We start from the raw sequence: 144,179 nt of genomic DNA, 5'->3' as shown, positions 1-144,179 counted from the left end.
GCTGTTCTATGTATGCAGTCAAAGAGAGCTAGGAGCAGTACAGCGTTTAACATAGCATATACCGCACAGATTAGACTTCCATGGCTGCAGAGTACAGTTTAACATGTAACACAGAGCATAAAGAGAGTACGGAACAGGATAGCACTGCAGCCAATAAGCAGTTTTGTCCAAGTCTCCAAAGTTCAGTCTTAACAGTTAAAAGAGTATTTTCTGCTTCCCACATCCAAGTCATCCCAAACACATTCAATAATGCCGAGGTCTGGATTCTGTGATGGTCAGTTTTGGATTCTGTGAACAGCAGCAGTTTCAGCAGTTTAATTAGATCACATGTTCTTGCTGTTCTCACTTCTTTGATGTGGACTTTTTCAGAGCTGAGGTTAGAGCTGGGCTTGATTTTTTTCTCTCAAAAATGAAAGCTTTCAGCACTGATTGTCCCACAATGGCAGTTTTGGTGGTACAGGAAGTCTTGCAAGGTTGTCTCTTTTAAACTTCCCCTTTTTTTTTTAACTCCAGTTTTGGAAACACTTAACTCTTTATTTTCTGCTATCTGCCAAATGGCTATGTTACAGCTGACAGGGACTCTTTAGCTATATGCCGCTATTATTATTATTATTAGCAGTAGTAGTAGTAATAGTAGTAGTAGTATTACCATCATTAACCATCTATACTTTCATTATTCTTACCTCTCAACTTATTATCTCTGCTATGATTGTGTTAGTTATATTATATTATGATTATACCAGCACACCTGAGCAGTAGAACAGTCTTGGTGGTACTGTGACTTTAATCAATAATTTATCAATAGTTCTGACCAGAGTGAGTCTTGGTTCCTCCGAAGGTTCCTCTTGCAGGTTCCTCTTCCAGCTCTGAGGGAGTTGGCTTTCGCTTGGTTTTTGGTTTTTATGTCTTGTTGACCTCTTGTCCGCTTACTGATTCCTGTAAACCTGCTTTGTGACAATGACTGTTGTTTTTCTTTCCCTTCTCTGTGCAAGTGGATTATCTTTTATTGAATTTCATATCTCATGAAAAATGAATAACCTATGCTATGAATGTAAGTTTTGACTGTCAATGACTTATGTATTGTATATAGAGGTCTTCATTGTTTTTGTTTTTTTCCAGAGGAGCAACACATGCAGGAGAAGATAAACAGGATAGACACATTTACAGCATTTCAGTACAGCCATCTATTTAACAAATCTGTTATTGTATTTTCCCACAACATACAGTGCACCCCTAATCTGCACCCTATACAAAGCTACCGCTCATCATTTTAAAATTAAACACAGACATTTTATACACCAGTCGCAAGCTAAAAGAGTTGCTGGAAAAAGGTGGAAGTCTGTGTGTGTGTGTGTGTGTGATATAAATAAATGAAGGCAAACTCTGGATCACAGGGTTTTCCTGATCAGTACATTTATTGGATTAGTATACTTATGACTGGGGTTATTTGATTAGAGAAAGTCTAAGAACGTCTTCTTTTACTTAATGTGTAAAGTATCTAAATCTAACTACAAATTTATATGGTTTATTAAAATATTAACTCAAATATTTAGAATGATTTGTTTAAAGTTTAAAATTTGTTTATTTGTTACAGATTTCATTTTGGGTTAAATGAAATCTGTCACATTTCTTGTTGCCACAAATAGTGTTTTAAACTGACAAAGCATTTTTTACAGTGTATAAAATAGAGAACTAAATTGAAGGGTGGGACATGCTGTGTGCATTGGCTGCATTGTGTTATAGGCTACACTTTAAGTCTCGTATTTATTAACAGCCAAAGGAGCTGCCGACTCAGGCTTAGTGATCTACATGCAGATTCGCAAGCTGCACAAAGAGTAATGAGTGGCATAGGGTACGCCACATAAGCAGAGTACAGCCTAGCATAATGCATTACATAAAGTATATCATAGATGCAGAGTGCAGCTTTAAATACATTGCATGGACAAATGTTTTGGGACATCTGCTTATTTCTTGTTTCTTTCAAAATCAAGGCTATTAAAAAGAGCTTATCCTGCTTTTGTTGGACTAACTGTCTCTTCTGTTTTCCACTAGATTCTGAAGCACTGCTGTGAGGATTTGATTGCATTTAGTGACAAGAGCATTAGTGACTGGATATTGGAATATAGGATATAGGCATGGTATCCATTGGTTCATGATTATCAAATCAAATTTATTTGTATTGCGCTTTTTACAACCGTTGTTGTCACAAAACAGCTTTACACAATCAGTAATTAGTAAAAAGACAAGAAATCATAAAGAAGACATGAAAGACCCCCGGTGATCAGACAAAGGCGACAGCAGCAAAAAAAAAAAACTCCCTCAGAGCTGGAGGAAGAAACCTTGGGAGGAACCAAGACTCACAAGGGGGACCCATCCTCCTCTGATCTGACCTATTCATTGATAAAGTTTACCAAACTATCTAGACTGTTGTACTGCTCAAGTGTGCAACATATTCTTAATCATAATATAATAATCATGGTGTAGTATAACCTAATATAGTCATAGCAGTAATTATCTGCTCCAGAGGGTCCTATTCTATTTGCAATACTTCTCTACAGGTTCTAGACAAGTTGCGTGTGTGCATTTGCACATTCGAATCAGCAATGGGTGCAATGTAGAGGACCTGAATGCATTTATTAGGAGAGGCGTCCACAAAATATTTACATAAAGTGTACAATGTAACATAAAATGTATTGCAGAAATATGTACGGCCTAAAACAATATGTAAGCAATCATACAACAGATGCAGAGCATAATGAACATACAGTGTAGTATGAGAGCATAAAAAAGCAGCATGTAACCTAATAGTCATGAACTGACTAGGAACTGTGGGCCAATGCTGATTTTTAATAATTTCAAATTTATAAACGTTGAACTATAAAAACCTGTAACTAAATCCAGCTGGGAATCATCCATAATTTGTAACAACAATGATTTGGTTACAGTGAGTTACAAATACCATAATAATAACAACTTGTTTAAATACACTAAAGCATATGAAAATATTTGAAAAATGTTTGAAACTGTTTCAGGTTATGTCTGACGCAAGACAAGTATATAAAAATAAAATGAATCATTTTAACCAAAACATTTTTGGATGGTGTATGATTGCGGAGGTCTTGTTGCTTGCACAGCCAGTTGGCAGTACATGTCCTTGCACAAAGACAAACTGCCATAGTTGTCAGCTGTTTTATTTGACATATTTCGCATATGAATTTAAAAATAGATGCATGTCAATAAATGCACAGGAACTCATCTGTGTACTCTGTATAAGGCTGGCCTTTAGATTTGTGACCTGGAAGTACTTGGAAGGTATAAATTACAATTTACTGAATAAAAAGTAGGTTTTCTCTTTTGGAAATGTAACTGAGTACAAGTTTCAATAAAGTACAAATCTTTATAAATAATATAAATAAGTACAGTACAGTACAGTAACAAAGAAGAGTTACTCCTTGTTTGAAAATTCATATCTGGTAATCTAGAATTACCCCTACTGAAAAAGTGTTTGTACTGGTATTTTATAATCAGTAATATAATATTACTGGCGGGTTAGTATCACAGTTTGAAAGATTCTAATGGTTTAACTGGTGACTTATGACTGATCCTTGATGCGTTTCATGGTTTTCTAATGGGATGTTCTCTGATGACAAGCATTTACACCATTTGTCATTAGCAAGCAAAATCTGCTTTTTTCATCCTCATTTTTTTTTTTTTTTTTTTAAGCAAGGACTTATTTCATACTTCATACCAGGTTAAGGAAGGAAATTTGGCAAATGTAGCAAATCAATCACAAACAAAATATGGTTGAAATTCACTTGAACTGAAAAGTATTTCTTTACCATTTACCAAAAGAAACTTGGTCTAAATGAAAATATTTGAAATGAAGATATTTTCCTTCACAACATAATGTTCATACAATACTCCTTAGAGAGTAAAGATGTGCTTAGATAGACATATCATTTTTCTCAAGGTTTTAAATTTGATCTGATATGAATCATATTCATAAACTGCCGCAGCTATTTCAGAAAATGATCACAGGGCTGATATCTGAACTCATGTGGTAAGATCACATAAAGACCCGCAAATACAATTTGGGCAAAAGAGTTTAAACTTTATGTCTACAAAAGTCACATTCAGACTATTTCCAGTGTTTGACTGTTGTATGTCGAGACTACATAAAATGCACCCAAAACTATTATTATTGTTATTGTTCCCTTCTTTTGTGCATGAGTTGGACAATAAGATGTATTCCTTTCAACTGCAATAAAATAGCCACCAAACCAAATATCACTACAGATCCTCACTGAGGCAACTTGTGCCATAAAATGCTTGTTATTATTGTGTGGCCAGCATTCCCCATTTAAGCCTATTTAATTCCCTAGTTTTGCTATAACTCTACATTCATCAGTTAATGACCCAACTGGTTGTTCAAGGTTGTCTCAAGCTATAATTCATTGTAACTTCATTAATTTGATGCAGTGCTACCCACAAAAAAAATGAGAGGGAAAAATGGTTCAATGAGCTCAATGTAGGAAGTGAGGTAAGAAGGTTGCCACCCAGGGTTCAGAGATAATGGTAGCATATTGTAACTGCGGTGTTTTTCAAAAGCTTCTTTTATTGAAGCACTGAAAAATGAAATACTTCAAGGCTTTTTTACATGTAAAACTGGTCTTATTTCTATACACTATATGGACATATAAAGTATGGGGACACATGCTCATTCCTTTTTGGCCAAATGTCCACATACATTTAGACATATAGTGTATTTGAAGATGTTTGCACCTGACTGCAAAAAGTCATGACAAATATACTACAAAAATGATACAGTTTAAATACATTATAAATGCAAAAGTATGTAGACACATAATAATGAACTCTATAAGGAGTCTGCCTAGCTTTGATGTCTTTGGTGAGGCTTTAAATTAGATGTTGGAAAAGTTCTGTGAAAATAGTTCTGGATTGCATATCCTATTACAACTTATCCCAAAACTATTTTATAGGGGTCCATGACTCCAGAAAATGCTGTAGCTGATGCTTGAAATTGAGCAAAAATAATATATATAAATACAATATATATATATATATATATATATATATATATATATATATATATACTCAGTAATTACACTACTATGTGTATATATATATATATATATATATATATATATATATATATATATATATATATATATAGTAGTGTAATTACTGAGTATATCAGTGCAAACACAAAATAGAAAAATATGAAGTCCATTAGATCACTGGTGTTCTCTACTATAAAAGAGGATGTTAAGAGCAGCGCAGTGGCTACCCAAAGTGCAGACCCCTAATGCAATCATTTTGACATTGTTAGACCCCCTGCAATTTCTGTGGAAATACAGTACCAAACATTTAAAATGAGAATTCCACAGATTTTTTTCTGTATAATTCAATGAAAATGAAACTGGGGAACTGGGGCTATGGGAAGGGTAGCAATGTATACAACATAAAAATAATATACAAATATTTAACTTTACTATTCAAAACCACCAGTGAACCAGAATGAATAATGTGTCTTATGTACTGCTGATTCCGGAAAAATTGCAGGAAGCCTGAAAAAAAAAAAAAATTATACCCACACCTGTACCTCTGTACCATTTCATTAAAATTATTATTATTAAAAAAAAAGAAAGAAAATAAAAAGATTTTCCTAACCATTTCACTTCATGAGTTCCTTAAGAGGCATTAAACTCTTCAGACGTCTGATTCCCATAACCACCACTGGGGAGTTTCTTTAGCATTTCAAATCAAGTCAAATCAAGTCAATTACATTATACATAAAGTTTCCCCCCTTTAGTAGTGGTTTCCTTCGTGGCTCCATTTATAAGAATTGGTCCAGAATTTGACCATTTTCAGCAACGGCTTGTTGATGTAAAATGAAATTATTGGTTGTACATAGAAGTTTGCTTAAAAGGCCTCCAGTTTAGAAGTTTGCAAGCACTGCCACCTAGTGGTGACCGTTCCTCTGCTGCAACATAGGGTGACGTTCAGTTTAATGCTTTATTCAATGCTTTTCTAACTGCATTTTAACTTGTCAGGTGAATGTTTAGCACCTTCAACCAGGACCATTTCAAAGCAGAATTTAAGTTTAAACTATTAACAATTCAGAGGTCACTGGTGTCAAACGGTTTCATCCACTGAAGTCTCATAAGGTCTTAAGCTTAAGAATGATTCTAATCTTACAAAAACTGACCTTTCAGGGCTATATGGCAAAGCTCCCAGATGGTAAAAGTTGCAACTGTGCATTAACATCCTGTCACCCTTGGAAAACCTAAAAGAACAGCAACAGAGCAAAAACACCTGCTCTGCACTTGTGCGTAGCTGGACATGGCAACAGTTCAGTCCACTCTGTGTATGTGCTACATACCAGCAAGTATTCAGTGACTTCTCCATTTCAGCTTTAAAAGTCTTTCTGCAACAATCCTTGCTGAACGACAGTAAAGAGGCTTTTATGAATAGATGAAGAAAAACAACTGCCAAAGCATTCTGTGATTTTATTACCAAACCCTTAAAGCAGCCAACAAACAAGCCTTTTGTATTTGAAACAGCTGCCTTTTTGCCCAGTCACTTGGAGCTGGTGTACTTGGTGACGGCCTTGGTCCCTTCAGACACGGCGTGCTTGGCCAGCTCCCCAGGCAGCAGCAGCCGGACAGCCGTCTGCACCTCGCGGCTAGTGATGGTCGAGCGCTTGTTGTACTGGGTCAGTCTTGAGGCCTCTGTGGCAATGCGGTCAAACACGTCATTGACAAAGGAGTTCATGATGCTCATGGCCCTGCTGGAGATGCCAGTGTCAGGGTGGACCTGAAGGGGGGAGGTAAAGGTCACAGGTCAGTGATCCTGGAGGAGATACTCATGTAAAAAAAAAAAAAGAAAAAAAAAATCCATGCACCCAAATCATTTTGAGAGAGTTTAGCTACTCTTTGTCAAAACACCAAACACTGCATGCCTGACAGCAGAAACCAATGGTTGTGAGAGGCAAAGAAACCCCCAGGATAAACTACATGGCTTCTGAAGTGCAAGTATGGCCACTGTTGGTTGATATACAGATGGATATAGAGATAAAAGTGACAGATATCAACTCATATAACTCATAGCCTATGGTCTAGAGTACAGAAACAACAGGCTCAGCTGGGAGGAAGCCCATCTGTGTAGCTAGTTATGTGACCCACAGGTTTTCAGAACCCAGCCAAGTTCTACAGTAACCCACCTGTTTCAAAACTTTATAAATATACACAGCGTATGTTTCCCTCCTCTTGCCTTTTCTCTTAGACGATTTTTTGTCTCTTGGAGCTTTTCCTTTCTTTTTCGTTCCATCATTTGTCATTTTGCCGGGGGGGGTCACTGTAAGCCACCAAATTCCTGTCAGATTACAGGACGCTGTGTCAAACAGTACCGTAGAGTTGAACTCTGGATTCTTCAGCCAAACGTGCGACTGCTGTTTAGCAGGCCTCAGCTGCCGCCCGTCGCCAATTTATCACGTCAAGCAATTGAATGACGCAGTAATTGGAACTGAAGGGCAATTAAAGCTCATACTGCTGATCAGCCTCGCCTTTTCCGATACTCACAAACCACGAATGTAGGCCTTGTTTTAATAAGCGATGTTTAGCCTAATATCACAAAAAAGTGTTTTTTATTTTTTTATTTTGGCCACTAGGTGGAGATCCTGCGTCATTATGTGAGCAGAAGAGAGAGAGAGAGAGAGAGAGAGAGAGAGAGAGAGAGAGAGAGACTGACAGACTGACTGAGTGAGTGAAAAACAGATGAATGACATAGCATAAGGTCAAGGCTGCCAGAATAAGTGAAACTTTTGACTCTTGACTATAAATAATGTGAATTCATTAATGTGAATGTGAATGTGTGCTTCAAGCCAGCTCCTAGGGCTACCGGCGCACTATAATGCTTTGTGTAATGCATAAAAATCCCTTCCGACAAGCCCTGAACCAGAGTGTGCAGGAGGTAAATGTGTTTGGACATGAAATGACAGTTTAAAAAAAGCAATTGCATTTTAAGACAGCAGATTTGAACTGTACCAAGAGTAGAATTTGGTCATTTGTGGTAGAATCTGTTGTGAAATTAGTGGTGACCAAAGTAGAAGAAATTAGCTAATTAAAAGATCCTAATAAGACCCATTTCCAAATCTGAATGTTCAGATGTTCGTGCACGTGTGTGTGTGTATATATATATATATATATATATATATATATATATATATATATATATATATATGTGTGTGTGTGTGTGTGTGTGTGTGTGTGTGTGTTATATCATATATATATATTGATGGGGTTTCCTTAAAATAAGATTTAGATGACGATAAATTACCAACACTTTACTCCAGGGGTTCATAAGGAGTAAATAAACAGAATAAACAGTAGTGATGCATCATTTGTGAGTGAGTCAACTCTTCATTATTTGCAGGTCTATTCTAGTATGTGTAGTGCAACTCTGATATGAAATTCTTTGATATACACTCTTTAAAAAAAAGTGAACTCAAAAAATTTTTTTTGAGCAATGCAATTGAAAAAACACTAAAGGACCATGTCTGACCTGTAAGTCCTTTTAAAGACTTACATAATTAAAGGTTGCAATAGCAATTTACCAGTTCGTCTTTAAACACTAAATTCTTCCTTGAACTTTCTTAAACTTCCCCAAACCTTTTCTCATTCACAGAAATTGTTCTCTAAAGAACAACCCACTAATTGGTTCTTTTGGAAAACCAAAAGCAGTTCTTCTTTGGCATCGCACAAAATATAGGATAACAAATTAGAGCCAAATACATTATTTCATATTCTGATTTGTTGTCTTTACATTTTTAGAGGTTGTGAGCCTACATTTACTGTCTTACTCTCATAACTCCAGAATTTCTATCAAAAATGTATCACATTAACCTTAAGGTAGAGATGGAAATTTATAGGAAGTTAGATAGGAAGGAGTAGTAGGTTGGGAGAGAATTCTAAGAATGTGGGCTGGACAGTTTCTGCTTAAAGCTAGAAGGCTGGACATGAAGGCCAAAGAATCACGATTGTGGATGCATGAGTGCTAAGAGCAGCACATGGTGAGTTAGATAATGATGCAAGAATACCCTTGGCTGCATGATGTTGATGGTATAACATCAAGATACCGGGTGGGATTTGCAGATCCAGATTTGGGATTTTGCAGATCCAAGGGTTTAATGCACATAAGGAATTGTGATAAACTAAGATGCTGGTTCTGTCGTCCCCCTGCTAGCATGTGATCACTTAGGTTTGTGGGTCATAGTGGATGGTTGCCAATGTTTCAGTGTGCTCCCATGGCTGTGTGTTACCCTCTGGCTCTCTCCTTTTAATTAGGCTGTTATAGTCAGACCTGCCAGTATCAGCCACTCTCTGATACTGTTCAACATTCTCTCTTCTTCATAAATCCAATCAGAACTAATTCTATCCCTTTACCTTCTCAGAGTTAATGACTGCCCACTTATCCGACCTGACTTAAGGAAAGACTGACTACCAGGCTCCCCTGCTACCCGCATCAGACCAACTGCCCACCCTCCTGCTACTGCTATCTGCCTCAAACTATTATTATTCTTACCACCATTAACTATCATTACTTCCTTTATTCTAACATCATTACTATGATTATATCAATTATACTATGACTATGAGCACACCTGAGCAGAAGAACAGCCTTATGTGGTGGTACAGTGATTTTTTATAACAATCAAAAGTGGTTTTGACCAGAGGAGGATGAGTCTCGGTTCCTGGCATGGGAGTTTTTCCCTGCCACTGTCGCCTTTGATTTGCTCACCGGGGGTTTTAGGTTTTTATGTTTTATGTGTTGTAGATTTTTTGTTTCATTACTGGATTACTGTAAAGCACTGTATCAAAATCAGTTGTAGAAAGCACTATAAATAAATGTGATTAAATGATTTGAATTGTCACAGCTTAGAAAACAGCATGTTTCAACCCTACGTTCAACCCTAGTTCATAGCAAAGAAGATGGAGGGTGTAGTAGATTAAGTAGCTCTTTACAACATAACATTTGTGAGAAACCCAGATCTAAACTCCTAATCAACAAAAAGCAACCGTGGCAGGGGACAGAGAAGACATAAACTGATACTGAAATAGGAGAGCCCATAAACATAGACAGGGCATTCGATAGGCTATTAAATGAGTCAGACAAATGATCATTTTCTGAAATGGAATAGGACATTTGCTTTTTAGGTGGGAGGTAAAACCAGGGTAAAAATATATATACACATGCATAGATTATTCATTTGGTGATGGAAGTACCAGAATGTAAACTTGCCAAGGCCAAGGCCTCTTAACTTCCTGTGATCGATCATAATTGACCACAACTGTTAGATTTTTTGTTAGATAGGTTTGTTTGACAGAACTCATTGGATTGACCAACACACATCTGAGAAGGATGATCCTAGATCATCAAGCCATGAATGTCTTAGTGTCGTTTCTAAACAGCCGCTGATTCCAAGATTAGTTTTGTGAGGTGTAGCCACAAGGTCTTGGACTTGCCAAGAAGCTGAGGGAACATGAGTGTCACTGTGTTTTAAACTGTTACAGACAGGCTAAGGTTAAATATTTGGAATGGCCTTCTCAAAGTCCCAACCTCAACTTTATTACAAAATATGTGGACTGTGCTTAAAAGTCAGGTATATGCCAGGAAGCCAAATTTTCATTAAGCCAATTCTGCCAAGAAACGTTATTAAATATTCAACCCACATTTTGCCAAAAGATTGTTATTGGCTACCAAAAGCATCTGGTCAAGATACAGAGGGACATTTAAACAAATATTGTGCCAAATGTGATATGTTTGTATATTGAATGACCCCGTATGTATAGTTATGACCCTGTGTTAATAATAATAATAAAAAAAATTATTATTTTTTTATCTATGTTTTGCCCCCCCCAAAAATTTATAAAATCATAATGAGTGTTTATAAACACCCAACCACAACGGTATCACATTTCATACATATAACAGAAATGTCCATATGGAAAATAAATAGACTGGCAGATATTATAGATGGGCAGAATAGTAGCTGAAGGTTGTTAGGAAGGTCTAACTGACTAGTCCCTTATGTTTAGATGAATACACTGATCTTGCACCTTGCAGTGATTTATAGATCGCTATGACTTTTCTGCAGCACACTGGTAGCCCTGGTAAAGATTTAAGAATAGAGGGGATATGTTTTCTTCTTTGCTCCAACTGACTGAACTGAAACTGTTCAACTGTCTTGTTTGTGGAGTTCAGTAAGAAGACCATCACAGTAATCAATCCAGCTTAAAATAAAGATATGAATGAATTTCTAATAAGGTCAAAAAATGCTGATCCAGCAACTGCATTCAGGTGAGGCCTTTCCTTTTTAATGTGATGTTCTTTTCCCAAATAAAAAATAAAATCTGTCCAATCCTTTTTCAACTTGAGAAAGGTTTGTCCCATCCAGTTAGTGATGTGCTCAAGGTCCTTAAAGTGAGTTAAGAGGACCATAGTCGTTTGGGGAGAAGGCCAAATTGCCTGCATTGGCGTGATAAGAAATACTCTTGAAATTCCTCTGGCCAAGATGAAGCATGTATAAATTAAATAAGAGCGGCCCTAGAATCAAACTCAGGGATACACCACAGCACAGGTCACTGGCCCGCTGGAAGGAACATTACTTTCTATTTGACAAAGTATTCCTGCCTCGCAAGTCTAAAAGGAGAATACTGAGTCATTGGTGAACGTAGACATTTTAATGGCTTGTCTGACATCGATGATTTTAGTTTTCAAAAAGGGTGCAAGTGTATTACACCTCTTAGGCCATAAGTGTAGATGAGTTTGTAAGTAGAATTGCCTTATGGTGCTTTCTGTTTGCATGACATGATTTTAACTTCAACTGGCTTTCTCATTCATAAACACTAATGAGTTGATGCTGTCCAGCAGAGCATCAGCAGACTCTAATGGTTTACATAGTGCAGTGCACATTTTGCTTATGAAATGAGTAGCTCTGCTGCCATTAATAAACCTTTTTTCATAAAAACACACAGTAACGATCTGACAAAGTGACTAACATGTGGTTAACATGGTTCAGGTCCTTTAAGTAAACCACTTAATCCAGAGTGTAACCATGACCATGACCATGTACTCCCATGCTAAGAGAGACCAAAGGAGTCCAAATGGCCTCAGAGGTCCTTGGCATATTTTTGCTTGGGATTATGTTCACTGGCTTCTGGTAGCTGCTGCCAACATCAGATTCAAAACCCTGGCACTGGCCTACAAAGCCAAGATTGGACCAGCCCCTTCGTACTTGATGGCAATGGTCAAAAGCCGATCTGTACCAAGAGCCCTTCGAGCTTCAAGTATGGCTCGGCTTGAACCGCCATTCTTTAAGATCCACGAAAGACAAGCATAAAGTGAAGTGGTGGAACAGCAAAGTGGTGGAAAAAACTTTTGTAAGTCGCTCATAAGAGTGTCTGCTAAAAGCCGTAAATGTAAATGTAAGTTAGCCATATGTGTGATAAAATTGCCAGCAATCACAAAATGGTCAAAATCAGTAGAAATAAATGATAACATTTTAAAAAAAGTTGCCCTCTTTCCTTTTTGCAGAAGAATCTACTGAGGTTTGGACCTTAGTATTAAAAAAACCCTTTCTTTTGTTCACATTCAACCCTTTTCCTCCTTAAATTTGTACCTTTCCAGCACAGTAAACAGCTGCACCAGTGGTTACTTTCCTTTAACACAGCTTTCACAACAATGGATTGTTCACAAAACACACACATGACAGTTGTTTGTAAATGCTGATATCCAAAGGGATTTATGCTGGCAAATAAATAGCATTGGGAGTAATGTAAACATTTTTATTGGGAATACATGCAAGTATGTTTATTGCATGACTCGCACGGGACTTACCAAAATGAATGGAATTTTTCAGCTGCAGTGATATAGCTGCAGTGGCATCTCTAAATACTAGCCACATTTCACAGCATCCACGTTACACCCATACAGTAACTCCAAAAGCTTTGTCGGCAAAGGCTGGATGGTAAAGCTGCAAATAGATAGAAGATTAAGGAGTGACATATCACTTTTAAGGAGGCCTATTCTACCTCAGGAAGCAGTTCAAACTGAAATGCCTCTCTGTTTGACTTCTCATTTAAAGACGGTTTATTAGATATAGCAATTCCTGAACAGAGTTAGCTTTATTTAAGAGAATTAGCTTTATTAATTATTATTTATTAAGTACTGCAACATTTCATTGGTTAAATCATCTCTAACAGTACAGATTCTCCACAAGGGTTGCTATTAACACTCAAAATCACTGAAAAAGAAAAAAACTGGTATGAAGCCAAAGCAGCAGGATGTAAGACAAGCCTATGTTTTAGCCTATATTACTTTCCTTCACATTTCATCAGGCCAGAAGAGGAGTTCAGGAATGAATGTTGAATTGACCTTATTCTTCGCTCCCTTCAATGGCCCCACTCTGTCACCATGGTTTATGGTAGCATCCAGATCCTGTGTTCAGTGTGTCACAGTAGGTGACCAGGCTTACGCAGTGTTCATACACACATCTGGACTAATTCCACACACAGAATGCCTTAATCTCTCTTGGCAATTGAATGAGACTTTACTACTCTGTGAGCATTCCCTGTAGGAAGTTGCCACAGCAGTAAGGAGTAAGGAGTCTGGAGACGAGAGTGATGGGGATGGCTGCTCAATCGGCTTCTCATTTTTCTCATTGTGCACAGTATCAAGAAACCTCTCTCTGCACTGTATTGCATGCTCTGCTGATTTGAGGCCTCTCCACAGATTTCCAATGACCCAAGGTACAACCTTTAGGATCCTACGTTAGAAGCCATCTTCTTTTCATCCTCATTTTTTTATAGACAATGTGATGTTTGCTTGTAGAATTTGCTGGTATTTAACTGAATCAATTCACTCCCTCTATAAGTGAAATGTTCCCCATACCACTGGCTGTAACACAAGCCCAAAGTATGATTGATCCACCCCCATACTTAATAGTTGGGGATGTGGTCTTTTCATAAAATTCTCCACCTTTGTTTCTTCAAACATACATTTTTTCAATGTGTTATGTTGTATTTTCAGTTTTATATGTTCCAGATTTATTCAAAAGCTAAATTCCTTTGGGGTGCCCAGACATTTGCATGGTGCCCAAAACATATAAATACACTCCTTTAAAATAAATTGTCATTTTTAATGTTATGTCTTTTGGAGATTTTGGAGTTACTCATACCCACTTAACATCCAGTTAACAGGAATTTTGACCAGGGTGCCAACCATTTTTGGATGCCATTGTAGAATTGAACACCATCATTTCAGCTCTCCCAACTCCCTTTGCCACTGAGGCACTTCAAGTTCAAACCACCTGGGCCTCCTCATTTTGGTGGAACTTGGGTGGGAGTACAGCTAGTGACCGAGGACGTCCTGTATACAGCCATTGTTGAGGTAGAGAGGACACTTAACTCAAAGCCCCTTGTACTTCATGTACCAAGAACACAGGTATCATAATCTCTAAGGTCTCCGTTCATCCAAAACCACCTACACACCTTCTCTCCAAGTTTTACAGAAGTGGCAGCGACACACCAAAAATCCAACCCAAGATGCTGTTGTGATGACCGTAAAGACCGCAGCTGCCACTCATGCATAGGCTGCTTGGAAGCGTGGTCAAGTTGGCGTTGATGGGTACATCAGGGCAGGATGAAGGGTAAGATCTACTTAGAACCAACCAGCTGCTTGTTCGGGGGGGCAACATACTAACCATGAATTTCTTGTGGTAGCTGAGGAGATTTTCCCATTCACTTGTGCATTTCATTCTGACACCATTAGGGGGCACACTCCGGCAGGTATTAGACAGCTCTTTGACAGAAGCAGATGTAGCATGTAGCCAGACGTTGCTTTGTTCATGCTCATAGCCTATGATGTTTAGTTAAGTCCATCTCTGTTTTACATTTATTGTATCTTCTTCTGAGAACATTCTAACATATAAGCATTATGTTGACAGATGTTGACACTACAACACTAGAGTGTTGTTCCATTGAAGTTTTTGGGCACAGTAATAGTTTATAAATTATTATAAATATAATTATAAAAATAAATAAAACACAGAACAGCATCAAATGCTTTCAATACTGCTGTCAGAGTTTTAAATACCTGTCCACTTCTCTTATAGGACTTATAATGCTTTTTGTAAATGAATGATGTCATTTTGTGCAAACTGCTTTTCTTAGCCAAGCAGCTGACCAGCTGAGCAATTATGCACTCAATAGCAGCAATGTGTTTAGACGATGAAGCATTTTCTGCAATAAATCTGAGTCTGAAATACGAGCAATCTACTTGTGACAAGTTTTAAAAAGCCGAGAGGGGTGAAAGATTCAATACCACCTCACACACGTACTAAATCAATAGACAAAAGAGACTAATCCTTATATGGAGAAAAGGGCCCACATGGTAGTGATGTGAACATATTTTATAATATAATTGCAAGAAAAAACTGTTGCACCTAACACCCCTGCATCCTCTCCTGATTATATTTGAAGTACAATTTTACAGTTCACACACTACGAATTTCACACACACCTTTAAACAGGCACACATGCACACATTTGTGAATAAGAAAGGTGTTATATATGTAACAATGTGTGTAAAATGGTGAGTGTTAGCCAGATAATAGGTATGTGCAGTAATTGTTCATGAGTGTGATGCCATGAGGAAAGAAGCTTTTATGCAGCTCGGTAGTTTTAACCATCATTTAACAGAAGCACCTGCCTGGGGGGACATCCTGGAGCAGGTGGTGGCCAAAGTGTGATGGGTCCTTTTTGACCTGATGATCAGCTGCAGTTTGTGAATGTTCTGTTTGGAATCAGAGCTGCACCAGACAGTAATGGAGGTGGCAATGACAGACTGTGCAGGTGATGGTGGCTGAGCAGAACCGAACCAGCAGTTCCTGAGGCATGCTGAGTTTATTCATATGGCACAGGAAGTACAGTCAATCTTCAGTTAGGCATTTGTGTGATGGAATAGAATGTCTGAACACAGATACCTGCCAATCCGTAGCCTCATCAATGGTGGTGAGGGCTGGCACCTCCATTCAATTCCATCTCAATTGTAAGTCTTATTCGGGTGGTGGAGGTGATTGTTGCTAAAGGTACTGTTTGTGTTTGTCTATAATCGTGACATAGCTAATGATCAGATTAAAACTAGTGTGCAGAAATCCAGGAGATCAGTTCATCTTTCACTTTACTAATTTACAGTCCCAGAAATGTATATGCGAAATGTTAAGTATCTGCCCATACCAATCTGTTCCCCCTCTCTTAAACTAAGCTGTTAACATTGCATTTGTCTGGATGCATTTTGCTTAACATTGTTATCTAAATGTAAAAACTGTAACTGTAAAAAACATGTTTGTATTTATTAGGATTATTTGCTGTATGAGAATGAAACATAGCTCAAAGTTATGTGTGACTCAGAAGGCCTCTCACGCCCCTCCCTCTTCTGCTTCTCTGTGACTGAACACCAGTGCTTGAAGTGGGCACTTCTACATTTTGCTCTTTGACGTACTGTGGAATTTTCTTGAATACTGGCATTGCTAACAGGCTGCAGTGCTGAATTCTGACTCCTGTGCAGAACATGACTCCCTTTCATTTAGCAGTTGGAATAAATACATGCTATTCTACACTGATTTCCCTTACCAGAAATTCAAGGGTTAAATCTGAAGCCTATGACATTTAATCAATAAAAGCTTAAACATCCCTAACAAATCTTTACTCATTTTAGCCTGCCTCTTGCTTTTGCAGTGTGGTTGTTTCTACTGATCAGTTTACTGTTCAGTCATGATTCATTCTGGTATCAGTAGCATTACAGTCACTGAGTGCTGATTGGTTGGCGAGCTGATGCTGGATTTACTGCCAGTTATGAAACAACAGCTTTGTTTGATGGAAACTTTGGCCGGCAGTTAAAGTCCTGGTCAGCTGATGCTATGTTAATGCTTAACGCAACTACCTTTGCAAAGGTACATAACATTACATTAGACCAGAGGTGGCCGATTTTGATCCAGGTCCCCCAGTCCTTTTGGTCCTGATTCAACTTACCTGTTAATTTGCAGGATTAGTAGGTCTGTTGGAGCAGGGAAATCAGCAAATTGTGCTGGACTCCTGCCCCCCTTGCCGCGTCTGCATTAGATGCTGTTCTGTGTTGAGGAAACGACAGAACTAGAATACTCTATATTTCACCCATTCATTTAGGACTCACTCTGCAGTGCCCTCTAGTGTCTGAAACACCCGGAAGACTTTCTCGAATGGGAATTCTCCTCTGAGAATTCAGAGGAAAACCCATAATGCTTAAGGTGATGCTTTGTTTGCTGTGAAGGAAAATTGTAGATAAACAGAAACAACAGGAATTGAAAGCATAATCTGTTGTGCCCATGCAGCTGCCTGACGCAAAGCTAGTCAGGTCAACCCTGCTGAAAAAAATTTCAATAGTCACTTTGAGAAGACTCAGGACCCACTTAGAACTGGGTTGAAATCAATCTTAGATGCCCTGGCATTCATACAAAATGTTATAGGTCCTACTCATAGATGCAACCCTACACTAGACTTAGTTCTGACCCTGGGTATTGAAACTGAGAGTCTGCATTTCTCAGCCTGACTCCATCTCTGACCATTACCTCATCATGTTTGATGCCTTGCTTTATGAGCAAACGTACCATAACAACCTCAACAGCTAATGTATCCATTAATAACATTCCAGATTTAACCATCTCCCACCCATCTCATTCTATAGATCTTAAACATGTAACAGATGATCTGCTGTCTGTGCTCTGCTCTAATCCTGACAATGCTGCACCAATTAAGTTTAAACAAATTAGAGAGAAAAGGCTAGCACCTTAAATAATGGTATAATGGGGCAGTGGTGGCTCAGCGGTTAGAGCGCCGGGATATCGATAACAGGGTTGTGGGTTCGATTCCCGGGCTCGGCAAGCTGCCACTGTTGGGGCCCTTGAGCAAGGCCCTTTACCCTCTCTGCTTCCCGGGTGCTGGAGTTGGCTGCCCACCGCTCTGGGTGTGTGTGTGTACTCACTGCCCCTAACACATGTGTGTGTGTGAGTGTGTGTGTGTTCACTTCCAGGTGGGTTAAATGCGGAGGACACATTTCGCTGTACAGTGTACAGTGACAAATACGTGCACCTTTAATGACCATATGCACACTCAAAAACAGATAACTCGTGGCTATGAACATCAATGGCGTCTACAAAATTAGAATCTCTACGGCTTATATGGCATCATAGTCATGCAGAATACAAAAAAACATTGAACAAACTAACTCTGACATTAGCAGTAATGATTTCCTGACCGTTTTTAACAATAAAATTGAAAACATTCGACTAAAAATTCCTAGCCGGTCCCTAACCACTGCAGTAGACTAACTTTAATGCACACCTGGTGTATTTCCATCCGGTTCCTGAAAAGGTCCTGCCTAGGGTCAAAGAACCAGCACTGGCCATAGTTAACTCTTCCCTCAGCAATGACTACATACCTAAATCCCTTAAATAATCAATTATCAAGCCTGTTCTCAAAAAACCTAACCTTGACCTCAATTAGCTTGGTAATTATAGACCAATATGTAATGTCTCTTTCATAGCTAAGGTCCTAGAAATAGTGTACCTCCACAACAGTAGCATTTACAAGGTCTTTCAGTCTGGGTTTAGACCCAACCATAGTACTGAAACAGCGTTACTAAGAGTCACAAATGACCTCATTTCATTTGATAGGGGCTGACCTATTATTCTTGTGCTGCTTGACCTTAGTGCTGCCTTTAGATGGACCATAGACCATACAATCCTGCTTGACAGGCTTAAAAATACTGTAGGAATTAATTAAAGGATCGGCCCTCACTTGGTTTAGATCATATCTGACAGATTGCCACCAATGTTTTTACTTAAATAATGAATATTCTTACTACTCAAAAGTGAGCAATGGTGTTCCTCAGGGATCAGTCTTGGGTCCACTACTTTTTACTCTTTATATGCTGCTGCTGCTGGGCAAAATAATCCGTGAGCATGGCATTGATTTTCACTGCTCTGCTGATGACACCAAGCTCTACTTATCTGCCAAACCAAATGAGGACATTTGTCTTAATAAAATAACAGACTGTCTTAAAGACATAAAGAACTGGATGACTCACAACTTGCTTTTGCTTAATCCAGAAAAAAAGTTATTGATCTAAATATGAATAAATCCAAAAATGCAAATTGCTGTAAATTTAGATGGATTCTCGGTTGTTTTTGACTCTGTCCTCTCCTTTGATGCACACATCTGTTACATAGTTAAAACGGCCTTCTTTTACCTACATAATATTGCCACACTGCGTAATGTCCTCTCCTTACATGACGCAGAGAAGCTGGTGCATGCATTCATAACTTAAAGATTGGATTACTGTAATGCTCTTCTGGTTGGAAGTTCATGTAAATCATGAAAAGAGCTCCAACTAGTTCAGAATGCAGCTGCTACCATATTAGTCCCATTCTCCCGATTATAAAATACTCTTTCTGACTTATAAGTCCCCAAATGGAGAACTGCTTAACCTTAGAACCCATCACATATACTTCCTTTGCAGGACGCTGGCCTTCTGTCAGTTCCTCGCTTTAGAAGAATGGTGGTGTTCAGGACTCAGACACACTCTCTGAGTTTAAATCTAGATTTAAAACATAAATTTTTGCTCAAGCTTTCAGGTTATCCATCAATGCAGCTTGTATGATACTAACAGGTTTGGAGTGTACTGCTCTCTGTTCACAGGTTCCTGATCAGTACAGCAGTCTATCTAATCTACTTCCTTTACAGGCCGTACATTAGTGTATTCAAACTCCTAAATGCATCATGATTTTCTCCTTTCTTTTCTCTCCTCATTGTGCTGAGCTGCCCCCTGCTGTCTGCTTGCTGCTACCCATTGGATCCTGTCCCGTTATATGATCCCCCCACCCCCCGCCATAAAATTCTCCTGTGCTCCTCCTAACCCCTTAAGTTTTTCCCTCCTTTCTGTCTCTTTCACATATATTGAGTGGCCCGGTTCCAACTGTTCTAACCTGGTACCATCTGAGCTGGCTCTCCACTACCCTGCTGCCCGCTGTCCTGCTTTGGGGCCTTGCATGGATTCATTCGCACCTCACTGCATGACTATGCTTCTGACTGTTTATCTGCATCTCACGTTTTTATCTTGTATGGCTTGACGGCACATTTACCATTTTTTCTTAATTCAGTTTTGTTTTATTGCTGTTTTTTGTTCTTGTTCTTGTTCTTGTTTTTATCCAGAGTCTTGGTTACTCTCAAGGTTTCTTCCTTTCTAGGTGGCCATTTACCTTCTCCGAGTAAATGGTCACCCAGCCCGACCTGCTGAAAGATTGCCCGCTGAGGTCCCGTCTACCTGCGTCAGACCAGCTGCCACCTAAAAGTACAACCAGCAGGCCCCGCCCCCACCACCACCCATGCCAGACCAGCGGCACACCCTCCTACCACTGCTACCTGTTTAATGACCATATTAAAACCTAAATGGACTCTTAACTATCTGCCACTTTTAATATTGCCACTAATAACTATCATTACTCTGACCGTCACTGCCATGACTACATTAAGTTCTAATACACCATGATTATTATATTATGATTATGATCAGAACAGCTCAACAGTCTAGATGGTTTGGTAACTTTTATCAATAATGTATAAACAGTTCTGATCAGAGGAGGATGGGTCTCCCTTGTGAGTCTTGGTTCCTCCCAAGGTTTCTTCCTCCAGCTCTGAGGGAGTTTTTCCTTGCCACTGTCGCCGTTGGCTGCTCACTGGGGGTCTTGGATCCTTCATGTCTTCTTATGTTATTTCTTTTTTTTCTGTCTTTTATTAATTACTAATTATGTAAAGCTGCTTTGTGACAACAACAGTTGTAAAAAGCGCTTTACAAATAAATTTGACTTGACTTGACTTGACTTTTGACCCGAGGGAGTTTTTCCTTGTCACTGTTGCTTCTGTAGCTTGCTCAAAAGAGGCTCGGACCCGGATCTCGGTAAAGCCGCTTTGTGACAACATTATTGAATTGAATTGAAAAAAAAAAAAATCAAAAAACAGCCTGGCCAGCTCAAGCTGGCTCAAGCAAGGTTATTCCACCTTGTACAACCAATCTTGACCAAGCTGGTCAGGAACTGGTTAACCAGCTAGCTTACCAGCATAGGGTATGTTTTCTCCTGGATGACCAGCATTTCAACCACCTCATTCATCAGAAACTAGCCTAGACCATCTGAAACCAGCTACTGGCAAAAGCTTCCCTTGAGCTGGATTTTTCAGTAGACAAGTAACGTTAGTGAGGCACCGCCTGTAGCAACCCTCCATCACTTGCTGCTCAGGAAAAGCAGAGACTTTTTATGCACAGACACAACAGTACGAACATACATGATATCACATATAATAGATAATATATATAATATATCAGAGATAGTCTTCACCCTGTGAAAAAGTAAAAAAAATGTAGTTGTGAATGATAAGCATTTCTGTGAGGAAAATCTGTGAGTAAATTTTGGTTTGGATTGTCAGTAGGCTACAACAGAACAGAATACCCAGACAGCTGCCTGCGGAGGGCTAACCTGAATAACTTTGTTATTCAAAATACTTTTAACGCAGTACCTGTCCTTTTGACCCAGTAGCTGCACAATACTTTCTCATGTCTCTGAGCGATGCTGGTATTCCTGCTGTGCAGACATCGCTCTAACGTGAGGAATACTAATCCGATTAGTGTCTCCACGTTTTGTGAATATGTCCTCTCGTTCAGAACTGGAAAAACCAAATCTGCGACAAGCAGAGCAAAAGCAAGCATCACGCTAGACAGAATACTCCAGCCATGATTAAGACAGGTACTCAGTTTGTCCATGTGAGTGCTGGGGATAACTACTTTAAATCGAATGGCTATCCATGTTTAAGTCAGGAGAGGATACGACAGTGTTGGGGGATGGTGTGGAGGATGTTGTGGATGAAGGATGCTTGCTACCCCTGACACAGTGGAAGTTACGCTCTGCTCTGTGTTGTTAGGTGTTCTTAGCTCAACAGTGGAGGCATCATGCACTGGGGTTTAAGGGGGCCTGTTTTTTAATGAGCCACCTATCAATGCTGAAAAATGTACCTAGCTGACTAAAATAAAATAAAACTAAATATAATATAAACAATAAAACCGTGTTTGTCATCTATAAAATGATTTTATACCCAACAAAAGAGTGACCGAATGGCTGGGGGGCTAGTAGGACCATGGCAGTGTGTGTATGTGTGGGTAGAAGGAAGTTAAATAGGAAGGTGAGCAGAATCTCTGACAGAGCTCCAGCGTATAGCGTACAGCGTTTAGCGTGTAGATGACCGAACCATTCAGTCCAGCACTCCATGAACGCCTTTATGGTAGAGCGGGCAGGCGGAAGCCACTCCTTACTAAAAGCCACATGACGGCACCTAGAGTTAGACTATCAAACCAGGAGAAACAAGATTCTCTGGTCTGATGAAACCAACATTTGAACTTTTTGGCCTGAATAACTAAGTGTCACGTCTGGAGTAAACCAGGAACTGCTCACGGCTAATGGCTAATGCCATCCCTACAGTGAAGCGGTTGCAGCATCATGATGTGGATGTGTTTTTCAGCAGTGGGACCGGGGCGACTAGTCATGATAGAGGGAAAGATTAATGCAGCTAAGTGCACCAAGATCCTTAAAGAAAACCTGCTTCAGGGCGCTCTGGACCTGACAATGGCCAACGGCACACAGCCAAGAGAACAAAGAAGTGGCTTCAGAGAAAGTCTGTGAAGGTCCTTGAGTGGCCCAGTCAGAGCCCAGACCTGAATTCAATTGAACATCTGTGGATGGAACTGAAAATGACTGTGTACCGATGCGCCACATCCAACCTGATGAAGCTAGCAACAAGTGTGCCAAGCTCACTGCTTCTTTCCCAAAGTAACGAAGTAACCTAACCAAGTAGGGATGCACTGATCCAACCTTTTTCATTTCCAATACCTACACATAAACCTCGCAAATACCCAATCCGATACCATTGTTGAATTAATATACCATCTACCTCACCATGTGGGAAAGACTTAGAACATCAGGATTGACAAACATCACTTTAATAACTCTGTAAAAACAAACTATGACAAATGAACACAGATGTAAATGTACTGAATTGTTAATTATTTGTCACTGAAATAAATAACCGTGCTGGACCTTGGCATAGGTGTTGGTGTTGGCTAGGCTCAGGACTTTTATTCTAATTTTTTTTGAGGTCTTTAGCAGCTCCTTCCTTATTGGTTTTCCATGTATTCGTGGCAGTGATGTCATTGTCCCGCCCCTCACTCTTGGCTGTCCTCCATTACAGGCTCTTCTCTGTCTCCATCTCTAAAAATGGCAGAAACAGCAAAGCTGTGGCTTTTTAAAATGGCGGTGGAGGGAATACACTGATGTTAAAACCTGTAATCTGTTGATTTTGGACACTTCTGCAACTCAACACAGTGAGAGGCCACCCCTCCTCCCTGCGCTGCTCTTCAGTAAACAAAGCAGGCTGCTGAAGGTAATATGTGTTTGTGTTTGTCTGTCTGGATTACTTGCTGATTGCAAATGCCAGGTTGAGGTTAAACAGGGCAAGTCTTGCTGTGTGTGATGCTGTGTGCTTCATGTCTGTGTGTTTCTCTGATCCTGGGTTCTAAAGCCTAGAATAGCGGCAGTGTGGGAATCGGGTTCAGTGAATGGGCCTAATTATCCCATACCAGATCCATCTTTTTTCTTAGTATTGGGACTGATATCCGATCATAGTATTGAATCTGAGCTTGGCAAGCTGACACTGTTGGGGCCCTTAAGCAAGGCCTCTCTGCTCCAAAGACCTCCTCCCTCTCCCCGGCCTTCTTTCTCTGAGCTTCTGCTCTTTTTATCTGGCCAAACCTTTATAATTTCAAACAAGATGTGATTACGCTATAAATCTAGTGTCTGTCTGCGGGTTTCTAGCAGGGCAGTTTTACATATTGTATTATATTACAAGTCTATTTAGAGGTGTCCTACACAAATGAAATGATGGGTTTAAAACAACCCAGTTTAGGTAATTTCCTCAATGATTCTAAATTCTAAGAACTTTCCTTACAAATAAGCTAGCTTCCTTCAAAAACTCACAAAAACTCTAACAAAAACTCTACAACAGCTGAAACAAATGTATTTTTAAACCACAGAATTGTTTGCAGCTCTGCTCTTATAGCTGTCCTCATAAATTGAACAAATCCCAAATAAGAAACCAATAGTGAATGTCTAATCCTTTAGGAGGTTTTGGAAGAAGCTTGTTCTTAAGAATGGTTGGTAAATGAGGCCTGATGTCACTAGACCCAACTACAGGAAATGTTAATAATGGTAAAAGGATATTGACACATCTGGGTGATTTGTAAAGAAAAGGGTATAAAAACAACCTCTGCAGCAAACGAATTCAAATATATGTATTTTATTTTTCAGGAAATGATTTCTGTATATTTGTACACCCCTTTCACTGTAAAGTCTCAGCGCTTAATAATCTTCTTAGGCCTTGGTTGCCTCATTAGCTCTGACTAGGCAAGTCAAGAATTGTCATGTGAAATTGTTGGACAATTCCAAAGCATAAATTCTTGAAATCCTCAAACCTTGTGCCAATACGCAGCGTCCATGGGCTCCTCCAAAGATCTGTGAAGCTAATTGATCCCTACAAAGCTATGAACAGGCTTTAAAAAGATATTAAAGTGCTTCTAGTATGCAATTCTGACTGTCTAAATGTCATTAAGAAATGCCAGCTATGGGGAACTGCGCTAAAGGCAAGGCAGGCCAAGAACTCTCAAAGACAAGCTCTGATATCCTACTAAAACTGTCAGAGACAAGATCTAAAGTATTAGGAAAAGCAATACCCCCATATGACAGGATGGTTTAGCTGACACAGGAGTGATGGTGACCATTATCTGTTCAGCATTGTTTGCAAAAACATGATCTGCATGGAAGAGTCCTCAAAAGGAAGTCTTACCTGCAACCTCATCACAAAGGGTGAAGCCTGACATGTGCAAAACATCTAGATCTAGATAAAGCCGTCTTTCTGGAAGTAATCGCTGTTGACCGGGGACCACGATCACCAAAGCAATGTTTAGAGAAATGAGGAGCATGGTTTTGATGAAAAGACAACCTTGCCAACTGTTAAGCAGCGGATGGATCTTTCTGGCATTGGTGTTGTGTGGTGTACACTGAATATCAGCATATTCTGAAAGCAAATGACACAATTGAGTTGAAATTGAAGCTGAAAGTTAAAAGTATACCAACTTTACTTTTTTCATTGTCCCAGTAACGCAGTAAATCCCTAAAATGACCAGAATTCATAACTGATTCTTTTTAAAAAAAACAAAACAAAACAAAAAAAAATCATGAGCTTTGGAGACCCCCTGAAGAGAACAGTGGGTGTATCAGTTTTACTGTTTAAGATTTTGATTTTTTATTTATTTATTTTTTTGATACAAGTCATAAAATTGTTCTACCCTAGCTGTTTGATATGATTTTAGGCATAATTTGTAGATTGCTTCCTGACTTGTTTGTAGTACGCTGGCTGGCTGGCTGGCTGGTGTTTTGGCATTTAGCACACCATGATGCAATCTGGCTAATTTTCTTTTTACTGTATATTTTCTTTGTATTGTTTGTTTTGTGCTTTACCACGATTGTCCATGAAGTTTATTACTCTTGTCACTAAATGTAATTCTAAGCTTTAAATGATGGCTAAAAATTAAGCTAAGGCCCGACCAAGATTTAACAAGCTTGTAGCTAACCATGCATGTTACTAGGGTTGGGCAGTAACAGAATACGAGTATTGGGAATAAGTATTTTTTTGAGTAGATTGAACCCCCCCCCCCCTCTTTTTTTCTTTTTTTTTTAATAGATAAACTGAAGTTTGAAAGTTTTTTGTATACCAAAATGTTTTGACTAACTTAAATTCAATCAAAGCTATGAACAGATTCAGCTATTCCAGCCAAGTAGAACTGTGCTAGAGGCAAGGCAAGCCAAGTCAAGACCTAAGAACTACTGTGAAACTCAGACAAGATCTAAAATCCTGCTAAAACTCTCGGAGACGAGGTCTAAAACATTAGGAAAAGCAATAACCCCATATGGCCAAAGACCTGCGGGAAAGTTTAACGACGGTGCCCATTATCTGTACAGCATTGCTTGCAAAAACATGATCTGCATGGAAGAGTCCTCAGAAGTAAAGTATGATAATTTACCAAAATGTTTTGACCGACTTTTGAATTCATTAAACAGTCATCAGTCTTATTTCTACATTCTGCCCAGTGCTGGTAGTTGCCACAGTGTATCTTCATTCTTGAACAGTAATTAGGATCAAACATGCTAACCATGGAAAAAACACACCAAACCATTCTTCTGGAAAATCCAGTTGTATCCCAGAACCAACCCAAGCATTTCAGTATGATTAGCATGATGTATTACTTACCCCAGTCGTGTGCTTCTTTACACTGCTTGTCACCAGAAAATCAATTCAAATTCTAATTGATGTTGCTATAATAGTCACATAGTTTCTGCAGATTTTTTAGGAGCTCCTTCATGCTGTAAATCTCCCTTTCTACATCTCAGAGTTGCTTTAATAGATGTAGATTTGTTGACTGGCAGGCCTTTGAATAATGCTGATTTCGCTGTCCTATTCATGAAACCAGTTGGAGGTACGTTTTGCTGTGTGACACATGATCAGCAACAATGCTCAAAAAGGCCATGACTTTCAAACAGTGATAAATTTGTGATAGTTTGACTACAGTGTGTCAAGAAAACACTCTGAGGAGAAGATCTGCAGTTGTAGAAATACTCATAGTACCAGCCTGCCTGGTACTAATGATCGTGCCGGGCTCAAAATGACTATGATTGCATTTTTTTTTTTTTTTTTTTCCCACGCTGATGGTTAATGTGAACATTGCCTAAAGGTGCTGGCCTGTATTTGCATGATGCTATGCACTGCACTGCTGCAAGAGTGGCTGATTAGATGATTGCATAAATAAAGGGCTTATTGTATTGCAAGTGGTTACTGTATGTAGTTATTGCAAAACATATTGGAAGAGTCATTTTTTAAATTCATATGAAAGCATAACACAATGTGTTGCATTGCTGCACTGCCTTCTTTTATGATTTATTAATGCTGGGTATCAGCTCAGCACTGGCCTCTATGTGCTTGTTCCACCCTGGTACAGTTTGTGTTTGAGTTTATGAACCTGGGCCAGGTTCAGTGCTTTTGATGACATGGATACAGGTTTTTTTTTTGTGGTTATTCTTTATTAGTAGTATTAGTACTTATTGTAAATTAATGACCTGTTTCTGGTTATTTTACTTGGGATTTTTGGATTCTAATGTTGGTCATCACTGATCAAAAATGGTCCTAGTTCTTTTACCATCACAAACTTTTATCTCTTAGAAATAAACAGGCTGTTTCTGTTACGCCACCTTTTAAGACAGCTGTAAGACTACTTTGAGCTTTAAGGCTGGTCTAAGAAGCTCTGAGATTTTCTAGCAAGAAGCAAACAGCATGTCTTGAAACTTAATAACATAACCATGATAACATGCTACTTCAAATTTCAAAATTTCAAGCAAAGATGAATTCAGTTTTCCATGAGCGGGATGCTCAGCTACTCTGCATCTCCTGGCAGGTACAGTATGTGGGGTATCTGCAGTATTGTATAGGAAGGGAAATGTACAGTAGACAATAGTAGCTTTAGTAGTAAATTGAACTGTATGTTAATAAATAAAGAAATAAATGTAGGTAGAGTACAAAAGAGAGTACTCTCCTGTCCTGAACAGTGATTTTACTCAACATCTGCTGCTCTTCATCTAATTTTATATATATATATATAATCGTATATATATATATATATATATATATATATATATATATATATATATATATATATATATATATATATATATATATATATATAATCGTGTATATATATATATATATATATATATATGAGAGGAACAGCCATTTTGCCCAATTCTACAAAAATCATCCTAATCACCATTTGTTTTTTGTTTGAATATTAATAATTGTATAGATGTAGCACATTAATTGTAGGCAGACTTGTAGCAGCTGTAACGTTTGCTCTTTTTAAGCTTCATAGTTTCATAGCAGGTCAGCCTACTCTAAATAGGCTGCACTCTGAATACTACTGTATTACCTCAGGGGTATATTTACACCTGAAGATCTTTGTCTAGGTCTGTCTTTTTCTACCTCTTGAAGTGCTACCACAGCATCAGCCGTACTAACCTGTGGTTTAAGCACTTCATTTGTTTTACATGTCAGACATAGCACCGCATAGAGTACATAGAATGCCTCATAGTGAAAGCCCTAGTTAAGGCTAGTTTGGGCAGTTTCTGTTTGGTACCTTTCCAGGCTCACTGTGTTCCAGCTAAAAGGGTCAGGACAAAAAAAAAGTAACTTTAGCTGAGGTAACAGACTCAATTAACATTGGTCTGTTTGTCCTGAAGATATTAGATGGGCTGCTTCTCTGGGTGTTATTTCAAGCCATGTGTCTTCTACTGTTTCTGTGGTCACTTTCTGGGTTCAGTATAAGACAGTAATGGTATACTGAGCTGCTCTGAGAGAAACTGAAGTGAATTAACTGCCAGCAGTGATATGTAACACATATGACACAGGGAGGTGAATTATATTTCCAAATTATGTTGTGAAGCCACGTGTTGCCTACAAGACAGGTTAGTTAGTTTGATTAGGATATACATATATGTTAACTCTTAATAGTGTTCTTTTGGTATCCGTGTTTGAAGTTGTTTAAACATTACGTGTAGATTTTTAGGTCTGTAGAGTTTATGGATTACATCAATTTTTTTACGCAAATAACCTTTGCCAGTCACAGTGACAGTCAGTGGGCCGGGCTTCCTATGTACACACAGGGTTGCTAAGGGATGAAAAATTCTGATAAATTTTCTGTATATTACTGGTAACTTTCCATTGTAACTTTAGCTCAGGAACTTTGGAAACATTACTTCCATGGAAACTTTGGGAATTTATTGGAATTAATGGGAAGCATTGGATAATTTAAAGGAACTATAACATAGACTATCATCTATGTGCTGTTTTTTGAAAATCGCAAACATGAAGGTAACATATAATAGGTAACAATAATAATATAATAATAATATAATTGACAATTAGTTGCAAGGAGAACTTTACAAATGCTTGATTCTTTCATTGAACAATCAAAAGAGCATTCTAATGGTCTTCAGAACATTAAATAAATAATAAAGTATTAATTCTTGGTTACAGAAACTCATTGAGGCAAAAAATATAGGTAGATAGCCTTACTAAGGTAGCCTTGCTAGCCTTGGTAAACTAGTCTGAAATAAAATTGCTCATTAAATAAATAGCGAGCAACTGTGAGATTACACCTTGATTTAATATTTGCTTAAATGTTTCAGTGCTATTACTGCCAATAAAAAATATGAACCTCATCAAAATATTACCTTAGGTAGACTTTAGGTAGACCCTTGGTCCAAATGTGTTCTTTCAGCAGTGGTGAGTATCTGCATTCTAGAAATCATATGGCAATATGTTGTACATGTGATGGAGGAATGAGCAGTGCAGCAGGGGGTGTGGTCTTAATAGCCCTTCAGTGTGAAACTGAGGAGCAGCTTTGCTATTTAACTGTTTTGGTATCATATCTAATTATTTTAGCCACGATTATGCTTCAGTATGTTTTTAGCCAACCATATGCTAAATAAGTTTCTCACCTTCAGCTTCGAATATTCCCATTTTTTCCCCATTAATTTCCATACTGTTTATTCCTATGGTAAATTTCCCAACTTTGGAAATTTACCATGGGAATAAACAGTATGGAAATTAATGGGAAATTAATGGGAATTAGAATTTTGCAACCCTATATACCCATAGGTAAAAAAAACCCTACAACTTAACATAAATGGACAACAAGGTTGGCTCGAATTACTTGAGGTTGCCATCTCCACAGAGAGGTTAAAATTGGAGCTCCATATGGCTATGTTCTCTATCGTTTGAACCCATCATTTCACTTGTATTACAACATCATTTGTAGGTGCTCTTTACATTGTGTAAATAATTCTGGATGAACGGACCAATGGAATGCTCAAAATCACTTGAGTTAAAAACAGTTTTACCTTTTAAGTCACAATTTGAGATGTGTATATATATATTTTATCCTTTCAATTTTGCAAACCAAGATTCAACATCTAGTGTTGATGTACCTGCCATCAGTCCCATTTGTGTAATGTTTATTTCCAATAGGAAAATATAAATGATGAGTTAACATAGATCTAACTTGTTTTTGCCCAGCAGAGCTTTTTTTCCCCCTAGGATTTTGACAAAAAGAAAAAAAGAGCTATTCAGTCATTGTTATGGTAATTTGCCATCTTGTGATATTTAGGACTGAAATGGAAGCTTTATATAAAGACGTGTACTGACAAACATTTCCTGTTATACCATTGAGCCCGCTATATATTTCAGTTGACCAATCTCTATGATCATGACTTCCTTAGTCTGTACACATGAAGCCATGGAAACCATAGCCACTTCACGAGTGTTTAGTAAAAATAAAATGATATTGTTTTCAAGCCACTTTTGTGGGTTGAATGTCACTAATTGATTATTGGAGCCCTAACAAATAATCAGTGCTATTGGGGGAGAAAGACTGATCATTAATCCAGTGTGCTTTCAGGAGATGGGGGGGGTGGGGGGTGGTAGGCAGTAGATAGGCAGTGGATCTGTGGGAAGAAGCAAATCCAGCTAAATGCGCCTCCTGAGATGTGACGAGGATGAAATCACAACACTGTGCATGAATGCTGACATCCAAGTACCTGTGGCTGTACAGCCAGATTGTAGATTGGGGCTGTGAATTTCTGTTGTGAAATCTGAAGACAGTATATTGAGTGAGAGCCCCCTCTGCCCTCCCCCCACACTCTCCCTCTCTGTCACACTGCCTCTCTCGCTCTCTTTCTGTCGCTCGCTCTCTCTCTCTCTCTCTCTCTCTCTCTCTCTCTCTCTCTCTCTCTCTCTCTCTCTGGTGAAGCAGGCGCTCAGCAGTGGGATGGATTCTGACTACTAAAGAGCCGGAGTGAGGGAGGGGGAACAGGCAGCAAGCTCACAGCTTGCGAAAGAGAGGGAAAGGATTCAGGCGGCAGCAGCAGCGTATAAATCTACAGACACCGATCTGGAAGAAAAACACTTGCTGGTTGGGCGAGACTAACGTGGCTTTTCACAGCATCAGGAGGAAGCCCTCGTTGTTCATTGTGGATCCCGGAGATACGAGAAGGTATTCAAGCCCCCAGTTGTCAAACAAGAGGTGGGCTACAGGGAGGTCTATGACCCTTCGTTTTCGTTTGACGAGAGGCTTTGGGGGGGAGAGCCAAGGAAGAGGGAGGAAGGTGGCAGCTGAGAGCAACATACAGCCACAATTTTTTAATCTTCCCATTCATAAATCCACTGCATACCATTGTCGGAGCGATGTAAGAGCCAGTCCTTCTGGATGGATGAGACAGGGGCTTGTTGGCTGCTGAAGCTCCTCTCCTCTTTTGCAGTTCCATCTTGTTTCCTCGTTTTTCCTTTGGTTTTTGTTCTCTGACTGTACTTTTCATTGTGCCTGAGAGCACTGCGTTGAAACTGTGGATGGTGCGCCTTTTCTCGTTTGATTGAAGGTTTCAGGGGCTTTCATGGTGTTTGGTTCTGCCTGAACGCACAGATGATATCTGCAGAAAACAGAAGAGGAGCCTGTGATAAAAGGGGTACTCTGGATTATGTGAAGCACCTACAAACATCAATTTCTAATATAGACTTCAAGAGATTGGTGCTAGCAACCACTATTATCACAACCGTTTTTGCCATAGCTTGCACTGTTCAGGAGGGCATCTGATTGCATTTTCCTTTGCTGTTGAGAGTACACAGCAAGTTCTTATTGGGAACAGAACCGCAATGACAGCCATGAAGGGAGATTCAGAGGACAGCATTGAGAGCATCAGGCCTTCGAACTTGCAAGCCTTCGCCAACTCCTCCACGTTGCATGGCATGAGCCACATTTTCGCCTACGGACACATGACGTTCCGCCGCTTTTTGTGGACTCTCTCGTTTCTGGGCTCTTTGGGTCTGCTACTCCTGGTGTGCATGGACCGAGTGTCATACTACCTTGAGTTTCCTCACGTCACCAAACTGGATGAGGTGGCAGCACCTAACCTCACTTTTCCTGCTGTTACGTTCTGCAATCTCAACGAGTTCCGCTTCTCCAAGATCACAAAGAACGATCTTTACCATGTTGGGGAACTGCTAGCCCTGCTCAATGAGAATTACCAGATTGCGAACCCACATCTAGCAGAGCCAGAGGTCCTTGCTGCTTTGAAGGAAAAGGCCAACTTCGTCAACTTCAAGCCCAAGCAGTTTAACATGACTGATTTCTACAACCGCACAGGCCATGACATCAATGAAATGCTTCTCCAGTGCACCTTCCGAGGGGAAGACTGCCTCCCTCTCAACTTCACCACTGTGAGTTACCTCGAAGTGCCTGCTCATGTTGTTTGTATCTTTCTGTGATTTTCCTCCTCGTTATTAGATGCTGCTATCAGGTACTGCTTCTTCTGCCATCACCCAAACCTTACTGTAGTAAGTCTGTTGCCGTGTGTCACTACTACTGCCAGTATTTCTTAAGTCAACCAACACTACTTACCCACCTCATAAAGTGCTTGATAATCGGTTCTTCAGCTGGATCAGGTGTGTGGAGACACTGAGTCTCCTGCAATGTTAATTTTGTCAGTAAAATTAATGATTTTTATTTCCGTCAATGATGAAATGATGAAAACAAGGCAAATAATCTGCTGTTATTTCCTGCATTAGCTGGTTTGCTTATGTTAGTTGCCTGCACAAAGTGTCTTAGTAAGGTGTTTGATGGCCACAAGCATCCAGAACGGCTACAGTGGGCACTCATTCTATCAGATTGTGTTTTGAGAATGGTGATGGTGGGCACCGCCTAACACGCCCATCCAAAATAACCTGTAGGTGGTCAATGTGTTTGAGAATTTCACAGAAGGCCATAGCATAATGGCCATTACATTATTGCCATTCAGTGAGCCCTTTAGTTCCTGTGGATGGGGGCATTGTAATCCTAGGAGAGACCACTCCCATCAGGATTCTTTATTCTCAGGGGTGATCAGTCAGATTAGCTTAAATGGACCCCCATAGGATAGGATAACTGAACTCAAGCATTCAGACCGGTACTGTTTCCTTTTCGATTTCACATCTTATGCCAGACGTCAGCTAGAGAGGTATAAAGCCCCAGCATTGAGCCGTGGAGCAGTGAAGCTGTGTTCTCTTGAAAGGTGCCCAATCTAGTACTTTTGGGGGGAGTTGGGGATGAGGTGGGGTGGTGATTATCTAACATACTGACCTCACTAATGCTGTTGTCTCTGAATACAATCAGATATTCACAGCAATGCTTCAGAATCAAGTGAAAAACCTTCCCTGGTCAGTGAAGGCAATTGCTCCAACAAAAGCCAGATCAAATATTTGTAATACCCTTTATATCAGAAGAAACAATGAATGAGCAGGATATGAATGAGGCAGGATACAAACAATGAATGAGGCAATACTTTTGTCCATATAGTGTATTTTTACACCAGTGGACCCATAAATGTCTGTTTGCAGTGAGGGATTTATTCACTTTTTTGGATTATTTTCTTTCTGCATAACAGTTATATATCTGCTTCAACTCATGGACAAATGGAGCAACTTTAGAGTTCTCTGATACACAACAGAATTACACCACCATATCATCCCACTATAATCACTATCATTTTAGCTGTGTTGTTCCTACTGTGAAATTCAGTATTTGCTATATTTCATATCAGGTTGCACTTCAGGCTAATCTGCCCATAAAACATTATCCCCAAAAGCTTTTCTTTGGCTTTTTGGTTAGCAGTGTTCTCTGCCCCTCTGCTCTCTCATAAATCACACTTTTACATGGCCCCTTTCTTACTGTGGGGTTATGAACGCTGACCTTAAATGAGACTAAAGAGACCTGAATGTGCACCACTCCTGGGAAGATTCACCAGTGTTCCTATGGTTTTCATTTTGTGGTAAATGGTTCTCTTTTATTGGTAAATGTGAATAAATTTACCATGTTTTTGCTAAATGCACCACAATGGTTTTGTATTCAAACACTTGGTTTACTGTGAGATAAAAAATACCAAAACAGTTGTGCAAAGTAATACAGATTCAGAACAATGCCTTTCTTTTTTTCTTATTTCAGATTAGCCTTCATGTAAAGTATTCTTCTGACTGTTACCATTAATTTTCATTCTTTAACAAGAAATAATCACTAATGATCAAAGTAGCCGCTGCAAACTGTCATTAGCTATCTTGGCTTGCTGGCTTAAATAGATTTGTTAATAAATGTGTGTACATGCATAAAGTGTTGATGACCTGCCTGTGACCGAACATGTTTACCACATTTAAAGAACTGATAATTTAGTTCACATAAGCTTGTAACTGAGAAAAGCACAGGATTCAGTTTGTGGTTGTAGAGGAATGGTTTTATGCTCTGAACAGCTGACAGCACATGCAAATGAGCGAAAAGCATCCTTTCTTGTTTATGAAAAAATAAATGCGTTAAAATCGGAAATATCTGGCAGCAATATCTGCAGATTTAGTGAATCTCATCCACTGCGTTATGTAATTGAATGAGTAAACAGAACCTCATTGTTTATTTATTCAAATCTAATGAACCACTTTGTTTACTAGAAACCAGTGAGCAGAATAGGGCTACTGCCAATGTAACCAGAACAGTGAGTATTGTTGGAAAAATGGGAAAACGTGATGGTACTGTAATATATTATTTCAATTCTAAAAACTAAAGTAAATGTAAAAATATTTTGCTATTATGTATGCCATGTCATGTTAAATGAAGTGATTATTTACTTGTGTAAGCCCTGGTTATCCACTAATAGTTAAATAAGAATGTTAATAATGTGAATTTTCACTGACAGTAAGCATGTGAATGCTATTTACTGTTTATTTAAATACATAATGGCCTTTCTGTTGGGTTGAGGGGCAGTGAAAGTACTGAAAGCCATGAAAAGTTTTATTTTAGTTAAACTTGTCTCTAGCAAACCTTCAGCATCCTGGGAAATTAGAAGATGGCATAGACGTAAAGGTCAGATGCTTTCATTTTAAGACTTGTGGATGAAACAGAAATCACATTGAGGAAAGAGGAAGCAAATTTTCAGTAGAAAATTCTTTGCATTCAATGACTGCCTTGTTGTCTATAATGTAGACCTCTCTAGATGCTGGATTTCTTTGCCAGTGGCGCTCTGCTGCAGTGTAGAGCAATATGAAGTCAGTGTTGCAGTATTGGTGCTTTGTTAGCTCATGTATAAAAATAAGCAGTTAGCTGTTATTTAACTTTCCAAAAATGTTACAATATAGACAATGTTACTTTGTGTGAGTGGTCACCCTCCCTGTGTGTGTGTGACTTAATTTGGGTAAATTGAATTAGGGGGAAAAAGATCTTTTCAATTATGATCAGCAAATGATGAGCTACACATTCTGTTTAAGATGCCTCTCCTGGAGCAGCTGTCAAAGTTTGGAGACTGAGAGCTGGGTTACGCTCGTACAACCATATTTATATGTTCGGCCCTTCATTTCTTAATCGAATGTTTGCACTGGTGCGTAAGATGACTCGAAAAATGAAGCATTTTCTAAATGCAAACAAAGCTGCACTACTTAAAAATAAGATTCATTATTACCATCAATGCTCTTGCTCAAGTTTGTGCAATGTTTATTTCTGACGGGCAGCTTAGATCTGCAGGATATTCTGTCAGGATACTGAAGACATAACCTTGTCTATTCACTCACTGTTCTGGTGTTTTGCAGGGGAATGCAATCTCTTGCCATTCAGGATTGAAGTGGATTAGAAGATATGGGTTGAACGTTCAGTGCTTGAAGAACAGTTGCTGTCAATATATTAGTCAAGCTTAGACTAATAGACCTTCATGGACTTTCATGTCTGCTTATGATGTTGATTTCTTGTCTTTTTACTAATTACTGATTGTATAAAATCATTTGATCATAGCTTGCATCATGTTTCAGATCGGCGTAATCAGGGGTGCTGTGACTGACCGAGGCCCTAACAAATGTATTACTTGAGTATTTTGGCAGAATTGTTAGAGTTGTGGGGATCAGTGGTCATCAGTGGTCACCAAAAAAATGAAGTAATGTTGTTGTTTTTAGACACTCTACTAGCATGAATATCATTCATTGATTTTTGGAGCCTGTCCCGCACAATTAATCAATACTGTTGGGGAGGGGGAAAAAATACTGACCGTTAATCCAGTGTGCTGCTATGAGATTGAAATATAGGCTATAGATCTAAGTGAAGGAGCAGACCAGTTAACTGGGAGTCCTGAGACATGACAGAATGATGGAATCGCAGTTCTGTGCATGAATTCTGACAGCCAACTACTTGTGGCTGTACAGCCAGATTGGGGTCTGCGGTTCTCTGTTGGAGACAGTGTGTTGAAAAAGAGCTAGCTCGCTCTCTCTCTCTCGCTCTCTCTCTCTCTCAGCTCTCTCTCTCTCTCTCTCTCAGCTCTCTCTCTCTCTCTCTCTCAGCTCTCTCTCTCTCTCTCAGCTCTCTCAGCTCTCTCTCTCGGCTTTGGGGTGGGTTCTGACTAAAGGCTCAGAGTGAGGGAGGAGGAAGAACTCTGTGCTATCGACCATTATCATCACAACCCTTAGTGTGGTATTTCCATAGCTTACCCAGTTCCAGAAGACAGTTGATTTGCGTTTTCTTTTGCGGAGTTCATTTTTATGCATTAGGAACAGAAGAGCGATGACCGCCATGAAGGGAGATTCAGAGGACAACACTAAGAGCATCAGGCCTTCGAACTTGCAAGCCTTTGCCAACAGCTCCACGTTGCATGGCATGAGGCACATTTTCAGTTACACGCACCTTACGTTCCGTCGCTTCCTGTGGACTGTCTCGTTTCTGGCATCGCTGGGTCTGTTGCTGTTGGCATGCAAAGACCGACTGTCGTACTACTTCCAGTATCCTCATGTCACCAAAGTGGAGGATGTGGCGGCACCTAACCTCACCTTTCCTGCCGTCACTTTCTGCAATCTCAACGAGTTCCGCATCTCCAAGATTACAAAGAATGATCTCTACCATGCAGGAAGATTGCTAGCCCTGCTCAATAAGAATAAGCAGATTGCAAAACCACATCTAGCCGAGACAGAGTTTCTTGCCAGTTTGAAAGAAAAGACGGACTTCGCCAACTTCCAGCCCATGCCGTTTAACATGGCCGAATTCTATGAGCGGGTAGGCCATGACCTTAATGATATGCTTCTCCAGTGCACCTTCCACGGAGTGGAATGCTTCTCTTTGAACTTCACCACTGTGAGTTACTGCAGAGTTCCTGCTCGTGATCTCATGTTGCATCTTTTCATAGGGTTCTTTCTAGGTTAGCAGATGCTGAAATCAGGTATAGCTCAGTTTGCTGTCATCTGAACTATTGTAAACAGCCCTGTTGGCCAGTATTTCTTAATCCTGCACCTAAAGAATTAACACTGCACAATTTCCCCTAAGCCAAGCAGTTTCATTTGAGCACTTAAGATTCTGTTCTATACTTCAGATTTCACCCTAGCTCTGGTATTGGCCGGCATATCATCACCTAAAAATAATGATACATTATTTACATCTTATTACAGTGTTCTTGAAGGAAAAGATGGTATGCTTTTGAATCCTAAGCAGCCTCGTCCCTTTCTCTATACTCCATCCTTCTACAGTACAGTATGACTTCCCTCTGCTTCCCAGCTTTCCTCTCCTTTATCTGTAAGACACAAAGCTATACTGGGGTTTTAATGGTTGTATGTTTGGAAGATATTCTGACCTTTGTCTTCGTAGCATTACCGTCAAATGAGATCTGTTCCTTCATCTTTAATAGTGTTCTTGATCTGCTTTTGTTTGAAAGTATATCTTACTTTTAAGCAGTGTACCAAATAGTGTGTTTGTGATTTGCTCAGTTTGTCATACTTCTCATACTACTCTTTTTTTTTTTTTTTTTTTTTTTTTTTTTTTTTTTTTTTCTTTTTTTTTGCACACAATTCATACTGATGATGAGGTTTTCATTGTTGTGCCATTTGGTATTAAAATGAAAACATTTAACTACATAAAAAGAAGACAAACCTACAACAGGAAGTTGTTCAGGCAAGGCTAAATAAAACAAAACCCTTGTGCAATTCTTCTGTTAGAGCAGTTTATTTGAGAAACATGAAAATGTTGCTATATGTACCCCAGTGTGCACCAGTCAGGCAGACAGAGTTCCCCCTGGGCAGTTCCAAACAAACTCTGGAATAGTTTGATGAAGTTTCCATGCAACATGGACCAAACAAAGGACAAAGCATTGTTTCTTCTCAGCAGACCTTCTTTGGTATGTGCAAATTATGACTTTCTGAGATTGTTTAGGCAAAGTTCCAACAAGAATTCCAACCCCACTTTCTCGACATGGTTTTCAAACTTCGTTGAATATTTTTGAGGTTCTCTAATAGTGCGTTGTAAAATCTGCTGTAGTTCTAGTTATTTTACATTCACATCATATATTCAAATAAATATCTTATGGATACAAAGTATCACCGTTTGATTTGGACCAAGAGGATCAAACACATTCTTAAGTGTACTACTTCTTATGATTTATACTTTTTTTTTTTAAGTATGCAAGTATATACTGTATCCAGGGCTGTGTTTTAAAGATGTGTTCTTGCTATAATAAGCAAAGAATATTGTGTTTTTGTTGAGAGTTCAGGGTGCTGACATTATTTTGAGATGGTCGTGTTTCAAGCTAAGAGCAGGTATGTAGTAAGAAATAAGGGCTATTACTCTACAATTACGATATGGGAAGGCATATCAGACCATGTGCATGACCAGACAATGATTGGTATAAAAGCAGAATTGCAAGGCTGTGGATTTTAATGTATATGTATGCTTTTCAGACAAAAAAAAAAGTTTATAGTACTGTGTGGTGTATACTTAGGTAGTTGTCACATTGCAAAGCATTGTGTGTTTTAAGCGCTTGATGACTGGTCCTCATTTAGAACCATGACAACAATGACCATGCACAGCACAATATGGCTATAACTGGTACATATGTTTTGCTGTATTAGTATGAATAAGATATCATGAGATCATGAGGCCATTGTTAGAATAAGCCTTTTGTAAATGTTGATGTGTGTTTACTGGCAACTGACATTAAAAAGACAGTCTTATTGTTGACATTTACATTTAGATTTAAGGCATTTAGCAGACGCTTATATCAAGAGCGGCTTACAAAAGTGCTTTGCTATTTACCCAAGAAAAACCAACTAGTTTGAATAGGCTAAAAATTCAAAGATACCTCTAAGTTTAGACTCTGACTAAACACAAGTCAATAAGAAGACCACTCTACTATTTATCCAAGTATTCTCAGAAGAGGTGGGTCTTCAGTCTGCGTTTGAAGACAGCGAGCGACTCTACTGTTCAGACACCCAGGGGAAGTTCGTTCCACCACTTTGGTGCCAGGACAGAAAAAAGCCAAAATCCTCTTTCGTGGATTTTGAGGGATGGCGGGTCGAGCCGAGCCGTACTTGAAGCTCGGCTTTTGACCATTGCCATCAAGTACGGAGGGGCTGGTCCTTTCTTGGCTTTGTAGGCCAGTGTCAGGGTTTTGAATCTGATGCGGGCAGCAGCTACAGGAAGCCAGTGATAAGAATGCAGCAGTGGAGTGACATGGCTGAATTTAGGAACATTGAAGATGACCCGTGCTGCTGCATTCTGGATGAGTTGCAGGGGCCTGATGGTGCACAGAGGGAGACCAGCCAGAAGAGAGTTGCAGTAGTCAAGTCTTGAAGTGATGAGAGACTGAACCCCAGGCACCTGGGCGGCCTCTCTAGAGAGGAAGGGTCGAATTCTCCGGATGTTGTACAGGAGAAATCTGCAGGACAGAGTTACGTTGGCTTGAGAACGATAACTGATCATCCATGACTACACCAAGGCTTCGAGCTTCTGTAGAAGGAGTGACCAGTGAGTTCTCAGAGGAGATGACAAGATCGTTTTTAGGTTTAGCAGATCCTGGGATGTTTTTAAAGCCTTTTTTAGCCAGTTTTGTATTCAAAAAATGAAACGTTCCTTATATGACTTGTATCATATAGTAACATATAGAACACAATTGTTAAACTGCCTTTTCTCTGAACTGCCTTGAAAATGGTACCCTGTTCTGGTGCATGCAGGGTGCAGATCAGCCACCAATAATATTTGTATATTATTGAATTATTTCAGATTTAATAAATTACACCAATGTTGCGGAGATCTCAACAACTGGAATATGATGCAGTTGGCTTTAAAGGGTTAAAAATGATATTACTGCTTGTCCTGATGGAGTACATGAAAGAAATGATTTGAAATCCTGTATATGACCTGAAGTAGGGTTTGAACTAGCCGGGGGGCAACAGACGCGTTCTTATTTGTATACTTTGGTTGCAGGAAAGCTGTGGCTTCTATATTACAGGCTATGACAGCGTCTCGTGAAACGCTTCAATAAAGAAGCTGTTTACTTAGAGAGCTCGCTGATTTGCGGCCCTTCTGTTTGCGCTGAGAGAAATTGATGTTTCTTGGCCTCGGCTCAGGTGCACTCATTTCATATCCCTCCACGTTGAAAGAGCTTCTTGCAGAGGTGGGTTTTTGCAGATTTGGTCGGTTTTGCAGGCCTTTATTGATTTGTATCCTGCTTCAAATCTTATCCGTTCTGGCTTTCAAAAGTAAACGTCTCAGCGACTTGTTTTGCTTGTCAACTCAGGAATTGCCGTCGAGTCATCACGATGTCTTATTTCAAAGCTTTCTCCTCTGTCACTTCAGTAACTGTCCCTATACTTTTTTTTTTTTTTTTAGTTTGAGATGAAGCTTTCTTCATTTATACGAGTGTTGCCTGGCAACAAGGCTTTGCCTCGCCAAAGCAAATCATTCATGGGTAATTGCTTTTGTTGTGCATAATGACAAACTCTTGCTAGGTCACTGAGATGACACAAAAGCAGTCACTTTTATAGTGCGTCTTCATGTGTGCATGCGCTTGTGCGCACATTTGCACTGTGATATAATTGATGGGTGCTCTTTTGTGTCTAATTGGTGAAAGATCACCTTTGACAACGCGCTGCTACGCTACGGTTCACGTCATGCATCCGAGTCTGGGAACATGCGCCGTTTTCACAGAACCGAGAATGGTTACAGTGCATTGAGCATTCTCGTGCACGCCCTGGGTATTACGCATTCTCATGGAGCCCTCGACTTGTCAGGGTTTGGCTCTGTGTCTAGGATCCATATGGATCCAGCAGAGTGCTTAGTGCTACAAGTGTTGAAAACCAGACATTTATAATGCACTTCTCTTGCTCCTTACTACCAACACTACGGCATCTGACTGCAGAACTACAGTCCTTGCATAACTGGATCTGGATCAGTATCAGTATTAGGAATTTCAAGATTTCCTGCAGGTATTTGAACAGATTTAAACAATTCATGCCGTGTGTATGCACTGTGGACTGCAACAGAGTGCCCTTCCAAAAGTATTTGGATTCATTTTTATGTAGACCAAAATTACTATGTCGTTGTGTCATGAAAAACCAATTAGCCAGCAAGTCCACCAATTAGCCATCCTCTCTTTCTCAAGTGATGCAAAGATAAGCATCTCATCATCCACTTCTATTAATGCAGGGATGAGCACTTCAGTGAATTTTTGGTAATCCAGCTCTTAACTGCACTGTAGTGCCTCTTTTATTACTTGCATTTCTTCAGGATATTCCACAAAGAGCATAGGGTGTTCTAAATTGACCCTGTATGCATTGCTTTACCTGGTGGCAACGTTTTCCAAAGCATTGATTTCTTTTACGAAGCGTCCCATTACTTTTGGTGCGGTAGTGTATATCAGTGACCCGGAGATCTTGGGTTGCTGATGGTATGTAGTTGGTGTATTGGAAACAGGAACGGAGTTGGCGGTTACTCAGAACATGCATTGTATTTGTTCTCTCTCGCGCGCTCTCTCTCTCTCTCTCTCTCTCATTATAGATTATCCCAGTCTTGATCAATTCTGACAGTAATTAGGGCGATTTACAGCAAATGCCTGGAAATGGAATTTTCCCCTCGTTTGCCTGGGGGATTGCGCTTTGCATCTGATGGGTTATTGTTTCGTCAAATTGACTGAAAGTTGCAGTGAATTAGCAAGCTCTGACACATTAGCAAACTTTCCTCAACAATCCTCTCAAAAGAACGTAATGCAGTGAGTGAACCTGTGCATTAGGAAGCATGAAGCTATCTTTTTTTTTTTCCTTTTCATGGGAGTTGAGGTGGAAAGAGAAAGTCTACATTAGCACGTAAATGGGCTAAATGGATGCGATTGACTATCTGTAAACATCAGTGATTCAAAACAGCTGACCCAGGCCTCTGAACACTTCTGCTGTTCTGTCAAACACCAAAGCCTCATGACAAGTGGATCAGCAGGCCTACTGTACTGTAATATTTTTTATTTATTAATTTTCTTTTTATTTTTATTTTTTTTTACAAAACTGGCCTTCATTGATCGACATACTTAGTATGCCTTAGACATAAGAGAACACCGGCACTCCTGTACTGCAATCTTTCTCGGTTTAAGGAATACAGTATTTTTTTAGTTATACTCCTTATCCCTCTAGTAAACCTATCAATCTTTGTTCATGAGAGTTGCAACGATGCAACGTCTTTATTGTTTATTATAGATACATTTACTTACTCTTTGCGGTGATGGTACTAAGACACACAGGTCATATAAAGAGTTAGCATGTGTCATATAGAGTAAGAGTGTGTGTGTGTGTGTGTGTGTGTGTGTGTCTCCAACGTTGATGATTTGGGACTGCTTTCCCTTTCTCAGAATTCAAGATGTTTGGCTCTTTGTTCGGTGTGGTCATTAGCAGCTGTACATATCATAATCAATTAACGAAATTGATGTTTTTCAGGGTAACTTACTGTAAGTGGCCTAAATGGACTAACTGTAAACATCTGTAATGGAACATAAGAGAATTCACATTTTCAAAACAGCTGACTCAGATCTCTAAAGTCCTCCATAGTTCTGTGAAGCACCACAGCCTTCTGACAGTCATTCAAGACTTTCATGTTTATGAATGGCTCATAAAATGTTTTAATAAATAAAAACTGTCTTATAGACATATGGACCAGAGCCTCGGTGTTGCATGTTTCTGTTGGTTTACATTTTTTGTCCATTTTGATTGAGATGCTTGAAAATTTGTAAGAGTCAGTTGTTCCAGTCCATTCAGAATGCAGACAGTTACAATTTTATTTTAGTATTCTGTGTTTATATCTGTGTTTATATTTTTTTATAAACTCAAGACTCCATCCGTCCACAGGTCACACATGTTGACAATTTCAGTTTAGAAATAATGGAATAATAATTCTTTGCACCTGGGCGTTTTTGCACTTGGGGATTTAAAAACTTTAGTGTGAGGCAAGCTGTTCATAGCTTGTAATGTTTTATAGCCAGAGGCAGTTGAGGGCAATTGCTAGTAGGCCCGTACTGTACCTGATTTCCACTAGGCATCATCTCACAAAACTAACACGTCCACGAAATTGCCTGGAAGAAATGGTCACTCCAGACACATGAATAAATGCAAACAGTAGAGCAGATCAAAATCTTCCTCCAGGACAAGTCAGTGCTTTGTGACAAATAGACAAGCATTAAGCACCAGATAGAGAATAGAGAGAGAACAGCAGATGGTTGTGTTGAGAGAATGCTGTGATATTTGTATAAATACACACTAATAGTAGAGAGTTATAGGAGAGCAAAGTTATATTAGTGTGAGTCGTTGAATAGACACAGGCTCAGTACAAAAATCTTCGAGTAAATCTAACTCAGAGCTGTGGAATAATCTGTAATAATCTGATTTCTGAAATGTAAGTTTTGTGATTCATTATGTCTCTAATTGTGTGTTTGCGTGTATGTATAAAGCTAATTTAGTGTACTAGCTTGCATGTAAAGTGACAAGGTACAGAAGCTGCAGTAGATAAATGTAAGGAACAGGGGTGTGGTAGATAATACTGCATGCACAGTGGGGCAAAAAAGTATTTAGTCAGCCACTGATTGTGCAAGTTCTCCTACTTAGAAAGATAAGAGAGGTCTGTAATTCCCATCATAGGTTCACTTCAACTATGAGAGACAAAATGAGGAAAAAATCCAGGAAATCACATTGTAGAGATTTTAGAGTTCAAAAGCGCTTCTTAAAGAAGTTGTTACAGGTCTGTGAGAGCCAGAAATCTTGCTTTTTGTGGGGGACCAAATACTTATTTTCCACCATAATTTACAAATAAATTCATTAAAAAATCACAATACAATGTGATTTCCTAGATTTTCTTTCTCATTTTTTTCTCAGACCTCTCTCATCTTTCTAAGTAGGAGAACTTGCACAATCAGTGGATGACTAAATACTTTTTTTGCCCCTCTGTATAAAGAACCAGTAAAGGACATAAAGCTAGGAACTCCTGAACCTCTGCAACTAGGGGATGTGACTCAGAAATGCTGGTATCACACTAAATGCATCCAATGCAGATCCAAATGCACCCTTTTCTGAATATCACAATATTTGTGAAAGTTGGAATGGAAACTATAATGGTGTCCCACAATAATGTGGTACTTAAGTGCTTGCAAAAAATCAGAAATGGGCTACTTTGGTGTCTTGGCACACCACCCAACCAAGCAAATTGTGAGGCTTTACTTACTATATTCCAATCAGTGATCCTCCTGATCTTTCAAACAATTGCTCAGTAATCTTTTAGTAATCTATAAAATGTGGGGGTTGTTTCCTGAATTAAAAAAATGTCTTTATTCTTCTGTCCGATTTGGAAATCACATCGCATTTGTAAGCTGTTCACGCAGAAATCCAGATTTTTCTAAAAGCTTCACAAGCTTTTGATCATGATTGATGACTGGGCAAGAAAATCTTTCACTTTCAGATGAGATAAAATTATGCCTTCTTTAACAGTCTGTTAGCGATCTTCCTTCCCTCCTGAAGTCTGTTCAGACTCCCCTGGTGCACTGACCCTACTTTTTCCCACACCCTCTCCTATGATCAGTATTCAGAAAGTCATACTACTTAAAAGCAGTGTTCTTTCCGATGACGTTCGCCTTTCATCTCGTTTTCCACAAAGTGGCAGGTTTTAGGACACAGAGCCTTTGCTTGAAAGTAGAAGGCGATTGGTTGCATGAGGATGAAGTACATCTAAGAAGGCCAAACTTATCTAAGAGTTGTTTCGTTCCATCATGTCAAGCTTTTTCTGAATCAGTAGCACTTCCACAATACTGCCCAACTGCAGGTTTCATTGGGAAAAGATTTCGAGGATGCTTCACCCTGTTTTCAGGGGATAATGAGGTTGAATTTTAACTTTATTATTAAGAATGGCATTTTAATCATATAGTGCTTTTTTATTTTTTTTATTTATTTATTTATTTATTTTTTTGCCCATTCCCTTTGTGTAGTTGAGTGACCTAGTTTAACAGGAATATTATGGTGCTTTCTTCTTGTGCTTTTTTCTTAGATAAACCTTTTTGTGTTGAGACCCTGGCTAGTGACTTCAGCCACATTTTGAGTGTCTCAGGTGTGTGTATGTATGTGTGTGGGGACAAGCAGTAGGAGTCAAAGGGCTCTGATTCTGGCAGCATAAAACACGAGCCCGTGCCATTAAAGCAGCTCTTAGGTCAGTTTGCCTTAAATTATTCTCACCTGCCTGTTCAGTGCCCTGTAGAGCTCAGCAAAGGAGGCCAGAGCGATCCATACACTTAAAATGAAATGCTGAAAGTATCTTGGGACAGAACTCTCCCTAAATGGCCATATTAATGCTGTAGAAGTGCTGCCAGATGGAATGAAAACAGATCGGCCCTTTGCAACTGTACAGAACTGACAGCAGTCTTTCATTAACTAGCAGACTAATGTACTGTACATCCACTTTTTTTTTTTTTTTTTTTTTTTTTTTTTTTGTTATGCATAATTGCTTGTGGTCATGTACACTCAGCGGTGCATTTACTGTATGTTTAGAGGCCATTTCTGTAGGCTTGTGATGTAGTTGGATTGAACCTTGGCCTATTATGCAAATAATCCCATTAAGTTTGAATGGATTTCTTTATTTATTTAAACTAGTGTGCCCTCAGCTTTTTAATGAAGTAGCAAGAGAAGCTGTGCGAGATGGTGTCTTGTTTGTGTCTTAGGTGAGGCATTCATCACAGTTCTGTGTCTGAGAACTAAGTACTCTATTTTGCATTATAGTACCATGAATTCCAATGAACTGTAAAACAGCATATATTTTAGAACAGAAAATTATTTTCAGTGGAGTAGCTTTTAGCCAGTACAAGGCAGGCATTCTTAATGACTCTCTCTGTACATGCTCCAACTCCACAAAGAGTTTGCACCAGAGTTTGCACCAGAGTTTGCACCAGAGTTTGCACCAGAGTTTGCACCAGAGTTTGCACCAGAGTTTGCACCAGAGTTTGCACCAGAGTTTGCACCAGAGTTTGCACCAGAAAATCTCCCTATATTTACCTCTATGTATTGTCATCAACATGCATGATACTACAACTCAAAAAGACACATGTAGACAGCTGCCCTGTGCTCTCCACCACCATGTGTCTTGTTGCAGTTCTGTCCTGCTTTGGATCCTCTCATTGATTAATTCACACTGCTCTAGATACTGCATAGCTGTGCATATGACTGGTTTCACCAGCCTGGACTTTCACATTAACACTGAGCATGTGCCCTACACTCACTCACATTTTCTTGACTCATGCTGTTACATTAGCCATAGCTCTTCATTATCTCACTCTTTCTGTCCATGGATTTTGGTTCTGTTATTTGTCTATCTGGAGGGTGGGTTCTCCTTTTGAGTCTTGGTTCCTCTAGTAGGGAGTCTTTCCTTGCCACGGTCACTTTTGGCTTGCTCAAAAGAGGCTTGGACTTGAGCTGGGCAATATGACAATATTTTATCATATCGTGATAAATTGTTATCGTGTTACCCAATATGCATTTGAGTGTATCGTGAATACTATTAGTACTTAAAGAACACTGATTAACTGCATGTTTCATTTCAAAAAGTGTAATCAGTCCTTTTATGGGAGATTGTTTGGACTCTGTTGGTGCATTTTGTCTACATGACAAAATATTTTGATTATTAAGTAAAATAAAATAAAAAGTAGCTATATTTACATTGTAGACATACAGCGCTTCCCACCACTGTAGACTTTTCTCTACAATGCATCATGTCTCATCAAACGACCAGCAACACCAGACCTCAGGATAAGAGCAAGCATTTATATCTGACAACAGATTTTCTTGTACAGCAGGGTGTCTGGTCTGTGCACCAACAGGAACATTGGGTTTCTCTCAAGACAGGAGTTCAATTGTTTTAAGTTATTTATAATGATTTTTTTTTCTGGGTGGAGACTGTGAAAAACAAAAGCTTGCCAAATGCAGTGTGTTACTTGTGTCATAGCCAATATTGATTCTCAAAATCGCTGCCGTTCATTTGCGGTGCCAGCAAATGACATCTGGTAAAGAACACTGGTGTTTTTTTTTGTTTTTTTTTTTTGGTTTTGTTGTGTTTTTTTTTTTTTTTTTTTTTTTTTTTTTTTTTTTTCTTTAAACACGTAAGTGATGTGCATGGTGATAACTGACATGATAAGCAGCCTGGTGTGCGTACAGTTAAAAATCCATGTCCTTATATCCTGACATAATAAAGCTTTACGAGCTTTGCTTGCCTGGAGCACCCTGCCAGCTAGCAGTAATCCTCCTCCTCCAATTAATCTGCAGCACTCAGCGGGGCCGTGCTGTGCAGTGCAATTTTTTCCCACGTCAATGGTCTTTCCCTCTCCATTCAAACGGTGCCTTTCTTTCACACATCATCCACATTAATTAATGACTTTATGAAATGTCAAATACTTCTGTAACTGTAACATTGGTGAGAACTCGAGCAGTGCTTTGTAAACCAGCCACTAGCAAACGCTGCTGTATGGGTTGGTATTTGTTGAATATTTACATCATTGGTGTCCTCTTCTGTTTGCTTGTTTATGTTTAATGTTTGTTTCTCTGCGAGCGAGATGTCCTGGTGAATATTTGATTTACATATTACAGTAGTGGCCTTTTTCATTTATATCTCTCTGTGCTTAGTTTGCTTAGGCTAAAGGCCTAAGCATAGTGTTTGCGCTTGATTTCGGCCGGTTGTTACCTTTGCATACAAATGAGTGAATTTGGCATTAGCGTGGGGACATCTTTTAGAGCTAGCTCAGCATTCTGACACCTAATCACTTTTTCACTCACTCCGAGTATATGAAATTCGACAGTGACGTTCGATCGCTGCACGTGTGTCAGAATAATGAAGAAAAGATGACTGGAAACAGCTCATCAAGGTAGGGGTTTATCCATCTGACAACAGTGGGAAAGGCTTATTGTAGCCAGTAATCACACAGCAAAACTCGTCAATGAATGAGATGGACATAAAGAGTTATGACTGACCTGACGTGTTGGATGTTTTAAGTGCCTACAGTGACTACAGGGTGCTGCATAAAACTGTGCACATAGAACAAGCATGAATGAAAGGTTTCTGCCCGCATCTTAGCATGTCTTGCTGACGTCTCTTCTTGGATGGCGGCTCACCACCTCAGACTCGACCCCAGCAAGACTGAGCTGCTGTACATCCCGGGAACTGCTGGACCTAAAAATGATCTTGCCATCACCTTTTGAGAACTCATTGGTCACTCCTTCTACAGGAGCTGGAAGCCTTGGTGTAGTCATGGATAATCAGTTATCATTCTCAAGCCATGTTGCAAACGTAACTCGGTCCTGCAGATTTCTCCTGTACAACATCCAGAGAATTTGACCCTTCCTCTCTAGACCTGCTTGATGGCAATGGTTAAAAGCCGATCCGCACCTAGAGCCTTTTGAGCTTAAAGTGCGGCTCGACTCGACCTGCCATCCCTCAAAATCCATGAAAGACAAGCGTCCAGGTTTTTTTCTGTCCTGGCACCAAAGTGGTGGAACGAACTTCCCCTGGGTGTCCAAACGGCATAGTCGCTCGCTGTCTTTAAATGCAGACTGAAGACCCTCCTCTTCAGAGAATACTTGGGCGAATAGCAGAGTGGTCTCCTTACTGACTTGTGTTTAGTAGAGTCTAAACTTAGAGGTATCTTGGGTACCTTTTTCTTGGGTAAATAGTAAAGCATTTTTGTAAGTCACTCTGGATAAGAGCATCTGCTAAATGCCTTAAATGTAAATGAAAGAACTATGGAAGTTCTTTCTATGGGAGACTATGGATCCATGCGTTATGCCCAATGCCCAAGCGCTTCATTAGTGTCCTAAAAATACTTGTAATGCTTGAAATCTGACTAATCATCTCGAGTCATTTCAAAAGTCTATCAGAGTTTGTTTAAAAAAAAAAAGAAGAAGCTATAATTAATAATCTGCATGTTTCTGCTTGTTTTGAAATCTTTCTGCACTCAGTCAGCCCTGCAGAGATGTAGTGGTGTTGATGTTTGATGATCACAGACATGACGGATGTACCGGTGTGGTGACGGATGCTGTACTGGAGATGCTGGTGTTATCCTGCTCGTTGTCTTTGCTGAGAGCCATCTCTTTCCCACGAGGCTCATTATGGCTCTGAAACCGCAGGTTACAAAATAATGTCCTCACAAGGGATCACTTTTTAGTGAAATTCTCTGTTAATATTGAGACAAATCTTTATATAAAGACCAGGGCTGTCAAAGTACCTCATCTGTTTCCTATTTGAAGATGACTGATGAATCAGCTGTCTAAAATTTTGCCGAAACTAACTGAACTCACTTTCCACCCTTCCACTTTTTTGATGAACAAATATTGAAATGTATGATCATAAAAATGTGACCATCCTGTGTCACCTTCACCTCAGCAGAGTTTATAGACGGGCCGCTAAGGGTTTTAAAACGATCGCTGTCCAGCTTGAATACACAAAGGAGAGGGATATTGGAGCCCAGAAGGGAGAAAAGGCCATTACTCTGATTTTATTGCTGGGGCAAGTGTTTTGGATTGTACTGAATGGTGCTTTAATTGTATAACGTGTTGGAGACTCACAGATGAATTCGCAAGTATTGTAAAATGGTCTAATAACACTGAGCATAGCGTCGAAACTCCAACACTGCTGTTTTTGCTCCCATCAGTGGCAATTGAAACCAGACATTTCTGTCATTTCCTGGCTACGTTACTCCAGTTTCATCTGAATGGTTCATCTTTTTGCAAGCGTATAGCATTGTGGTTGTTACGATATCACCGTTTTAAGATTGGCAACTGTTAAAAAGTTAAATCAGTGTAATTAGAGCTTGGAGCCATTCCTATCGGAAAAGCTGTACACAGCTGTATGCATTTCTGGACAAGCTGAGAGATACAGAACAGTCACTGAAAGTGGAAGTAGCCTGTGGACTGGTTTGATAATGTAACAGGATATTGCACAAATTACTCATGTGTTCTCATGAGGATTGTCCTGTCTGCTTCTGCAAAGTTAAATAATGCAGTTTCTGGCATGCTGAGCCCAGAGTAGCAAAAAAAATAAATAAATAAAAAAGTAAGTGGAGCATCAGCATGATTTTAAAGCTGTAATTTCTGGGTAAAAATGCTACACAAGCTGATTCTGTGTCTGCCAGCTTGTAAAATGCACAATTGAATGCATTTCGTCTGTTTTATCTGGAAGTGTCTCAAACCTGTGGTTCTCTGCCCGTTTTAGCTACAGAAACCCACTGCTTCCTTATTTTTCTTGGTGCGCTGGAGACACGAGCCTCAGATCGCTGGTAAATTGATACTGCACACAGCAGCTAGCGAACACATGAAAAACATGGCGTTTGTCGACCATAAATGAACAATTTTGAGAATCTGACAGCTTTTTTGATATTTTTTTTTTTTTAGCTCAGTCCTTTTAAACAAAGTAATGTGCATGGCTATTGTGTGCTTTTTGGCTTAGTTAACTAATAAGTAGCGACTTGCCTCAGGGCTGCGCGGTGCCCACCAGCTGCGCCGATGAGACTTTGTTTTTGTCTTTTTGCTCAGTGCTCGCCTTCGCTCAGACAGTCTCAACTTCATCTTAGAATAATAACTGTGCATGATTCCCTGCAGTAAAGGCCATTAGAACCATAAGCACAAACTTGTTTTGTCTTCCATTAACGCAGTGGCCTACTACAATCTTAAAACAACATATTTTGCAGACTTTGCAGGTGTAGACAAAACAAACATGAGACATTATTTTATATTATATAAGAAACATGGCAAAATCAGTTTTCAGTGATTTAAAGTCCTGCTGAAATATCCCACTCAGGACCAGCTTCTCCTGGTAGCTCGTTTCAGATGGTCTACGCTGGTCTTTTAAAAAGTTGGTCATCCAGGCAAATATAAACATATTATGCTGGTAAGCAAGATGATTCAGCTGATTGACCACTTCAGCTCTTGAACAGGACAGGTTTGCTGAGTTTGATGGACAAGCTGGTTTACCTGTATGATCAAGCTGGTCGACCAGCAACCTTTTACTGTTGTCTAACATGGAAAACACTTCCAATGCTCTGGCTCATTTCACAAGGAGGCAAGGCAGTGATGTGAAACAGCCTTATCCCCTCATAGTTTTATATTTCCTGTATTATTATTTATCACACTTAATATTTCAATTAATAAAACTAATAATAGTTTTAAAAATAAATATTTTAACTCTTCTAACAAAATGTATTATCAGACAAGGCAAACACCAGAAAATGCAATACACAGTTTTTAAAATGATCATTTAATTTATTTATGGGGAAAAACACTTTCTATAACTAGGGAGCCCTGTTTCACATTGCTGTGGCCCCTCACAGCACTGCACTGGAGGGCCTATTGAGCAAAGACTGCCTATTCAAGGTTCTTCCACAGCTAGACAAGACTGGACCACTCAAACACCTTCATTTTGTTTCTTTGAAGTCATTCAGAGATGGACCTGCTCTTGAGCCTTGGATTGTTGACTTCTATAATTCTATAGACATGGAAAAAGTAGGTCATGATAGGTAGTGATATGTCTTATTTTTTTATTTTTATTTTTTTCTGGACATGTGATCTTCATTTTAACATCATGGGCAGTTGGCGGTAATATCACTAAACACCTACAGCTGAGCAAATGTCTTTTGGCGGGCAGTGGACCAGCTTATTTCCAATTGTTCTGAGATATTTTTAAATCCCTTCCCTGACTCATCTGCATCTACAGCTTTCTTTCTCCTTGGCCAAGGTGAGACCACTCACTTCAACAATCAAGAGCAAACCAAACTAAATGTTACATTGTTGAAAGGGATTTTGTCTGGCTTCTTTAAACCCCAGACAATGTTTTCCATGTTAGATAATAGTTACATAGTTTTTTTTTGTTTGAGTTTGATGGTTTTAGCTGGTTGCAGCTAATGTGATACATCTGATTTTGTATTTTAGACATTAAGTAGCAATAATTGTGGGGAAATTCTACCGTTTTCCTCACAAGAAAACTATTTCTTTAACTTTTCATTCCTAATTTGGTCACATGACACTATAACCAGTCACTCAAGCTTCATCTCACAGACTGATTTACTGGACATTCTTCTGCAGGAGAAGGCGTAATTCCTGGTTCCATTGAGTATGGCAGGTTGCCCATACCCTGATGCAGCAAAGCACCCATCATGCTACCACCACCATGTTTGACTGTTTGTATGTTTTTTTTGTTTTTTTTTTTATTAATTTTGTGGAAGCTTTAAGTTCACACAGATGAAGGATATTGCCCAAGTGAGGACAAAGAAGGCATAATTCCGGTACCACTGATCAGATCTGAAGGAAAGCTATAAATAAAGGCCAAAGAGAATTTAAATAAAATTAGAAATAGCTTAAATTGCATGTACTGGATAGATAGAAAGGCCACAAGTGAGCATTATTTGATCTGTTGTGAGAAAAAAAAAAAGCTGTCTGATAAAATTGCCTTTCAAAACTCATCATAAAAAGATGGGATCTTGCGAGGAAAACAACAGAGAGGCCAGCGCTTTACAGGAGCTGCAGAGTTCAGTGGCTGAGACAGGAGTAAATGCACAGTCAACACTTTCAAAATCTCCGTACACAACTGACCTGTATGAGAGGGTGGCTAGAAAGAAGGCGTTGCTGAAGAAAAGCTTCGTCTGTATGGAATAGGGTTTTTTGGTCAGATGAAACAAAGCTTTTTGGCCAAACTTCAAAACCTCAAGCCTAACACTGCCTATTCCAAGTAGCACTGTGGGGGTGGTAGCATCATGTTGTTTGGATGCTTTTCCTCACCAGAAATCTGGGCATCTTGTAAAAACTGAAATCTGAATGGATGGTGCGAACCTACAGGGAGGCGATGCATGACGACTTGCTTTAGTCTGGGAAGAAATTTCACCTTTCAATAGACAGTGATTCCAAACACCATATGTAATGTAATGTAATGTAATACGATATTAACAGTGATGTAATCATATAATAAACTGTGTACGTAAACTCGAAACGTAAAGACATTTTTATGCCTGGATGACTGTCTGAGGACTGTGCTAGAATTGATCATGATTGATTAGAAGTTGAGATCTGATTTAGCAGAGAAATATTATAAATACACTTCATTTGTGTCCAGTGGTTATATTTAAGGCATTACCCCTGTCTGAATTGTATGTCCATTCAGTGTCAACCATAGCACTTTTAAGAAGTCACACATGGGGCATAAATGATGAGCAGTTTATCATGGATACCAAACTAGCGGTCCCGGTTTTATGTCATAGCCATAAAACCGGGACCGCTAGTTTGGTATCCATGATAAACTGGTCGATCTTTGAGTATGCAGGAGCTTGTGTGTGGTTTTTTTTTTTTTTTTTTTTTTTTTTCCCCCCAGGAGTTTTCTCTGTGTGTACATTACAACATGCAATTCGTTCATTTCCTAATGACAGTTGCTGGGAATGGTGTTAGTTAAAATGCATTTGCACAGTTCTGACACAGATTGACACCACCTTAACATTATTTTATTGTTTTCCTAAGACAACAGTTGAACTTTCTCAAAGGTATCAGACAATTAGTATTGTACCATTTATTCATATTTTAATGGTAAACAATATTACAATGGTATTAAAATCGCAGCTGAAGGATTATAATGTAGTATGTGATATAATTTGTGCTTTTTAGGCCAGGTCACGCAAATGTACTTATTGTTGGACATTTGGCCTTTGTTCATCAAAAAGAAAATTGAAAGAATCCTAAACTAATCATCCAACTATAGTAAAAAAAAAAACATCCTTCCAGTCTTTGTTTCTGCACTTTATCATTTCTAAAAACGAACCTAGCTAAGTTTAAGTGCCAAGCAAAAGCAGCCAGCCACAACAGAAGATCTTTGCAGAATCAGATAAAATGACCAACAGTGGGCTCATCAAACCACTATGTTCAATGATTGTCTGAAAATAGTTAAAGTAATGGTAAAAGTAAGGTAAATAAAAATAAATAATAAATAAATAAAAAGGTTGAACAGTCTTTTTGCTTGGTTCGGTGTAGAGCGAAAAGCATGCAAGCTAGCTCTACCATGTTCTTTTCTAGTTTGGTCACCTGATCATGAGTCCAGGGAAGGACACTGCAATATAGTTTCCCTGGCAACCCTGCGTGCCACGCTATAGCTATGAATAAGCGGCTCCATGACAAAAGACAGCTGTGTACACTTGGTTAACCGAAGAAAACGTCCTTAATCTTTTGTGGTGGTGTTCATCTTTTCCTGATCCAGCTATAGGAAGCAGGGATTTTAGCTTGCAGTGAGCCAAGCCAGCATGGATCCTGAGGAACCGTTCCAAAAATGCTAAAGGCACTGGGCATGGTGCAGTCCTAGCCCTGGCTGCCTAATTACACCAAACAGTAAGAGGTAGTATATTGTGTTGTATGGTTTTGGTTTTTTTTTTTTTTTTTTTTCTTTCAGGTGGGAGAATGAAAGTTGTTAGTGAGCGTGTTTTTAAAAACCCTTTACATTTAACACCTCCATTACAAAAAAATAAAAAAATGTTATCTGTCTTGCGGAATCGTGACATTTACAGCTGTTTATTGCCTGCTACGCTGAGGTTAAGGCCGCACATTAAAAAGCTTAGGATGTTGCCATGAGAACAGCAAAACAGAGGTAGCAGTGGCGAGCCTCGCAGCAATCCTCAGCTCAAGCCCACGTTTGTTCCAGGTACCGATATCTGCAATTATAATTACTCAAATGAGAATATGTTACTGAGGCATATATAGAGACCAGATACAGATTAGTCATCCTCTTTGTCCCATCAGCGTAAGCTGATTTATCTCAGCGTATTCATTTTACATTCCTGTGTTTTCACCTTTTCCGCCCTCCGTCTTCCCGTTGTGGGGAAGAAAAATGCAGCCGCGATGTAATGGATTTTTTTTCTTCCTTTTTTTTTTTCCCTTTTCTACACTCTTTGTTGAGGTGCTGGAGAAAGGGTTCTTTGATTAATGTGCTTGAGGCATTCACTATGAGCAGTCATGTGACTGTGGTTTGACTGAAAGCTTTTAACAGTGTTAATTTCATTACCAAGTGAAATTTATTTGGCTCAAGGGGGATAAAATACACAGCAGCTGCACTGTCCAAAACAAACAGCAGGAGGATTAGAGAATGGACTGCTGAATTTGTGCCTTAAACACACAAGATTTCTACTACTCTGACACTGTCCAAAACAAACAGCAGGAGGATTAGAGAATGGACTGCTGAATTTGTGCCTTAAACACACAAGATTTCTACTACTCTGACTACTACTACTCTGATTTCTCCTGGCACATAAGGAAATGTCCTTTTGGGGATTAAAATTAATTATTTGATTAATATCAGATTATTTGAAATATCAGATTGAAGGGAAACCATTTCTGTTGCAGATTTTCTCCACACTTTCTGGCTCAGTACTCCAGAATCCTAAGCAGTGACTACTCAAAATATACATGTATATTCAATTAGCAATAAATAAATGGTAAAAGAAAGTACAGTGCATTACAGTAACTGTACCTTACACTCATATTTCCTCCGAAATGTGATTGTCCTGCCTGTGCAAGTCAAAACTAGATGTTACCAAATAACCATGCAAGTTTTAACATAGCTAGTCTTAGCTGGTCTAGTTAACCACATAAGTTTAAAAAAAAAACAAAAACAAAGTAAAAGCAACATGCCATCATGCCAGCCACAATAGTGAGGTTTTAGCAGAAGTTGATTATTTATTATTATTATTATTTTATTTGTTTTTGTGGACATTAGTAATCTAGGCACATTTAATGACTGTCAGGGTTCCCATTCTTTTTAGGGAACCATTTCCATAATTTTTCCAGGACAGTTTTCATGTCAACATACTTAATGAGCCACCTACATTCAAATGGTTTTACACACAGGGTAACTGGATGTACTATTTGATGCCTATTACTATATACAAATCTCTTCCATTAGATGCAGATTGCTCTGTAAATGCATTGGTTTCAGAGCTGCCTTTGAATATAGGACAGTCCAGAGTAGTTTTGATAAAGAGGTAAATAATGATGAAGTTGTAAGTTAAGCTTGCACATATGCATAATGTTTTTGTACTTCTCATTAATTAGCGATAAACGCGCATAAATACCAGCCAACATCCTTCTTAGCATTTGTGCAGTGTTCATCAAATTGGAGGCTAATGACATGCAGCTAGACTCAATGTAGCTGACTGATGCTAGCTAGCGAAAAACATTCCTCTGAAGTTGCAGAGGCATGCGTGTTAATGTCCTATTCATCAGTGACACAAATTAGTATGAGAAGTGACATGCATATTCATTTATAACATGAGTTACTGTAAGACACAATGCCTTTGTCGGTCTACATGACTGTGTAGCATTGTAAATTGCTATATTTACTAAATAGGATTTTCTAAGAATCCGGACCATATTCAGTCAGTGTATGGAAATATGTTACGGACAAAATGTGAGGTTAGATACAACAAAATCTAAAATTGCTTCATTCATTTACTTGTCTACGCCATTTAAATTGTATTTCTGAGTTTAGCAAAGAACATTAATTCTTTTTACAGCAAAAAAAAGCATTAGGTCAAAGCACGGTCCGGTCTTTTTTTTTCTTTTTTTTTTTTCTTTTTTTTTTTTTTTTTGATTGTATGACTTCAATGTAAAATAAATTTTTATTGATGTTAGTCACGCCATGGCTTATCGTGCATTAAAATGTTATGGTGTTTTTGAAGTGGATGATTATTTCATTAAGAAGTGCTTTAACTGAGTGTTTGAATGCACGTATCGTGTTGAGAAATTTAGCTAATTAGCTTTTCTCATTAAACATGCTGATTCTTAGGGCTCACAGCATGGCCTAGGAACCTTATATATGCCTTATATATCCCTTAAAATGTACATTTTGTTGACTATAAATGGCATCCGTATTTGATGCTCGTTGGATATGATGAAATGAAAATAAGCTGGAACAGAAATTGTTCCCGGGGTAAGAAATAGAAAATCTTTTGGGCCACCTCATCAGAAAGAACTTTTAGTCCCAGAACAAACCACGCTGCAGGGAGAGAAACATGAAACGGAGTAAAGATAATTTGTCCCACATATAATATCGCTGCATGGCATGAGCGAAGTGGAATATCTTGCTTCTTGTTTCAACTGGCATGTTATCAGTTGGTTTAAATAGCCTTCATGAGCAATGCAGTACTATAGTTAACGAGCGCAAGAACATTCCCATAGAGTGAACTTTGGCAGCAATAAATAAATAAATAAATAACTATATCCATGACAATCATGTCAAAAAATACTAATGAACATTCTATGCTGCGTACATGATTTCTGGTAGGTCAACAGGCTACCAGAAATGTTTGTCCAGTTAAAAACCCAGTTCACTTCAGCATCTTTTCATCTTTGCAATGTAACTTTGCAGTCATGTAGCAAATGGTATGTCCCTGCTATTAAATTAGTGCTGTGAATAATCACCATTAATGAATCACTCCTTTATGTCTTGAGCATTATTATACAATGTAAACCAATATCACCAATGCGCACCAGTAGAAGAATTTGAAGAGTATCATATTTTAGTAGTTGTGATCAAAATATTTCATGAAATCCCAAAACTAGTTATGTATACCACCTACTCTGATTTTTCTCATCTGCCAGATTTGCAGAAACAGAACCAGACATAGAGTGGTTTCCCTGGAAACACTACACTACTACAACCATGTAATGGTGACAAATGACTGCATTTGTCACCACACTGAAGCGATATAAAAATATTTAGCAGTAAGGGACACTATGTACATAAGCAAACTGCTAAAGGATTTTTTTAGCAGTGAGTTTATTGGCAGGTGCTAAGCAGGTGCACATTGTACATTTAGACAGAAATCTGATTGTTGAGTAACTCATTTAGACTCTGAGTTTCTCTCAGCTTGAAGTGCTTTCAAACATGCTGATCTTATTTCCAAAATATGAAATAATATATATTTTTTCTTTTTTTTAGAGATGAACATACTCCCTCCTTGTCATATCAGATTCAGATCTTCAGAACTAAAGATGACTAGAATAGAGACTTGGATGTTGGATAATAGGGCAGTGGTGGCTCATCGGTTAGAGCACTGGGCTATTGATGCCAGGGTTGTGGGTTCGATACCTGGGCTCAGCAAGCTGTCGCTGCACTCTGTGCATGTGTGCTCACTGTGTGTGTGTTTAATCAGTAGTGTGTATGTGTTCACTGCACGGGTTAAAGGCGGAGGCCAAATTCCATCTGTGTCCAACACTAAAAGGTTGTTCTGTCTTGTCTCGTCTTATATAAAAGTTATGAACTCCAACGCTCGTGTGTAAATTAGGGTTGTTAAGCTAATTATCATTTAACAGAGCACAGATCTATGAACAGACAAAGCAAAACTGGTATGCATTATGAGCCAGCTGTTCATGTGAGATGGCTGTACCTGAACTGAGTGGATCACTGCGAACTGTGCAGCAGTCCAGATCGATACACACAATGATCTCACACTCCGCATGGTAGTGGAGCTGTGCTTCCACCGGTGGCTGGTGAGGAGATACTCTCCAAAAGTCGATGCTGTTCATATTGCTGACTAAGAGTTTTTTGGCCCAAAGGGAAATGGTTTACGGCCAGAATGCAAATTAAGTACAGACTTCATGCTTAATTTTCTGTGGCACTGAGACACATTAACCAGAGTCACAGGCAGTATACCTGCAGCTTTAGTTTAGATGCCTCATGATCATTACCTAACTAACTCATAGTTATAATTAACACCACAGATTCTATAACAGTATGCACTTGGAATTAAAAAAAAAAACCCTCAGTTTTAATTTTGGCTCCAATTTTATCGCAACAACTGCATTTGTAGTCATTCTTAAGATTTAAGGTTTTGTTGGTATGAATCATCTGCCAAACAAAATTTGACCGTTTTTGATCAGTGGTTAACACTGCAGTACTCACCCAGCATAGTCTCACTCAATAGTACAGAAATTGATATCTTTCTCTTACAGCCTCCAACACTGAGGCCAAGCAGCCAACTGCTTCATAAAATATGACCACATACCTAAAAGAAGGTAGCCAGGGGGACTGATTACACCTACGCTGTAGGTAGGTGAAGGGGTGTGGAGACAAGCTCAATATGCAAGTAGATGATGCCAGGAGCCAATGGGAAAGTTACAGGAAATGCATGCCAGAACACTGTTCGAAGCCCCTGTAGTGTCCATCCATGTGCCTTAGTCCGCTTGTACACAAAACTGCTTGTTCTGGCAGCACAGAATATCAGGATGAGATCTGACGTGTTTTTGATTGTTCATGCAACGTATTATGACTACATGGTTTACTATGAGAATAATATAACCATAACTCATTCAACACTTGCCTGATGCTTTCAAAAAGGGGGGTAATCGGAAGAGTCGAGAATTTCCTGTGAGCCGGTACAGTCACCTAGCGATTTCTTAAACAGACACTGGGCTAATAGTAGGAAGGACCTCCTTTTGCTTTGTGGCATCGATTCCACAAGATGTTGCAATCATATCAACATGGACCAAGATTTCAAAGAAATGTTTCCATCACACAGTCCCTACCACATTCTAGAGGTGTGCTGTAGGAATTAGATATAGGAAGTAAGTGGGAAGGCCACTGCTGGCATGCTCATGAAACCAGTTTTAAATGGCTTTAGCTTTGTGATATGGTCGAGCATAATCCTGCTGGAAGTACCAGTTAGAATTGTGATCATGAAGGGATGCATATGGTCAGCAACAGCACTTCAATATGCTGTGGGGTTCAACTGATGAAAGATTTGCATTAACGAACACAAGACAGATGGGGTCCGTGGATTCATGGTGGTAAATTCTGAATTTGAGTGATTTTTGCAGCCTTGTTTGAATTATAATTAATAGATGGATGGATAGATAGATAGATGGATAGATAGATTAGTGAAAGGTTGTAATGCACCAACACATCTCTAACAAGGAGTCTGAGTGCGTTATAAAGGCATGACTAGCAGTCAGCGGTCTCTCGCCACAAGGAACACTATCCAACAGTAGCCTCTGAGAGCCTTTTTATTGGGCAGTGGAGGAAACACTTTTACACCCTCTTGTGGCAAGACCCAGTGTGTAATCAGACCACGGTATTCATTTACATATCTGCCTGTAGACATTATGCAGCAGTGCATAATGCAGTTCTATGTGGGTGCAGGTTTTATTTGTTTGTTTATTTTTGGTCAATGAGCCTTTTAGTATTAAATGTGTGTGTGATGAAATCTTGAATTGGTGAAAACCCTTTACATCAAGGTATAGGTTCTTCAGATGTTTTAAATGGTTCTTCACGCTTACACATTTCCTATTACAAACACCAGTGTCCCAAAGATGCCTGATTAAGGCTTAAGGTCAAAATGTCAGAACAATTTTCCACACTAAACATGCTGGGGCACAGTTGCACATGCATACTCATAATGTTGGCAGAAAATTGGCAGCATGTTCTGAAGGTAGTGGTTTAGCATAAACCTTACCTTCCACTGGAACTCACGGGCTGAGCCCAAATTTCTGCAATGGCTCTCTGTAATCACAAAAAATGCACCATACTCGCACCAGTCTGGGTGGTAAGTAAATTGTGTAATAAACTAACCTAAAAGGTGTGGATTGGTTGATGCAAAAAGTAACAGATGGCTCGTTCTCATCTGAGAATTGGCAAGTGCGAATGTCACTGACCAAGAGCAGTTATTTAATTAGTTGATGCAAATAATAATAATAATAATAATAATAAATGACTCAGACTCCTGCCTCAAGTAGTTTCCACCCTGCAGTATTCTAGCTGCTATATTCCCTTCCACCTTCAGTTTAGCATGTAATGGACAATTTTTTTTTTTTGCAAGACACAGTAAGCGACAGAAGGATTTTATGCATAATCTGAGCATCCAAATTGAGACACATGAGACACTGAAGATTCCTACGTGAGGCAAAATGTGAGGAGCAGGATGGTGGCCACCAGCTGCTCGACTTCCCCCTCTGGTAAAAGTTCCTCTTCTTTCTTTTAATTGTGGATTATCTAGAATGATTATCTGGGAGGTCATAAAAAATCCCAGTCAGTTTACTTTTACAATCACGGTCATCATGAAGAAGCCAAATGAGAAAACGGAAGTAAAGTCCAACCAACCTCCAAACACCCACGTCGGCCCAGACACGGTAGACCAACCAACATCAACATTCTGCACTGAGGCGAGGAAGTGACATTCTGAACTCAACTGCCAATAAATAAGCTGCGCTAGAAGCAAGAGTATCTCTTGTTGAGGTGCTGCATAAAAAGATTCCAAGCAGTACATGAAAGTCTGGAGTTCAACCAAGAACAAACTGTACCAATAACTAAAACTCAAACACTACAGCACTACCAGCAAACTCTCTTTAGTGGTAAAATGTAAATGATATAATAATAAACCATCAATAAAGCACCCAGCATGAGAGAATTATTTTATATGCACCTCAAATGTCTACGCAGTTTGGTTTCATGTTCCACACCATCAAACATGTACAGGCACTGGTCATAAAATTAGAATATCATGAAAAGGTTGATTTATTTCTGTAATTCCATTCAAAAAGTGAAACTTTATTATATTCATTCATTACACACATACTGATATATTTCAAGTGTTTATTTCTTTTAATTTTGATGGTTATAACTGACAACTAATGAAACCCCAAATTCAGTAACTCAGAAAATTAGAATATTACCAATACAATTATATTTATTATATTTACCAATACAAAAAAGGATTTTTAGAAATGTTGTCCAAATGAAAAGTATGAACATGTACAGTACTCAATACTTAGTTGGGGCTCCTTTAGCCTGGATTACTGCAGCAATGCGGCGTGGCATGGAGTCGATCAGTCTGTGGCGCTGCTCAGGTGACATGAGAGCCCAGGTTGCTCTGATAGTGGCCCTCAGCTCTTCTGCATTGTTGGGGCTGGCGTATCACATCTTCCTCTTCACAATATCCCATAGATAGGTTAAGGTCAGGCGAGTTTGCTGGCCAATTAAGAACAGGGATATCATGGTCCTTAAACCAGGTACTGGTAGCTTTGGCACTGTGTGCAGGTGCTAGGTCCTGTTGGAAAATGAAATCTGCATCTCCATAAAGTTGGTCAGCAGCAGGAAGCATGAAGTGCTTTAAAACTTCCTGGTAGATGACTGCGTTGACCTTGGACCTCAGAAAATACAGTGGACCAACACCAGCAGATGACCTGGCACCCCAAACCATCACTGACTGTGGAAACTTTACACTGGACCTCAGGCAACGTGGATTCTGTGCATCTCCTCTCTTCCTCCAGACTCTGGGACCTTGATTTCCAAAGAAAATGCAAAATCTACTTTCATCAGAGAACATAACTTTGGATCACTCAGCAGCAGGCGAGATGCTTTTGACGCTGTCTCTTGTTCAAGAGTGGCTTGACACAAGGAATGCAACAGTTGAAACCCATGTCTTGCATACGTCTGTGTGTGGTGGTTCTTGGAGCACTGACTCCAGCTGCAGGCCACTCTTTGTGGTTTTGTTTCACAGTCCTCTCCAGGGTGTGGTTATCCCTGTTGCTTGTACACTTTTTTTCTACCACATCTTTTTCTTCCCTTCGCCTCTCTATTAATATGCTTGGACACAGAGCTCTGTGAACAGCCAGCCTCTTTAGCAATGATCTTTTGTGTCTTGCCCTCCTTGTGCAAGGTGTCAATGGTTGTCTTTTGGACAACTGTCTAGTCAGCAGTCTTCCTCATGATTGTGTAGCCAGAACTAGACTGAGAGACCATTTAAAGGCCTTTGCAGGTGTTTTGAGTTAATTAGCTGATTGGAGTGTGGCACCAGGTGTCTTCAATATTGAACCTTTTCACAATATTCTAATTTTCTGAGATACTGAATTTAAGTTTTCATTAGTTTTCAGTTATAACCATCAAAATTAAAATAAATAAACACTTGAAATATATCAGTCTGTGTGTAATGAATGAATATAATATACAAGTTTCACTTTTTGAATGGAATTACTGAAATAAATCAACTTTTTCATGATATTCTAATTTTATGACCAGCACCCGTACAGCAGATGTGGATTGATTGATGCAACCACACCATCAAACATATACACTTACATGCCAGCACTTCATTACTGATAAATCCTACAAAATCTAACCGATTAACAGGTCGTTTCTAAACTGGAACGTTTGTGGTATTTGCTCACAGACCAAAAAGGTACTGCACTGCCTCAAGAACTCGCTTGTTAATTTTGCTTTTTACCAGAACCCCATCTTTCTGAATCTGGCCATCGCAAATTAAAATCAGAATTTACAAAAAAAAAAAAAACATTTTCATCTCCAAACTAACTTGGAAAAATATCTCATCCATACATCAGAATGCATTTGATACCAGCATTAGCAAGAATGCTATAATCAGTGGGACTTGTCTGATGACTGATCTTTTGACTGGATCCTTTTCACACATATTTTCAATCTTTCTGATTCTTATATTTGGCCGGTTATAAGTGACTAAATGTGTAAATGAGTTATTCTATCCAAATATAGATCAATAATCGTATTAAAGAACTAGCAATCCACAGAAACAATAATACAATGAATATCTGACTTTGGACTTGTTGATGGAGTTCTTTTTAATCAGTATCTCAAACGAAGTCAAATTAATAAACCTAACCAGACAAATAATAAAAGAAATAAAAATGCCAAGCAACATCATTTATATTTCAGACTTACCATTTTAAGCTTCACACAACCCCTCACCACCCCTGTTTTAACAGCCCAACACAATCAAAAAGTCCAAAAATGACCAGAAAACCCCCATACGATCACACATGGATAGAAATGGTTGCTGTAAACATACTTTAAACATGTTTTCCAGAACTGTAGCTTTATTTCATTCTCAAATAGTCATACAGTATTGGCAATAACCAGTTTCTTAAACCTGCATCTTAGAACAGTCAAGCAAATATCTTTATTACCATTTTGTCTTCAAAGAAACTCCAAAATATATAGGAAATATGCAAATCTGAATATGGAAAGTAATGTTGTGCATCAGCTGTCTAGCAATGTTTGTTCAGCTGTAAAACATTACCTCGGATAACCTTTAAAACAAACAATAGGTTTGCATCGGTCTGCGTATTGATTTTAATTTCAGCAATAGGGAGGATGTTATGTTATCACTTTGGTGTTTGTTGTTGGATGGCATGAAATTACCCTTTATGAGCATGGCAAAATTTGGATTTATTTCATTAGTGAACTGATGTGTGAGTTTGTTTATACTTATTGGGCATGTGAAATGTAATTGTCTCTAAAAGATATCAGAACCAGTGACCACAGGACTGCAGTCTTTTACACAGGTTAAGACTGAGGGTAGTGTTTTGATCGCTGCGACTGGTGGCAGAGCCAAATTGCCCACTGGTAATTTGCATGTATTCATCACTGCATGGAGACCTGCGCGAGGGAGAACTGTTTGGGCTTTGCAAATGTTACGCCCGTTTAAATATCACACATCATTTGTATTCTGCTTTCGTGAGCTGGGAAAGGGGAGAGGCAGAGTGATGCTGCTGTGAATCAGACCCAGTGCTGTGGCCCCTGATGCTCACTAAATCGATGAGACAAACATGCAGCTCTGAATGTCATGCTTTACATTTAGTCATCTGAGGCCTTTGGTTTGAGAAAGGTAATGCCAAAACAGTATTAGCTAGAGCTGGTCTGACGACAATGCACGACAGTGCCCGATCAGTCAACATTAGAACAACCACAGTGGTGTGGAATTTAATCAGAAGTCTTTTGGCCTACAATAGTTTAAGTGGTCTTGACCATTAGATGCTTTTTCCGCTAATATCAGCAGATATCTGCATTTGTCAAAATCTCACGAAAAAGGTGATGTGAGCAAAACTTTGTAAACACTGCTAAACTGGCAGTGTCCATATTAATAACTAGGATATAATGTCAGAGTAATTAACGGATTGAAAAATAGCATAGCAAGAGCAAGAAACTCACTGATTTAAGAAAACACTAAGCTGGAACACAGTGTTGATGGACATGTGCTCTTTGGCAGAATATCTACTAGCAAAATGACCAACTACCAAAATAAAACTATTTATTTTCAGTGATCCAGTCCAACCCCCATTGCCTAATTTCAACCATTAGACTCCATTTCCAAATTACTAACCACCAAAAGTGTACCTAACTGCATAATAAAAACCTAAAACTCAAGGAGGCCTCAAAGCCACCCATTATATTCTCCCTAACCAACTACAAAATCAAATGACTAAAACCTGGTTGGTGTGGAATTAAATTAGAGATCTGCTGTGCTGGTGGTTTGGCTGTTAATGTTGGCTGATATTATGGTCCAAAAGAGCTTGCTGCATTTGCCAAAGTCCCACTGACAAAGTGCTTATGTTTACTATTTCTTATTGCAATGGACAGACAGCTGTGACTAAAACCTAGTAACGTCAGCTTAACAGACCGTGACCACCACAATTACTTCTATTGCAACAACACAGGCTAAACTGTTTAAAACTTTATTATGAGATTAGAACATAAGTTTTATTAATTTAATTTGGTGTTAAATTATGTACAACCTTCAATTTATGTTTACAGTCCCCACAGATTCAACATCTGAACTGCTAATAGTAGTAATACTGTAATACTGTCATTTTGTTGATCTAATTCTTACAGTATTATGGTGATTAAACCTTTGTCCTAGTTTTGTCTAATGTACCGAAACACAATGTTGGGTGAGGCTCACCATCTCTTTTATTAGCACAATTTCCACTATCAAAATGAGAAATCTACCAAAATTACACAATTTATTTTCAGTGATCCCAGTTGACCCCTCACCGACTGGCTTTAGTCATTAGACTCTATTATGGCATTACAAAAGTCTAAAACTCAAGGAGGCCCAAGTCATTCATTTTTAACAGTGTATTCTCATTAACCGACTACAGTACATAATCAAATGGATAAAACCCAACCAAACAGTCAATAAAATACAACAATGCTAAATCATCAGAATTTAAAACTCTGATTTTCCAATGACCAAAAAATACTATCCCAAACTGATGGCCTTTAACCCTCTTAAACACAAACCATGGCCATGGCCATTTGGCTGTTGATGTCATGGTCCAAAAGGTCCAAAATACTTATGTTGTTTTTTTTTTTTGTTTTTTTTTTTGCAACAGACCGGCTGAGCTGGCAACTTTTTCTAACTTTCTGTGGAGAATGGATGAAAAATAAATAAATAAATAAATAAATAAATAAATAAAGGATGAATTCTGAAAAGCTTTAGCTCTACAATATTTGCACATCACATGACTTAACACATTTATTTTAAGAAATGCACCAATGGAGAACTAATGTGTAGTTGGTGACTAACAATTAAATCAGTCAGTAAGGTAGTGTTTAGCTAAAACTTTTGGAATATGTTTAATATTTGACTATTAGAAAACAATGTTCATGTCAGAATATGCATACAGGCATTGCTTCGTTTCAGATAGTTGCAAAAGTGGCTTGTTTTTTTTTTTTTTTTGCAATCTCAAGTTCATGCCATTATTACCAAATACGTAATGCTGCTTTCCCAAGATAATGAGAAAATGAATGTTTGTTTTGTGCGTCTGTATCAATCTGTAGTCTGTATTATGCAAGTGTGCAGTCTACCATTAGCTCTGAAGCATAATGTTATACAGCGCTGCCATTCATACAGCACTACACACTTCTCACACTGAATACTAACCCCATAGTTTTGATTGGTGCAATCAAACTAAACAAGCGCTCCATTCAGGAGAAAATGTATGTCTCTGTGGGTAGTCTTACCGCTAGTGGTTTTTGCTTTTCAGCCATCCCAGGAGCCTGTGTATATATACTGTACATCAGCACGCTTTCTCTGAAGGACTGTGTTGGTCGGTCAGTAGAGGGGATTGATAGGGCAGTAGGAACTAAGATTTCTTGTGGTGATCTTTTGCAGCATGACCGCTTTCTGTCTAACAAACATACAGATTTACATTTGCAGGCATGGACCTCAGCAAAAGGGGGTGGGGGGTGTTCTCAGGACTCTGAGATGGGCTTACGTTTCAGAAAAACCTTTCAATTTTCTTGTTCGTCACAGAGGAGCTTGTCATAGCAGGGAAAACATAATAGCAACAGCAGCTTGTAATGAAAATGGGCTATAGGTTTCCCTTTAAGGTTATGTTGGCTGCTTGGATGATGCCTATATGGATGTTAGGCTGCTTTTGTCTGGCCAACCTGCTGACCAAACACCACCCAAAAAAGGTACAAATAAGACTTCAGTAAGGGCCACAATGTCATGTGTGTATGACTTGCATATAGATCAGCCATAACCGGTAATACCACCATCCTAATATTGGGTAGGTCCCCCCTGTGCCGCTTTTAACAACTCCTACCCGTTTGCAAATAGAGTTAAACATTTTTCCAGTTTAGCAGATTAGCTCCAATTGTCATGTCACTTTTTAATGAGACGTGACCTCTGAAATGAAACTCATATAATATTTTAGCACTTATCTTCTGCATTGCTAAGTTTCATAAGAATAGAACCTCTGGTGTAACTTTAAACTCCTCTGGAACCAATACTGGGCTGCTCGCTTTTCCCTAGAATTAACTCTTGGCATTAAAATCTCATAACTTTTGTAGCTTTCGTTTTTGAGTGTGCTGTAGCCCAATTGTAGAAGTGTCATCCAAAGCATATGAGGATTGTTGTTATTCAGTTACTATTAGGATTTACAGAAAGTGTGCAATAATTATTTTAATTAAATTAGGCAGGTGCATAAATTACATCAGTATTTAGTAGAGCCTCCTTTTGCAGAAATAACAGCCTCTAAACGCTTCCTATAACTTCCAATGAGAGTCTGGATTCTGGTTGAAGGTATTTGGACCATTCTTGAGATGGCCATTCCAGAGCGTTGTAGTTGCTCCTCTGCATGAATGCCTTAGTAGATTTTAAGCAGTGTTTATGATCGTTGTCTTGTTGCAGTATCCAGCCCCGGCGCAACTTCAACTTTCTCACTGATTCTTAAAACATTGTTCTCAAGAATCTGCTGATATTGACTGGAATCCATGCAGCCCTCAACTTTAACAAGATTCCCAATACCTGCACTGGTCACACAGCTCCACAGCATGATGGAACCACCTCCAAATTTTACTGCGGGTAGCAAGTGCTTGTCTGGGAATGCTGTTATTTTTCTACCATGCATGTTGCCCCTTGTTATGTCCAAATAACCCAATTTTAGTATTCCTTGTACTCCTTGTGCAAAGTGTACTGAATAGCTGAACGATGCACAGTGACACCATCTGCAGCAAGATGATGTTGTAGGTCTTTGGAGCTGGTCTGTGGGTTGACTATGACTGTTCTCACCATCCTTCGCCTCTGCCTATCTGAGATTTTTCTTGGCCTGCCACTTTGGGCCTTAACTAGAACTGTTCATGTGGTCTTCCATTTCCTCACTATGTTCCTCACAGTGGAAACTGACAGCTGAAATCTCTGAGAGAGCTTTTTGTACCCTTCCCTTAAACCATGATGTTGAACAATCTTTGTTTTCGGGTCATTTTTGAGTTGTTTGAGGCTCCCATGTTGCCACTCTTCAGAGAACAAAAAGATGCAAAAAGAAGAAAAAACTTGCAATTGGCCACCTTAACCTTTTTCTCATAATGGGATCCACCTGTGTATGTAGGTAAAGGGTCAATGATCTTGCAAAACAATTTTTGTGTTCTAATAATTAGTGCTAAAGGTACTAATTATTCAAATCAATAAAATGACAAGGGTGCCCAAATTTATGCACCTGCCTAATTTCATTTAAATAATTATTTCACACTTTCTGTAAATCCTATAAACTTTCACTTCTCAAATATCACTGTGTTTGTCTGCTTTATGATCTATTTAACTAAAATTGCTGATCCGAACAGCCAATTATTATAAAGGAAAATCATCAAAATGATCAGGAGAGCGCTGTATTTATTTATTCATGGTTGTTGTGGTTGACATTTACATTACAGAAATAACAGATAACGGTCTATTATGGCTCATTATAATAGATGTTATGTCATCATAATGACAAAATAAGTCTAGAAGAAAGTCTTAAGAAAACAAATAAAAATTAACTGAGTCACTGAGTCAATCTTTTAATCAGTCCTTCATAATAGAAGGAGCTCCTTCCTCAACACACCTGTGCTCAGTGTATGCTTGTTCAGCACAGAAAAAGAAAACGGTAAAAAGGAGGAGGGCAAAATTATTATTATTTTTTTTTTACTTTGGCGTGTTTACTTGAAAATAAGAGGTTATATATCTAGCTTCAATCCATTGTCGCAAACAAATTGTCCTGTCTGTATGCATTCTGAAAGGAGTGTTTTGTTTACGCATTTATTTTTGTCTTGATTCATTTTTTTTTTTCCTTGAGAGAACCATTTCTACATTTAACCATTTGTTTAATAGGAAACCTATTTAAGATATACTGAAATGGAAGGTGTTTCAGTACCCAGTGAATGCTGAATGCATCTGGTCTGCTTCATTTAAACCAAATGAAGTCTGAGCTCTCAGAAGGAAGTTACTACTGACCGAAGAGCATCTTTGCTTCGATGAAACCATGGGAAGAGATGCACTGCATGCATAAAACGCATGAAATTACAATTCTCTATATTATAATGTTCAGCTTTGTCACGTTCCTCTTGTATAGGCAATAAAGCTGCAAATCATTTTAATTAGATGAGTCATTCAGTGTTTATGGTGTCTTTCAGTACGTTTCAGTAAATGGGCACAGACCTTGTTTCATTCATGACAGCTGGAGATGCTGAGTGTTTCCCTGCACAGTAAACTGATCCCCCCCCCCCATTTTCCATGCCTCATTCCTCTCTGTGCTGATGATTTACTGTCACAAGCTCAGGCATCGTCATGATAGCACACGGCTCCATGCCTCTCTCAGCCTGCCATCGTCGCTGCATGGACTTAAGCCTTTGAAATGGCAGTAATTACCTTCTCTCCTATCAGTAAATTAGCAGAGGCTAAAATGGAGGCTGAAAAAATAACCTCTTCGGACAGTACAGAAAACATAGCGTCAAAATCTAGTACTTGCTGCTACCCGCTTGTGCTTAAAGAAGACCTGTTTGAGTCTGTTGGCTGATGGAGAAATCATCACTTTGTTGTAGGCCATGCTTGAAAATCTACTCCCTGTAACTGCTGGCTCCACTGATGAGGTCTTGATGAATGACCCTCGGCACGCAGTGGAGAACTGATAGTCAGTGGTCTGTGAAGCCAATTTATCTTTAGTGCTTCAACTGTGTACAAAACGCATTGAAGGCAACAGTATTTCAATCAGCTTAACTTCCTGTGCTCACCCACCATTCCTCTGCTTTTGAAGCTATAAGGGACAGCCTCAGTAAGATGCTGGTTCTGGGAATGACATGTTGGATTGATTTTCATTTATTTATTTACTTACTTTAGGTGCACACATGAAATTCAGTGAGATGACTAAATAGTGAAAATGCCGTACTGATCAGCCATGACATTAAAACCACTTGCTTTATACTGTGCAGGTCTCCCTTGCGCCCCTAATACAGCTCTGACTGTCAAGACATGGACAACACCAGCATTAACCTCAGCACTTTGTGCTATAGTAGATCTTCTGTGGGATTAAGTCTATGGGGCACGTCAGTGAGGCCTGTTGCCAGTTCACCGGTGGTCAGTTTTTGGACTACTTTTTGTAGGTACTGATCACTGCATACCAGGAACAGCCCACAAGACCATGCAGTTTTGTAGATGCCCTGGTGTTCTGGCCATTACAATTTGGCCCTTGTGAAACAGACCCTCAAACATGACTGTTCACTTGCTGCAGGGGGACTGTGGCTGCATCACTGTCTGATTTGCAACATCTCTGTAGCAAATAGTAGGGACAGCTGAGAACGTTGGGGTCTCTCTTCCCTCAATCATGGACATTTACACCACACACTGCATCTGCCAAGCCATCGCTGCAAGACTGCCACAGATTCTTCCCCCAGGCTATCAGACTCTACATACAAGGATGGAACTGAACCCCACTTCTACTTCACAAACACATCTCACACTCCCTCCACAAGGGCACATGCAAGTAACAGCTTGTTTTCATGTATAAGCTGGCTGCATATACCCATGTCATAACATGTAACCCATCTCTGCTCTTTATCCCCACCACGCAGTCCTTTCTGAGTACTGTCGACGTTGCAGTCTCCTGTCTGTTATCTGACTGTATCTGTCTGTTTTTCTTGTATTTAAACACTGTGATATTGTGAACCATTCAATCGGTCTCTAGTCTTTCAAAGGGATTTCACAGGTAGAAGTCTACCTTGCACTTTGCTCTGTAAGAACTGTAGTTCTGGTGATTTAGGCTGGCCATTAAAATTCTGTACACACACATGGACAAAATTGTTACAATGGTACACCAAACCCCAAGATGGTCACAGAAATAACTTGAATCGGGCAAAAGTAATAATAAATAAAAAAGTCAGCAATGTCTGAAAGTCAAACATTGCTTTTCAACCATGCTTCAGCAGAATTATTTACAAAAATAAACTCCTGAAACAGGCCTGGAGAGAAATGGTGGTACCCTTAACTTAATATTTTGTTGCACAAACTTTTGTGGCAATCACTGCAATCAAACGAATCCTGTAACTGTCAATGAGACTTCTGCACCTCTCAGCAGGTATTTTGGCCCACTCCTCATGAGCAAACTGTTCCAGTTGTCTCAGGTTTGAAGGGTGTCTTTTCCAGACAGCATGTTTCAGCTCTTTCCAAAGATGCTCAATAGGATTTAGATCAGGGCTCATAGAAGGCCACTTCAGAATAGTCCAATGTTTTCCTCTTAGCCATTCTTGGGTGTTTTTAGCTGTGTGTTTTGGGCCATTATCCTGTTGCAAGACCCATGACCTTTGACTAAGACTAAGCTTTCTGACACTGGGCAGCACATTTCTCTCTAGAATCCCTTGATAGTCGAGATTTCATTGTACCCTGCACAGATTCATGACACCCTGTGCCAGATGCAGCAAAGCAGCCCCAGAACATAAGAGTCTCCTCCATGTTGCACAGTAGGGACAGTGTTCTTTTCTTGATGTGCTTCATTTTTCCATCTGTGAACATAGAGCTGATGTGCCTTGGCAAAAAGTTCCATTTTTGTTTCATCTGTCCATAGGACATTCTCCCAGAAGCTTTGGGGCTTGTCAACATGTAGTTTGGCAAATTCCAGTCTGGCTTTTTTATGATTTGTTTTCAACAATGGTGTCCTCCTTGGTCGTCTCCCATGAAGTTCACTTTGGCGCAAACAACAATGGATGGTGCGATCGGACACTGATGTTCCTTGAGCTTGAAGTTTTTCTGGGCTCTTCTGTAACCATTCGTATTATCCGTCTCTTTGATTTGTCATCAATTTTCCTCCTGCGGCCACATCCAGGGAAGTTGGCTACAGTCCCATGGATCTTAAATTTCTAAATAATATGTGCAACTCTAGTCACAGGAACATCAAGCTGCCTGGAGATGGTTCTATAACCTTTACCATTAACATGCTTGTCTATAATTTTCTTTCTAATCTCCTGAGACAACTCTTTCTTTCGCTTCCTCTGGTCTATGTTGAGTGTGGTACACACCATGTCACCCAAAAGCACAGTGACTACCTGTAGCCCTAAATATAGGCCCACTGACTGATTACAAGATTGTAGACACCTGTGATGCTAATTAGTGGACACACCTTGATTTAACATGTCCCGTTGGTCACATTATTTTCAGGGGTACCATAATTTCTGTCCAGGCCTGTTTAATGAGTTTACTTTTTAAAATAATTTTGTTGAAGCATGGTTCAAAATCAATGTCAGATTTTCAGTTGTTCATTTTCATTTCATTTTAATTTATTATTACTTTTGTCAGATTCAACTTATTTCTGTGACCATTGTGGGTTTTTTCTTTCATGGGGTACCAACAATTTTGTCCACATGTGTATGTTTCATTTGTAGCAGTATATGTATGGGGTCTACTGTGAAAATACTGTATAGTGTTTCAGTGCACCTTGTGCTTTTTATTATGGTTATTGCACCCAATAAATGATGAGAGAGCTAGCCATGCCACTGTGGATCCTTTTTTTTTTTTTTTGCTTCACATGACCGGTACATATTTCTGTGGGTCTTGGATACAAGTAATTTCCTAATGGCAATTATTCTAAACGTCTCGATTGGGAGCCTGTAACTATGCTTAATTAGGCAGGATTTTAAAGCAGCATTATGTAGCATTTTAACCTTAAAAGGACCACTTCAAAAGCATGCTGACCTGTAATAGGGGGAGTAACACCCCGCTATTGTTGCTACTCCGGGCTCAGTACCCCAGATACTGCACTGGGTAATTATGGTGAAGCAGATAAGATACTGCATAACTGTGCGTAACACGAGTCATATTTATGCTCCAAGTCTCTTTATTACTCTAGTGTTCCAGTCTACATAACTCTTTAAGGTTAGAGACTGGTTCTGGTTTTCTCAGCTTGTAAATAATGCACATGAAAAGCATGTTGTTTAGTGGTGGCTTAAATTGAGTTCCACTTCCCAACTGTAGGGGGAGACAAAGATCCAGAAATGGTAATTCTTCCATAACGCTGCTTTAAAGGCTTATACATACACAGACTGTTTTGCAGTTTGTGAGCAGTTCAGATACAATATCATAATGGACTAGTTGAACTGTTAGCTGGCGTATTTTGCTTTGAAAACTTCATAAACTGCATAAATGGTTGAAGGATCAGCGATGCTTAAATTAACATGGACTTTACAGTGACCCATCTTTAGATGAATCTGTCTTGGAAGTCTGAACCTTTGTGAATGATGTTTATGCCGTTGGTGAATTTTGGCTGCTGTAACCGTAATCATGGCTTGTTTAATATTTGTAGTTGAGCTGCAGCGTTAAGCAGAATCTGTCGAATGTTACTTTAACGCTTACAGCTGCTAGAACCTCTCCAAAACATTAACTTTGACTAAAGCTTACTGATGCAGTCCTAAGCCGACATAGATTTTGGCCCAGATGTCAGGCCTTTTTATTCCCTGTTCCGCTAAAATCTAATTCCAGAACTATCTTTTTGAATTCTAGAACGCTTTGTCTCAGGCTCAAAAGAGCTGCTTGATTGTGTTCCATGTGAGAGTCAGAGATAAGGACCCGTTTCATTTGGGTGACTCATTCAAGTGGCAGTACTGACTTCCCCCTCAAAAAAAAAAAAAAAAAAAAAATAGAGAAAGTTCATTTTCACTGCATTCATTGCCTTTGTGTCATCTAGCATAGCCCTTCAAAATGTACAGTTTTATGGTGCACAATAGTGAATATGACGGTAACCTGTCAGGAGATCTGATATACATTTACATTTACATTTAAGGCATTTAGCAGACGCTCTTATCCAGAGTGACTTACAAAAGTGCTTTGCTATTTACCCAAGAAAAACCTTAGCTAGTTAGAATAGACTAATAGTTCAAAGATACCATTAAGCTTTAGACATTACTAAACACAAGTCAGTAAGGTGACCATAGTACTCTGCTATTCGTATACATTAAAAAAGAAAGTATAGATGCAAAGCAAACTAAATTATTAATAATTGTGAAAACATCTTTTATAATGACAATCTGTCAGTGTCAAATTTATTCATCAACCTGCTTACAAGGAAATCTTGCCATTTTGCTGCCCACACTGTGACTCCAGCAGAGCTGGGGCAAAAGGGGTAGGGTGAGAGTGGTGCTTTGCCCATGGCCACAGCAAAGAGTGCCCAGTCGGTCCTGATATTTGAACCTACAGCCGCCCAATTGCTGGCTTACCTCTCTTATCTTTAGGCTACTGACTACCTAAAAGTATAAATATGTTGTGTGTATTAATTAAATATGCCTTCTCAGTTATGAATAGGCCTACTGTGCATGAAGCCAGGCTAATGTAAACAATGAATTTGTGAAATTGCAAGAATCATTTCAGCAGCATAATGAATGTTATCTTGTTTGGACTGATAACTGATGAGATTATCATTTTCTTGCAGCTGTATGGCTCTGATTCAGAGCCTGTGGTTTCCTCTGAAGCTCCCAAATCCTCGGCTGCCTCCTTGTCTCACTGCCAAGTATATTCAAGTCGTTGAGTTTCTGTTCTGTTGTCAGGGTGGTCCTCTGATCAAAACATGTCTCTAAAGCAGCATCATTTGGATCAGCCAGTACCAACCACTGTATTATGCTTAGAGGAGATGTTTGTGTGTTTTGGGTTGTAATCAGTTGATTTAGTGAGTTGTGTAATGGGAAAATATCATAAGTGTTTTCAGGGTCGATTCCCCAGCAAGCACCTAACGCTAAACCGGAGAGAGCCTTTGGGCAAGACACTTGATGTTGTTTTCACCTTACTCTATTGCACACTTAAATTGCAGGTACAGTTCCATGCCAAATGGCATGCATGTAGATGATATTGCGAGCCACTTTCCTTGTACCTACACTCATTGGCATTTTGTCAGATAAACCTACCATATAGATTCACTTAAATAAATGCAACAATGAAAGTAGGATTATTTAGTTTATCTCTTGCCTTTCTCAAACCTACCATCGCTGGCTACATATTTGGGTATCTTAGCACAGCATAGAAAGCACAATATTCATCCACTAGCCCTTAGTGGTCAGTTTCTGGCTACAGAATAATTGGTTGGCAAGCTCTTTAGCAAAACCTCTAGGTTTAAGACACATGGTGTAACAAAAAAACAAAGGGGGGGTTATAGCAAAGGCAAAGCCAGCACAACTAGTCTTCCTCACAGTTTACCTTTTTATTGCAGACCTCTAGGCTTACTAGGATGAGACATTTTGTTGCTGTGTTGTATTAAAGGCTTACTAGATTATGGCAAGGGCAAAGCCAGCCATGATCTGCGTCAGACCAGCTGCCACCTACCAGTCCGACCATCAGGCCCCCCACCCACCACCACCCATGCCAGACCAGCGGCACACCCTCCTACCACTGCTACCTGTTTAATGACCATGTTAAAAGCCTAAATGGCCTCTTAATTATCTGCCACTATTAATATCACCACTATTACCCATCATTCCTCTGACCATCACTGCCATGACTATTTTAAGTTCCCAAGTCTCAAGGTTTCTTCCACCAGCTCTGAGGGAGTTTTTCCTTGCCACTGTCACCGTTGGCTGCTCACTGGGTGTCTTGGATCCTTCATGTCTTCTTACGTTATTTCTTTTTTTGTCTGTCTTTTACTAATTACTAATTATGTAAAGCTGCTTTGTGACAACAACAGTTGTAAAAAGTGCTTTACAAATAAATTTGACTTGACTTGACTAAAGGAATACCAATTACTGCCCTACCAATGATGGACACCAATTTTCAAATCCTAAAACGGTATCAGCAAAAACCGTCTCAGCTTTTTATTTACATTATATATCCTGATATATCGGCTAAAGCATGTCATTGTGCTGTTCGGAGAAAAAAAAAAACATAATTGTACTGCCCCCTGCAGATTGTGTCCCAAACAATAGGTAATGGCACACAAATAGATATGGCCTCATACGTTCTTCATGCATCACATTGCTGAGTACACTATGGACTAGCCTTGTGTACATCTTAGCAACACCATGGCCTGCTTGAGCCCTGCCCTACTCTTCAGTGCATGGTTCAGTAGAAAATAAGCTAACTAATAAACTGCTGTGAGTCTCAGCATAATTCCACCAGTGACCAGGTTGCAAAATCAATACTTTATACAAATGCCAGAATAGTATGTTAGCCAAACAGCCCTGTGTAAATTCTCACTGTTTATCTGAACTGACCCATTATGATGCCCTTCCTCCTACTGTTACTACATTAGAGAAGCGGTTGAGCCAAGCACATCAGCTGTGGATGTGGATGTTTAAGCAAATAAAATTGGTAGTGATTTTGGAACAAATACATGTATAACATTTGTATAACATGGTCTCTTTGTAGCCTATTAGCACTAAAAAAAATTGGAAAAGAGAAAAGCTACAGACTGTTTAAATTGGGATGCATGTAGACGACCTGATCAGCTGCAGGCTAGGTAAACGCACTGTATAGTTTTATGCATATTAGGGATACTATTTAGGATGAACTGTGTGAATTAGGTGCACTTTAAGGATCCTATGTAGTAGTTAATGGAGAATGGCCATATTAGTTTTAGCTGTAAAATTGTGTTAAAGAGATAAAGATCATCCTCTTATGGCCATTGTACAGCAGTGCAACAGAATTTAGTGTTTAACTCTGTACATCAGGTCTACTTAACTGCATTGCTCTCATAATTGGCATCGGTTTGATAGGCCCTAAAATGGAACCCTATGGCACAGCACAAAATATGCCATATTGTTATGAAATAATTCATAGAAGTTTCAGCTTTAGGATCAATAGCAGATTAATAAACGTAGGGTTTAAAAGGATAACCCATCCTTGGCTTGAACATGCGCACACTAGTGATTAAGGGCAGTAAGCACATAGACTAGCGATGGTAGGCAGCCATTTCCTGTGCCCTAGGTGCAATTTGTGGTTAGGTGCCTTCATCAAGTGCTCTACAGCCATGAATGTTGAGAGAGAGGAGAAAAGCACTGTTCTTTCACTCCCTACCCACTATTAGCATAGTCTTCCCAATAAAGCACTCTGTGTGTGTGTGTGTGTGTGTGTGTGTGTGTGTATGTATATATATATATATATATGTATATGTATATGTGTGTGTGTATATATATATATATATATATATATATATATATATATATATATATATATATATATATATATATATATATAATTTTAAAGTAGAGAGAACAAAGGTCAAGCATTATTCACCAGAACCCAAATTATTATTAATCTAAATATCTTCTGGGACATTTCACTGGAGCTGAGACCTCGGAGTTGGGTCTCTGAAACAGGTTTTAAATCCATACTCGCATGATCCGCTGGGCTTTCATGACGAAAGGCTTGAAATTAATCATAAACGTTTATGAATGTATTAAGATTATTAGATGTAGATTTATACCCCCCTGCTAAAACTCTCAAAAGAACCACATTAAATATGAACTTCATAATTAACACCACAGGCAACTTAAGCCTACTCATTGTACCAGCTATTTATGTGATGCTCTGCTAACTTTGCGAGTCAGGCTTTCTCTCCTCGAACGCTTGAGGAAATCGGGATTTGTTTTGATGGCCCTTGAAACTCACAGGTCATGTTGAATGAGTGTGTGGGCTGTTTGCTTGGCCTGGCCCCTTGCTGACAGTGAGAGCCGCTAGAATATGTTCACTCCCACCTGTCTTTCCATTTAACAAGCTCTCGCTCTCTGTCTGTGTGTGTGTGTGTCTGTCTCTCTCTCTCTCTATCTCTATCTCTATCTAGCTCTTCTCTCTCCTCTTAACTCTCTCCCTCCCTCCCTGTCTCCTTGCCTCTTAGACATCTGCTGCAGCGCTCGCACCATTCTCCCTCTACACTTGCTCACCACTCCTCCTCCCTCTGGCTATTTCTGTACGGTGTTGCGAGCAGTGTTAGGTCACTTTAGTACCTGTAAAGTTATGCATGCCAATTTATGATGTATTGTTGTTATTGTGTGGGTTTTCTTGCAGCTGTCACTGTGGAACAGTTGAATTGTAATGCAGGAAGCATTTTCATTCAGAAAAGCTGCAGTGTTGCTGGAGATTTCTTTATATTTATGTATGTATTTATGTATTTATTTATTTATTTATGTATCTATCTATCCCTCTATGAGAACTTTGTCTCTATTTGTGTCATTTCTCTAAAGTAGTTCATCTGAATAAAGTAGTTATTGATTCACCGATGGATTTTTGACCTATGGATTTGCAATACTAGGGTATATATAAAGTGTGAGTATGTATATGTGAATGTGTGTTTGCGTGTGTGTATATGTATATATCTATCCCACACACACACTGTGGCATTACAATTGCAATACTTGTCTGGGGCTGTGTGCTCTGTTCACAGTCCTAGACCCTATAATTGGACAAAACACTTGGTCCCATTAAGAACCGTGTTTGTTGTATGAGATTTAGGCAGCATGCATGCTGTGAAGAACCTTTTAAAGGTCTAGAGAACTCTAAATGGCATCGCCCAGATAACCTTTTGTAGCACCTTTTTATTTTTAAGAGTTTCATATCCGTATACGATTGGACAGTACATCGGCTGAGAAATGCTGGCTGAAATGGAAGCTGCCATCAGTAGAGGGGAAATTGCAGCCAGAGCATGGACAGTAGAGGTGGGAGGAGTGACTTCTGAACTCCGCCTATATCTCACATTTCTTCTTCTGCCTGTCCCTGTACCTGCAGCACTTATAGCCACTGAACAAATCCCAAATATGCCAACATCCATAAATGTCCGAATCTTCATGAAAACGGTGTAAGTGGCACTGCTCTCAACACAACACACAACACAGTGTGGTGTAGATGAAGCGTTGGAGCACTGCTTGCTGCCGTTTATTTCTAGTTATACGGCTTGTACAAAATACCTGTTTGTGTTCGGCTGGGGGGCAGTGTGGTGGCATTTAAGTGGCATTTTTGATAGGATCCCTGAGAAAAAAAAAACGAGAAAAAAAAAACAGCCATGAGCAGTGGCCGGCAGACGGCACTATTGACCAGCTGGCACAGATTACGCCCCCGCACCTCCGAGCTCAGTTACACAAGCAAAGGTATATTACATTAACAAGCAGCCTGTAATAGAAGCTTTCGTTCGCTGAGATGTGTGACATGGGCCGGTATCGACCGCTCGTCTCTCTGCACTGATGCCAGAACATGTTGTTCCAGTGCCTGGTCAGCACACTAGGGCTATTAAACTGAACATGGGTGATAAAAGGGACACTTTGTGTGCTGGGATTATATTGTTTTCTCCAAATCGGTGTACCACTGGAAGGTGTGCGTGCCACATAATAACATCGCAGCTCTTTACTACCTGAGCTGTCCTCAGCAGAGTTCCTTCGGGGGGTTTAGCAGCTTTCATAGACTAGTGTTGACATTTCCCGCATATCAGGAATGTGGAGTGTGTGTGTGTGTGTGTGTGATGGGGAAAATGAACACTAAGCTCCTGTAGAGATCAGTAATCTGAACACGTGTGAATGCAGCGGCCGCCTTGCGCTGTGGAGAGAGGAAGCGTATTCGGGTCCGGCCATGCTGAAATGCTGATGTTGGGGAAAGTGGAATATTAAAGCACTGGTTCGGCTCTAGAGTTATGAAATAGTTTGCTGTGCTTCACTGGTCTGCTTGCTGAAATTCCCCTAGAGAAATTCTTCCAGAGGAACGAGGGCTTTCAACACATCCAGTCACCAGGGGCACTCTGTTAAGATTAGGCTGACATATTTGTGGCTTTTACTAATTGTTTTTACACAATACTGTATTTTGAAGCACGTTTATTTTCAATGGTGCATTTATTGTACGCTTGAAATGAGTTGAAATGGTAATATGATCAGCAAAATAATTTCAAGACCGATTGTATTGTCTTTGTTTTCCTTACTGAGTGAAGCTTCAGAGGGCAGTGCAGTGAGCCCTGAGGGACCAAGTTTTTTTTTTTTTTTTTTTTTTTTTTTTTTTTTTCCCCCACCTCTGTATTTGAATTAAATCTCTATTGCAGCACTAGACGTTATGTGAGCTTAAGTAAGCTGGCACTGTACGCCGTTTTGGCTTGGAGCTGTTCTCTTAACAGACTATATTAAATGTCTCACCCTTGATCGAATAGGAGCCTTTCTCTAATGGAAGCCTTCTAGTCCTTTACACGATCATATAACCAGACAACCCACCGCTGTTGATTTTTGGAATCGACTGCTGTAAATCATGTTTCACCTTCCTGAGACCTTAAAGCATCATGTCTCTCATCATGTTTCTCTCTTGAGCCTTTATGTGGTTCAGTGTTTTGCCTTGTTAGGCCATGGGTATGGTTCTGGTGCGGCAAGAAATATCAGAACGTTTTCCCCACAGAGAAAACCCTAATGCTCTCTGTCTCCCTCAAGTGCTCCCTGAGTGATAAGCCTTTCAAGCATTTTAGATACTAATTTCCTCCTTCTATGGACACCAGAAGTAAGGCTGTACACTACTGTTCCAAGTATTCTACTGGATATTCTCTCTTTATTCATATACTGTATGCACAGGAAACTTCAGTTTAGTTTGGAGGTGAATTAGGGGTTCTTTAGTGGTTCGGAAGTGAAGCACCCTTGTAGATCTCGAAGAAGTACTTGAATGTTTTTTTGGTTAAATCATTCTTCCCTGTGAAGAAGAAACAGTTATACATGGTTATATGGAATTTGGGTTTGATTAGGGAGGAGCAGGGTCTCCACTTGCTTTGCATTCTTTGTGCAGGGACAGCAAATTTATGTATTCCCTAGCGTAATACAGTTGGTTTTACCTTTTACCAGGTTTTTCCTGAGTCTGGATATTGGATTTTGGGCAGTGTTGCTTCAGCATACTGTAAACAACAAAACATAGTATTGGCTCATATACAGTGATTAGTCATAACATTAGGACAGGTGAAGTGGAAAAAATTTGATTGTCATCTGGCATCTGCCGAGGGTTGGGAAATATTAGGCAGCAAGTAAGCAGTCAGTTCTTAAAGGTGATGTGTTAAAAGCAGAAAAATGGGCAAGCATATGAAATCTGACTGAGCATTGACCACTGAGCATTTCTAAAACATCCGGCAGGTCTTGTGGGTTTTTTTTTCTTCTGGTATGCAGTGGTCAGTACAATTGTCCAATAATTGACAATCTGTGAACCGGGGCATTGGCACCTAAGGCTCATTGATGCAATCCACAGGACACCTTCAGAGGCGTCAAATGGTGAGATCTGTTGTGGTGACTCAATGAGAACCTACTCTGTATTAGGCAGGTGGCGCTAATGTGTTATGGCTGATAGGGGTTTTCTCACTACTATGAGCCTCTAAATTAGTCCTGTAATTTTGTGCTGGTAGGCATGAGTGGCATAACATGGCAGCATTTAACACAGAAGCATTTTTGCTGCTGTTGCCAGTCTAGAATAAGTTTATTAGTGAAATCTGGCATGACTGTAGCAAACTTAGAATTGGAATTGTATCATAACTGAATTTTGGGACATGGACAATACCCAAACTCCTCCTCCTCCCTATATAAACATCCACTCTCACTCCATCTTCGTGCTAAACAACGTGCTAAACAACACTACTGTACTACTTTATGCACCACCTCAAAGCGTGGAACTCCTGCCTAACACATTCTGACATGAAATCAGAATACTTTTGTTTAGGTTTTAGGTCAATTTTTAAGGCATCTTTTATTACTTTCTTCAAAGTCAAAGGTTTAAGTACATTTTGTTGGTACCACTGCCACATTACACAACTGTATGACTTAGCTCAAATATTTTTGGATATCTTTCACAATAGTTGGCAGGATTTTTTTCACCTTCCTCCTGACAGAACTGGTGTAACTGAGCCATGTTTGTAGGCCACCTTGCTCGCACATGCCTTTTCAGCTTTGTCCATAAACTGTCAACAGCATTGAGATCAGGGCTTTGTGATGACTACTCCAAAACATTGACTTTGTTATCCTTAAGCCACTTAAGTCCATTTGGAAGACCCATTTGCGCCCAAGTTTTAACTTTCTGGCTGATGTCTTGAGATGTTGCTTCAGTATTTCCACATAATGTTCTTTCCTCATGATGCCATCTATTTTGTGAAGTGCACCAGTCCCTCCTGCAGCAAAACAACCCCACAACATGATGCTGCCACCCCCTTGTTTCACAGTTTGCATGGTGTTCTCAGGCTTGCAAGCTTCCCCTTTTTTCCTCCAAATGTAACGACAGTCATTATGGGCAAACGGTTAGTGCTTGGGTTGATTTAGGCACATTTCGGACCAAAGCACGTTCATCTCTGGGACACAGAACCCGTCCCCTTCCTGAGCAGTATGATGACTGGACATTCCCATCTTGTTTGTAGTGTTTAATTGTTTGTACAGATAAACGAGGCACCTTCAGACTTCTGGAAATTAACTCAGATGTTGCCAATAAACCCATCAGAAGCTTCCAAAGACATGACCTCATCATATGGGCTGTCCCAAATTATTTAAAGGCATAGTGATCTTAGTGTATTTGTAAAATACAAATGTATAAATTGCCTTAAATTCCTCTCTCATTATTCTGGCTTTTAACAAATAGAAATAATTTTGGAAATTGACCTAAAACAGGACAAGTTTATTCTAAATAAATAAATCATGTCAGACAGTATGAAAAAAATGCATGTGTGTATGTAAACCTCTGGTTTCAACTGTATGAGTTAACCTCCCAGGACCAGCTCTAAGGTGTGGTCCTTGCAAATTAACCATACGATTAGAGAATTGTTATATAGCCAATCTGACTGTGTTCACATTTCAGACTCGCAAAACTGGCCAGACTATGTAGCACAAAAATCTGTAGTTTTTTTGTTGTTTGTTTGTTAAATTCTGTTCTGTAAGTTCAATAAATAAAAGCTTTCGAATGTAAAGACATTTTCCTGCATGTCCATGCTCAGAAAACATTAAGTTCATTTATCGCCCGGGATTGATTTTGTCTACACTTTCACATTGGCCTCCCCCATCTTTAATTTGATCCATCAAGGGGCCACATATGGTCCCTGAAGAAACCAAACCTCTGGCCCTCTTCATGCCCTCCAAGAATGCGCAACCGGAAAGCGCAGTGTCAGCGAGAGAACAGGCATCTCTTGTTTCTGACGAGCCCCTGTTCCATTCTGCAGAACGTATCAAACAAGCAAGAACCCATTTGGATTGTACCATTCCCTGTTCTGTTACACTCCACGCAAAGAGCTCTGCAGAGGCAGTAGCTTTTGTTCATCTGTCTGCGTTAGTTTGAATGTTGAAGTGATGGGCAACCCTGAAGAGGATGAGCAGCCTCGGCCGTCGGACATCACCGTATTCGGAGCCAACTGCACCCTTCACGGCCTCAGCCACATTTTCCTGCCTGGAGGAGTCACTTTCCGCCGCCTGCTGTGGGCAGCTGCCTTCACCAGCTCCCTCTCCATCTTCCTGTACCAGGTGGCCGGAGCGGTGATGGAGTATTACCGCTACCCCCATGTCACCATCCTGGACGAGATGGACAGCCCGGTCATGTATTTTCCAGCCATAACGCTCTGCAATTACAACAGCTTCCGGCGTTCCAAAATGATACGGAATGACCTGTTCTGGATGGCGGGGCTGCTCGGCGTGGAGCAGAGTGACTTTGATGACTTTATGGCTGCCCTAGGACAGCCAGTGGATGACAGCAAGTTTTTCCCAAGCAAGACTTTCAACATGCTGGAGTTTGTGCAGAGGACAAGTCACAGTATTGAGGAAATGCTCTTGGACTGCAAGTACCGAGGCAAAGATTGTGGGCCCGAGAACTTCACTACAGTAAGAAACAACTCACAACAATAGTCTCAGTCTCAGCTATTAAATATGCTATATGTTCTTTGGGCTAATCATTTCCCTATTACCATCTGTCTACTGGCACCAAAATAGTAATATAATATATAAAATCAAATTAAAAGATGGGTGCCCTGAAGCCCAATACCTCAGAGCATTGCTGTTCTGTATTCTGATCAAATGTGGATGTTGAGGGCAGCTGCGTCCAGTCCTGACCAGTTGCAATACCTCTGTATGAAAGAAAATTTGAGCTGATATACAGCTGACATACTGATACAAGAAGTCTATAAAAAAACTAAAATTGATTGATTAGGAATTGTCAGTGCTGATTTCCCAGGTTTCAGATGGTTTCAGATATGGCTTTTTTAAATAATCTCTGTATACAGTCAATACTCTGTATCTGCCAATGGAAGGGGAATAGTCACAACAGTAACAGACCTCTCTCTGAAGCACTCCTTATTATGCAGATACTGAATAGGATTTGCCGCGTTTGAACGCAACATCCCCATTAAATCGACAAGCAGTTGAGTGTGTCTAATATTCTAAAATTGTGAGCCAGCAGGTAACGTTGGAGACGAATCTACAAATGCATGCTAATTTCATTCTGCTTTGGCTTTGCAGCACTGAGAGTAACTAGAATTCAACTGTCTTGAGCTAAACTTCATTCATGACCTACGTTGAGAGTGAAGAGGGCAGAGACGTTCCCCAGTATATCTAAGCATCATAAAACAGAAAAACGGATAAAGTGCATTGTTGACCCCAATATCCTCCACCTTTAACAATAAATTGAACTCATAAAGATTTTATATTGCATCTAAAAGAGATTGAACATCTTCCTGCAGCTGAAAAAACAATCACCTTCAACGGAATGTTCAGTTGAAGGATTGCCGTTCAATAAAATGGACCACTGATTTGAGTAATGAAAGCTCAGACTTTGTCACTGTTGGTAGAAGTTGCTCTTGATGCTGATGTGGGACTAAGCCCCCGTACTCGAATCCTGATATTTGCCAATACACAAGAAATTACCAGTCTGAACTCAGATCAGCATGGCTGATTCCTGAATGATGATGCCGGCACGGCTGCGGTCATTGAGGCAGCCCATTTCATATGTGTTAGTCAATAAATGTGGATACATCCTTTTGCTGCTGTTGATGCTGTTATTGTGCATAGTTTCTGAAGGAATTCACAGCTCTGTTATCTTCTCACAATATAATTAAGGATTTTATATCCGCATCTGCCATTTAATGAATCACTGGGTTATGTGTAGAAGTCACCAAATTCACTTATTGTAATAGCCTCACTTAAGGTTCCCGTAACATGAGCTTTAACAGATGGAATATAGATATTTTCAAAATATATTTCAGTTGAGTTATTCTTGCATTAGCTCTTATATTCTGTGGAGAAATTAAAATATGAAAATGCCCTCTGATAAATGAAGTTTCTGTAGTCTATAAAAGACTGTTTACATATCTAGAATTATGTGCATTAACTAGCCTTAAAGGGACAAAATCGTTGTAATCACATATTCACTTCATTAATAATTTAGTTTGGCATTCTGTTGCCCTTTGTAACATTTATATGGTGCATTTATTTAAGGCCTTACAGTGATGCCACCACTGAATGACATGTCAGTTCAGGTTAATTAGTAAAAACATTTTTTTATTTAAAGCATGAGTTCAGCATGACCTAAACCTCATGCTGTTCTGGTGTTTATGCCTTCCTTAGAAGACCAACATGACTGAATGATGCTGAATAATGTTGTGACTGAACAGGCAGGTCTGACTGCCCACTTAAATCTTTTTTTTATTTTTTTAACCCCAACTACAAAATGTGAACATTTAAAGAAGCATTTAGTCTTTTTTTTTTTTTAACTGATTAAAAACGTTATATTTGTGGAACATATAACCTATTATTGGCGCATGCGTATTAGGTCCCAGATAAAACCTGTTTGAAAAACAGTGCCTTGGCCCGACTTCTGACCTCCTTTCAGTCTGTGTGATGTGTTACAGCACTCCCATTACTCCATCTCCTCGAAAAAAAACATTCACATTCAGGTGAGCACACGTGCCCGGAGTGGTGGACAGCCACCGCTGCGGCACACTGGGACTAGGAGCAGAGGGAGTTAAGGGTCTTGCTCAAGGACCAAACAGTGGCAGCCATAATCAGTGGAGCCTTTAGCCTCATGTTACTGTTTGGCTAAAACATCATAGAGGAGGCCGGTAAGTGCACGGTGTCTCTGTGGAAAAAAAAAAACATGCTAAAACAAAAGTTAATGTTGAAAGTGCTTTTCCAAAATGTGGGCAATGAAGGCAGACACAGATTTAGTGATATTTCTTCTGGACCGGTCTGTAGATGATGTAAATATGTGTAATGCACTGTTTGAGTGACAGACTTCACATAAATTCAGTACATAATTCTTACTGAGAAAAGTAGCTTTGGGTGAAACCTATTCAAAAAATTATATGCAAAATCGGTCAGCTGCAATCTAGTGAACACTAGCCGATGAACTCATGGGAGCTCATTACAAAAAACTATCAGACAGCAAATACACTTGACCATTCTCACAGCAGCTAATTGTTAAAGACGAATTCTAAGTGTTTATAGGTTTAGATTTTCACAATGCTAAATGTTTTAATGGGCTTTGCCACATATCAAATGCTAACACCATTACTTCCCCCAGACAAGAATTTGGTGCCAACTGTGGTAGGATGTCATACCCATAAATTATTATTTTTTTTATTTTATTCATGTCCTTAAATCTTGACTAATGCTCATTCAAAATACAGCATAAAATCTTAATCTCAATTTCTTTCTAGATAAAACTTCTAAATAATCTAAGATAATCCTTTATTAGTCCCACAGTGGGGAAGTTCTCAACACCATTACTAGAATAGTTCGGTTGTGGCTTTGCGCTGGCTTTCGGCACAATCCTCAAATCTGTCACGTCTGTTATTGTATGCATTTATCTGGTTTTAAACATAATCAAAAGAAATAAACTCATAAGACCATTAATTTTTCTACTGTATTAAACCTTTTTGGTGCTGTCTGGCATTTCGAAAGTACCTCAAACATGATGCACCCTGTCAATTAATAATTTCCACTCACAGCTGCATATGCAGAATACCCCATTTTGGCTGGAAAGCCTCAAATCTGGCTACCCCTTATTGCTGTAGCGACCCAGCAGCTTCAAATCCCTTCTGTTTATTACAGTTTCACTTGTGCGACTGTGTAGCAGTTTTCCCACTCCTTTTTCATACTTGGTGCGATGGCAGTGCCCCCCACCCCTAACCCCTGTAGTCGGTGCCTCCATCTATACTGACATTAATCGCGGCCAGCCTGTATCTACGATCATGTGACCATGTTCAAGCTGCTGAACATGGTGATGCCCAAACCTGTTCGTTTTTTGATGCTATTGTACGAAATATGTCATATATCAAAGTTGGAGTATCCTTTGTTCATAGCTAGGCTTTCTTTAAAGCACAGTCCAGTGTGGATCTATACATCACATTCTACTTACTGGGCATTCTTTTATAAATAGCAAGGGTATCTTTGGAATTACTCAGTCCCCTGAATTAGTGGTTAGTAGCGTTTGTCATGCCCTTGCTGTGACCAGGCTTTGGGTTACAGCTGAGTATCTGCAATCGGAGCTGCTTGTTCTGCCCTAAGCAGGGGGAGATTAAAAATGAATGAATCCTTTCATCGGGTGCAAATGTTGCCTAAGGCACTGAGGTCTTTCTTGCAGGGTGTGGATCATTAAGATAAAAATGTAACCGTTGATCAGGGAGGGGTGTGATGAAGAGAGATGATGCTCGCCATAGCACAGATTTCTCTCATATGATCTCCTAAGTATCATTGGACACTAATTCATTACCAGGAAGTGCATTCGTCTTGCAAATAGCCAGTAGTTGTTTGAAAGTACTTTTGCAGTTGTAGTAGTGCTGTTGGTAAGGAAGCATTGTCTACAGTATAAGGATTGTTCAATAGAGTGGGTATTGTCTTTCAGTATTACAGTATGTGATGATCAATGTTACAGAAGCATCCGATGACATTACCAACCCATTATACAGAAATTGCATCTTTCACATAATGAAATACCTGGTGAAGGAATCACTTTAGGTTGCTATAAGCTATGCTGCTCTGTATAATCAGGCTTCAATTTCATGCTTTAAACCAGTTTCAATCTGCACTTCACACTAAAATAATCAAAGTAATCATGTTAACGGCTACACTGTTTACTCAGAAAATATTCATAGCCATTTTGTCTCGGCTAGGATCCAAAAGGAACCTCTAAGCTTAGATGCTACTAAATACAAAAGTCAGGATGGAGGCCATAATACTCAACATCCAGTACACTCCGGATAAGGAGGGTCTTCAGTCTGGGTTTAAAGACAGCGAGCGACTCTTCTGTTCAGACATCCAGGGCAAGTTTGTGCCACCACTGTGTCTGTACAGGACTGAAAAAAGCCTGGCCGCTTAGCTTCTGTCGATCTTAAGGGATGGCAGGTCAAGCTGAGCTGTACTTAAAGCTGGATGGGCTCTTGGTGACCATCGCCATCAAGTATGGAGGGGCTGGTCTGTTCTTTGCTTTGTAGGCCAGCGTGAGGGTTTTGAATCAGCTACAGGAAGACAGTGACGAGAACCCAGCAGAAGAGTTACAATTCTGGCCCATGTTGGTTTGATTGGCTTGAATCCATGGCCTACAGGTTAGGGAAGCAGGCGTTGGAACTGGAAGGCTGTTGGTTTAATCCCCAGAACTGATGGTGCTTTCCTCTCCCCTAATATTCATGGCTAAAGTGCCCCGGAGCAAAACCTCTTACCCTTAGCCACTGAGGTGGCTGCCTACCGCTTCAGGTGTGTGTTCAGTGCCCTAATCACTGGTGTGTTTAAAGGTTAAATGGCTCTAAAGTGTGTTTCTTAACCCAACATGTGTGTGTGCCTCAGCAGAAATGGAGATTCATCAGACCAGGGTATGTTTTTTTGCAGTCTTCAGCGGTCTGGTTTTGTTGAGCTTGTGCCCACTGCTGCCTTAGCTTTATGTTCCTGGTTCACGTGGTCTTCTGCTGCTGTTGCCCACCCACCTCAAGGTTTAATGCCGTTCTGCTCACCCAAGTTTTACAGAGTGGTTATCTGAGTTATTATAGGCTTATTGTCAGTTCTCTTTTGAGCTATCAAGGTGTTTCCGTCTGTAGATCTGACGCTCATTCTGTGTAAACTGTAGTGCTGAAAACCCCCAACCCCACATAGTTAGTGCCTCTGTCTATACTGATATTAACCATGACTGGTTAGTATCCACAACCATGGTACCTTGTTCAAGCCTTAGCCTGAAAGCTGCTTTTGAGGTCATGGTGTGTAACACCGGAGTTTGTCCTCTATGTAATCCCTTTTTTTGATGAAATTGTTCACAGTATCGTATTTGACATGGTCTTCTGCAGTTGTAGCCTGGAGAAATCCCAGTAGAGCAGCCATTTTAGAATTTTTCAAACCAGCTTGTTTTGGCACCAACAATCATGCCACTTTCATTTTTACCATTTCATTGTTTGATGTGAACAATAGCTGAAGCTGCTTTGCATGAATTGACGTATTGAACTGCTGCCACATGACTGGCTGGGTGGATAACTGTGTGAATGAGGGAGGTGTTCAGGTGTTTATTAATAAATGGCTTGGTGAGCATACATGTACATGTAAGTTTAGTGTAGTTTTATATTCTCAAATGTCCTTGAGTAGGAGTTCATTTGTAGTTGATAAATTTATATCAAAAGACTTTTAGGAAATCAAATTTAAATATATTACTATAGAAATCTGTAAGAAAAGTGTCTTGAAGAGAGTTTGAAGAATACTATAGGATGTTGAACTATGTTAATGATTGAAAACCCACCACACTTGGTATCTGAGTTTAACGCATCCTTACATTTAAAAGCAGTTTTACATTGGGCAAAAAAGACCACACCCCACATAAGAAAATGGGAAGGAAATAGGAAGGAACAATTTACATGACCCATACTAAGCCCTTTTTATGTTAATTTCCCGCTTTTACTGCAACTACACTCACATATGCAGCTCACAAATAATATTTTGCTGGATGCACACTTCCATATTCAGCATGAAAGTCCCATTGAAGAGGATGTCCATCTTCAGTATGAATGGCCCACAACCTTCCTAAAGGAGTAGTTTTTGTCTCTCCTCTTAGCCAAAATGCTAATTTGCCAAGATTTGTACTGTCTCGTGAAGGCAGATTGCCGCTCCAAAATCTGTACTGTAAGTGAAACGCTACATTTTTACCTTCTGAGAAGCATCATTTTAGATTTTTAGATTTTAGACCGCACCCATGCTGACCAGGGCCTTTTCCCCCAGGCATCCATTCCATGTGTTGCATGATGGATTCACTATAGTTTGTAAACAAAAAATAGGAGATGGATAATAATGGTGAGCATTCAACATCCTGACCCCACTAATGCTCCACTGAATGCAATCAAATGCTTCAAAATCTAGTAGAAAGCCTTACCCAGACAGAAGAGACCGCAGGATACACTATTTTAGTGCCCTTGATTTGGGAAGAAACGATGAATGAGCAGGTGTCCCAATAGAGTCATTTTTGCTTATATTTATCTCTGCAAATTTTCAGTTCACGGTATAACCCTTCATACGTTTAAGCCCCAGTGTTTTTAGGGAATAGTTGGGATGTTAATGTTGCTCTGAACAGGATATTTAATATATATTTCATGTTACTTGCAATTAGATTGGATACATATTGAAGCCCTGGGGGAACTGGTGTCCGATTTGATTTGAATCCAAACACATTCTAGGCTTGGCAGTATTCTTCCAGGAATTGATTCTGAACTGACGTTTACAGAACAAGCAAATTACACGTCTGCCCTCGTGTTTATGTATGGTTTAAGTAGATAGCTAGTGAATATGGATATGAAACCAGTCCGTAACATGGCAATACTTGCCAATTTGCATGCAATTTACTGTAACTCTAAAATTCGACCAATTCCTTCTTTAACGAAAGGCGAATAGATGGAGCAAATGCCTCCTTCAGTCCAGCTTTTCTCAATCTGCAGCTTCCCGCACTAATGAGCTTGTTTTTGCCAGCCTGATAACTGCATCACTCAGCGCGGGGAAAGGAAGGGGCTTATGTCCCACACAGCGATTAGAGCTGGTGTGGGATAAAAAGCCATTTGAATTGAAATTCACCTGCTGTTCTTAGGTATTGTTTGAATTATCCTCATCTGTGGAGCCACATTATTCAGCCTACGCGGCAACAGCCACATTATTCAGCCTATAATCTAGTGAAGTATTCCCTACCAGTCAGTGATTACGACATTGCCCTCGCATATTATCTGTCAGTGACTGACAAACAGTTATAAAATGCAGCTTATATGCTGTTCTGTGTTTGTGCTTTTTTTATTTTTTTATTTAGACAAACCCATTTGGATTGTGTGTTTAATAGAATCAGTCAATAGTCAGTCTTGTGTCTGTCCCTACCATGCTTTCCTTCAGACAATTGCAGCAAGCTGAGGTGAACTTGAACACATTCTATTAATTAACTTTGCTTCCCTTTAATGCTTTTGTGTCAGCCTTAATCTAGGAACCAATATAAACCAAAGCTTGTGGTATTCGTACTACTAAATAAAGAAAATCTTGTCTTTTAGAGCAATCCTCTACCTTTCCACAAGTGACTGCTGAGTGCACCTTGCCTGTGTACCGGAAACTTTGCACTAAAGTTTGAATTTTTCATTTGTTGGTGAATAGGTGATGCAATTCTACCCTGTGTGATCTCTGAATCAACCTGAAAATTGAATCCCACTCACAGTGTATTGTGTCTGGGATGAGATTAACCTAAGGCGAGGGGTTACTTCGGAGAGCAGAGCTATACCCTTTATCTCTCTGAGATTTATTGATGTGAGACTTGGAGGTTAACGCAGATTCAAGTCGGTTCCGTACTTCGCTTTATCTCTGACCGGATACCTCGAATCTGGTGACATTTGGCTTGAGAGGAAGGGTATTTACCATTTTTCCAAACTACAGTTTACCACTGTAATTAAACTGAGTAATGTGTTTCACACTCCTCGTTTAAAAAGTCTCTCTGGAGTACATGAGTACATCCCATGTCAGCTTATTAAGTTGATTGTGGGCCAAATCATCAATCAGATTATTCAGAGTCATTCATCTTCAGCTTGTGTCTTCTTGGCAGTACCTAATGGGCTTTGCAAAACTTAATGCATTAATCAGAGCTCTGCGATTGATCATATCCGATCAAAACTGAGGCACTTGGCATGTGTTAGTGATTGGTGCCAGGAATGCTTTGGGACACAAACCTTCCACGATTTGTGTCGCACATTTGCTTGGACAACTAGCACATCTCTTCCAGCAGTTTGGATCAGAGTGACCTTGTGTCTAGCATTACCTTCATCAATGCCAAACTGCATATCTCTTAATGCCTATTCTGATCAGCACTGAGTCTCCCCTGGCTCAGCTGCAGCTTCTCCAGGCTAACCTTGCCCTGAGATTATGTTACAACCTCTACGTAAACTGAGATTTCCCAGAAAAACCGAGGACACTATTCATGGATCGAAGATGCCCTTCCACCATAAAGCTGAGACACTTCCTGGATGGATGAGATTTCTGAGCTTTTAATGGGGTTTCTGAGTAGAATAACATATATAAGGTATGCCCTCCTGGACAAAGTGCTATGAAGAAAGCTTACAAGGCAAAAATATACCACCATAATATACCATTCATATATTTTCACATTTATACAACATGCCTCAAATGTTTGTGAATAAGTTGGAATGGACAAAAAGCCTCAGACTTGAAGTTGTACATCATTTAATGGCTTAAAAAATAACATACAGAAATTAATTGTTGTAATTAATTATTTATGGTTTTGTCAGAAATGTGAATAGCCATTAAATCTTTGTAATGCCTTTTTGTGGGCCAGTTGTATGCCCACACGTCCTTATGGTCATAATTTATAGCAGTTTATTAGGTCCTAAAATTTGAAATTTAAAACAGAACCCTGAAGAACTCCATAAAGTCTGGTAAGCTAAACCGCTTTACTTTGGTTTTCATTTTCGGATTAAAAGATTTAATCATTAACCTGGGGTTTAATAGGTCAAGTCAGGTCACGCTGGCCCACAACTGGACTGCCCATTGCCAACTCTAATGTCTGTGATGTCTGGGAAGGGCCGTGTGGGCTAACCACACTAAATATCGGGGCTCAGCTGCAAGCAATTTCTCTCGTCAGATTAAAGTACGACTTTGATCAATAACCATTTCACAGGTCCAGTCTCATCGCACGTTTGTCATGATGTCTCATTTTGCTACACTGAGAAACAACGGTCTGGGGAGTGCCAGCAAATCTCCCCAGACACACACCAGCGTGCAAGCACACACACTTTTACACACACTCTTCAGTTGGGACCTCCTTTGGCGCAGCACCACCTGCCTCTACCCCCTAAAGATGCGCCGTGCCAATTAACTACTCTATTAACAAGCTTAATCCAAATGTGGAATTCTGTTCTCCATTCATTTCACTGAGATAAGGACAATGCAAACACCATATCGCACAATAATCGTAAAAGCACTTCGGGCCTGCTGAACCAAAGTACTTTCGTAATGGCTGGTGCTGGTGGCGGGTTTAAGGGGCGAGTGTGAAAGCTGCCTCCTTCAGAGTGTTGTCTGCAGGCTACGTGCCGTCTCGCTGAGTGACAGAGCAGTTCTGGTTCTTCCGATAGGTTTCACTCGGCGCTCAGGGAGGGGAGAACAAGGGCTTCGGCGGCAGGGGGAAAAACAGCATCTGTTATTTACTGATACAGACGGAATGTTCTCTCTGCAGAGACGACGTTGAGGGAATTCAGGAGCAGCCAGGCGGCGATGTAAACCGTTTGATGAGAGCTGCTTGCTTCTGCTGACTTCGGCCTCCCGAAACCAGCAGAACCATTTGGGCTGAAGGCGCAGACACTCTTGCCTGTCAAATGGCTCAGGCAACACAGCTGTCAAGCAGCTCTCTCATTAAGCCAAAGCAAAGAAGACACTCCAGTTTATTGCAGAGGTTTGAAGCAAGGTCCGTGCACGGATGGGTTGTTCTGGTCCAGGAGTGGACGGGTCATGCAAGCAGACTAATGGTGATTTGGGCGAAGAATTTTGCTTCTCCTTATTGGTTTAAAAGATTTGACGAGGTTGTGTTTTTTAAAGACACCTTAGGTGTGATGGGCATGTTTTTCTAAGCCCTGATGCACAAGGCTGGCCACAAGAGGTCACTATTACCAAGAGGAAAAGGAAACAAAAAAAAAGCTCATATCTATATTATGAGTGTGTCTCTTTCCTTTTCGCCAACATATTTACACACAAGCTTCTGCATTTGTCTTTACCTGACCATGCAGAGTAGATTGTCTAGTCAGGATTGGGTAGGTTTGATTTATTTATTTTTTGCCGTTTACTCCTAATCCTGCAAGTTTTATCGATGGGTTACTAACTAAAGGTAAAGTGGTAAACCATATTAAAAAGAAAGATGTTTGTCAGGTTTAAGTTATCATATTGTTTGCATTTTTAAAGAAAACTGTCTGCTAACAGGATTTAGGTGTAGTGGTATAGCAAAGACCACTGGAGAGTCAAGACCGAGACTTTTAGTAGTCAAGTTCAAGTCGAGACCACCTATGACTTACACATGACGTGTACTAATATAATTTCATCATATATTTTACAAAATAACATTTAAATAATAAATAGCCTGCAATTATTAAATGGAATATATAATATTATAGACTAACTTTTAGAGGCAATAATGGTGATTCTGTGTCCCTTCTTTAATACTTAATCAGAAATCACCAGATAAAGCCAACTGAATATATACCAACGACATCCATTCCATCCATTTTTATTACTGTCACGCTTCTATGTCCTCCCTCTGCCTCAGTCAAGTCCAATCACTACATCTCCAAAGTGTTAATATAGAAAAACAATTTCAATCTGCCCTCAAACAAAAACTGTCCAGTTGAGTCATCATATTAAGACCAATCATATTGAGACCAAAGAAAGCCATAGTAGATGTGGCTGAAATATTCACAGATTTAAACAGGCATGTTGAAGTTCTGTTACCTCACCTCTGTTACCTAACCTAACTAGCCTAGTCATTTTTTTACCTTGAATACAGTGAGCTTCAGAAAGGGTGAACTCCTATTAAATGAGTTTTGGCATTAACCTGGTGTTTATCAGCACTCGCAATGCATTCTGAGTAGCAAATGCCGGATTTGTTCTATATCTGCCATGTTGTGCTACATGATGCTAAACGACATTGAGCAGCTTGTATGCTACCCAGTGTATTATGGCTTTAATGGAAAAAGTAGAGATTGAGCTGTTCAGTAGATTGATTAGTACACCCTAAAACATGACTATTAATCAACCGTGATAGAAGACAATTTAGTTTCTAATTAGTGTTGCATCAGATCGAGACTGAGACCAGACCGATTCCAAATGAGGTTGCGACTGAGACCAGACAGATTGCAAATGAGGTCGAGACCGAGACCAGACAGATCGCAAATGAGGTCGAGACAGAGACCAGACCGATTCCAAATGAGGACTAGACCGAGACCAGGCCGATCCCAAAAGAGTTCAAGACAGAGACCAGACAGATCGCAAATGAGGTCTAGACCGAAACCAGGCAGATTACAAATGAGTTTGAGACTGAGACCAGACTGTTTGTTTATGGTTTGAGGCTAAACTTGATGACTACAACACTAGGAACATCTCAACAGTATTTGAAAATAGGCCAGTCCCAATTCTAATGGCTATATTGTAAATGAGAATCACTGTTGGTGTACTCAGAGTTTGTTAAAGATTGTCTTTAGTCTGTGATTATTTATGGCTGACTACAATAATTTTTCACGATCCTTTCATAATGATATGATGTGACGAGCAGAGTTTGAATTGTGTTGGCTTGAGGCCAATAAATATATAAAATAATATTCCTTAAGTGACATTGTGGCTCTTTTTGGGAACATTCCCTGTTAACCTCTTTCATCAACAAGACATTTCTGTTTATTGCACCATTCTGAGTAAACTCTAGAACAGTAGAAATACTCAATCTAGCCTGTCTGGCACATGCAATCATGCCCCTCCCCCCCCCTTTTTTAATGGTGAAATGGCACTATGATGAGGTTTAACTTTGTTTTATTCATGTTATGTTCACTTGTGAATGGTACCCAGACATGACAATGGCATGTTTCTGAAATAGTTTCTATTAGAGTGGACTAGTATCTTGTACAGGACAGCAGTATGGAGCGGCAGGATGAACTGGATGCTTATGTCTTGCTTGAGACTTTGTATTCGTTTTTTTTAGATTTAATCGCATTAGAGAATCAGTACATTTGTGCAACGTCAGCTTATTCCTGAAGTGAAATGTGGAAGCAGCTCATCCAAGATTCAACGTTCATCCAAAATATTTCCAAGCATCACAGGGAGGCTTTTATCTACATAGTCCACCTTTAGTATATAATAAAGCATCTAGCATTGCTATGATTCTGCAGAAACTGGAAGATTAAGAAGGAAAGACTTGATAAGAAGTGTATGATAAGAAGTGTTTCTTAGTACACATTGCATGCATAATTCATTAAGTATCCAGTTAAGAGACGAGGTCTCCCATAAGCATCATAGCACAAAGGTCATATTAATTTAGAGTGAATATAACTTTGAAAAAACTCTCGGTAAGAGTGAGCTTAATGGGAAGCTAGGCCCTGAACAGTCAGACAAAGGCATCCAATACAAGCAGTTGGTTAATTAGCTGTGCGGATAGGGGTAATGGTCGAGCACTCTCTGCGCCTTTGGCCACATCTGAGACTCCCAGTAATAACATAATTTACAGGCTGCTTTCATATTGATCTAGACAATAATTAATTGGCTGTAAGACGAGGGACCTTTCTGCCTTTATGTCTTTAAGGTTTAGAAATTACTCTCAGCTGCAGGGAGTTCAAGTGAGAATTCACCAAACAAACTTCAAGTATTCCAGTTTGTGGAACATTGTTTGACCTCATTTTTCTTTTTATTCTTTTTTTTTTTTTACTGATAAACCTTAAGATCTGTAAGATTGCTATTAAAGTTTTATGATTCTAGAAAGTAATGAAAGATCTGGTCAGTTTTGTTAACTAATGCAAATCCCCTGTGCTTGCTTCAGCATAACAGTTCATATTTGGCAAAGCTCCTGGACTTGAGCTCCTGTCTGAAGAAATGCAACTGGAAAGAAAGTGTCTCATTATTTTGTACCTTTCAGAAAGATTCAAGACTGAAAGGGTCATACTTCTTTATTTCTCCACTTCATACTCTCAGAGCCGGTATTTTTTGAAAAGGGCATTATTGCAGCACAGTACTAGTGAAGAAATGTTGGACACACAGGAATACAGGTGCCACATTACAGGCTGTGTTGCTGGTGCTTTCTATTTGCACAGTCGGTTTATATGAAGTAGGTAGGAGGCAGCAGTTCACAACCTAACCCGTAACTGTAAAATGTAACTTCTGGTAAGGGTTGAGGAGCATGTGGTTTTACATATGGTTCTCATGTTCTGCTGCACATTTTGACTGCAGTCAGGCAGAGATTTATCTGGAAACTGTTTACACTCCTATTTAGCAAGCTAAGGCATAATTTCCCCCCTCAAGTGCTTACCAGGTAGTATTCTACATACTGAATGCTAAGTAAATTATAAGATCCTACAATCCAGAATCTGGGCTTGGATTTTAAATGTGCTTTCTGGAGGCTGGCTAACGGCTTAAGACTTTAGCTAAAGAATTCAAATCCAGATTACTCACAGACAAAAACCTAAAATCTTCACCATGACTATATGACATGGCTCTTAAAATCCATTCCGGAAGGTCACAGTTTGGTAGGGTTTTTTTTTTTCTTCTTCTTGTTGGACACACCTGACACACCATGCCAAACTTTTCTGGACACTGGCCCTCTATAATCAGTGTTGAGCACTGCTATATGACGTGGTGTTCTTCAGATATTATGTCTGCGTGGTAATGTAACACAGTAAAGCCCATGGAGTTCTCCTCTGAGTGTCTAATTAGCGTACGGTCAGTTATTTAAAACCATGCAGTGGCAAGCTTCGAACACATTAGGGAGATGTGTGGTAGCCTTCGCTCTCTACAATCTAATCCACAGTCTAATCATGTTGCAGGAGAGTAAAAGGGCTATTACAGCGGCAACGTGGAGAAATTGTGGGTAACTTTTATGTCATTTCAGTTATCTATTCAGTTTTATGTCATTTCTATCTATCAAATGTGTGAGTTTTGATTGCTGACCATTTGCTCTGAAAGGACTTTGATTGCATTTTAGAATAGAGCTGGCAGTAGAAATAGTTTTAGCACTAGATGGTGCTGATCAATTTTCCACAAGGCAGAAGTCAATTGAGCGTACCCTGTGGTAAAGCACACTGAATTAAAAAGCCATGCGATACGGTAGCTTCATCAAGACTTTCGGACATTACATCACACATCAGATTGTACATTGTGCAACTTCTCCAAAACCCTACTGCTATCACAGCATTTTGTCTTCATCATGTTTTAATTTATTTTTGCTGTTAAAAACAAATTGTTCATATGCTGTAAGGCTACATACAGGTACAGGACAAAAAACAATAATTGTAAAATAATATATCCTGTCACTTTGAAAAGAGCTTAAAGACCAACAGATGTTTACTGCTAGGTGCTTGGGGTTTTGCAACATCTGTCACTGTCAGGTGGTACGTATGGTAGCAGTCACACTTTACATCAGACATCTTTAATCATTCTTAAAGTTCAGTGGAGGTCAGTGTAAAAGTTTATTTTGGAGCATTTCTATTGGTTTTGGACACAAGATAAAGAACAACTGCCAGATTCACATTGTCAAAGTGAAGAATTCTTTGCTTGACTATGAGGATGTACTAACTGCATTTATGTTAATTTATAAAATAAAAGGTTTGTGGCTTAGATTGCTAACTGGATTATCAGAGATCTTCTCACAGCAAAAAGTTTCAAAAGGGTACAGAGGAAGAGGGATGTAATGGAATCAAATCAGTTTAATACCTTGCTTTAATAGAAATCATGTGGACCATAACCAAACAGAATTGCAGCAGGTTACAATGGTATTTCCTGGACTTAACAGCCATTTTATGTGTTGTCCGAATGATATAATAAAGCAATGCTATCTTGGATCTTATGAATATAATGGCATAAAGAAAAGACATACACAAATAAAAAAACTAATAAAAGAAATGTATTAAATGGGATTTTACTAAGTGGGAATATATTTAAGAAAACACCTTCAGATGCAAAAGCTAACAATTCCTACTTTCTACCATATTGTAATATAACCAATAATAATAGAAACATGTCTTTTAAACTTGAAGTATCATAAAAGTGTACATATCTGAAAGGTGCTTTTTAGAGTCACAGTAGGAAAAGTGCTACAGTGGGAATGTACAGCGTCCCACGCTCAAGTATGTTATGCCATACCATCTGTTCTGCATTATTAGTTGTGACTTAATTTTGGTTAATCAATATTCTCCAAGTGTGTAAATGTATCAAGATGTTCAAGCTACCCCCATTTTTATTAAAATGATAGTATAGGGTTTAGGGTTTAGGGTTTAATTACCAGATTCAGTTGATGAGCAGAGTTGGCACCATGCTGGACCTGACCTCCAGGGTCAGAACTGGTGATCCCTGATGTAACTTCTTTATGAGCATGTATAGTGGGTCGCAGCTATCTAAGCATTGCCCCTCATCAGGAGATTACCAGTGTAATCTTTGGGCACAGGTGTGTAGGTTGGCTCTCCACTTCTTTATCGCATAGTGCAATGCTAGCCAGGATAGATGTACCAGAACTGCCAGTTAGTGTTCTTCAAGCTCACTGGGGGCAGCCGTGGCCTAAACGCTAGAACGTGAGCCTGGGACTGAAAGGTGGCCTGTTTGGTCCTTTGGACAGGCAGGACGGGAGGTTGGGGGGGGTGGCAGTTGAGAGGCAGTGCCTCTCTTCCCTCAACACTTACAGCCCAAATTGCTTTCTGGTAAGGAAGCTGCCCACCTACAGGATACAGGAGAGGGTGCTCACTTCACACACTGTAATGTTCAAGTTTATAATTGTTAAATGCCAAGACTAAATTCCATCGTATTACTGTGCAGCGGCTGTGAATAATGATCCTATTCATTTCAGTGGCCAGCAATGTATTATCAGCAGTAAAAAAATAAAAAAGTGCAGTTGGTTGGAGCATTAGTGGCATTGTTCAATTGGGAAATCCTCGCTAGTGGGTGGGAATTGGAAAATACTATATTTGGGAGTGGGGGGTATCTACTGTCCAAACTGCTAGATTACTAGATATGTGTATTGGAAACAAGGTTTGGAAACATGAGTCTATTAGCTCCTTTTTTTTTTTTTTTTCAGCTGGCGCTGACCTTATTTCATGCCCCTCTATTCCCATGCCTTTTTGTTCATGGGTGATGAATTATTTTAACATACACAAACACATCTTTTACTAAGTTTGACTTGATAACAGGTGAAATTCTTTTGGGATCTTTCTCGAAAGGATGCCATTGTATCCACTTATGTTCAGGCGAAATGCTGAGAACCCTATGAAAACTCTTCATTGTAAGAAGAAAACAGAAAACATGGACCCACATGCCTGCTGCAAATCCATCGCCAGACAAATCTGGGAGGGAGGGAGGGGTTGAGCTACCTCACACAAAAGGAAAGCAACAAGAATCTGCAGCCACACACAGTCTTTCTCCAGGAGCAAGCAGGTGGGGAAGAAAAGTGAAGATTCTCTGATTACTTCAAGACATAAAGATTCATAGATTTTGATTTCAGCCCACAGATTGGCTCTAGAAGCTCAGGACTTAGAGATACGATGGACCGCTGCACATGAGCACGTCTATCCATCTTATGAGCTTTGTCGGACCTTACGCTTGGTAATGTACAGACTGATTCATTTTTTTTCCTATCTGTTATTACACAGAACGTCTTAATAAAAAAGCTGTTACGAACATACTTGTAATGTCATAAGCTCAGCCTATCTGTGTGCAGCAGCTTTTTTTTTTTTTTTTGAATTTCAATATCTGTCTCTCTGCCTCTCCAGTCCCTGGAGAAGGTGTGTTGTGTGTTTGATTGTGGGGTTTTTGAATCCGTCGCAAGACCCCCTTCCTCCACCAGCAATTATTGAAAGTGGCAGTCATGCATGCTGAATTTTGAAAGTTTGCAGTGCATGTAATGAACGTCCCGTCCAAGTATGGTGACGCTGCCGTCAGTTGAAGAACCTGTCAACAATGGCTCCAGAGCCCTGCAGACCAACTCTGAGGCAAAATGCAGTGCAGCGGACACCTACAACACCAAGAACATCACGTTGGCGTTCGTGCTAAGAACCAAGGTCCATGGGCTAAAGTATATTTTTGCCCCAGACAAATCCAGGGTTCAGCGCTTGTTCTGGCTTTTGGCCGTTTTTGTGTGCTTGGGGCTTCTGTTCACGTGGTCGTGGAACCGCGTGCTGTATCTTCTGTCTTACCCTGCTGTGACCAAGATCTACATGGTGTGGGCGCACAACATGACGTTCCCGGCGGTCACGCTCTGCAACCAGAACCTCTTTCGTGTGTCCAGCCTCACTAAAGCAGACCTGTACCACAGCGGTTACTGGATGGACATCATGCACCTCAACCACTCTGTGAATAAGCAGAGCGTGGCTATGCTAAAGCACAGTCGCCACAGGGAGAGACTGATGCGGCTGCTGGACTTCACTGACTACAGTCCACCTTCCCGCTACCAGCTCAACACCACTGAGATGATTAGCAGGCTGGGCCACCAGTTGGAGGACATGCTTTTGGAGTGCAGGTTCAGAGGAGAGAACTGCACTTTCAAGAACTTCACTCCAGTACGTACATTTATGTGCATGTAGAGTACATATGTGTATATATATATATATATGTATATGTATGTATATATATATATATATATATATGTATATGTGTGTGTGTATGTGTGTGTGTATGTATATATATATATATATATATATATGTTTAGTATCTCAGCTACTTCTATTTCTTTCCAGGTATCTTGTTAAGTTTTTATTTATGAGCGTTTTGTTTCTGAGAATAGAGAACTGTGTGTGTGTGTGTGTGTGTGTGTGTGCTGACTGAAGCAGTCCTGAAGTCATTCTAATCATTTAGAAATGCTCTTGGCACTACAAATGGCAGCTTTTGGCACTAGTCTTAGACTTGCCTCTTCTTTTACACCCACCCATCCCACTCCCAGAAAAAAAAAGAAACGTGTGGCAGGTTTGGGGGACTGCGAAAAGATACCCCGAGGCAAATCTTTGCAACACAAACCTGCATTCAAACTGCACCCTGACAAATTTCTAGAGTGGAAAAGACATGAATAATTGAACATCTCTCCATGCTGTGCACAGATGAGCTGAAAATCTCCCACAGCCAAAAACTCCCCTCCGACTCCTCTCAATAATGTGATACCTCCAAGAAATCCTTTCTTATTATTTTATTTGCATTTGTAATAATGTTACATTCCAGCATTTCAGCTTATGAAATTGCAGCATTGATTTTCTTTAGTGTTTTAACCAGCCACGATTCTCTCTTTGGAAGATGGTGCTCTGCATCCCCAACAAATTACTCACAAAATATGCTGACAGGGATCATTGCTTTATCTTTCATCAGTCATTTTAATTGAGATTTTAAAAGATTAAGGCTTTTAAATGGCTTCTGAATTTCTATTCCGATCCGTACCTGATTGCCAAAATAAATAAATAAATAAATGCACCTCTGATGCACAGAGGCAAAATTGTCTGAAAAGCCCCCTTGCCATTTAAAAGCTGCCCAGGAAGTGCTGAGGGGGAGCCTCGTTAAAGCTCACCGGGCTCTTGTTAAAGCAGTGCACCAGAGGTGAAGGCCTTGCTCTGTTCATTAGCGATATAGTGGAAGCAGAAAAGCATGACAGAGCTTCATTTTCAATTGTCTCAGGCTGATGTGTTGAATTTTGCATCGAAATGGCCAGAGCGGCTTATAGGGACGTCATGCACATTCCTTTAAATTAATGGTGGCTGAACTTAAAATTCGACCTGACACAAACTTTCACTTAAATCAGCAGCAGGCATGAAGACGGCGAAAGTGTTAGCAGCCGTGTAAAAATGCAATGGTAGGACCTTTTTTTTTCCCAGGCTGGTAATATGAATAGTTGAATAGTTACATCTAGCAAATTCACATCAGAAGGAACTGGCTGCTTTGATAGGAAAGGGTCATTTTCCTGACCAATCACAGACTGGTGTTGTTTTGGGCAGTGTGTAGAGGCCAGAATTCAAAAGCATATACCACCATATTTAGCAGGTCATGAGATAGTATCACTGTGCAAAACTTTTTTCATTTTTCATGCTAGCAGTCATTTACAGAAGATCAAGGTTTGGCGCTGAATAAACCAAAATAAATCTTACGTTGACTTCTGTTGACAGAAGAATGAAAACCTTAACTTTCAAGTTCTTATTGTGGAGATACAAGATGGCACATAGCCAATGGTTGATCTCTTGGGATATTCATAGGCTTTTTTAAGCAGTATTTGTTTGCTGCTCACTAGTAGTTCACACTTAGCAAGCCAAAATAACACCATGATGAAACACACAGGCTTTTCACTCACTATAAAACGACTAACTTGCTTTATAGAGAACTTATGGCTGCATGCTACCGGCCCTGTTGGTCAGGTGGTAGCTGGTCTGACGCAGGTAGAGGGGACCCCCAGCGGTCAGTCTTCCAGCAGGTCGGGCTGGATGAGTGGACGACCATTTACTCAGAGAAGGTAGTTCACACCATTAAAAACACCTGGCTCTTATGGTACAAAAACATTCCTCGTTTTCTGTCCATCTCTCCACAGATTTATACAAGATACGGCAAATGCTACACCTTCAACTCTGGCTTGGACGGCAACCCTTTGCTGACGACCTTAAAAGGTGGCACAGGCAATGGTCTGGAGATAATGTTGGACATTCAGCAAGACGAATACCTGCCGGTGTGGGGAGACACAGGTAAGCATTTATCCTCCTATAAAATAAAAATATCTATGGAACAGGAAATGGTCATATATTTGCATCTAGAACATATGTCGACAGTTTGAAATTATGCAATTATTCACTGACACTTCTATAGGTGTCAGTATTTGAAAACTTCAGAAGCCATAACTTTAGGTATAACTTTAGTTGTTGAGCAATTTTTAGACCATTTATCATCATGACTTTTTCCACAGTACATTATGGACACATGCCATTTTCAAATGATGTAAAATAAAGAAAAATATTAGTATTAAAATAAAAAAGATACAGCCTTATGCATAACAAGCACCTGGCTGACAAATCTTGCTGCCATTTTTACATCCATCTTTGCCTGATTTTAAAAGCAGATATCTTTCCTCAATTGTAAAAGAATGACCGGCTGGCAGACAATCATAAAAAGTCATTCAGTTAAGCCTTATATTTATATAACCTGTTCAGAGATACACACAGGTTTTCAACAATGACCTCTAGGAGAGCTTTACAAGGTGCATACTTGACTGACCAATATTAATCACTTACTGTAGACCCTCCACATTTCCACTACTGAGAAACAAATGGTAGTACCTAAGGAATCCCACATACATTTGGAAGCATCATAGATCAGAGCAGTGATTAAAAAGATATCTTCTTAAATTGTCTGAAAACAATTTGAAATGGTGTATTCATTGTATGCCTTTGCATAGTCTTCTCAGTCATGGCAATAAAATGAAATGCATTTATTTATTTGAAACTACTCTATGGGGAGGGTAATAGGCTTTTTCTTTAATTAATCATTCAGAATGTTTGCACTACTGAAATAACAAGATTACCATCATGTACCAGTCTACATTTGGTGCCAATGGCTATTGTACATTTTTTCTTTTTTTGTTTTTTTTTTCCTTTTATTTTTTTTAATAAATAGATAATTGTAGTGCATTAATCCAAAGGACCACTATGACTTACTATCTGGATTTAGAGGAAGACTTTCCTTGGTCTGATGGTGCACTCAGTAAAGGTGCTGTGGAAACAGAATGCACTACATGAAATGCAGCGATCCATGACATGTTTTGATGGGATAACTCACAGCAGCACCCAAATCATCTTGCCACTGAACTGACTACGATCTAAAGTTTGCCAGACACTTCTGGCTTTCATTTTACTGCTGGAATAACCTCAAAAAAATCTGCTTCCCTCATCAGTTTTCACTGAGTGTATCTAACAGTCATCACTATTTTTTTCACATTTGCCATGCTGTGCTTTCTTTATCCTTTCCCCATCACATCCATCTTTTCTTAACTCAATTTAATCATATATTTAAAAAGAAATATGGAACAGTTTTAATGAATCAAAATCAGAATCTAATAACCTATCATAAAAATGATCAAATTTCATATTTATGCTCCCTGCAGCTGTAATGAAGACTGTTTATCCAAACATTTGTTTACAGGGTGTGAAATATCACTGTGTTCTGTGCTACATCAACGCGCACATTACTGTATACTGTAACTAGCCATTGCCTTTTTCAGATGAACATGGGGCCACTTTCCTGCCTCTTTTAAGTTCTTGTCAAATCTGTCAAATTTAACACCCTGGCATGCTGTCCCCACAGACGAAACCTCGTATGAAGCAGGCATCAAAGTTCAGATCCACAGCCAGGATGAGCCGCCCTTCATAGACCAGCTGGGATTTGGTGTGGCCCCTGGTTTTCAAACTTTTGTGTCTTGTCAGCAACAACTGGTACCTAATACTAAGCCTATTGTACACTACCCATTCTCAGCCTCTACCTCTGCTTGCCTGTGTGCTCAGCACATTCTCTCCATTGAAATCATTACAGACTTGGAGAAAACCAAAGACAAACCCGAATGAGTTTAGGGCTAAATCATGGGAAAGCATCACTTCAGTATGAATGATGTAGTGTATCTACTGACGAGTGACAAATAAAAGGAAAAACCTGAATAAATGAGTGCATGAGACTTTGAAGCAGTTAGCATCCGTCTATGCTCTGTGGTGCATGTAAGATGTCAAACAAGCCTAACTGATCTTCATTTTGGATCAAGAATGCAAGAGGAATAGTTCTGAGTGACTTTAATTATTGAATCACAGCTGGCAGAAGCTTCAGTCACAAAGACTGTGTTTACACAGCAGGTAAAATTAGCCCAAACCGAATACACTACTCAGATGATTGTTTCGCCTGGCTGTTTACATAGTCTTGACTTTATTCTGAACAGGTCCCTCTGGTCAACAGAGCCTAATGTGTGGAACAACAACGCTCCACCTGGCACGTTGATTACCACATTCATATCAGTCCCCTGACTCCTTTTACGTGAAATGATCATCATCGAAGCAAAACAGTTTCAGGAAAGATTAAACATTAAACACATTTTTCAGAGTTTCAGAATCAGAAAGTATGTTTACACACAAGGAATTTGTTCCGGCTGTTGGTGTCTATCTAGTACTAACAATATACTGCTACTCTACATATAATTTACAGACATTATACTGCTACTCTACATATAATTTAGAGACAATATACTGCTACTCGACATTTAATTTACAGACAATATACAGCTACTTGACATATAATTTACTATGTTTAACTGCCAAACTGTGAACAGAAACTCCATTCCTTTCGGTTAAAGAAATCTAGGGACGTAATGTCAAATTTGTTTGTATAGCAGTTTTACAACCTGGTATAACATGTAACCCCAACTTCCTCAAAGCTGGAAGAAGAAATCTTGGGAGGAACGAAGCCTTACAAAAGCACTTATAAAATACTAATAAATAGTATGAGGTCACCATAACACCACAAAAGTCCAATGTTATGCATGGGCACACTGATATAATTATTGATGTGAAAAGGCACTCAAACTCGTACTGGATAAAAAGACTCAAACTACATTAAGACTCTTCTTTGGCTTTCTTTCCCTGCCGGTCTTTTTCAAGACATGAATAAATTGACTAAAGATTTAAGAGCTGTTTATTGATATTTCCTGTTTGATAACGCAGGGAAATTCTGATTGGGCTTTTCAGACTGTGGTTGCATTGCCACGTTTTTGCTGTCCACGCAAGTAACTAATCTTACATATAAAGAAAAATTGATCTGATTTAGGCAACTTTTGCTTTGTCATGTAGCCAAAGACTGCTCAATAGGGCAATGTGGTAAATAGGGCTGATAATTGTGGTCGGGAGCGTATATTCCATAAGTGCGATGCTTGTGCATGGTAGTGAGATATATAAAGCAAATCAGAAGAGCAGCAGTTAATCAAACTGCGAAACATCAATGTAGGACGTGATCAAACTGTCAGCATAATCTGGAAGGTGATGTTATAGTAATGCAGCAGTTCAGAATTCAGAACATTTCTTCAATGTGTAGTGCTGTATAAACCACAGACACTGATCTACAGGAATGGGGGGGGGGGGGGGGTGTTATGGTCAGATTAGATTAGACACAGAAGTGGGCAAGTGCTCACCTAAATGCTTGTTCCCTACAGCGAAAGTGTCTGGTGGATATGTTATTTTGAGGGCACATCTTGCTGGTATGATTCGGGTCCACATGCCCCTGATCGGAGAGGTTTCTTCCAGAATGACAATGCCCCAATCCACAGGGAACGAGAGGTCGCTGAATGGTGGCCCCTAATAAGTATGAAATCGGTATGAAAATAATGTAATGCAGTCATCAGATCTCAACCCAGTTAGACACCTATTGGAGATTTTGGACTGAAGTATTACACAGCGCTATCCACCACTATCATCAAAACACCAGGAGAGGAAATATCTTTTTGATGTTGTTTTTTTTTTGTTTTGTTTTGTTTTTGGTTTTTTTATTCCTCCAGTACAGTTCCAGAGAATCTATGCCATGGTGCATGGAAGCTGTTCTGATGGCTTATGGTGGGCTAACATCTAATTAAAATGTTTTATGTTGTTTTTTTCCTTTATTAGTCACCTGTTTTATATAGCTTTTGAGATAAACATGATCATCCTTTTGTGAAAAAGAGCAAGCACTAGAAGGTTACAATGGTGAATTATTAACCAGGGGAATGGTGGCATCGTCACACTGCACTAATGATATCCTAATGTTTTTACACCTGGGGGTGATGAGAGTTGGGGGCATTTTACATCCTAAGGTCTACTTTGTCTGTGAACAGTGTTTGTAAGCCAGTAAGCAAGGCCACTGGTAATTAACAAATGGTTTAGAGCCGGTAGAGCCAGAAACGGCGCAATCATTGGCTTCGGCGATGGAATGAGCTGGCATTATTATAACTATAATCAGTCAGTCCACCACATCCTAAGCCTTTGTATTATTGCCTCATATTTTACATCCTGACATTCCTTTACCGACACAAAGTACATTTACGAATGTTAAAAAGCTAAATTATGCAAATAAATCCATTTGTATGGAAAGATTAAAAAAAGGTTGTTGTTAAATTGGATGTCTAGCAGGACAAACAAGATTGCTTTGTGGGCCGAATTTAGCAAACTGATTCAGGAAGCTGTTCTCTTTCGTATTCATTTAATTCCAGTGCTTTAAAGAGATGATAGGAGGATAATCATTAATCATTGCTTAAGAGACACAAGTGACACCATTCGTGTAAGAAAATAAAGACAAAACTGGGATTCATTTACTTAACATATTAAATCTTCCCTGCAATTAAAAGAAAAGAAAAGACATTATCATGCACAGCTGCTTCATTTCATTTATAATCACTTGTGTGAATCATCAACACACCTTCTCTTGTTAACGCTAATCAAATGCTAGTCAATTAATAATCTCTAAAGGCAGGCTTTTACTAATATTGTTTTTACTAATACACTTTAAACAGGTATTATACAGTTTATTTATTCATCATTTTTATTTCCATCATCAAATCCCTGGATCATTGCATTTAAGCACCGATTTTATCATTTATCTTTGAAGACAACTATGGGAGCCACACTCTAAGTTTGGTAAAGAGCTTGTATAGATTCTCATTTTGACGTTTTACACACTTTTCATCAAGGCATTGAGGCATGACCCACTATTAATGTAGGGTTTGTGTTTGCTCACTCTCCCAGATGAAACTTCCTATGAGGCTGGCATTAAAGTGCAGGTTCATTCGCAATCCGAGCCACCTTTCCCCAATGAGCTGGGATTCGGGGTCGCCCCTGGTTTCCAAACCTTTGTATCCACTCAAGAGCAAAGGGTAGTGTATGGGACAACGTCTCCAGTTTCCAGTTGCATGCACTGGTCAAACTCTACCTGGTTTGCTCAAAAGCATCATAGCGACCATCTTGACCACAAATAGAGAAGTTAAAGGGAGGATCGTGCTGCTATTTAATGATGGTCCTTGTGCTACGATGCTTCTAAGAAAACCACATTCTGGTTGTGAACCAAATCCACAGCAGTCTGCATATTCATTATGCATGAAACAAACGTTGTCACGTCGGATAAATGGCTCTTTTGGCAGTTGCAGCGCACTGGTTCTCATTTCCTCTGGTGTTCCCATTTTTGGTTATCAGCCTGTGGCTCTTTGTGGCAGCTAAAATGAAAAGTCTCCCGTGCGCTCTGTTGCATTGCAGCCATGTTGTGACATTGGTGCCTCTTTGACCGCTATCAGCTAAATAATCAGCTTTGTCATCATTGTCATTCATACCTGTGATTGACTGAATTGTTTTCTCTTTGTTCTGTGAACCAAAGCCGTTCAAGTTTTTGTCTCTGCGCTTATCAGTACTGAATTTTCCCAGAGCTTTTAAAAGTAGCGTTGGAACTTTTTTTGTTTTTTTAAAGGTCCACGTAGGGTCTTCACACTTGCGACCCATGGTTTGGAGCCCATCATTTGTTATGCTTTCATAAGGTGATCATTTACATTTATGGCCCATAGCAGACACTCTTATCCAGAACTGCTTTGTTGTCTACTTAAAAAACACAGCCTTCGGCTAGTGCAAATAGGCTCCAGTCTAAAGATACCATCAAAGTAAGACACTGCTAGAAACAAGAAGAGTCAGTACCGAAATACAGTTATACGCAGCACGCTGAGAGTACAAGAGATTTTTGTGTGTGAAGGTGTAACATTCATTTATGTGCTTTTAATCAGTCTTGAAGGTTCAAGGTTGTCCACGTATCTTGAAGGGTGGTGGGACAAGCACAAAGGCCTCAAAGGGTATGGTGTGGGATTTGGCAATTTGGCCCTTGCCTTCAGGTAGGGTGGTCCATTTTGGCTTCGTAGGTAAACAATCAGGCTTTTAAATGTGCTGTGGGTGGAGAGAACGCAGCAGAGGAGTGACATTGGTGACTTTTGAAAACTGAGCACAAAGCCTAATGGCACGCACAGGAAGCCCAGCCAGGAGTTGCAGAGGTCTAGTTTTGGAGTGACAAGGAACTAATCAAGTACCTGGGTAGCCTCCCTGGATACAAAGGGTCAAATCTTGTATGTGTTCTAGACATGAAAGCCTTGATGTTTGGTAACTGCTAATGTCGGACATGTCTAGCTCTGATTGTTTAACGTCCTTGGCAACAATAGTGGGCCATTGCTGCTCTCCCTCAAAAGGTCTTGGTCTCAAATTTCAATGTCTCTGGTTTTCTCCAGGTTACATTAACACTTTTGCAGCATGCTTTGTCTGTCCTTCGCATTTCCTTGTGATTGCTCTCTCCCTCATTTTAACACGTGCTTTAATGTGGCTAGTTTTGGCTCCATTGATTTTCTGTTGTTGGTCGTCTGTGGTGTACCCACTTACCCACTCACTAAGTATCCTTTCTTTGTTTTTACTGACTTTTTTCTTTGCTTGGCTGGTCATGACTCTTGATTTGTTAGTGGATCGCACCTTTTGCAGCATTAATGATAAAACCATGTGATGTGTCTCAGCTTCAGTACCTTCCACCACCCTGGGGCGACTGCAAGTCCACTCCCATCGATTCAGAGTTCTTCTCCACCTATAGCATAACAGCCTGCCGTATTGACTGTGAAACCCGCTATCTGATCGAGAACTGCAACTGCAGGATGGTTCACATGCCAGGTAAGAACAGAGCAAAATATTTCATTTCGTATCCCTATTTATAGATGCAGGACATATTTGTTCGCCTGAAACTGCAATTCATTTGTTTTCCATAAGATGATGAGTGGTCATTAAGTATTTTGAGTGTTTTGTTTTTCAACACTTTTAATAGGTACCTCCACAGTATGCACACCAGAGCAGTATAAGGACTGTGCAGACCCTGCTTTGGGTAAGAGAATGCGGGAAGGGAAGATTGTAGTTTCTCATCAATCATCAGACTATGCATAATCACCTGCTGAGTCTTAATAAGTCTTGGGTAAAGCTGAAGGGGCCCTAAAGAGATTTTGCCATTAAAACTGGATAAAATATTAAGACAAATGAATATTAAAGGTGGGGAACTGTTTGATGAAACATGCTAATTAGACTTGCATGAATAAAAACCTGGTCTTGTGCCAGTTTCACTCATTTCTAACCAAAACATGGTCAAATGTAGCATGATTCTTTTATGTAGTTAAACAGGTCAGAGTAGATGTCCTTATGGTCTTTTATTCGTATTCTTATATCACTACCGTTATGTAAAGATCTTGTATCTCCATTTTTTTCACTTTTTGACTTAATTTGTTTCCTTTGCATTGTGTAAACATTTAATGGTTAGTGGACCATTGTGGATGGTTGGTGGATGCAAGGTTTTTGCATGACCATGACTATATTCTCATAGACAGTTCTAGAAGTCATAGAACTGACAGTGACATTTTAATCTCCCACTTGGTGGCTGAAATATAGTTCTGTTTTGAAGCATGCAGATAAAACTCAGTAAGCGCTAGCCATGCATAAGTACAGCCTCCCCTTTGTGGGGTTAGTTTTCCTATATGGTTAAAACAAAGTCTTTCCAGAGGAACAATAGGAGAAACCCATATGCCCCTATATCAGTTCGTAGGTTAAACTCTGTACATTTATATATTTATACATTTTTATCAACAGATTCATCAGAAACATACATAGACAAACATATGTCACTTGCTCAGAATCAATGTTTTTTTGTCATTAAGTGATTTGAAATTCCTGATTTGCAGATTTTCTCGTGGAGAAAGACAACGATTACTGTGTGTGTCAGACGCCTTGCAACATGACCCGATATGGCAAGGAGCTTTCAATGGTGAAAATACCCAGCAAAGCGTCTGCCAAATACCTGGCCAAGAAGTTCAACAAAACAGAGCAGTACATCGGGTATAAAACTGATCACTTTGTGGTCAAGAAAGGTCTTGATGAACCTTAGTGTCCACTTAATGCACATTAGACTGCTTGGTGTATAAAATTAATTTGCGCAAACATTGCTTGTGTATTTATTTACAGAGACAACATATTGGTTCTGGATATCTTTTTTGAGGCTCTGAACTATGAAAAGATTGAGCAGAAGAAGGCCTACGAAGTGGCTGGACTGCTTGGTGAGAGAACAACCTCTGCATCACATTTGAATGCACCTTACAGTACATGTAAAGCACAGCATTTAATACACTGATGTTTCTTCTTTTACTTTTGACGAACCGTAACTTTTATATCTTCCTTTTTTCAGGTGACATTGGTGGACAGATGGGTCTGTTTATTGGAGCCAGTGTCCTGACAATACTGGAAATATTTGACTACTTATATGAGGTACGCTGCATTTCTGTGGTTTGCAAAGTACATAGACTAGGTATTTTGCATTAATCCACTAAACCTAATTGCTCCTTTAAAGAATCATCAATTAATGTGTATCATTTTAATACATCTGAAGTGGTTAGTTGCCAGTTTGAATGATAAAACTCTTGAATGATAAAAAACTTAACTTAAATACTAGAATCTATACCAGATTTTACATTAGTGATTAAAGCACAGAAAGCACATAAGCAGACTTTAACCTTAATTCTAGTGCACAATTTGCTGCCTTAATGATTCATCCGGTTGTACAGATCCATCCAATTACAGGGACACAGGCAAAGTCACCTCTTCCTGCAAACTCATAACCTCAGAAAGAAAACCAGTGTCTGTAAGGTTCCTCTGTCAGGCAGTGAATAGAGCCAACCATGCAGAGCACTCGAAGGGAAAAGTGCTGAAAAGCAGAGATAAAGCGAGAGACAAAAATACAAAGTCATTGTACTTTACTGTTTGTTGTCTGTTTTATAATCAATAAATGGGCAAAATATCACACAAACCTTTGAAAGACTAGACCCAACTGAGAGCATTTCTCTGTCAAAGCCATCTTTGTACTGCAGCACATTGCTTAAAACATTTTTTTTTTTTTGGGTGTGGAACATGAACAACTGAATTAATGAAATACTACATAAAAAACCTATTTCAGAGAAAAACCTGAAAGTAGAAGGAAAATAGCCTACTTTAAGTAGAATAGTAATTTGAAGTCTGGATTAGTTTTAGAAAAAACAAAGTTGAAGTTCATAAGGCTGCAAATCAATGTGTCCAACCAAAACCGAAACATTCTCTGAAACAGTTTAGTTTAAGGTGGAATAGAAAAGTCGAAAAAGATTTTAAGTGTAGCACTTACATAATGCTTACTATTAATATATAATAGAGAATTTAACAAACCAGACCAATGAAAGAAACCAAACAGAATAGATGGTGAAAATTCTGCTCGCACACAAACAAGAAGTGCTATTAGTACTCAAATGTCAATGAAGGCTTAGCAATATAAACCATTTTTTATGAGGAGGTTTTAAGATAAAGTTCATAAAGCTTGTGAATAATGTCTTCATCTGGCTGTAAGCTTTGTTGTAAAACTCTCATTTTTTGTTATTGTTAGCAGTGTAGCCTTTAGCTTGCTAATTAATAAAAATGAGTGAAGTTGTATCAGCAATCACAATACAGATGGAGACATTTTAATGTCCAGCAAGTCAAATGTTTCGGTTTTTAAGTGGCTGCTTTGCCCTGGAAAAAGCTTCGCCACCACTTTGGGGAAATTAATTAGTTCTGCCGCCAAAAACTTATGATTACTCCATCTCTCGCTCTGACAAGGGCTCATATAACCAACTTTACTTCAGCTAATAAAGCAATGGAACGCCCATTAACATGGCGCAGGGTTTAAAGAAGGGTGTGTGTCCTTGTTGTCCAGTTGCTGTTCTTCTCATGGAGAGTCTGGGAGATGATTACTTTCCGTATATAAATTTACTCTACTGTAACTGTAACCTAAACTTTGCGAAGTGTGCCATGAACTATGCTATTTTTACTCAGTATCATAACCTTGTTCAACAGGTATTTAAGGACAAAGTGTTGGGCTACTTTCTACGCAAGGGACGGCCGCGTCGGAGCGCAAGTGATAACCTGGTAACTGAGTTACTTCTGTACAATTTGCTAATGCATGCTATAGGTGGAAACAGAATAAATGACGGTCCAACTATTTATGACTATTTGCATTAATATGCATAGCTACAGTCATATGCAGTATTGAACACACCTGTTCAAATGACACATTTGTTGATTTAAAGCAAAAATAAGTCTTCTACAGGTAACAAACTCATGGTAAACATAAGCAATTTGCATATGCAATTTTATGCACATTTTGAAAGATGGTTTCTATTTATTTGCTAAATAAACAGTAATTATGTTTTGACATTAAGAAGTATGGTTCTCTGTAGAGGATATCTGCTTATCCTGACTTTAGGAATCAACATTTAAATCAACAAAAAACAGTCATATAACCAGGGGTGCCCAAACCATTGCATACATATATTTATGGCTGCATGTTGGTGGCTTGGACATTGTTTTGGCTCAAAATCTGATCTGGGGAGCCTTGAAATGTTGCTTTGAAAATGTTGTAGTGAACTGGGTTGGTTTAGGGTGATTTCTGTCTCCTGGAAGCAATGTGAGCAATATTAACTGTTTGTTTAAGGACCGATATCTGAAGTAAATTTGAACAGTGGTACATGCATGTCTTTATTGCTTACTCGGAACAGGTAGTGGGTTCTTAGAACTTCTTAGAACATTGTTTTTGCCCTTGGATACATTCCACTACCAACAGATGCAGTTTCACTCATGAAGATGTCGGGCTGCTTTCCCAGACAGGGATTAAGCCTGGTCTTGGACTACAGAGCTTTCTAAATAGAGATTCTCTGTTGAAAGAAAAATTTAGAACCAGACCTAATCCCTCTCTGGGGAACTGGCCCAAAATGGTCCAACTTTAGCTTGGAAGCTACACTTTTATTGGTTTGATGTACAAGATATTAAAAGCATCAAATATTTACCTATTCATATGGCAACCTGGACAAAATTCTTCTTTGACTACAAAGCCCTTTTGTAATTGTTTCTTGTAATCATCAGTTTGTTTGGACTTGACCTGACTCAGTCTTTAACTGTACGTAGAGAAGTCGTGTTTTTTGCCCAGGCCTTCTGTTACTGCTTTTTTAAAAGTAGAAGTCCTTCATGTGTAAAGAATGAAGACCGATCCTTTGTGTTTTCCCAGCCAAACGTTATGCATTATATTCCATATGGAATGAAATAAAATAAATAAATCCACCTTTATGAAAAAAAAAAATAAATAAATACAACATGGGTAGATTAAGGATTCTGGAGTCAGATCTATTTTTGTAATACTAGTCATTTTGTTCACGCATAAGGCCTGAAATATATTGAGTTGTGTAATGAACTATAAATTAGTCTCATATTAATGAGTCAACAGAGCAACAACCAGCATAACCTATATGCAAACTTTGTTTCTGGACCTTATCCCGTAATTGATATATCAACCCAAATGAACTCAAAAGATATGCAATGGGTATTGCTTCAGAGTAGATTTCTTTGTCATCACCTCACTTCTCACCAAAAAAAAATAATTTTATTGATGTCACTTATTGTTGGATGTAGTATTTTCACTGCTTTGTCCACTTTCCACTGGAACATAACAGGAAACTTGTATGAATATTAGGCTTTCTGTTGTGCTGGAAATGTCAAAAGTTCAGTGAATGTTTCATGCAATTGGTTTTGCCTATTGGAAATCAAAACTGTCAGTTAGGGCTGGATGATATGGTAAAAATACTATGTTGCGAAATTTAAAGACATTTTCATGATGCACAATATTTATTGCGATACATGTAATCACAGACGATTTCACAGTGATTTGTATTCACCATCTGCCAATTACAATGTTGGAAATGAAACTTGGTCTGATGATGAAAGCTGATCAGTGTCCTTTAAACACCAACAATACCCTTGATATGCTTAGAAAAGCATAATCATGAGACAATAAAATATTGTCATATAGCCCTTCTGTCAGTTCCTAATGGTATTTGTAGTTAATCTAAGGGCTTTAGATGGTTTTATCAATGGGAGAGCTCACTTGACTGTAGCGAACTAGATACCTTGAGTTGGGGGGGGGGACATTTGCATTGGACAGTTTTCAGTTTGACATTTCAAGAAGTTAACCCTTCATTTCTAACAGGAGTTCTACAATACTTGAAGAGTTGACAAACAATAGTTAATAAATCTTTCTCAATGAAATAATAATAACAATAATAACTACAAATTACATAAGTGTATATGTCAAATTTCCAGAAATCCTAGATGCTGATTGGCCTAATACTATAAGATATAGAACAGTTTAGAGTATAGAGGTATAGGCATTATGTTGACACAGACTTTGAGAACATAAGTGATAATCTCTGTAGATTTTTACAATCACCAGATACTAGAGTCTAGAGATGGGATATGCTCTTATTCACCAACTGCATTTCCTACCTATCAAGACATTTAGACTTTATTTATTAATACGTAACTTTTTGAAGCTCTTCAAAGACCATTAAGGGTTTGCTTAAAATAAAGTCCCTTAAGATTTTCCCACCTTTTAATATTTTCTAGTGGACATTGTACTGTCCAGTTCATCAGGACTTGTCCATGCATTTTGAATGCTATTTTTCATTAAATTTCACAAACGCCAAATCTTGTTTTTAAACTATTTAATGGATCATTATTTATCCCACATTGTATATTTTTACATCAAGTTTGGTCCAAGGTTGGGGTCAGTTCAGTTTCAATTCAGCAAATTCAGAAATCTTTTCTTTTAATCTTGGTGGGGGGGATCCACTTGTGGGTGTATATATGTCATTTCTGTCACTTGCACTCTGAATTCCTGCTGGCTGAATTGAAATTGAACTAAGCCCAAACCTGCTTTGGTCATCCTCATCTCTCTCCCCATCGTGTGTGTTCCAGGACTACCCAGAGAACCCCACCAGCCCTGCTGTCACGCCTAATCATGTCCCCAGGTAGCAGCGCCATCAATAATACTGCAGATGCATCCTCTTAATCTGTCCTAAATTTAGCACATTCTCATGAGCATTTCATTCTTCATCTCCCTTTGAAATCCTTCTCTTTTGATTTTGCCTTAAAATAGAAATCTGTTTTTCTCAAGCCATAATTTAGAGCAGGAAAGCGGTCATTAGACGTTCTAAGGAAGGTTTTTCAAATCCTGTAGCTTTCACGACGGAGATGATGTTTTGCACAAGTTCAGGTAACACAAATTAGTGTTTTGAATGATTTAAGTTTCTTCTGCTTTGTTTTTTTGCAACAGTGTTTTGCTAGTTTGTTGCAAAGGTCTGTGTCCCGTCCTCTTTCCCAAAAACGAAAAGTAACAGGTGATTAAAATGTAAAGGTGGTTCTTAAGCAAACGTGGACAAAATTGCTTCATAAAAAATAGCAATGTGTGACATAGCATTTTTAATGTATACTATACACTTTAGTGTACAAATTCCTAACTTCTCTATCTTATAAAATTATTTAGAATAATATGAGTTGGCATTGGAGCTTTTGGGAAAAAGACATGTTTTTGTGACTGGTTATTTATTTATTTATTTATTTATTTAAAATGCTTAACCCTTAGAAGTCGCAGCTATGGTGCTATTTCAACTGTTTCAAATTTGTAGCTTATTAACATGCAATACTGAAATTCTGAAAATACAGATTTTTAAACCCTTTAACTGTACTTTGTAAGTAGAAGAGCTTATAAAAGATTAAGTTATTGTCTTGTTTTGTGGAAAGACAACAAACCTCCATTTTTCTGTACTCTTGATACAAACGGGGGGGGGGGGACTGAAAGTGAATGTATTCATTTATATATAAATATAAATTTGAATATCTTTGCATACTTAACTGTACTTAACTGTGAATGTACATTTTACATTTGAATATCTTGCAAAAAAAATCTAAAACTTGACTTCTAAGGGTTAAAGGTGTATAGTCTTGAATAGTCAAATAAAACCTACAAGACTGAGCATGTAGTTGGAAACCTAAGTTAAAGTTTGTGTAAAATTGTCTAGCAAGAAATTAAAGCTAAACCTTTGATAAGCAACCTTGTAGCTACTCTGTAGAACCAACCAAGAACTTTGTACTGATAATCCAACTAAATATAACATCTGCACTGACTGAAAAACATCTATAATGCATCATACAATTACTTGTTGAACAGCAGATGCTGTTGTCCCAGCTCTCTTGAACTACAGTCTGCCATTTTGCCAATAAGAGATCAACATACCATATAGTCCTTCATGACTTGGTGCTGCTTCGACACTGCTGTACTCCTCTTACACCTCTATCCTCTCTCTCAACTTTAATCTTCTCTTCACTTCATCCTCCGTTCCATCCACTAGTTCTCCATCTTTTTCTCCCAAGCCTCTCTTTCTCCCTTTTGCCATATTCTCATCTAAATCTCCCTTTTTTCATAGAAACCTGAGAATAGCATAAAACATCAGTATGTCCACTTACCTCACAGTTTCAGACTCCTCATTCTCTTTTACAAAAAAGAAGCACATATGAAAAGTTCAAATCTGTGCCACGCTTGTTATGCATTACTCACCTATGTCCAAACTCGCAGATAATGAATGATGCCAGTCTACATTCAGCTTGACTAACTGCATATCTATAAGCCAATCAGAAGAACAAACAGCTAATATCTAATCCAGACATATACTTACTAATTAAGATGCACACACAGTATGAACACCAAATCTAAACTGAGGATTAAAAATGCTTGTTTACATGCTTCTGACGTCAGTAGGATTTTCAGCTGTGATCCTCAAGGACATACTGTTTATTAATATGACTACTGGCCATACAAGAAAAGGAATGGCATCCAGTCACTGAGTACAAGTAAGTGAACTATGCACAAAGCATGGTCACAAAGCATTGCTGTGAACATGTCATTACAGGTGATTCTCAACTGTTGACAAATGTGTGCAACTATTAAGCAGGGATGCAGGAATGGGTATAGATGTTGTTAATGGGAAATGTACAAGGAAGGATGCTTTTAAATGAATGTAGGTCTATTTTTGATGCTTGAATGCTGAAAACATTGCCAGTGCTGACCTCAAAGCCATCACACTGCAGGATACCGCTTAGATCTGTTTAACAGACAACATTCACGTTTGGCAGTTTTTTGTTGTTAAACAGAGAAGAGGCCGGGTATAATAGATGTATTAATGTCTGGACCCTGAAGATGAATATAAAAAGCAGCTTTCTTTTTAAATGTAAACAATAAATAACGATGTTAAGTGAAGAGGATTGATAAAGAAATAAACAGTGGTTGTCACTTTATTTTACATATATTAAAAACACTCAATGTACTCTCGGTTGAAAGCAGCAGTGAGTTTTGCACTTTTCTGGAGTGTCCAAATACATATCTGAAATTGTAAACCTGGGAAGTTGCTGAACAGATTTAACCAGTTTAGGTTTTGGCTAAGGTTAGGGTTAGGTTTTGTGTTGAGGTTAACATGAGTCTGCATACATCTATTAAATGCAGGTAATGTATCAACAGTACATCTTCAAGATAAGATTATACACAGTGTAGTACAAAGTTTGGAGGGAACCAATGAGGGGAGTACCATAGGTGCATATTTAGACCATGGGGAAGGAAATATCCAGTCAAAGACAGTCAAAGACACAATATGGAATTCAGGTGTGTAGTTTTGGACCAAGGCAGTTCCTCATCCAGAACGAGTGAGGAAATGCAACATGTGAGAACCAGAGCTTCCATAAATTCTGATCCTTGCTCCTCAGCAGAGGGGTGTTATGAGTGAATGTCAGATGTTATTTGGACCAGGAAAGCCACCGCATTGATATTTGTGAGGTGTAAGAAGCTGCACAGTGGATGAACACTGAAGTAGTCATAAGGCAAAGGAGAGATCTAATTGAGGAGAAGGTGATATTAGAAAGCTGGATATGTTCTATTAGACTTGGGAGGTGGATTTGAGAAGTGAGAAGCTGATTGATGGTATACAGAAGAACAAAAGTGGACCAAGAACTAACCCCTGGGGGACTCCAGTTGTGGGGCTGTGGTGCTCTGAGAGAAAGCTGTTTTAGGCTTTCTGGTAGAATCAATCATGAAGATGACAGCAATGCAGTGCCCAAGTGTAAAAGTGCTGAAATAAGTGTTTGTTGTTTCAAAGTGTCAAAGAAAGGCCATGACCAAGGCCATGGAGGATGAGGATTGAGGATAGACAATTCTTCCTGGCTTTGGGTTAGGCTAAGGAGAACCTTTAAATTGGTAAACAACTTTTTCATCAAGTGAAGGTTCATTAATAAACGTGGGTGTGTGACAGGAAGGCTCCGTTAATGTGCTGACATGTAGACTGGTTGGTTTTATGGTTTTAGAAAAAAAAAAAAAGTTGGATCTGTTGAAATTGAATCTATGTCCATGGAGGCTGTTTGGAGAAGTGTGGTAGGAATTGGGGCAGGGCAGGTGAGTGGGCAGATATATGGTATGCTTTGTCACTTCATTCTCACCAAGTAAATTGAAGAGTTGGACCTTATTGGATCTTGCATGAAAATCATGGATGCCTCAACAGAGACTTTCCAGGCTGATAACAGTAACCAGTATTTATCACAATAAGCAAAGACTAAACTCTAAAGATGCTAATGTTAACTGCCTCTATGTGCCCTATAAACCATGACTTTATTCTGCTACAATTTCATATTTATCTGTGATTAATAGATCACTGCTACATCCTGTATCCCTAACAAATATCACAGTTTGGAACTGACTGTTTTTTGGCGGTAGTGCTGGATTGCCAAGAACACTACGCTAATGAGAAATGAAATAATTGTTCCTCAGTGCTATTCATAATTTACAGGCTGGCTTGCCGTTCTTCCTAATCGACCTGTAAAATCTCTCCATAATATAGTTATCCAGGCCAGAATTGAGGAATGGGAACACTTTCAGTGCATCAAGATTTGAGCCTGAAAGGCTGCAAAGGGCAAAATTCCACAAGTGTTGAGCTCCACACCTTGACTTGCACAAGTGGGCACTCCTTAAGCCCTTCTCTTGATTAGAAAGAATAGTAAAGAATGGCAAGGAAATTTAAGTATAAGTACTTAAAATGGGGTACCCTACTTGAGCAGATCTTTGGTTGAGCACTTTGCACTTTATGAATCACGCCCAAAAACATGCACTGGAACTGAAGAAGTTTTTTTTGTTCTCCTTCAAAGGCATTGCAATAAAACCTGCATCCAATAACCTCTCTAGATGCATCGGTTTGTGGTGTTATCACAGGTCTGCATGCAACAAGTTTGCATTCAACAAAGAAATGGTCCTGAGATTGCTGGAAGGGGCAAGGTGCTTTTTATTGAACAGTCTTGTGTTCAGAGGATGATTGCTAAATATTTTTGTTTATTATTATTATTACTATTAAGTTGCCTGTGTACTGTATAAATATGTAGTTTAAGGGGCCATGCAAATGTCCTGAGTCCAGGACTAAGTCAGAATGTCTTCTCCCCCTTTTCCCTTTCATTCTTACCACCTGCCCCCTGATACCCCATTCCATCTCCTTATACCGCCATATCTTCTTGTGATGTACAAACGCTCATCTGGAAAATGGCTGTCCCTTCATTTCAAATACACAATCTTAACATGCGCTCTGATTCGTCCTGTGGATGTTTTTCTTGGTATCTTTTCTCCCCATTATCTGTTCCATCCCCTCCCCTTCAACTTCTTCTTTGCCATCTTTTGTTTGTTCCCATCCTATTTGTCAATGTCTTTGTCTCTCTTTCTGTTTTTGTTGTATTGTGTCTATCTGGGCATCACTTCATCACACACACCTCCAACGCATCTGAACTCCCCTCCTTCCCCTTCCCCTTCTCTTGCAGAGCACATGCGACACACTCCGGAGTCACTCGGACAGCCTCGGATTCGCGCCGAACATGCTACCTAGTCACCCGACTGTAGGCAACTTCGAGGAGTTTGCTTGTTGATGATGCAGGACGCGGGGCGCGGCGACGAGGACAATTAGGTCTAGCGTGACAGCAAACTGTGATATAACTTGTATACTCCAAACTGTGTGTAAGTTCACAACCCAGTCCATGATGACTAGCTCAGTAAGTCAATAAACCAGTGTCCCAACAGAAACAAATATCTCCATAAAGTACAAATAGGCAACACTTCCAAAACAATACTCAGGTTTTATCAGCATAACTCAGTATCATCTTGATGCCACCTGTTTGTTTCATGTTGTGAAAATGCTAGTAAACTGTTATCAAATATTAAAAGTGATTCTTGTGTACCAAAAAAAGCATTATTCAAAAGCCGCCATTGAAAGTAACCTGGCCAAATGAAGACACACCGTTGCACAAAAAACACTGGAGGAGGTGTACAGGCGATGACATTTTCACTAGTCATCGAGTGGCAGATTTTACGATCATTTGCTCAACATGCCTCATTGCATTGCTCTTGATGATAGTGTTCCAAAACCTCCAAATCATCCAAAAATGTTTGTCTCTGTTTACATGACATGTATATAATAATAAGTGCAATAATATGCATAATGTGTTAGAATAACAAATGTATTACCCTCAAGTCTTAACTATTAGTTGTAAAGAAGGAGGAAGGTCAGATTCTGGTTCTGTGTGTGAAGAGTACTTTTACTTTTGATATGCATTGTATTTCTGTTTGTCTGTTTATTTCTGTTATCTATATACTCTGGTATTATGAAATACATGAGACTTAAAATGAGCGGTTGGTCATCCTTTTCTTCGGGTAGTCTGAAAGATCCAGGTTCTAGCTCCACTTTCTCAACGTGAAACCTTCACTCCGTCAATGACGGCCTGATGACAAAAGTTATAAGCTGCCCCTGTTAATAAAGCATTCATTCGTAGAAGTCATTAGCTCAGTTTCACTCACTCATCTGTCCCTCAGTCTGCTGTGAGTAATAGCAAATTGCTGGTTTCCGGGCTGTGCTTATTCAAAGGTCTGCCAGCGACAGGGTACAAAGACCGTGCTCAAATAGTGATTTATACAACATATGCCAAATTCCTCCAAGATTGCTTCGGTCATATCATAATCTCTTCCTTGCAGCTTTTACTGTTGCAGGCTCCATACATTTGTGGTGAATTCCAACATTTACCGCAAGCGTCTTCCTTTCTTCCCTGCATGCACACCTCATCTCCTGCGCGCACACATACACACACTCTCAACACAAAAAAAAGCTTGCCAGCCTGCCACATGCTCAGAGCGTTGCAATAGAGTGAGGGATAGTATCACAAACATCCACCCTCTTTTAATTTTGCTTCTGTATTCAGCTACACTGTACACTTGCATTGTTTTATATCAATTACAAATGGATTTCTAGCACATATATCCACATTTTAAAACAGTTGGTTGTGAAGTGTAAATCAACCTATATAATAAACAATCTATTTAACCATCTCTTAATGAGTGCTTGTTCTGTCATTGTCTGTCACATACGCAGTGGAAAACAGCTGGGGTCTGGAGGCATCCTCTTCCCAATAGCACAATCTTTTCAAATTACCACTGAGAATCTGGGACCAGCCAGATCAAATTACATTAACAGCTAACTTCTTCTTCTTCTTCTTCTTTACTTTGTAGTCAATGTAAAAAGCTTGTTATCCAAGCATTCGGAGCATTTCTATTGGTTCATTCATTCTGAATGGAATAACAGCCAGATTCAAATTCTGATAGCAAACACAGAGATAAGGTCTTTGCGCGACATTGACTGATAGATACTAATTGCTACTTTGTCTGTTACAGTTGTATGGTCCAGCCCTGTTAGGAAATGGCACAGCCGTTGCAGCTTCTTCACGAATATGTTGGAAGAGGGAAAAACAGTGAACAAGCTGCCCCTACCACTACTTTTTTTCCATGTTCGTAACCTTCCTTCATAATACAACATCATGTTAAAATTGTAAATTGAAGTTTAACTTTTTCCAGTCAGGCATTGCCATTTTTATAATCTCTTAACTTGTTTCCTGTGTCGAATGGTTTTGTACCATATTGTAAGATTAATTTATATTCAATACAATAAAACCTAATGCTGGTAAAGTTCAGTTAGAGCAAATATTCTGAGATGGCCTGCCTTCAAACTGACAATCATAGGTTTAATATAGGTACAGTACTGGTACCTTGTCAGGAAAACCAGCCCTTAAGGTTTAACCAGGGCACCACTCCTGGTTAATTATCCTAATGAATGTGGGGAGCAATATGAAGTCTTTTTCTGTATGAATTTCTGATTGCACTTTCTTTAAAAACCAAATGCTGTATTCCTATTCAGGTTTAGCATAGCTGTTTTGCTACTGTTGTCAAATTCCACCCTAGTGTGCAGTGTGCCTAGCAGCAGTGCAGAGCAGAGCTGCACAGCCAGAATAAGGTTGTCGAAAACCTCAGAAGGGATGTCAATCACTGATAACGCAGCACTCTACAACACTGTGGATTACCCTTTGCAATGAATCCTGTGTGAGAAGAGCAATTCCCAAAATCAGTCCTGGAGACCCCATGCTCTAGTTTTCTCTACCCCAACACACCTGATTCAATACACAAAGCATGTTAATTAGCGAATGACTTTAATGATTAGGATTCCTCACGCTCCTGTATTGGCCCAGGGACACAAGACTGGGCAGGACAGTGAATCCCCCTTTTTCATAGACACTGTACAAGAGACTGCTGTACACCGCATTAGCATGCTTGCTCAGAAAATATTCAAAGTAGAGAATATTTATAGTACTTTTAATGGTTTATTTTTAAATAGAGTTGATTTAATCAGACAAAAACAGTCAGAAAATAAAAAACAGATAAATATTCAAATCAACCCAACAAAATATATAGCACCTTGCACAGTCCTATTTCAGACTGTTTATAGTGGACATGAGGATAACGGAGATGTAAAAAGAATGGATCCTTAAGTATCGCAATTAGTTGTCATTCTGAATCTGTGCAAAGAACCACTTTTCTCTACTCATGCTTGGTAATAAGCGAAAACGGCAAGCCTTTAATAGTCGTAACATGCCACATGTGAACATTCCCCATCTGATGAATCGCACACTTGGACTTCCCTCTTCATTTAGGCTGCGACAACACAGTACATCCACCAAAATAAATACTGTACATTTAACTAGTCTGATGTTTGAACACTCATCTGGAGGTATTTCAGTTTGTGGTAAAGGAATAGTCTAGTCACAAGTTAACATTAACAACGAATGAAGGGGAACAACCACCAGTTAGCAGTATGTAAATGGAGCAGCTTGTTGGTGGCTAGGATCTTCCATTTGTTGTTAGTGTGTTTGCTTAAGCTATTCCTTTGAATATCTATGCATTTGCCCTGATGTTTAAAGAAAGTGCCTCAAAACTGCTGCCTACAGGTCAGAGGCAAATATCTACACCAATGTGACTTTTCCTACACACACAAAAACAACAACTCGCTTTTGAGAAACCATCAGTAAGAGTTGCTTAAAATTGATATGTTATACCCATGGGATGTGCTTGGTTACTGATGAGGTGTGGACAGCGGACAGCTGAGCCTGGCGCTGGCTGCTAGTCACAGGGGGCCAGCAAGGCAGTGTATGAGCTCAGCAAGAGAATACTACATCAGAGTTTATAGAAACTGTCATGGCCTTCTGGTTTCCGTAATAGCCTGTCCATGATATGTAATGGGGCCATATTTATCTGGGGACGGCACAAGAGAACAGATTAATAAAACCTATTAATATTACTTGTCGAGATGACAACAGGTCTACGGCTTGATTAAAAGCTACTGCATACCTAATGAATCAGTTAGCTAATTAACTATAGTCAGGACCAACTTCGTAGGACCAACTTTGTTGTATGAGCATCGTTAGGTCAGTTCACAAATACTTAGGAAGGGGGGGGGTGACTATTTACACAGGATGCGTTATAATGGCGTTCTCAGATGATAGCCACAAACACCACAAAACAAATACTCATACAAACCTTTTAACCCTTTTAACAGGTCTATCTACCATACAGGTCCACTTTGTAGACTGTAGCTCATGTGTTTCTGCATAATTTAGCACTTCCCGTTCATCAATGGAGAAGGGCCACCACGAGACCACTGCTGACCAGATATTATTAGGATAGACCATTCTCAGCACGGCAGTGTTAGAAGGTGTTGCACTGATATAACTGAAGCAGGCACAGGAAGCACTGCAGCTCTTTTTTTCTTTTCTTTTCTCAATGCACAATTTATGTCACTCATCCTCTAGGCCAGTAGCCTCCGCCCCAGAGAGCTACCTTCCTGTATATTTCAACTCATCCATCCTAAATCTAACACACCTCATTCGTATCGTGCCACTACCATGTCAGGGTCACTGCTATGTTGAGAATGGCTTGCCACCCAAATAAAATGGTCAGTGTGGCCCTGTTACTGAAGAGACAGTGGCAGAGAGGGTCTAATAAACTGGGCATCACTAGGGCTACAGTCAGTAATTGTAATTGTAAACCTATAAAGTGCACATATACGGTAGAGGCACCTGATGAAATGGCCAGTGAGTCGGAGTATTGTTTTGTACACCCCCTGTAAGTCATAAGTCACTGTGGAATCACCATTATATGTCAGTTTTCAATGTTACTGTCCAGTGGTGTCATAAATCGCACTGCGCGAGTAGACAGATATCATGTGAGCATCCTATCAAAAGGACTGTGACCTCTATGACAGGACTGCCATTAATTGTATTTAGGTATTTGGTTACAAGTGTGTTTTTAGTGGTTAAATTACTTGCTCTATTACTTCTTTCATGCACTGTTGTAATAACTCTGGAATAATCCAAAAATCCAAGAAACACTTTCGCTTCACTATGCACCAAAATAAAAAAATTAAAAAAAAACAACCCACGCACACAAAAAAAATATTGAACAACAAATGTTGAGAAGGGCACAGTTAAAAAAAAAAAAAAAAAATCAGTGCTGCTTTAACAAACACCTTAGCATAAACCACATGTTCAGGCATTGTAAATTTCAACAATTCTGTAGTGAAAAACAGCTGTAAAGTGTTCAGGACAGTTACATTCGCGCTAACGCATGAGACATTAAAATACAGAATCTTAAGGTCTGATGTTCGGCAATGCTTTGCTTGTAAATCTCAACCAATGCAAAATATCGAAATGCCCTCAGGATAAAACGGAGACAGTTCCGATTTTAGGATGCACATTTGATGCTCACGCTCAAGCAGCATTTCTATAGCAAGTACTGATAAACATACAGGTCTACTTTTATTTTCTTTGCACTCTGAGAAGAACCTTCGAGCTTTCATAAATGTATGTAGATGTCCATGGCTGGGGTGTCACACGCAAAGAAATAACACATAGCGAAACACTACTGCTTCTGATCAGTGATTTAAAACAGTGATGCACCACCACACTTATGTCCGATTCAATGTTTGCCACCAATCTGATTTTACTAGATGCTAGAAATGTTATTTTTCTTGTCTGGTTATGCAACACACTGCTGAGGGCGACATCATTGGTCTCAGGACAAACATTCACTCACACACACACACACACACACACACACACACACACACACACACACACACACACACACAACACATTTAATAAAAAGAGAAGATAAAGTCCTCCAAATTAAATATATTTTTGCCAAAAAGAAGCAAGAGGAGAGGAGGTTGACATACATTGTAGTCCAGAATGCCAGAGCTCCTCTGGGCTGGAAGACAGTGCAGTGAAGGTTCTGATCCGACGGCTGCAGCTGGACTGTGGCTGACCGACGCTTTTGATCAAAAAGCTTCAAATTAAACTAAGGCCACAACGTTCTTCCAGAAAATGAATGCAAAGACTGCAAACAAAAGGGGAAAGAAAAAATGGCAAGACAGACTAATCAGTAGTTAGTATAAAATGTCATCACAGCAACGCTTGATTGTAGTGGCAGAACTATAGGACTGTAGATGCAGTATCCAGCCAGGAAACAGCAGTATTATAATAATGAAATCCCCTCAAGCAATGGCAAAAGGAAAAGTGAATGGGGGGGACACACATAAAAAGAAAGACAGACGGTGAGATAGCATGTGGGCTTGTGTGTGAGAAATTCTAATGGTGGGACTGGAGACAGTGAGTAGAGAACACACCCTATAGCTTTTAAGGCACTTCAGCTGCTCCCTCTGCTGGTCTGACTAGGATCTGGCGCAGGGCTGCTGTTTATCTCCTCTTCTTCTTCCTCCTCCTCTTCCTCCACCCAGCCTCCCAGACGGAGGGGGCTGGGCACCACCAGGCTAGCCGTATGGGTCGACTGCATCTGAGACCCAGTCACTGAGGTTGGGAGAGGTGGAATGGGTTTTAAATACATATAAAAAAAAATATAACTTTCATTTTTACCATACATCTACACTCCATACTGAGTTCATTCCATGTGTTTTTAAAGCATATAACACAGACACAGATCAATCCTAGTTCATTAAATTCAATGCTGAGAAGAAGTCTTCAACTATGCTCAATCTTTACTGTACAAATCTCAGATATTAGTGATGTTTGGCTTTAGTAAATTAATTCGAGCATCGACATTTTTCGATACATCATGAATATGAAGTCTTGAAAAGTAACTTGGTCCAAACGTAATGCTCACCGGCACAGGCGCCAATGTCCCTCATGGCCACTGGAGGCTGGACCTGGCCTGGTCCACGCGGAGTCTGAAACTTCTGCTGGTGGACCTAGAAAAAAACATTAAAGGGGTCATAACATTTTTCTTGCATTTTTATTTTTTTCCATAAGTTGCATTCCAGATATTTGTATAAGCATCATTCCAAATGAAACAGGCGTTCTTTGTTAGGGTGCCTTTAAGCCTCCCTGTATGTATCTGGTTGCACTCTTTGTAACGTAAAATTCAATCAAGTTTATCGTCATGTCACATTATACAGGTGTAAAGGAGTGAAAACTTAGGTGCATTGTCCCTTACGGTACTAAAAAAAAAAGAACACATATTTACAAAATAGAAATACTGAGTATTTACACGTTAACTTACACACATTATACATGCTCTCTATTTACAATATTGCACTGGTTTAAAGCAGTTTAAATGTAAAGGTTTTATATAATCTGAATGTTTACATGATTTACAAAAGACACTGGATGGGTGTGAGTTCAGGTGTAGTGGGGAGAGGTCTTTGTGGGTGAAGTGACTGAGCATAGGAGTTCCAGTAGTAAGTGCAGGGTACAGTGTGTGTTTGTGTGTGGAGGTGCGACGATAGCTTGTAGACTGAGGACCGGTACACAGCACAATTGTTCATTCACCAGCATTATTTCTTGAGGGTAGAACCTGTCTCTGAACCGACTTCAAGCTTCTGTACCTCTTGCCGCTGGGCAGCTGTGAGAACAGGCAGTGGCTTGGGTGGGTGGAGTCCTTAATAATCCTCCTTGACTTCCTCAGACAGCAGCTGGTGTAAAAATCCAGAAGGTTTGGAAGCTGTACGCCGATGGTGGTCTGCAGAGCTTTCGGCTTAAGAGCGGTGCAGTTCCTGTACCAGGTGGTGATCCACAGTGGTTCCATTGACTGAGATAGGGGTGTGCACTCTCTCTCTTGGCGAAGATTACCTCATCTCTGTAAGTTGCTTCATCATCATTGGAGATCAGGGAAGTATACAGATTGCAATGGATTCAGGGTGGTAGGTAGTGAGAAGCTGATGAGGTCTCTAACCAGTCTCTCAAAGCATTTGCTTATGATGGGGGTTAAAGCTAAAGGCACCAGTCATTTAAGCAGGTAATGCTGGCTGTCTTTGGAACAGGGACAATGGTGGCCAGTTTGTCTGCAAAGACTCCAGCTAGCTGACTGGTGCAAACTTTAAGCGCTCAGCCCTGTATGCCGTCTAGCCCAGCAGATTTGTTTTGGGTGTTGACACGCTTAAAGGAGGTGGAGTTGATGGAACTTAACTGTGCTTCCTCTTTGGCTCTGTACTTATGTTTGGCTGCTTTTATGGTCTTACAGAGAGCATAGCTGGCTATTTAATACTCTTCTGTATTCCTGGATCTGAAAGCAGCACTGCGTGCACTCAGAGTTGTGCAAACTTTAACAGTTGAGCCATGGCTTTTGCTTGGGGTAAACACCAACAGTCTTTGTGGGCACAACATCCTATATGCACTTCTGTATGAATCCGGTGACTGCGTCTGCGTACTCGTCAATGTTGTTTGACGAATCCTGGAACATCTCCTAGTCCACGTCATCAAAACAGTCCTGGAGTAGAGTCTGATTGGTCTGACCAACGAGGAACCACCCTGATGGTGGGCGGCTCCCGTTTGAGCTTCTGCCTATAGGTGGGCAGGAGCAGGATTGAGGAGTGATCTGATTCACCGAACGGAAGTTAGGGGAGGGCTTTGTACGCATCCCGGAAGGGGGTGTAGCAGTGGTCCAGAGACTATTTTAAAACTTTATTGTTCTGTTTGTGTCGGATTGGCTAGCCCACAGTGTGTAGTAACTGGATCATTTAATTTAAATAATAATTTAGTATGAAGGCAGAGTGGGCATTAGAGACTCACAGAAAAAGTTCCCCTTTCAGGAACAGTACACTTACCTCGTGCATGTATATGGCATGCAGGCTCATTTCTGCAGAGGCAAACTCGGACAGCAGGGCCAAGTTGGACTGGCTAATGGTCTTGGAGTCACTGGCAGACATGCTAGATTAAAATGAAAAAGTTTAAATCAATTCACTGCAGTTTTATTCTAATAAGAGCCTATAAGCCATGCTGTTTAATTTCCTTATCTTTCCTCATTTAAATGACTGGGAATTATTGTTCTAAAAGGAAGGTCTGATCAATTAGCTACAGTGTGATGCAAATTGGAGTCATTAGCAGTGTTGTTTAATTTCCTAATTTTTTTTAATTACTTAATAATTCAAGTGACACAGAGTTATTGCCCCAATTTGGATTAGACAAAATGGGCTTGATCAGGGAGTTATTTGTTTACAGACCAACAATCCAGGAAAAACAATGTGATAATCTGAAGCCAGCACGATTAATGTATTCATTTTTGCACTCATGTTTTGTTGGTTTTTAACACTGGTTTTTAACTCTGCATCACTGAATATTACCATGTATCTGAGGTGTGTTGTCAATGAGCAGCTACACACATACCTCTCTGCAGCAGTGTTGTCACTGTGGTACATGGGGCCTTCGTGATGGTGATGGGCAGAAGGAAGGAGGACATGTGAGCGGGTGCGACTTGCAGGGGGCTGCTGGGAGGAGGAGAGTGAGGCCAGCACGCTGGCTGCCGCCGAGGCTGTACTGCTTTGGGGAACAAAGCGGCGGTTCCACCCTGGCAAACCAGATGCCGTTAGCACTGGGTGGGCCAGCACACTCGCCAACAGGTTATCAGGCTGTGAAGGAAATGGGAAAATCAACAGGTTCATGAAAGCACAGAAGATGCGTAGCAGTCATTTATGTAAGACTGAAACTATGCAGTAGTTCTAGTGCTAGGCATGGTTATGCATTTGAAGGCTGGTATAAAATAACTTAAGCAGAGGACCAGTCAGGCTTTATCTCTATATCAATCAGGCTTTAACATTTTATTACAGAATCTACAAAGACGAGCATGGCTGCAGCAGCACTGCACAGACATTGCCATATACCTTATCTACCACGTGATTAGTTTAGTTTTGCCACTTTGGGAAGGAGCTGTGTTTTTATGGAATTAAAACATTTCTTCCCTCACAGTTGGTCAAGATGCTGATAGACCATGAAAGAGGTAACAACAAGAGGCTAATCACTGGTTGCAACAAATAACTCAAACTACAACAAAGGACATGTATATATGTACTAAAAACCTTTATGTGTGCTACAAGCAGATTTCCAGAAGAATTTGCTTTTTTAGACTTAAACTGGCATCAAATCCAGACTGGAGACCTGATGGTCTTTCAGTGGATACCTGTCTGTAACAACTGAGCCAACATTGCTTGCTTTACAACATTATAAAATACGGTCACATTTTTACGATGTCAAATTAAAAATGCTGCAAGAAATTTAGTTTGCATTCGTAAATCAACCTCCTCTCCTACCACAGCCTGTCTTTGCTTCTATTCTATCACTTCTAAAATAAAGTGCTTAAAAGTTAGATGGTTTTAATGGTCACTTAATTGACATGTTTAACCCTTAAAAGCCAAGGGTAGCATATTTGATACATATCTATTTTTGAGATTTCTGCAACATTAGTGTGATCATTACATAGTGAATTATTTTTATTTTTAAATCATCTATAATATAATATAATTAATAAGTCATACATTAAATAAATAAATTACATAAATAAGAAAACGTAATACCTACGATACACATTTTTTGCTCCCTGGTGGACTATGCATGCACCAGAAAATTACATACAGTTTAAAATTAATTTTTAAGACAACAATGTTATTTTAATTATTTTTTATATATATAATTGGTCAGAAGGTCAAATAAACACGGTTTTAATGAATTTAAAATGTCTGGCAACTGCATTGATGATTCCGGCATTAAAGGGTTAAAGTTGCTATTACAAGTTCTAAATTCCTGGTTAGTAAAACTTTGAAGTTTGAGCTTGTGGGGCTGAGCTAGTGGATGGTTGTGGACAGACTGTAGAAGTCTAAACAGATGGACAAGTGATGTCACAGTGCTACAGTAATCCTTGGGAGCAAGTCTCCCTCTGACCATTATTAGACCAGTGCTTTTCCTGACCTCCTTTAATTTGTTCAGGCTAAGAAAGCACTATAAGTCACAGCTGACTGAACATCAAGCGGTTCTATGTTATAATATTCCATAAAGTAATGCTGGATGGTCAGAGTTAAGAGGAACATTTCCAAAATACAATGATTTTACACCACAAACATAATAACATCAAAACTATGTTGCACTACTTGCCACCCATGGGGTCAAAACAGAAACAGTAATGTTACAGTTGTCTTACTTACAGCAGTGGCAGACTCGTTGGAGAGCAGTGAGGTGCACAGAGGAGCCTCAGAAAGGAGGAGTTGAGGGGAGGGCCCGGTTTGTGCATCCTGCTGCACCTTCTCACGCAAGTGGCTGATGAAGACCGAGCTGTCCTGGGGAGGCTGCCAGCGGGGGTTCTTAATGGTGAAGTGCATGAGGGACAGCTCTGTCTTGCCATTCTCTGCCTGCTGGTACACGGAGGCCTCAGTCTGGCCCTCTGACATCCACTGCATGGGAGGAAGCAGCACAAGGTAAACAAACTAAAAATGAGAAACTGCAGCCAAAGCACTGAAAGCATAAACAACAGAATAGCATTAGAAGTAATTCTGTTGGTTTAGCACCTGGGCTGCTTGGCTGTTGCTCACACTTTTCAGTTTAAGGATGGTATGTATTTATTTATTTTTTTTACTCAAAACTGTTTTTTTTACTGCTATTCCCCTAATAGTTCCTATTTAATTTCATTTATTTCACAAAACTTTGCAAAGTAATAATCTGGAACACTTCCTCGTCTTATTTGTTTTTCCATGTTAAAATAACTGCATTACATGGTAGATAATATGGATCTGAGTTCTTTAACTTTAAATTGTGGTCTTACATAAGAACTATACAAATACACTCACATACAAACTGAAACACACACACACCTGTGGGTTGCCATGACGGCGAACATCCATCTGGGCAAAGGAGCATATGTCACCGACGCCCACCACCTCCACAGTAAAATTGCGAAAGAAGTCAATGATTTCCAGCGACTTGTTTCGCAAGAGAAAGATGAGGATGAAAGGAGTGACGATGGGACTGAGCAGCTCTTCCAGTATGAAAACCTGCATAGGACATAACAGCTGTTACTTAAACTGAAGTTATAGGCCCATTTCCCATCCAATTCATGAATTCTTGATGAACGTGGGCCAGCAAACAAGACCAACATCAAATCAAACCACTGCAATTACAGAATGAATGCAATATCCACCGATCAGCATGACCAGCAATAAATTATTGTAGGAATGGAATGAACTGAATCAAATGCCAAACACGCTATATGGACAAAAGTATTTGGACATGCTGTCATTCATTGTTTCTTCTGAAATCAAATTAAAAGTATTAAAAAGAGTTTACTATCTGTCTCGATTGTCCAAATAAGGCTTTCTACTAGGTTTCGGGGTGTTGCTGTGAGGATTTGATTAAGGATTTGATCTCATTATGGAGAACACAGTCCCACTGCTCCACAGGTCAATGTTGGGGGGGCTTTATATCCCTCTAGCCCACACCTGGCATTAGGCATGGTGCCAAAAGGTTCATGTTTTTATCTGCTCCAGAGAGTCCTATTTTATTGGCGATACTTCTCAACAGACTAGACAAGCTGTGTGTGTGCATTGGCACAACAGGATCAGCAATGTGAGCATGAATGCATTCTTTAAAAACGGTGTCCACAAACATTTGGACATATAGTGTATCTATGTTCAGCTCACTTTGCCGCTTAAACCTTCACTTAGTCATATTCAAAAGTAAGTCTCCTCGCTATGGACGGCAATTTCTACCTATTTCGACAGTCTTATGTCCGTGTCATTTCCTGTCACTGCATTCTTACCGCTTTGTACTGGAACAGCTGGGCCATTTCATCACGCGTCTCACTCTTATTGGCATTGCCCTTCCAGTGGTCTGGCATGTAATGAATGTGAGCCAGCACACACTGTAGCAGCTGCTCCGGGCACCATACCATATGTTCGTCTGGGATAAAGGATCTAGAAGAGAGCACAAAACATGTAACCCCTAATGCGGGGACACCTAGCAGGTGCTGAGATTACATGTACAGTATGTTCAGAAGTGAGGCTAGAGGGCAAGTAAAGTAACCAATCGCTTGGGGGGCACCTCAGGCAATGGTCAGCAGGTGGGGAATATTGTCCACACCTAGTGCCACACTTACATAATGTTTGGGAGAAATCCAATTAAATAAAATTTGCAAAGGATTTGCCTCTGGACTCAACAGGTCAATTTTGAATTTGTACTTTAACAGTTTTATCTTGTAGATATTACAACCCTTTCCATATATAGCACCTGCATAATGTGGAGGACACCATTTCTTTCAACATTATAAAGAAAAATCTTTACAGCTCCGTCAACAGATCAAAACCACTCTTCAGGAGCCAGGTGTGGATTTGTTAATGACTACTGTCTGTAACTAAACTGCATAACCAGTAGTTAACAACAAACACAGGAAGACAAGGTTATAGTTTGCTTTAAAAAAAAAGCACTTAAAGTCACACACAAAAAAAACCTACCCAAAATCTAAAGCATACTGCTCTGTAAAACGTGGTGGAGTTATGGCCTGGGCCTGTACGGCTGCCACAGATTCTAGCTCACTCATCTTGATGTGGAACCAAATTTCACAAGCGCAAGTTTTACCCACAAACCTTGGATTTGCATGATATTGTGGGAACTGTAACGTGACTGTAATGCAATATATCAACAGTTACTATGTGTACAGAAACACATGGAACATGCTAACGTGCTACAGGCTGTGCCAAGTATTTATGGCATTAGATTACAACAAACTGTAACATGCAGAACAGTCTGTCGCACCAAACCGTGTCCAAACCATGGTGTGAACAAACCGTGTGTACCGCTACTAAACTGTACCCCCCCTTAACTAAACCATAGAGTATGGTTTTAATATCATTAAGAAACTGTACATTTAAGACACATAAATTTACTGACACTGTTAACCACAGCCTCTGTCGTTCGTTCCACCACTTCAGTGCCAAGACAGAAAAATTGCCTGAATGCTTGTCTTTTTCTGTGAATCTTAAAGGATGGCGAGTCAAGCTGAGCCGCACTTGAAGGGCTCTTGGCCGGCTTTTGACCATTGCCATCAAATATGGAGGGGCTGGTCCATTCTTGGCTTTTAAATCTGAAGTGGGCAGTTCCAGGAAGCCAGTGCAGAGAACAATTTAAGGGCACCAGCCCCAGAAAAAAAAGCCATTTTAGATGGCTGCAGTACAAGCCTGGCAGAGCATCACCAAAGAAGGCATATCCAAGCATCCACTGCATGCATAGGATATTCCCTATACAGAAATAGTTTACAGTTCATACCACTGCTAATTCCCAAACACTAAGGTGCTTCATAGCCTCTATGTAAACAGATACAGGCTATAGCGGTTTTAAAACCGTATAGTACAGAAACATTGGGAAAGGCAGTACAAATATTATGTTCACATGCAAAGTGTTTATTAACGGATGGGTATTGATGTTTTAATGCTTTTCAATGTTCGACCATGCAGACCAATGGTGTCCAATCTTATCTGGAAACAGGGACAATGCTTGTTTTTATTTCAAACAAGCTGGAGCGCACCGGTGTTCCCTTGTTTAATCAGTTGGAATGAAACACTGGCTTTTGCTAGACTGGACACCCTTGATGTAGGTAATGGAAGCAAAAATGATCTATAATATTTGACACCATCCAAAGAAAGCTATGAAAAATGTTCAAAAAGATGTTAAAAGATTTATATCTTAAAAATATGGGTAGGATTATTTTAGTATTGGCCTAGTGGCTAAATGCCTGTTCCCAAAATAAGACCCTTAAAGATAATATTTAACCCTCCATGATTTTAATGTACATTAATGTACATCGGTAAAAGTGTGAATGCAATGAAATCAGTCATGAATAATAAAATAATGTATTTAAACATATGTATATTATCATTATTACTCTCTCTATACTCCACATGCTGCAAGCCATGTGATCGAAATGCTTCTCGTTTCCCCCTTAGTGAGGTTTTACCTGGTGATGGTGATGACCACACCCAGTACAGTGATAGCAGTGAGGATGTGCTGCACAGTAAGGACGTCCTCGTCATAGACGGTCAGCGCAATGAGCACGGCCAGTACTGAGCCTGAGAAGAATGCCACATTCTTAGCCAGCACGGCCAGCAGCGGCGAGACGAAGGCGTTCATATACTTAGCGGCTGGCTTGTAGCCACGGCCTAGTCGGCCCTGCAACTCGTGATCCAGCTCGTTAAAGTGCCGCAGGTAGAGGCGGCCGTACAGCGACCAGCGCCGTGCACCAAGGCTTCCGGGCTCACGCTTGATCACCTCGGCGTAGCTGAAGAAGGCGTACAGCACCTGCCATACCAGCACAAAAGGACACAGCAACAGGTTTGCAATCCCAGCCAGAAGGATGATCCGACTCAGCTGCCGGGCGAGCTCCAAGCGGTTGCTCGCCCGCTTGTACTTGGGATGCAAGTTCCACTTGTTCTGGAATAGAGAGCAGGGCCCCCAGAAGAGGATGAGCTCGAAATTGTACTTGAGGCCCTGCGTGAGAAAGATCATGTCCCCGAAGAAGGGCACACGCAGACGAACGGGCAGCAGTGACTTGTTGATCATGGCCACCGTGTAGTTCTTGAAGCGCAGGATGCGGTGGTAGATGTCCAGCTCCGTGAGCTCCTTCTTGTGGATGCACATCTGCTGCTCGCGCTGCAGGCTGATCAGCCGCCCCTGCACTTCCTGCCAGCTGAAGTTACACAACTCATCCTGGCAAACAGAAAAGCGATTTACCAAGAATTTTAGTAACTTTGTCAAACAAATCTGAACAATTCCATTACATGAATCATAATGAATAATTTGCCCCAGTTCAGCAGTGGTGTGTTCATGCTTACCATTCTGATTTTCAGGGCTTTTATGTAAAACTGGCGGATCTCCCAGTAACTGAGGACATTGTAGATCACCTTCCCAAGGCGATAGACCCAAAAAATGGCTGCCATTATAAGGAGGAAGATGATCCAGCTGTTGCTTTGAATCCTAAACAGAAAAGTACAGCATGGTAACATGATGAAGCAAGAAGGTGATTAATGATCACCCTCATTAATCATTGATGTGAATGTGGTGTATTTTTACATACTTTTTTTATTTCTACCACTTTATGAACAGAGCTGCTATAAGAAACTGAAAAATCTAAATAATTTATGTTACTGGCCATATGGAGAACACTAGAAAAAACTAGAAACATTTAAGAAGCTGACATAGTTCTCATATGCCTATGCTTACATGCAACAACTGAAAATATAAAGAACAATAATGGTAATTTAGCTATGAAACATATTACAAGAGAAATGTCCTATTTTTTTCATAGGCTGCAGTCATAGGTGGTGTGTGTGTGGGTGTTGTTAACTTTAGCTTTTAGCTCATTGCTCTCCTTATCCCACAAGAACTGTAATGATGATTTGAAGTAGAGGTGGACAATATGGCAAAATTATTCATGACACTTTTCACAATACATAATCTGTATCAAAATATTCTGACACACAGACCAAATGTACTAGTAGTGCCATAAGCAGTTTGTTACTGTTAATTTAGTAGTCCTCAATATTCTCCAATCTTTTACAACGACAACCCAACCTCAAAGGTCTCTCACACCTCACAAGAAGGCAATACCAACTAAAAATGGCAAACGCAAAAATGCACCTATCCCAAAGTATAGAAAAAAAGCCTGTTAGCACACTTTTTAAATTACTTAAAGGAAATGAAAATAGGACAAAATGAATTTTCTCAGTCTATACTGTTCATTTATGGAAGCTAAAGTGTAACAATTGCTTTGCAGACTGCAGAACAGCTTTTGTCATGTCATAAAAAAAAAAACAAAGATATATATGTCTCTTCAGCCTCCAGCCGTCTAGCCCCACCCACTTAAGATGAGTTCATTAGGCAAATTACCCAATAGAACAGATATCAATTCCATATTTGTACTGCAAAACACATTTCTGTAACATAATTCTAAGGGATATAAACAGTTACAAATGGGTCATGAAGAAATTAATTATGACCATGCAAATGTCATAACTGGACCAAGAAGAATGTAGGGCATGGGACCTTTAAACACAAACAAAAACTCAAAGAAGAAGGCTGAGCACTCTTCTCTGCCTTGTGACCTCTCTGCTGGCTAGCCCCCAGCACTCAAAACACCACACACACGCACACTTATGTTACAAAAGTTCTAACTGCTTTTGCACTGCTTCTTTATGGGCTTCAGTCTATAATAAAGGACAAACAAATGCTGGGATCTACATCAATAGCATGTTACCACTCTCTGCCTCTTACTCCTTTAATACCAAGAAAGTAGGTCTTCAATAACTTAGGGCCAGGAGGCACAAACTGTTCTTGGACTCAGCCCATACTGGCACCTCATCATATTCGATACAAACATGTTTTGCCACTGTTCCTGAGCAAGTGAAGACTGCATCTATACAAAAAAGATTCTACCAAGGGCCAATGAAGAAAGTGGCATAAAGAACACAAATATAAAAAAATAGACAGATAAATGTATAAACAATTAATGAATGATAAATAAACAACAAGTAAAATAAATAAACAAGCAGATCTACCCAGAGTGATTATGAAAAGCTATCCATTCCACATAGAGCAACAGAAATAGCAAGCTCTGAGAAAGCAAGTTTCCTCTGCCAGTGTTGCAATAAAGGTGCCTGTTTATGGCCTAGCTAGCACAGAGCAGGCAGAGACTATCAGGTACCGACACCAGAGTGGTTCATACACAGTTACTTGAATGACAGGCATGAAAAACAACATTGTGCAAGTGTTGAAATTTGCCTACCAGGATTTAGCACAGCTAGCTGGAGAACTGTGGCCCCAAACCAAAGCAAAGCCAGTTCACAAGAAAAAAAAAAAAAAAAGGCTGAGCAGTAACTGCAGGATAAAAACGGGCTTCTATTTCCATCACTGAAATGAAGTGTCAAATCCAGATGAATGAAAGTGGCATTTAGGCCAAACACACCATTTTACACTTGAACACTTTTTGTTTTCTTACTGTTGCCAATTAGTTGGCAGCCATCTCACCACGTCTTCAAGATGCAGTGTAACCTCTCATCACACAGAACAAGTCCCATAGTGCACATCACGACTGCATGCAAGCACTTGACCTTATACACTGACCTCTCAATGCACTGCTGACTTGGTAGGATGGCATCAGGCAGGGTGACCTTGTTCCTGTCCAGCGGGTTCAGGCTCTGACCAGTGTGGTTGACTGCCCGGTTGGCGAACAGCACATCATACTCCACACAGTTAAAGAGGAACGTTGTGAAAGTGACCACAAAGAGAAACTGCCTGGATGGGGAAACCCCAAAAAAATTTACTTCATTCCATTCACAAATTATTTTAAAAGATTTTGTTACTGAATGTGGAAGCAATTTCTGGATGAATAAGAAACACCTATGGTAAATTCAAAGTATATTAAACTTTAATTTAATGAGTAGGTTTGGCTTGTGTTGTAACCATGTTAAAAAACAGACATTTACTTACACAAGTTCAAATAACTCTGTTACCACCATGCAGGCAAATCCATTCTTCTGATGGAAATGGTAAATGTGAGCAACTTCATTAAGGAATATAAATGATAAGCTTTGTATTACTACATTGGTTTTAAAAATATTCTCTATTTAAACCAATAAAACACACATACTCTCTCTATAAATAAATATTTCATTCACAACGAAAGAGGATAGGAAGTCTGCTTGTTTGTGCTCAGACTCACTCAAGTTCTGGAGCGAAATCAGCGTAGCAGAACTGTGACTAAATATCAATGAACGTGCCTTCTTGTTTACCATGCATATCTAATTTTCTGTGTGTGAATGGAGAAGCCGAACCCCTTTTTAATGCTCTACTGAGTTTCGGTATAAATCACTTTAAAGGCTCTACTGAAATCCAGTCTAAAACTCTAAAAAAATTAATAAATCAATGCAACCTTGTGAAAAACAAATGACTAACAAAAGTCAGCTGCCAAGAAATGAGACTTCACATAAAAGGATATTCTAGTGAAGAAATTGTCAAGGTTCTTGATGTGATGCCAGGAGTCTATGGGTGGAAAGAAGAGAATTTACATCAGATGAAGCATCAAGGTTTAAATTACTGATAGATCAGTATTCTTGCTTGATTTGACTTGGACATGTTCGAATAGATGAAAAAAAAGGAATATTAAATGCATGTTTTGTTCGATATTTTTGCATACTGAATGTCTCACCCTTTCAGTTAATTTTAGGACAAACACTATATTGCATTCATAACACGTTTTCTAAATGTGCTCTATATATATATATATATATATATAAAAGCACTATTAGGAAGATAATGCTACCTCTGAGGCCTTCGGGCACATGAATCAGCAAGTCCTCCTCTCCTGGAGGCGAGTCTTCCTCGTAATCTTCTATTCTTTGGTACTCCTGGTACGCTTCAAAATCGGCCATCGTGCTTCACATTCTCCTTCCGTCTAAAAAACGCAGGACAGGTCCTAAAGAAAGGGAGACATTAGCACCATTACAATGGAATTAGCACTGTGTCCATGGTTCCCGGACCAGCCAAACAGGCATGTTGTTGCTGGCACCTTCAGTATGTCATGTGTCCTGAATGATCTCCTCTGTAATGACCAACACTGAGATCAAACCTGTCAACGTGTCCTGCAAGACGTATAAATGAATAAACAGTCAAATAACAAACTAACAGCTCTCCCGAACTTTTGCCATAATTTGTGTGAGCTTTAAGGATGTCAACCGCTGCATTCATTCCTAACCTGTTTACATTCCTACTGAGGTGGTTACTGATAGAGGTTATCATATCTAATGTCCTGTAGGCAGTCCACCAGATCTTTCTGACAGACTTTCAACACTCATCATTAATCTATCTGACCCAAGCACCTCTGTTTACTGTTCACTGCATACTTGCACTGCTTGCTCACTGACTCTGAACGAGCAGGGATCCGTTTATATGCGTTGGCTGCTCTCAGTGTTTCCCCTTATAATAATGGGACTGGATTTGCATTTCAGCAAAGCTTGCCTTGGAAAAACGGCCGTTATAAAAACACTACAAAAATACAACTGAATTGGACTAATTTAGTCTTTGACTAGATTGCTAAGAAGTTATAACGAAAAGGTAGATTTTTAGTCAGGAATTAATTATTATTATTATAATTAAGCGACAGAAATGGCTAGCTAGCTAATTCTTTAGATTTTTTTTTTTATAAAATGTAATAAAATTGTCTTAGCCGTGGTATTGTTAATTGTCAAACGTGGTAAAAAAAAAAAGATGAATGATATAATACTATTATATAATATAATACTGCATATGTACTGGAACGGTTCATGATATCTGACCAGCTTAAAAGCCAATGTCACCACCATCCAACTAGCTGGACAGGCTAACTGAGTTAGCAGGGTAGCTGACTCATAGGCAGGTAGCACTAACCTACTGTTTGCGCTGTCGAAAAAGGCGAACTTTCTCCTACCTAATATGAACTAATGTACGTCAAATGTACCTATGAAATCTATAAAAAAAGGCACGTGTCCACATTTTTGAGTGCTAAGCTCTTACCATCCGACCGCAGACAGATCTCTCGCTTCTTCTGTCCCCAACAAAAACACACATACATGTCAACAAAACTCCCTGACGTCACTTCGCTGCGATGCTGACGGTGTTCGCTGAGGCTTGTGGTCGATGTAGTGTTTTCGACTGAACGTGTGGTTTTAGACTTTAGAGCAGTAGACAAATGTACGGTGTCATCGCTCAAATGCTGCTTGAAATGATTCCTAGGATTTGCAGCTAAAGATTTATGGCAATTTAACGCAATGTTCAAACCTACTGTAATACTTTATTCATTTTTATTCGGGTTGCATGACAATCAACAACGGAATACAAGGCAGGTTCACATTAAAGGCTAAATTTGAAACCTGGGCTGTATTTTTAGGCAGCTTTAATATGGATTTTGTCTGTACAGCTAGTTCAATTACCAGAGTATTCTACATAGATACAGAGCCGGCCCAAGGCATCCTCGAAATACGCGGCCGCTTAGGGCCCCATCGCCACCAGGGGGCCCCCGAGAGCACCAAGATATCGTGATAAAAAAATTACATAAAAAAATAACATTGAATAATAAAACGAATTGCTATTACACAAGTAAAAGTGATTTTT

At 39.5% G+C, this 144,179-nt stretch overlaps 3 protein-coding genes across 7 annotated transcripts; 1 reads left to right on the top strand and 2 right to left on the bottom strand.

Annotated features, from left to right (window-relative positions):
• Nucleotides 1-6,600: 6,600 nt before the first annotated feature.
• h2bk1 (H2B.K variant histone 1) lies at nucleotides 6,601-7,360 on the bottom strand. Its single transcript, XM_072678981.1, has 2 exons — nucleotides 7,244-7,360; nucleotides 6,601-6,837 (listed from the first exon to the last, which is right to left on the bottom strand). Exons 1-2 carry the CDS (start codon nucleotides 7,358-7,360, stop codon nucleotides 6,601-6,603), a joined length of 354 nt encoding a protein of 117 aa, XP_072535082.1.
• Nucleotides 7,361-31,148: 23,788 nt separating this feature from the next.
• asic1c (acid-sensing (proton-gated) ion channel 1c) lies at nucleotides 31,149-124,716 on the top strand. Of its 4 annotated transcripts, none has more exons than XM_072680231.1 (12): nucleotides 31,149-32,591; nucleotides 104,924-105,074; nucleotides 110,130-110,257; nucleotides 111,917-112,067; nucleotides 112,219-112,275; nucleotides 113,120-113,273; nucleotides 113,400-113,491; nucleotides 113,620-113,699; nucleotides 115,290-115,361; nucleotides 118,239-118,291; nucleotides 118,501-118,536; nucleotides 123,162-124,716. In XM_072680231.1, the coding sequence occupies exons 1-12, from the start codon at nucleotides 32,028-32,030 to the stop codon at nucleotides 123,238-123,240; spliced, it is 1,617 nt and encodes a 538-aa protein (XP_072536332.1). In that variant the 5' UTR covers nucleotides 31,149-32,027; the 3' UTR covers nucleotides 123,241-124,716. The 4 variants fall into 4 exon arrangements, with proteins under 4 accessions (XP_072536332.1, XP_072536331.1, XP_072536333.1 ...); XM_072680230.1 differs by lacking the exon at nucleotides 110,130-110,257 and adding an exon at nucleotides 106,687-106,814 and having other exon boundaries at nucleotides 31,153-32,591; XM_072680232.1 differs by lacking the exons at nucleotides 110,130-110,257; nucleotides 118,501-118,536 and adding an exon at nucleotides 106,687-106,814 and having other exon boundaries at nucleotides 31,154-32,591.
• A 1,134-nt stretch (nucleotides 124,717-125,850) lies between these two features.
• atg9b (autophagy related 9B) lies at nucleotides 125,851-143,655 on the bottom strand. Of its 2 annotated transcripts, XM_072680227.1 has the most exons (15): nucleotides 143,583-143,655; nucleotides 142,354-142,506; nucleotides 142,030-142,073; nucleotides 141,522-141,586; nucleotides 141,156-141,326; nucleotides 138,869-139,010; nucleotides 137,995-138,743; nucleotides 135,805-135,958; nucleotides 134,861-135,040; nucleotides 134,198-134,443; nucleotides 132,390-132,631; nucleotides 131,831-131,933; nucleotides 129,892-129,976; nucleotides 129,398-129,578; nucleotides 125,851-129,108 (listed from the first exon to the last, which is right to left on the bottom strand). In XM_072680227.1, the coding sequence occupies exons 2-14, from the start codon at nucleotides 142,460-142,462 to the stop codon at nucleotides 129,418-129,420; spliced, it is 2,451 nt and encodes an 816-aa protein (XP_072536328.1). In that variant the 5' UTR covers nucleotides 142,463-142,506; nucleotides 143,583-143,655; the 3' UTR covers nucleotides 125,851-129,108; nucleotides 129,398-129,417. The 2 variants fall into 2 exon arrangements, with proteins under 2 accessions (XP_072536328.1, XP_072536329.1); XM_072680228.1 differs by lacking the exons at nucleotides 125,851-129,108; nucleotides 143,583-143,655 and adding an exon at nucleotides 142,600-142,701 and having other exon boundaries at nucleotides 129,115-129,578.
• Nucleotides 143,656-144,179: the final 524 nt, after the last annotated feature.

This window comes from Salminus brasiliensis, chromosome 5 (assembly GCF_030463535.1).
Source record: "Salminus brasiliensis chromosome 5, fSalBra1.hap2, whole genome shotgun sequence".
Lineage (NCBI taxonomy): Eukaryota > Metazoa > Chordata > Actinopteri > Characiformes > Bryconidae > Salminus > Salminus brasiliensis.
Note: the sequence above shows the minus strand (reverse complement) of the source record. Positions and strands in the feature narration are given on the sequence as shown.

Coding starts and splice junctions, on each gene's coding strand:
- h2bk1 (XM_072678981.1), bottom strand. CDS start 7,360: ATGACAAATGATGGAACGAAAAAGAAAGGAAAAGCTCCAAGAGACAAA. Junction 6,838..7,243: donor TTTATAAAGTTTTGAAACAG/GTGGGTTACTGT, acceptor TCCCCCCTTCAG/GTCCACCCTGACACTGGCAT.
- asic1c (XM_072680231.1), top strand. CDS start 32,028: ATGACAGCCATGAAGGGAGATTCAGAGGACAGCATTGAGAGCATCAGG. Junction 112,068..112,218: donor CAGGATGGTTCACATGCCAG/GTAAGAACAGAG, acceptor CACTTTTAATAG/GTACCTCCACAGTATGCACA. Junction 113,492..113,619: donor CGAAGTGGCTGGACTGCTTG/GTGAGAGAACAA, acceptor TCCTTTTTTCAG/GTGACATTGGTGGACAGATG.
- atg9b (XM_072680227.1), bottom strand. CDS start 142,462: ATGGCCGATTTTGAAGCGTACCAGGAGTACCAAAGAATAGAAGATTAC. Junction 139,011..141,155: donor AGTCAGCAGTGCATTGAGAG/GTCAGTGTATAA, acceptor TTTTCTGTTTAG/GATTCAAAGCAACAGCTGGA. Junction 135,041..135,804: donor AGCTGTTCCAGTACAAAGCG/GTAAGAATGCAG, acceptor TGTCCTATGCAG/GTTTTCATACTGGAAGAGCT.